The sequence below is a fragment of the Anastrepha obliqua genome, chromosome 5 (assembly GCF_027943255.1).
Source record: "Anastrepha obliqua isolate idAnaObli1 chromosome 5, idAnaObli1_1.0, whole genome shotgun sequence".
In the NCBI taxonomy this organism is placed as follows: Eukaryota; Metazoa; Arthropoda; class Insecta; order Diptera; family Tephritidae; genus Anastrepha; species Anastrepha obliqua.
This window is the reverse complement of record NC_072896.1, coordinates 1,052,064-1,196,242: the sequence shown is the minus strand read 5'-3', so window position 1 is coordinate 1,196,242 and position 144,179 is coordinate 1,052,064. Positions and strand designations below refer to the sequence as shown.

At 36.5% G+C, this 144,179-nt stretch overlaps 1 protein-coding gene across 1 annotated transcript; it reads right to left on the bottom strand.

The window, feature by feature from the left end:
- Positions 1 to 31,269: 31,269 nt before the first annotated feature.
- LOC129247243 (uncharacterized) lies at positions 31,270 to 93,807 on the bottom strand. The gene is made up of 8 exons (XM_054886291.1): positions 93,719 to 93,807; positions 76,266 to 76,327; positions 65,614 to 65,825; positions 56,275 to 56,401; positions 53,369 to 53,502; positions 46,584 to 46,706; positions 46,330 to 46,513; positions 31,270 to 31,996 (listed from the first exon to the last, which is right to left on the bottom strand). The coding sequence occupies exons 1-8, from the start codon at positions 93,805 to 93,807 to the stop codon at positions 31,695 to 31,697; spliced, it is 1,233 nt and encodes a 410-aa protein (XP_054742266.1). The 3' UTR covers positions 31,270 to 31,694.
- Positions 93,808 to 144,179: the final 50,372 nt, after the last annotated feature.

Here is a 144,179-nt window from a genome sequence, read left to right as displayed (position 1 = left end):
CAGTTGAGGAGCATTTGTGTGAGTGTGTATGCGCGTGCGTGTGTGTATTTGTGGGCGCATGTCATGTGAAGAATGCGAACGCTTGGACAAACAGACAATCAAACGGGGAGAGATATGCATGGACACATGGACGCTCGGCTGAGTATGTGGATTTAATACGCATGAATGGCCTGTTAAATGAGCAGACAGCCAGAGCAAGCGATGGGGAAGGATCACGCAGAAGCCGGCATGCAAGGCAGACAAATGGAAGGGACAAAGAAAATGTCAGCCAGCTAGTGAAGCACGCAAATGTGACAAACAAGCAATAAAACGCGTCTACTGAAATGCAAATCTTGTACGCACTGACAATTATTTGCGCAGGCAACTACACATACATACATACATTTATACATCCATATAACTTTTGGTATTAAGCGTTTTTGCTCTAGCTACTGTTGCTGTTTTCTCGCTTATACAAACACAAATACCGCACACCAATTGTCGTCGCAATAAAGTCGCCGCAGCCTCAGACGTCGTCGCCTCTGTCTGTCACTGACGTCGCCGCAGCAACCACCCGTGTCATTGCACGCGACACTTCCACGCCAACGCAGGCCATAACAAACAAGCGAGCGGATTGCAGAACTCGCATTTGTAGTTGTTAATTTCGCGCACACAAGCGGCAAATATTTTGTCATGCCGGTGATGAGTAAATGAATGTGTGTGTGTGTGTATGTGTGTCTGACGAATAAAAATGTATTCGCTGGTAATGAAACTATGAAAGCAGGCAGGAAGAATCACAAAAACAACTTTTTATATCCACCAATAGTGTGTATGTATGTATGCACGCATTGTTGGTAAGTTTTTGAAAATTAAATTCAAATACTTAGCGCGCATTTGTGGCTTTGATGATATGTTCGTATAACCTCGTTGCCGCGTACCAAATAACAAAAGGCATAAAGTGAATAGTTTTTGTGTGAGAAATTTAATTTAATTTATTCAGTAAGATTGCTCGTATAATCATATAATTGGTTTTTTTATTGCGTAACACACATTTTTATTAGAAATTAGAAATTGCACAGCTCAGCCTTTCATTCAGTAACCAAAAGCATGCCACGAGGCAGCACTTGTATTCGGAACAGGTGAGACCGGAACCTAACTGTATTTCAAAACTATCCATCGACAGGTCACCCAATGGCCACAGAGGTTTATTTTCATGTTTAAAAGAGGGTCTCCCCAGAGTTGTTTCTATATATCCTTAAGGGGGGAGCCTGGTTTATGAGGTCTAAAAATTGCATCCCTTTGCGACTTTTTTTAAGGCAAAAACTAATTTAGCACTGCAAAGTTTTTTCTGCCTTTTAATGAACATTTAAAAAGTACAAAAAAATTTTGTACTGGTTAAAATATGTAAGATCATATACTATAATGTGTTAAGAACGACCCTAATGTATATGTAAGACTATATACTATGTTAAGTACAACCCTAATTCTCCACTATGTTTATCCGTTATCCCTTTCCAATATTATACTGTAACCTTATGCTACTTTTGTTATTACATTTAATAAATCGTGAACCGCCTAACGTTAAACAACGTGTCTTTTGACTTCGACAAACATAGCTTAATAGCTAACAGGGTTATGGGCCCAGAGTGTGTCGCAATCAAAAAAGAAAAGAAATACGTTCTGTGTGAACAATAAGTTCTGTGTGAACAAAAAACATTTGGTGAACAATAAATTTTTTGAGTGAACAAATAAATTCTGTGTGAATAAAAAATGAACGGTATAAACATTGAGAAGTTAGACGGTGAAAATTATTCCGTTTGGTGCGTCCAAATGAAAAGTCTGCTAATTACGCTAGACTGCTGGTATCCGGTTGAGACTATCTGCGTAGAAAGTTGGACCGCACTCGATAAGGCCAATTTTAGTAAATGCGATAAAAAGGCGTTAGCCTTAATAACGTTAAATGTGAGAAGTTCAGAGCTCATCTATATTAAGGACTGTGAAAATTCGAAGACGGCTTGGGAGAGGCTCGATGAAATTTACAACGCACGTGGACCAGCAAAAAAGGTGTCATTATTTAAAAATCTGGTTCGTTTCCAAATTCGACGTTGTGAGAAGTTAAGCCCACAAATCAACAATTTTTGTTCAATCGCTGAAAGCCTACGTGAGCTTCAAATATCGATTCCAGACGACCTCTTGTCTATTTTGTTGCTGTGTGCGCTACCTGAGGAGATGGAAAATTTTGTTGTTGCGATCGAGGCGAGGGACAAACTTCCAACATTGGTACAGTTAAAATCTAAGCTGCTGGAAGAAGAGCATCGTCGTACATCAAACGGTGTAGCTGAAAACATCAACCTAGAAGCAGAGCGCGTGTTGTCCGTTAATTCAGCGAAGCAGAAGTCACATAGAGGTCAAGAGAGGCGTCGGTGTTACATATGCGGTATGCAAGGCCACATAAGCACTCAATGCAAAAACAAAAGCAAAAGGAAAGACAATTCAGGTAATGCAGTATTGGGGATAGGCAGTGCGAAAAGTGACAAAAGAGATAAGTTCATACTCGATAGCGGTGCATCCAGTCACATGTGTTGTGAGAAACATTTCTTCGTTAAATTAAGAGAATGCAGTGATGAAGTTTTGTTGGCGACTGGTGAGAAAGTAAAATTTGAAGCTATTGGTAATGTAAAATTAAAATCAGAGTTCTCTGGCATTACTTTAATAGACGTGTTTTATGTTCCACAATTACATTCAAATTTTTTGTCTGGGGCAAAAATTATTCAGAGAGGTCATAAAGTATTATTTATGAATGGCAAGGCTGTTGTTAAAAATAAGTATAATGAAATATTGTTTAATGCGCCATTGAAAAGCAATATATATGAAGCTAAATTATACAAGCCTAAAGAGAATTCAGCCATGCAAATAGGTGGAATATTAAATGATAAATTAAGAATCTGGCATCATAGATTTGGTCACATTAATTGTTGCGATTTGCTTAAGCTCTTTAATGAGAATATGACTAAAGATAAAGAGAAGCTAATTAAATCAGAGTTTTTCAATTGTGAGATTTGCGCTACTTGTAAAATAAAGAAAACAAGTTTTTTGAGTTATAAAAGGGTTTTGTCAAAGCAACCATTAGAAATTATCCACTCAGATTTATGCGGCCCGATGAGAGTTAAGTCGCAAAGTGGTTCCCTTTATTTTATGTCTTTCATTGATGATTATACGAGATATGCACATGTTTATTTTTTAAAGCAAAAATCAGAGGCACTTGAATGTTTTAAACATTTTGTTGCTAATGTTGAGAATCAAACCGGGAAAAAGATAAAAGTTTTGAGAACTGATAACGGCCGGGAATACGTAAATGAAGACATATTGAAATATTTAAACTTTAAAGGTATAATTCACCAAAAAACGATTCCGTACACACCGCAGCAGAACGTTACAATAGAACCGTTGTTGAAATGGCACGGTGCATGCTAGAGCAATCTAAGTTATCACACAGTTTATGGTCAGAAGCAGTCAACACGGCTACTTACGTTAGAAATCGTTCTCCAACGAAAGTTTTGAAAAATACCACTCCGTTTGAACGTTGGACAGGTCGAAAGCCTTATGTTGGTTATATGAAGGTGTTCGGGTGCGATGCGGTCGCATTAAATAAGAAACTTGGCAAATCGAAATTTGAACGGAAAGGTGATATTGTTAAATTCGTAGGGTATGCACGAGATTGTAAGGCATACAGACTTTATGATGTTCGTACGAAATCTACTATCGTGGCAAGAGACGTTATATTTTTTGAGCAGACGTTTAATACTGTTAAAAATGACGAATTATCGTACAATGATACATTACTATTGTTTAATCAGCACGACAAAGATAATATAAGTGAGGTTCCTACCTTTAGTGGTCATGATAAGGAAGATGAGGTTGTACCATCTGAACAAAATGAAGATGGTGATTCTGATCTAGAACAAATTGTGAATCCTCAAGGGCGTATCAAAAGAGGAAGGCCGAAGATTTTAAGAAATGGTACTGTTGGAAGACCACGTAAAGTATTTGCAATTGATCCATGTGTGAATGTTTTAAATTCAGTTTCTTGCGTAAAGAATGATCCGATTACCACAAAACAAGCTTTAAGCTGTGAAAATGCATTGCATTGGAAAAATGCTATGGAATCGGAAATGTCAACTTTAATGAAAAATAATACATGGGATTTAGTAGACCTACCAGAGAACAAAAATGTTATAGGTTGCAAATGGGTTTTCGCAACAAAGAGAAAAACTGATGGGAGTGTTGAGAAGTATAAAGCCCGTCTTGTTGCTCAAGGTTGTTCTCAGCGAGAAAATATAGATTATTTTGATACGTACTCACCTGTTGTGAGACATGCTACTATTCGATTAATATTAGCTCTCTCAGTTAAACATCAACTTTTGGTTCACCACTTTGATATAACTGCAGCCTATTTGAATGGTGAGCTAAAAGAAGAAGTATATATGCGCCAACCGATAATGTTTGAAGACCAAGAAAATCCGCAAAGCGTTTGTCGTTTGAAAAAGTCGATTTATGGCTTAAAGCAGGCCGGCAGAGATTGGTCAGAAAAAATAAATGATATATTAATGAAAATGGGATTTAATCGGTCGAAGTCAGACTGCTGCGTTTTTTATAAAATAAGTCTAAAAGATATCAATATAATAGGCGTCTACGTCGATGACTTAATAGTTGCTAGTAGTTCGAGAGAATCAATTGAGAATATTCTAAATAAATTGAATGAAATCGTACAAGCTGTAGATAGAGGTCCAATACAGCACTACCTTGGAATGCAAATCGAAAGAGATGGAAGTCGGGGTGAAATAAAAATTCATCAAAAATTGTACATCGAAAAATTGCTCGATGAATGGGGTATGTCAGATTGTAAATCTGCAGTTACACCGATTCCTAGTGGGTGTGTATTACAGAAATGCCCGAATCTTAACTGTGCCGGAGACTATACTAAAAAGTTTCAGTCGTTAATGGGTGCCTTAACTTATTTGTCAATTATTTCAAGGCCTGATATTTCGTTTGCTGTTTCGAAGCTGTCGCAATTTTGCAGCCATGCTCACCACGAACACTTTCTTGTGGCGAAGCATATTTTACGTTATTTAAAACACACTGTTAACATGAGTTTGCGATATTCTAGTTCTGATGAGTTTGTATGTTACTCAGATTCCGATTGGGCATCTGATGCTTCAGATAGAAAATCATGCAGTGGCTTTGTGTTTATGTTTGGAAATGGACCGATACAATGGGAATCTAAGAAGCAAAATGTAATAGCCTTAAGCTCAACTGAAGCTGAATACATTTCTATGTGTCAAGCGGCGAAAGAAGTTATGTTTCAACGAAATTTGCTAAGAGAAATAGGATTCAAGCGGTACGTCGAGTTTCCAACGGTCATCTACTGTGACAATCAAGGAGCTGCATTTCTGGCGAAAAACGAGTCAACTAAGAAAAGGAGCAAACATATAGATATTAAGTTTCACTATATTAGAGAACAATGTAGTCTAAAAGAATTAAAAATTGAATATGTTTCCACTACAGATAATGTAGCAGATGGTTTTACGAAAAGTTTAAGTAAAATCAAACATGAAAAGTTTTGTAAAAAGTTATTGACCAGTATAGATATAGAATTTAATGAAATTGTTTAGTTATACATTTTTTCAAAAATGGTGTGAATTATGGTTGAGCCGGAGTATGTAAGATCATATACTATAATATGTTAAGAACGACCCTAATGTATATGTAAGACTATATACTATGTTAAGTACAACCCTAATTCTCCACTATGTTTATCCGTTATCCCTTTCCAATATTATACTGTAACCTTATGCTACTTTTGTTATTACATTTAATAAATCGTAAACCGCCTAACGTTAAACAACGTGTCTTTTGACTTCGACAAACATAGCTTAATAGCTAACAAAATAAGTTGAAAAAAATGTTTAACATAGAAATTAGTAGAGCGCTGCAACGCTGGAGTTTCCAACTGGCGTACAAGATACAGCTCGTAATTATTATCTAAAGCAAAAAATTCAAATGGATTTCTAATTATCATGATTTTTTATTCTAGATGAACTAAGAAAACTGAGAGGAATTCCAAAATTTCAACTTTTTGGAGGTTTCAAAGAAAAAAATGCCTTTCTATTCTAATGCACTTCAACTTGGTATAAAAATCTTGAAACATTTTTTTTTATCTATTTTGTTAGTTCAAATAGAAGAAAATTTGATACTGAAGGGAAAGATATGATTCATTTCAAAGGGTTCATTAGCTTTTTTTCATTCACGTACGCCAATTCAAAGAAATCATAAAAATGAAAAGGCGAGAAAAGATGATAAAGTTTGTACTATAGCTGTCCGGTCACAACGTAACTACCTAACGCTCGCCTACCTTTGGCTTTGTATCTACGGAAATATTGAGAGTTAGGCTCTGTAACTTTGTATGAATATTCTGAAATATATTAGGAATCGCTTAAAACGAAAAAAAAAAAATTGATTTTTTTGACCTTATAAACCAGGCTCCCCCCTTAAGGCGAATCTAATCAGTTCCTCTAAAGAGCCTATTTCGTAACTTTGACTCCGTTCACAGGTTCTGTCCCCGACCCTTTTCAGTCGCAGTTGTCTGCTTTTTCACAACCCGGAAGATCGTGCTTTCTGGTAACCAGTATAAATTAACGATGGTTTGGTGGAGAGATGTAGAGAGCTGCGGTATTCTTGAATGCATTTTGAGCTTTTTATAGCCGATCAAAGGGAATTGTTTGCAGCTTGACTGCACGTAAGTAATGGAGCTTTAGAACTGTTCGGACTTATCAATTGCATAGAAGCCAAACTGAAAAGCACCACGAAGTTTTGGAAGTCTGTAAGCTTCACTCAATTAGCAGTGCTGGTTGAAGATGTCAGATCCTGTTTTTATGTGCATTTTGGGATCAACTGTGAAGCGTTGTAGGAGTTCACAACTCTATCAGATTCCCAGCCACTTCTGTCGTAAAAGTGAATGTCGATGATGTGACTAAAATCAGTCTTTATGATTTGAAAAACACAAAGACAAATTAACCAAAACTTTAATCCCAATTCTATTTCAAAACAACAGGTAAATGAAACTCATATTACTTTTCTTTAATATTTTAATATCTTTTATCTTTAATAATCTTTTAATATTTAATATTTAATTACCATATTACACTGAATTTAAAAATACGTTTTTCTACATGATTAAGTTTATCTGTGGAAAAAATATGCACTACTAACATTATTAACCTTCGCTGGCTCGACCGTTTTTCTTGTTTATCTAATATCATCTACTATTTCATCTAGTATTCATTTCCACGAATTCTACTAAAGCATATTTCAGTAACTAATTTTGCAACTCCTAAGCTAAGTAATAAACTAAAATCCTTTTTCTTCGAAATTTTCATTATCTTCCTGAATTTAACATTTTTTATTAACACATTTTGCCGACTGGACTCATCATTCTCCCTACAAAGATCCTAAAAGTCATTGGCCAAAAAAGCAAATCTGAAAAAATGTTCCGCTCCAACAATCGGAGTAATCAGAAAGCGGAGTGTCGCCCGAAAGCAGTTGTGAATTGATGCCATATATTTGTATGAGTGGAGCAAATAGCAATGACTTTTTAATTAAAATATTTCTTAAACTTCTTTTTTCTGCTATCCAGTGGAGAAACTATCATCTGACCCCTTTTCGTATGCAAATTTTTGCGTTAAATAAAAAACAACAAACATGAAATGCAACAAACTACGCAAACAGTGACAAAAATGCAGATTGGACGGTATAATGTCATTTAAATGTGTCGCAACAACAATTTACACACACATACAAGCATTCACTCGACACCAAAAATTTAATTCTGCACAGAGCGAAAAAAGGCAACCAAATTTTTAGTACCAGCGACTTTTGTTGTGCATTTTTCCACACAAGAATACATGCACACTTGCACTTACACACTTGCACTTGCACACATACGGTATGTTCATAAATAAGCAAGGGCGAATATGCATATCGTACAAATACTTGTAAGTGTGTGTGTGAGCCTGTGTAAGTTTCAACAGAAAATCAACAGAGATGACATTTTAAAGCAGTTGCGCTTTATCAGATTTTATTATGCACTTTAATGGCTGTGGTGCCCGTGCAAGCAAGAAGGCGAGTAGAAATGCCACCAGCAAAAACAACAAAAGCAGTGACATGCGTGCCATCGGCTGCATTGCCATCAACATGCAAATGCCCAGCTCAGCAACAATGGAAGCCAAAAGAACCAAAAAATCCAACAAAAAATCAAAAAAAAGAGCGTCACTCGCAAAATAACGCTCACAAGGAGTACACGAAGAGGAGAAACAAAATGTTGCTGACTTTTACGTACACACGCACACATGAGCAAGTCAATTCGAATGTTGCTGTCGGATTTTACATCGATAAAAGTAGCATCAACAACACCTCTTGTATGTGTGGAGGGGCAGCTGCAATCTTTTAGTGCGTCGACAACAGTACCAATTCTCGGTACATACGAACACTAGTACATGTTTGTATGTATGTATATATGAACGTAAATCTGTATGCGATAGTTCGCATTCACAAATTGACGAGTGGCCCTTGGCTATCGGTGAACCCACAAGAAATCAAGAGGCAATTTTTTGAAAGACTGATCTTCTCATAGAATCTCTCTTGCCAACAAGTGCTACTTTGGACTAAGTAAGCAACTGAGCAGTAAAGTCCTCTCTCGACGAATAAAACTAACACTCTCCAAGACTCTCAACATGCCCGTCCTAACGTATGGCGCAGAAGCTTGGACGATGACAACATCCGATGAAGCGACGCTTGGAGTGTTCGAGAGAAAGATTCTGCGTAAGATTTTTGGACCTTTGCACGTTGGCAACGGCGAATATCGCAGGCGATGGAACGATGAGCTGTATGAGCTTTACGGCGACATAGACATAGCGCAGCGAATAAAGATCCAGCGGCTTCGTTGGCTGGGTCATGTCGTCCGAATGGATACAAACGCTCCGGCTTTAAAAGTATTCGATGCGGTACCAGCTGGTGGTAGCAGAGGAAGAGGAAGGCCTCCTCTGCGTTGGAAAGATCAGGTGGAGAAGGACTTGGCTTCACTTGGTGTGTCCAACTGGCGCCGGTTAGCACGAGAAAGAAACGACTGGCGCGCTTTGTTAAGCTCGGCCAAAATCGCGTAAGCGGTTATCGCGCCAATTAAGAAGAAGAAGAAGATCTTCTCATTTAAAGATTCACAATTAGAACTACTTCGCCAAAAGTTATATTACCTCTCACCTTTTAGAGTCACATGGACTAGCAAGTAAAATAGCCGGTAGATCTCCGTATCTTTTCACCCTTCTGCAATACTCTCAGTCTTTCACAATCAGTCTTGAGAGAGTAGTTAGATAACAGCTGCCTAGCCGGCATATACAAAAATTGGTATAATTGAATTTTTCACGATGAGGCATTTTATTAAACCCTCTAAGGACTTAAATGCTCAATACGCATTAAATAAATATGGCTCTCTAACTATAAAACAAGCTTTGACATATTTTTGTTTTTGATTAAATTCGTATACATTTTTAATAAAATTACAAGTTAATTCTCCTCCAAACATCATATAAATCCATCTATAAAATTTTTTAAAAATTAAAAAAATTTCAAGAAAATTATAAACTTTTCATAAAAATTTTTACAAAAATTTTAAGTATGCAATTTTATGGACTATTGATTTTTTTATAATGGAGTGCTGTTCATCAAATTTTCATAAATATATAAAAGTTTTATATCAGACATTTTTTTTTTAATTTCAGACATTCAATTTTATAGGTGACTAGTTTTTAGTGTATTTGATTAACAGGATTGCAAATTTTGAAAAAAATTTCCCGAACTTTTTTTTAATTTTCTACTCAAAGTTGGAAATTTGAATTTTTATGGTTTTAGTAGGAGAATAAACAATGTTTTCATAGAAAAAAAGTGCGTGTAGCGTAGTACACATAACAGAAGTGAAACTTTCAAGGCAGACAAAGAAAGAGGCAGAGACCCGAGAGAGAATGAGAGAGAGAGAGAGAGAGAGAGAGAGAGAGAGAAAGAATATATATCTAAATAAATTCACAACATTTGCAGAGAATACAAATAGACAAAATTTACAAAAAACGGAGAAGGGTCGACCGGCGTAGGTAAACGCCGGACACAAACTGTGCCAACAACGCGCACTACTCCGAGCGTTTGTCACCCACACAAACGCAGCGGTTCTAGGCAATACCAATAAATTCGACGCCGGAATGGATAGCACTTTAGAGTACGCACAAGCACTAGCCAGGAAACGGAAATAAGCACCAAAAAGTAGGCACCAAAAAAAAAACGCCAAAAAAATTCTGACCAAAACACGCCCCAAACAGTAGGCACCAAGGAAATATAACGCCAAAAAGTAGGCACCAAAAATATATTTCCTACAAATTTGCACCAAGAAACAAGCGCCAAAAAGTAGGCAGTGTTATTTCTCACTAGAAATTAGCAACCACAAGGAATAACTCGGGAAAAATAGCCTAAAGTGCATCTGAAATAAAGGGTGTTTTTTTTAGAGGTTAGGTTTTCAAGATGAAATAAAACGTAATATATATATAATAATTTAATGTTATGGCCAAGAATTTAGCTTTATTATAAAGATAAGGGTTTGCCATTATGTTTTAAAAATGATTTCGGGTAAGTGGCCGCCGCGGCTGGATCGAATAAATTCCAGCCGAGAGGCCCAATTTTCGACCACTTTTTGCAGCAATTGGGGCCGTATGTCAGCAATAACGCGCCGAATATTCTCTTCCAAGACGTCAATCGTCTCGGGCTTATCTGCGTAGACAAGCGACTTCACATAGCCCCACAAGAAATAGTCCAGCGGTGTTATATCGCACGATCTTGGAGGCCGCGCCCACATGGCCACAGGTCCACGGCGCGAGATAATGCGCTCACCAAAAGTTTCCTTCAATAAACCGATTGTTGCGTTGGCTGTATGGCATGTAGCGCCGTCTTGTTGGAACCAAAGGTCGTCCACATCAACATCGTCCAATTCAGGCACGAAAAAGTCATTAATCATGGCTCTATAGCGCTCTCCATTGACTGTAACATTATGGCCGGCTTCATTTTTAAAGAAATATGGACCAATGATTCCCACTGCCCATAGAGCACACCAAACAGTTACTTTTTGAGGATGTAACGGCGTCTCAGCAATGGCGTGTGGATTATGTTCACTCCAAATGCGACAATATTGCTTATTGACATACCCATTCAACCAAAAGTGAGCTTCATCGCTGAACAAAATTTTCTTGTGATGCGTCGCGTGGACCGAACCATTATTTTCGTAATAAATTTGAACGATTTGCAAACGTTGTTCAGGTGTAAGTCTATTCATTATGAAATGGCAAACCAAACTGAGCATAAATCAAGTGACAACTGTCAAAAAGACCATCTACGAAAAAAGTAGTGCCAACTTGAAAACCTAACCTCTAAAAAAAACACCCTTTATTTATAAGGTATAGCTCACTTCTTTCCTTTTCCGCTACGTTATCTCTTTTTTCTCTCTCGCGGAACGAAAATGGCCAAAACGTTCCATGACCTTGAAATTTTACTCTCCATTCTCGCTCGTCCATGGACGCCTAAGAAGTTTCACTTCAGAAATTATTAAAATTAAATAAGAAACAAATGAGTTGTCAAAACTTGTCATTAAGTCCTTGTACTATAGTTTCTTAACGCAGTGTATAAACAATATCAAGTCAAATCCTGGACTCCTTCTGCTTGTGACTAGATTGTTAAGTTATTAAATAAAATCACTTTTTTAATTTTTAAATTCACAAGTTACTCAAACTTTTTGTTCACCCCGTAGATTTTTGCTGAATTTTTCAAAATTTATTTGAAAGCTGATATGGCTTAAGTACGCTTTCTGAACCAGTTTTTCAGGTTTTGTTGTAGCTTTCACGTAGGGAAAATGGGCGATGTAAAAATAACATTACGGTTAGAAAAATCCTTTGGTAGCTCTTTTTTAGGTGAAGCCAGTTCAGTGCTATAGCATTCCAAAGTAAAGGGAAAATTTTCTACATTATTCAGTACTCCTATGATCAAAAGGAAAAGCCGGAACAAGCGGCCAAGAAATGGGCCTTTAAATTTCATTCTGGTATAATGGATATTAACAATATGGCATGCAGTGGCAGCTTAGTCGATAAAAGTCGTGGACATGTTCGAGTCGGTCCGTCATGTGAGCACTTATTCCATTATTCATGAAGCAACGATTAGCTAAAAAAAGGAATGTATGTATCTAAATCTTCTAGCTGTGTGAATTTCATCGTGAAAATAAAGCTTCAGCAATTTTTTTCTTGTGTAACTAGGCGGCTCTGCTGGGAGCCACCTGCGATGAGGAAGCCATCTGAACGACTCGAATAAAAAATGATAAAATAACTTAGTATTATGAACCAGTTGCCCCCAACCGGAAGACTAATTACGTTCCTTTTAAGTTAACTGGAGTATTCTTTACCACATTTTCAAATAAGACTGCACTCAACTCTCTTTTTACACGATTTTTTAATAGCAAAATTTCTCTATACGAAATTTTCGTTCTTGAACAAACAAAAAATATTTTTCTAAACAAAACATAACTCAAAAAAGGATGTCATATTAATTAAAAATGTTTCGTGTAAAGTAATAATTACATTTTAGAACCAACCAAGTCCGACTCTGCATCGAAATTTCAATCATGTAGCTGGATACCAAGTATATACATAAGGCCGTGTCGATTTGTGGGGAGGCAAAAAAAAGGCCCATTGCTCTGTGAAAATCATATTCTAGGGATCAAAATAAGAAACTTTGCAGAAGGAACCATACCTCTTAAACGAATTCTGATGTCCCCCAATTCGGGTCGAACTTTTTAGTTTCTTTTCTCAGGTAAAGGCCAAAAATGGTGATATTTTGAAATGATTGTTTGGGGAACCCCCCAGGGGAGTTCCAGGGGGTGTGCCACTGGCATGGGTGGATCGGTCGTCCAAAGTTAGTGGGGGTCGGTCATACATTTGGACTCGATTGGAGCACTCTAAATGGGTCAAAGTGGGATTTTTCGTTCGACCCAAATTGGGGGACATCAGAACTCGTTTTAGAGGTATGGTTCCTTCGGCAAAGTTTCTTATTTTGATCCCTAGAATACGATTTTCACAGAGCAATGAGCGATTTTTAAATCGACCCGCCCTAATATACATAAAAGTATAATTGGCGCCTACGCCCTTTTTGGGTGTTTGGCCGAGCTCCTCTTCCGTGGCGTGCGCTTGATGTTGTTCCACAAATGGAGGGGCCTACAGTTTCAAACTGATTCCGAACGGTAGACATTTTTTATGAGGAGTTTTTTCATGGCAGAAATCCACTCGGAGGTTTACCATTGACTGCCGAGGGGCGACCGCTATTAAAAAAAACTTTTTCTTAATTTTGGTGTTTCACCGAGATTCGAACCAATGTTCGCTCTGTGAATTCCGAATGGTAGCCCCACACCACCCCATTTGGTTACGGCTGTACTGTACCCAAATAGTACCGACATACGACACCATTTGCAAGAACTATACATTTTCTATAGGGTGACTAATTTTGCGCCACCTTGTGTATGCAACTCGAGTAAGCAAAAACGGTTCAAAACAGCCAACGAAAAAACCAACAGCCGCCTTTAATAATTTTAATAAAACTCGACAAATCTGGCATATGTACCTACCGATGATAGCATTTTGGCGCAGTCCGTAATAAACGTGCACGCTTTTTATCAAGGAATAGTTGCAAAATTGATTTTTTCTTTCTAATTCCAATTTGAATTCTTTTATGTTTTGTACTTATGGGTTGAATTTTCACTGTACAAAATTTACTCTTTTGGAATAAAAATGAATTGTGGTTGTGTTGCAAATATGCACTTATGCAATATGGATTTTATTTTACTTTGTTGTGCAAATAATTAGGGTTTTTATCTTACACTCTTATTATAGTATTTTTTACACCATTTTTCTTTTTGGTTTTGCACGCATTTCTAACGAACGTATCTACTGAATTGGGTGTATTTCGGTTTTCCATAAAGACTTTTCCTCACCTCATTTAATCTGGTCTAAAAAACCATATTATTTTCTGATAACTGGTTTTTATAAAAACCCTTTCATATGTCCTTACTTCCCTTACTTTTATAAGTTTCCAAAATATCGGTTGCGTGGTGAAGCGAAAAGGTGATTTTTTGCAGTTTTAGCAAATAAAAGTTAACCTTCGGGTATTCCACACAGACTTCCTGCAGTGCCTTTGCAAATAAGTATCAATTCCAAAATTTATCCACAGCCCTCTGACTCCAGCTCCAATTTTCTGACCATTTATCACACCCTCTTCCTTGATGTGAAGCAATGTAATGTAATTTTTGTGTAAATTCTTCCACTTTGGACGCACAATGCGCAGCGCCACGGAGCTGGCAGATTGACGATGCTGTGAACGTCGCCGCCGAAAAATGTGTAATACCAGAAACAAACAAAGTCACAAGCGCACATTTATGTGACAGTGCATACACTGCTTTCCCAAAGCACGACACATGTATGTGTGTATATGAGTGTATGTGTGAGCGTAAGTATATAGTCAACCCTGCTACAAAATGCATCTGTAGATGCGTAGATGTGTGCAAATGGAAGTATCATATTTGTTTACATGTACAGTATAAATATATATATATATATATATATATATATGTATGCGTGCTCGTATATGTATGAGTGGTATTGTATTGTGCTGTCACTGCATGTCTTGTGCCACATTTAGCCAACATTTGCTGTACTTTCCACGGGTATGTGTGTGTCTATGTGCTTGTATGTGTACGCATTGGAATTTATTGCAAATTTATGAGCGGAAGTTATTTACATTGTTCTTATCATAGTCAATGTGATTGTTGTTATTGTTGTTTTTGCTACTGTTGCTAGACTGGTTGCACGACTTGCATTATTTCAATGTGTAATTGTTGATACTGACTCACAGTGCTGCTGCTGTTGACGTTGACAGCTTCTTGATGGCGCAATTAATGGTGAAGTAAGTCAAATTGTCATGCATATGAGCTAAATCAACAGCAACAGCAACAGCAATGCATAGCGGTGGCAACAAAAATCAAGCAAATAAAAGCGGCTTAAAGCCCACCTGCGAATGTATGGCTTCCTGGTAGTCTGTGACTATTTTGTGATGTGGCGAAACAAAATAATAAATTTTTTGATTTATTTGTCTCTCGGTTCCGAATGTCCACCTGTTGCGCGCTGATCACTGCCAAAGGTGCTATGCTTTTATCTGTTATTCAAAGAGGTCAACTTTGTCATGAAAGAACTTTTTGAACTTTGTAACTTTAGAATTTTCCTCGGTCAATTAAAATTATATCTGGTTTTGATTTACCCAAATAAGCCTCTTCTGAATCAAACAAAATGTTTCGAACAATATCTTAGTGCTCGCACGGCCGATAGTCGGTTCTGCGGTTTCTAAATAGCTTCCCGTCTCCTCCGCTTGTGAAGATGAACTGCCAAAGCTGTTTCTGACGTTGAGAATATCATGAAAATGCGTTGAAGGCATTAGAAAGATGATTTCATGTGTAAGATATTTCTTACACATACATAGTAACACAAGTATGTGCATACATGCATACATACATACATAGATCCATACTTCAGTAGATTAGACTTCCAGCATTTAATTTCTAGAAATATTTAAAATGTTTAACATCCCTTCCTAACAGCCAGCTAATGTTTGTTGGTGTGCAAGTAAAAGTAAGCATGTGTGCGCTGTGTATGCTTGTAATTGCTACACCCTGGTATTTTGTATTGTTTCTGTGGAATTTTTCAATTTTTGGTTTTATTCGTTCACGCATACTTGTGCATAAATATTTCTTTGGAGCTGCAGGAGATTGCATTTCTTCACTGGTTCCTGGTGACTTGTACTTTATTTGTATATGTACGCAAACAGCTACATACACACATATTTTCTTGCATTTTCGCCCGCAATTTTCAAATTAAACGATATTGAAAAATGTATGTAAGTTTTCATGCGTAGACGTTTGCATAATTTTAAAATCAAACTATTTTCCTTGGTTTGTATTTTTTTATAATTATACAGTAAAGCTAAATATTTGTGCAAGTAGCTGGCAATCCACAATTCAGATATTCATAACCTGACGCTCCCATCTGCTGCTAATCTTCTTTCTCTCCCATTTTCATTTACTTACGATTGCTTTTTTGTTATTGTAGTTAGAGCATTTTCTTGTTTCTGCTCATGCAACTTCATATTTAATAAATATTTAATTAAGAAAATTATACCAACTTTTTGATAGCTGAAACATTCCGCAATGTCTGCTGCTGATGAGCTGGACATCAGGTGAGCCACTCGGACCACAATGTAAATTAAAAATTAAAATTTGTTCTGAAACTCTTTGCGTCGCTGTCACTGTTAGGTAATTTTCGTTAGTTAGTTTCTCTTTTTTTCTACTTGGCCAAGTGGTCAGTTCCTGCAGTTGACACTTTCCTAGGAGTCGCATTCGAACAACATTTGTTCAGGCTGCGAGTATCTAACAAACAAGTTAGACAAGTTCATTAATTGTTAACGGCTGAGGTTAAAAACTTTTGAAAACTATGTAGTTAACATCGTTTGTAATCCTTCAAAACAAAAACTAAGCATTGGAATTAAAAAAAAAAATTTTAAATATTTGATACACTTCACGAACCCTAAGCATCATAATTCTTCTTCAAAATTACAAAAAAAAAAACAAATTCCGAGTTTTATGTGAAATTTTTACTGGATTAAAAGCAGAAAAAAAGATATGACAATGAAGAGTTTAAATGGCTGAAAACAGGAATGCAGCTAAAAACAATATAGCAGCAATGGTTTCAAGACCTCGCTTTTTGATATGAGTAATAAAGCTATAATCCAGATTTCTATAAGAAGATTCGGATTTTTCTTTGCGAGCGCCACGTAGGCATCGAGTCCCTGACTAACCTGTCTATTGACTACGGCCATCGAACAGCAACTGAATCATTTAAAAATATCTTAGCAGACAGTTCTAGCCCAAAAGCCCAACGCTGAACTAGTTTTGCGAAATCTTGTCGCGCTACGAGGGTTGCTATTTATATTTCTGCACGTCGATGCTTCCAGTGCTGACTGACGTCATCTGACATTTCCAATGAAAAGTTTCCCAAATTTTACCACATACCGTGAGATTGAAATATTCTTGGGCATTGGTATGCCAAGCATCAATAAGATTTTGCATCATCTCACTTTGGGTTCCACACAACTTATGAAACGCCCTGAAAAAGTCACTGGAGAACGTGCCTCGAAGATTTGTTCGAACGAATGCAAAAGTGCATTAATATGTCATTAATTATGATGAATATTTTGTAAACCAATAAAAGCGTTTTCAGCCAGCAATACTCATATTTTCATTGTGAAACCAGAATATACAGGCATGTTCTGCAAATCGTTTTCGGGCAATATTTTCGCATTTTCCGTTTTCAAATCGTTTGACATGTCCTGTAAATCGTTCCGTTTTCGTTTTTTTTTCGAACATCAGCAAATCGTTTTGTCACCCTGTTCTGGAAATCGAAATCGTTAAAATTTTCCAGTTAAATTTTCGGCAACTTAAACGTTAGCGGTTTGTGGCATTCTTATAAACTGTTTGTTGAAATAAATTTATCAAAATGTGAGTATTTACTCAAAATAACTGCATATATTTATGTAAATAAAAGTGTTTATTTAAAATATTTAAAATATATTCAAAAACGTTTAGGGGAAAACACAAGAACTTCAAGCAAGAGCTAATTTTAGTCGAGTTTATGGAATCTCATCCAGATTTGGCGAAGAATTTTTCGAGGGACGACAGAGTTGCTGTTGAGGAAAAGTGGAAAGAGCTAACGACGCTGCTAAATGCAGAAGGGCCGCCCCAAAAAGATGTTAATGGATGGAAAAAAGTAAGTATTTAGTCAAATATTAAAATAAATATTTTTGAGTTGTCTTTTTTCAAGATATGGTCTGACTGGAAGGGGTGCATTCGGAAAAAGGTTGCCCATAACAATCTAGAATCGAGGGCAACAGGAGGTGGACCCTTTAATAAGCATGTACTGACGAGAAACGAAGAATGTGTTTCAAGAACTTGTGGAATTTCTGCAGCCGTTGAGGGCATACACCATTCTAGAAGCTTTGGGACAGAAGAAAATAATAGCGCTATCGAATCTGAGAAAGAACGTCCCCAAACAAGTAGGGAAGCGGTGGCTACCCCGAGAGCTGCGAAAAGGCCACGAGTGTCAACGCAGGACAGCCTTCAGACGTGTATGGCAACGCAATCTACTTGTATGGAGAAGATATCCACCACTTTAGATAATATTTGCGAAAACCAACACAAGATTGCAAAATCGCAGGAAGATGAAAGGGAAGAGATTCGACGACTTTGTCGTGCTGTTGAGAAACAAAATGAATTGTTGGCAGAGCAAAATCGCTTAAAGACTCAAAGTATAGAGCAAAAGCAAAATCATTACCTCAAAATGGAGCAGTTGCAACATAAAACAGTTAAAATTAAAATTAAAATGCTTGAGATAGAGACTAAAAAATAAATATAAAAGAATCTTATTGAACTGTTATGTATATACTTACTTTTAATATGAATAAATTTTATGTTTCTTAATATTAAATTTCTAGCAATAGAGTCTCTTATATTTCAGCCAACACTATATAAACTACTGTTTTCCTCATTTTCAGCAATTTCCTCATCAACTGGATTGTTTTCTAATACGCTTTCTGTTTCAATGTCATCTATTTGATTACTCCTACATATGTTATGTAGTGCGCAACAAACATTTATTATCTTCACTACCTTTCGCTGTTTCGGCTGTTTCGAACTTAAATTCGAATTTAAATGAAATCGGACGAATTACAGAACAGCCAAAACAAAATCGTACGAATTGCCATTTCGGATCCGAATTGAAATCGCGCGATTTTCAGAACATGCCTGATAAATAGCAGCCCTCTTGCCAATATTAGGTAAATTAATTTAGCTTTTTTCCATCATTTGTGTCCCTACTAGCATGAGCAAAAATGTGGCAATAAAGTGAAACCTCGATATAAGGGACATTTTTGTTTTATATTTATAGAATATCAAAGTGTCGGTACAACGAAAAATGACACATTTTTTATAAAGTGCAGTATAAGTAAAGCTTCTTGTTTTTAGTTTTATTCCAAATCAAATTATGAAGAAAAACAACATACAATGTCTAAATTTTTCATTGAAAGTTTTCAATTGATCCAGAAATACTTCCTTATTTTACTTTATTTAAAATCATTTTCAATAAAACAATCAAACAAAGAATTTTCTACAGTTGTTAAAAGCTCAAATATATTATGAAATGTATTCTCCACCACGCTTAAGTGGGAAATTCTTTCGATCAGTTTTGTCAGGAAGGCAAATCAACTTGCGCTTCAGCGGATAATTCATTGTGAGAAGAATTAAAACAAGGCTAACAACGCACAAAGACTGACACTCAACTCACCACACTCCGTTATATAGAGGACTTTCCTAACGGGACTCTAACACTGAATATATTTCCTTTTTGGTATTTTGGTATGGAAAATTTTGAAGAACGAGGTTTCTGCAGAGTAATCGCCAAAAATGTTATTATATTGAGTCTCTCGGCGGCCGCCGTAGTCGAATTGGTGCGTGATAACCATTCGCAATTCACAGAGAGAACGTCGGTTCGAATCTCGGTGAAACACCAAAATGCAGGAAAAGTTTTTTCTAATAGCGGTCGCCCCTCGGCAGGCAATGGCAAACCTCCGAGTGTATTTCTGCCATGAAAAAGCTCCTCATAAAAAATGCCGTTCGGAGTCGGCTTCAAACTGTAGGTCCCTCCATTTGTGGAACAACATCAAGACGCACACCACAAATAGGAGGAGGAGCTCGGCCAAACACCCAAAAAGGGTGTACGCGCCAATTATATATATATATATTGAGTCTTTCACTTTATCAAGGTTTGCTATATCGAAGCTTAACTGTATAGGCGGCTCTGTGGTTCATTTACAAAGTAATTTGTTATCTTTCATTTGACTAACTTGTATTTTGTTTTTGCATTTGCCAGTTTGGCTGTCAAATCGGGTAAGAATGATAACAAACAAATGAACGATAGAAAATGTATTTTCGCCTGACTTTTCTCCAAAATGCATCTTTCCTTATACTGAAGTAATCATCATTTCACAGTACATAAACCCACACCTAGCTTTGAATTACTCTGTACTCCACTACAGAGTTGCTGCGCTTCTAGTAAACGGAGGACCAATATTCGCGTTCACAGCTTTGTGATTCTCTGTCTACCCCCAGTGGCAAAATTCAATTAAATAGAGCACAGAAAATCAGCCAAGCACCTAAGCATAATTGCACAAGCCGCAACGGCAAATGAGGAGGTGAATGCAAATGTGTGAGTGTGTGGAATATATAAGTATATGCATGTTTCCAAGTGTCATTATGTTTCTATGTAGAATTACGCCAAGTGCCGTTATGTTTGGTTGTGACAATAGTGTCGTAATAATCTTATCGCTTTAATTTCCCATATCCGCCTGCCAACCAGAGTCTCCTGAATTGCCTCTCTGTTCCATGCGAGCATTAGCTGCTCGAGAGTTGAATTATGAAATATGGGTTGTGGAGCAAAAACAATAGAAACAATGCATGCGGGTGTATACAACAAACGTCCAACAATAACAACAACTTATAACGGTTGAATAGAATTTAATGCAATAATGTCTTATTCAACATTTTACGGGTATGCCGGCTCGAGGCAACGCCACCCAGAGGACATTCAACTCAAATGAGCAACGGCAATGCTGCAGGTGTACCTACGTGTTGCACGTGCAACAGTGATGACAGGCACGTATGCACACACGCTGTTGCTGCTGTGCCCGCATGAACTCATATATTTGTATGTATGTAGATTTGCACCATGTCTGTCTGCCTTTGTCGCAGGCATTAATAACCAAAATATTCATGAGCGTTCATAACCGCGACAGGTTCGAGCCGAGAATCTCTTCAGTTCTAAATAAACAGTTCTGATTTTTTTTCATACAAGTGAGACTCCTTTTGACCTTTGCGATAAGATATTTTTGCAAAAACTCACCAGTTCAAGCGGAGCGGTGCCGATGGTAGCGTTTTTTTAATTCTATTTTCTGAGCCAGAAACGAACTTATTGCCTTCATATTGCAAGCCGATATGCTTCGTGCTGCAGCAGTTGTCGTAATATTTTCTATTTAATAATATAAGTAAAGACATAATGCATTGTCGCATATCCTGTCGTAAACAAGTCTAGCTACTTGCCAAAACATTGTCGTCGCTGCTCTATAATGCTAATATGTCGTGTTGTTGTTGCAATCTCACTTCGGCAACAAAATTACCTCCTGACAGCGAGTAAGCGAAAATTGCTTTTAGAAATTGAGTAACGAGGCATGGCCCTTTAATTTATGTATGGGTTTATGTGCGTATGCATTTGTATGTATGTATGCATGAGAAAATGTACCTCCACCCGTGGGGTGCATGCTGATGTGTTTGCATTTCAAATGTGATTCACACTTAATCATATTTTGTCAACTGATCATACAATGCAATGGAAACTGGATAGAGCAACAACAGAAGGAGCACACATAGCACAGACGCTGTTGCGTTGGAGGTGTCAAATTATGTTAATGACCTCGAAAATAGCTCGCTCCAAAACACAATAATTCCTACGCAGTCACAGTACTTAAACCCATACCTAATTTTGAATTACTCTTTAGGGAAATCCACCACTATGGAGTTGCTGCGCTTCTAGTGAATTTAGGACTAGTCGCAGTTGGTATTGCATTGAGAATTACTGGTGAGCTTTACGTGGTCCCTGATATCCTGGGAGTCTGTGCTGCGTTCGCCAAATGTTATCTTTACGTTCTGCATCCTTTTTTCAATGGCCACATTGGGCAAACTACTTCTGTGGAAAGCATCCCAAAGATGTGACTATTGCATTAAGCGCTGGAGATTAGCTTTCGCATATCTATTTGTGCAAGCAAAAATAATTCTTAAAAAATATTTTGTAGTCCCGTCTGTGCCGTCACAGATGATGCAGCCCTGTTGTAGTGCTTGCATTTTACCTGTATTAAGGCAGAGATATTTAAACAAAACAATGTAGAACAAAAAGAACTGTTAAAAAATGTGAAAAAAATGTTGCTTCAAGTAAAAGAAAAAAGGTTGCAATAAATCCAAATAAATCTGTGTGATTGTTAGCCAACTAACAAAAGCATCTATGTATTGTGCCCATACGTGCGTACATACATACATACATACATACGTGAAAAAAAAACAAGAAGCGAAACAGTGGAAAATGAAACAAAGTTTTTAAGCGAAATAATACGAATTTCATTTTGTTGGCTAAACAAAACATAAACCAACAATTAAATGATATTTAACAGTTGCATTCTTTTTCCATATTTTTTGTTTATAAACTTTCACATTTTTTCAGGAACTCTGGCGCTTTTTCGTTTGAAAGGAATGTGGAAAAAATATAAATAATTCAGAAAGCTAAAAAAGTGTAACAATGCATGCTGCGAATTAGCAAGTAAGCAATCAAATTTAAAGTATTTATTTTATTAGTGAAAAAACAAAAAAAATGTGCTCGTATTTTTGCTTCTGTTGGTTTTTCTTTCCTTTGCTTTTGAAAATACGTTAAGCCACAAAATAAGATAACAAATGAAATAGAAGAAGAGCATGGCAAGAAATGTGGACACATTTTGATTATACTCATCACCTAATCTCAACTTCGAAGCCTTACAACAGGATCAAACATTTCTGAGATTACCTAAAAATTCTTTAATATACTCGCAATTCTTAAATATTCTTTCATCTGCTTGCTTTGTATGTGAAAAAAGTAGCTAAATGAAGAACTTATCAACAAAGCTTATAACAATAAAAGAACTTTTAACTACTCGTCAGCAGAAAGTGAGAAACAAAAACAAAAACAAAAAACAAAACAAAAACATTGCACATCCAGGCTTCCCTTTCTCCCACCAAAGGCAACTAGCATCAGAAAGAATCTTGCATAAAGTGGAGAATTTAGAAAGTATTGCTGCTGAGTCTTCAGCGTAATTTGATGCCAATTAAAAATTCTCTGTTGCATGCCACTGACCAGACAGACAGGATACCAGCAAAAACAAAAGCATGAGAATTTTGCAGTCAAAATGAAATGTTTCTCCACATGTGCAAGGAAGGCCGACAAAATTGGCCAAAGAATCATCAAACAGCAGAAATACAAGAACAAAAGAGAAAGTTCAGCAAAGCAAAAACCGAAGCACTACAACAACAAGCATTTTGGCCACAATTGAGAAGAGGATACAAAAGTGGAAAAATCTGAAAATTGCAATAAACGAAACTGACCAACAGAGCTACTACAGCGCACACATACAAACGCACACATCCGTACGTGTCTATATATAGCAAACATTAAATGATCATCCATATGTGTGTATGTATGTATGTATATACATATTTACTTGCTGCAATTTAGGAGCTAGGCAATGCAGAATACAGAGCTTACAGTTGGTTTCTCTTTGGAGAGAAATTGATGGTCTGTGCTGGTTTTCATGGACGAAGAAAAGAACAATTAGCAAAGGAATTGTTGCACAACAAAAATCGAAAATAAAATTGAAAAAGTCATTCACATGTTTGCCACATAAACAACATAATACGCATAGGCAAATGCACACAAACGCACACGAATGCAACGAATTCCAACAATTTTGAATACAATCAATAACCAATTCTTACATGTAACAGCCTAAACAAAGCCGTAAACATTTACCAAATAGACCAACACAAACATGCCATTGCGCATCAGGATGACCAGACGAAAAAATTACTACGAGTACATCGATTTGCACTTTATTTATTTATTTATTCATTTTAATAATCTAAATTAAAAATTAACTTGCATACCAGACAAAAAGAAGAAGAAAAAAGCCCAATTGGCAACTAAAAATTAGCAATCAATATAAACACAATATTAAGCTACTAAATTTAAAATTTTCCAAAACTACATTTAAATAAAGCGAAATCAGATAGGAAGAAATTGGATAAAGAATTCTAGTCACGAAGTGCGCGAGCAATAGCTGCATTACTCCCAAATGTAGTCTTAAAATTCTTCCCATAAATGGGTTAAAATTGCGAAGATTTATTTATGAACAAGTAGATCCGGATAGTTGATGACGCCATTAACAACACTGAATATAAACGAAAATGGAAGGGCTGTGCTTCTCTTTTCTAAGGATTCTGAATTAATTAGCTTTACCCGAAAATCATGAATAAAATATGGCCTGCTTAAGAAATATTATATTAAAATGTGGTATTCATTGATCAGAAATAACAGAGTCTCGCACCAGTTATTTTCTTTTCCCCTATAAATTGCAAAGCAAAATTACGCACTGAAGTCTTAATCTTAGTTGTCCAGCTGAATATCTTGATTTCCACTTGAAAACTGTTATACTTATACAATAACATATTGGTATGAAATCCCTCCCTATGGGAGAGTATACAAAAGAGAGTTTGCGGCAGAGCGCATGGCGTCATTTATGGGCATCAAATTTTTAGTTATAGAATAACTCGCACTACACAGAAACTTCGTTTGAGAGCACAGCTGAGCTAGATACGCATGGTCTGGTATGTGAGGACAAATTTTGGTAATGAATTATTGTACTGATGTCCTGCGTGAAATTTATGAACAACAGTAGCTTTTAAACCAAAGGTCTGAATTGAAATTGAATTTGAAAAGTCAAGCCAAGAAGCACCGAGAGATTAGGTAAGTCCTAAAACACTAAGGCTAAAAATCCCATTTTATTGGAAGCTCCGGAAAGTGAAAAGGTAGATAGCCAAGGAGCAAAGGGGAGAAGTAACAGAAGGAGCAAAGGTATGATAGAATAAAGAAACTACCCCTAGACGCATGAGAATTTTTAAGATTCTGAAAATTTGAAAATATTCTCCAGTTCGAGAGAACTAATTTTACTCCCTCGCATGGCATCAGACATCGGCCATTAGTCATACAATATTTACATTTATTAAAGTAAATGATCATAGAAATATATATAATTGGGAGAAGCTCACTCAAAGCGGTGTGATACCATCCTTATTAACCATGAACAGGTAATCTCCGCCTATTGAATGAACACAACTGATCTTCCTCGATTTAAAAAAAAATTGACTAAAGAGCAAATTTCTGTTGAATGTACAAAAAAACTTCAAAAAAAGCCTCTAATCTCTATGTCTTGTTCATTTTTATTTTTATTGAGAGCATTGCGGCAAATTTGTATTACAATTTTTAAACAAAAAAACAGAACACGACGTAAATAACCTTCAAAGTGTGTAAAGTTAAATCTTCTTTGTTTCACTTTTCTTGAGTGCAAGTTTCTTGTTACCCCTTCTAGGGTTAACAAAGTAACTTCAGCACTTGCCTCAAGAGTAGGGGATTTGTGGCCATCAATTTTCCCTTATGGACTTCCAAATAAATAAATATAGCTTACATATTTGCATTTACTTAACACTCGCAGATATGATTACGATTCCCATTCTATGCTGTCTTATAGGGAGACTTACATTAGTCTGCAACCGACTGCTATCGAGAGGAAGCTCAAATAAACTCGTTAAAGACCGAAAAAAAATTTATTATTACACATTAAGACACCAAATTTATAGTTAAAAATACATTGTAAGCTTTAGTTTGGTAGCTTTGTTTCCTTACTTAAGTCCGCTTTTAATGCAAAACTCGCTAGTTTAGTTAAAGCGATTTTTTTTTATTACGCCCGGTCACTCTACCGACATGCGCCTGCACTTGCGCTCAGATTTCGTGCGTGCATGTGTACATATGTTGCCTGCACTTTTATCCTCATGAATTAATTCGCAGTGGAATTCTAAACAAGTTCACTTTTAGTAATTTTTGAAATTCTATTGCCTTTTCTACCCCAGGCTTCTGCTCTGGTGCAATGCACTGTGGGCCAGAAGACCAAAAAATTTGGCCAAGAGTCATTGAAAGATTTTTCAAAATGCAATATAGTATCATCATATAGATAAGTGAAAGTAGTTATTTTGTAAATGTTATAAGTTTTAATGAAATATTTAAGCTTGTATAATAAGTTAATATAAGTGTAAGGCTTAAATGATCACCATATAGCTATTGTTCTAAACTGTCACTGTTTTACTGAAATGTAGTATTTGTCATTAATTATATTGCATTTTCTCATTAGTTGCAATCATGTAGTATGTGAAAATAGTCAATAGCTGAAAAAATAAATCTGATGTTAGAAATATTGAGAATAATTGTGAAAAATTTTGTTTTTTTTTACTACTTGTTAATACGCCGATTGAGCCTTGCGCAAAACTCCAGAAGCTATTAACAATTTCTTTACATTAACGTCTTCAGTAGTTCATGTGTAACAAGCTAAAGGTGCGGTTTGCTGCGGTTTTTCATTTTCTTTTAAAAAAAAATGAAGTTTTACTGATCTATGCGCGAGTTGACTGGGTATCAATCATTTGCCAATAGGGTGTAAAAAGTTAACCAAGTATTAAGAGTCACACAATTTTAACTTATTTAATTCATAATGACTTCATTGAAGAAAAAAAAGGTTCTTCAAATTATGTTAGGTAATAATGACATGAATATAACCGTTGATTCAATTTTAACTAAAATTGGTATCAATAAATCAGATGTAGGTTGTAAAGGATTGGAACGCTTGAAAAATGCTTTAAATAGTTTAAAGTCAAAAAGAAATGCAAAATATCAGCATTGCAGTAGGAAAATAGCTGTCTTTGAGTCACAAAATTCAGAGTGGTTAGATTCTGAATTTACTATTCCTGACTTAGACCTCACAGCTAAAATAAGTAAGACTGAAATACTTAAAAGAGGTCGTCCATCGCTCGATTTTGCAGAAAAATCTACTAGATCGAAAAGACGAGAAGTGTCTAAAATCAGTGAAGAACATGATAATGATCGTCAGAAACTATTAATGGCTACTAGTCATGTCAGGGGAAGCAGATTTGCGATCGGTACTTAACGAACTTTCAAAAAGCGAGGAACAGGCTAAGAAAATTAGAAAAATAATGACAACACCTTTTCCTACAATAGAAAAGAAAAGCCCAGAAGTGGCTTTAGCATTTCTTTTCGATAATTCTATGTCTAAACAAGTCTATCAGAATATGCGATTAGCGACCAAATCTAGTGGAGCAGACATTTGGCCTGCGTATAATACGATTAGAGAAGCCAAAGAAAAGTTAAGACCGTCGAAAGAGTCAATTAAAATTTCTGAAACGTTAGCTGAAGTATCACTTCAAGAACTTTTAAACCACACGGTGAATAGAATAATAGAACTACAAAGAGAAGTTTTACACTGTCTTATTCAAAAAAATAAAATGACTGAGCTCAAAACTGTTCTGATGTGTTCTTGGGGATTTGATGGGAGTAGTGGGCATTCGCCTTACAAACAAGGTTATGATAGTGTCAATGAGAAACAGACTCCTACAGATGAAAATCTGTTCGTTACTACACTTATCCCCTTAAGGTTATCAAGTGAAGTGGATGTAATTTTGTGGAATAATGTTACATCTCAATCTCCAAGATTTTGTCGCCCTATTCAAATTCGATACGCAAAGGAATCAACAGGAGTAATTCTTGCCCAAAAGAAGGCCATCGAAGAACAAATTCTGAAATTACAAGCCTTTGAAATTTTGATTGAAGGCTGTCGTCTTAAAGTACAATATACCTTATTAATGACTTTAATTGACGGTAAGGTATTAAATACGATCACCAACACGTCATCAATGAAAACTTGTGCTATCTGTCATGCTGTTCCTAAACAATTTAACGATCTATCTAATATAAAGAGTGTGAAATTTATGCCTCATGAGGAGTCACTGTTACATGGAATCAGCCCTTTGCATGCCCCTAAATACTAAGTTTGGTAAAAAATAATTAATTTTAAAAAATGTATGTCCACCATATTGGATCCGCCATTTTGAATTGTTGAAATCTGACTTCATATTCGTAATCAGAGACCATCAAAACCCCTAAATACCAAATTTGGTGAAAAAATCCAATTTTTTAAATTTCATGTCCGCCATATTGGATCCGCCATTTTGAATTGTTGAAATCTGACTTCATATTCGTAATCAGAGACCATCAAAACCCCTAAATACCAAATTTGGTGAAAAAAATCCAATTTTTTAAATTTCATGTCCGCCATATTGGATCCGCCATTTTGAATTGTTGAAATCTGACTTCATATTCGTAATCAGAGACCCCAAAACCTGTACGTAGCGGTATTAAAAGTTATAAATTGTTGGTGTTTTGGGAATTATGAATTTTGGCCACTTATAAGGGTCTCCTGGCCCACTGTGCAATGTAGAGAAAAAAAAATTTATTTTGTGCATGAAAAGGTTTCTCCAAACCAATTGAGCGAAATTGAAAAACAATAATTGAAACAACATTTGTTTTCTTCTGGATATCTCGCAAGGATACAAAAGTAAATGGAGCAGCACACTGGCAATTAGAAATGCCAAGAAATTACATCAAAAATACTACGTTATGGAATAAATTGGATCGGAAAAATTTAAACTTTTTGTTTTTAAAAGAAAATTTAAATGTGTTTTTTTTATAATTTTTAAGAGATGATGAAAGTGTTTGCGTGGAGTCGTATTTCATTTTTAGTGTTAATATTAAGCTTACTGAGTGGCAACTCTGTAAAGATAGCAAAGTTCTTTTGGGATTAAAATTATTATAATTCAGCTGATGTTCATTTTGATGAAAGATTTTTTTATGGGTCAACACTTTTTCAACACATAGTAGGCCGGGTCGATTTGTGGGGAGGCAAAAAAATCGCCCATTGCTCTGTGAAAATCATATTCTAAGGATCAAAATGTCAAATCAAAGGGATCTGATGTCCCCCAATTGGGGTCGAACTTTTTAGTTTCTTTTCTCACGTAAAGGCCAAAAGTGGTGATATTTTGAAATGATTGTATGGGGAACCCCCCAGGGGAGTTCCAGGTGGTGTGCCACTGGCATGGATCAGCCGTCCAAAGTAAGTGGGGGTCGGTCATACATTTGGACTCGATTGGAGCACTCTAAATGGGTCAAAGTGGGATTTTTCGTTTGACCCAAACTGGGGGACATCAGAATTCTTTTTAGAGGTATGGTTCCTTCGGCAAAGTTTCTTATTTTGATCCCTAGAATACGATTTTCACAGAGCAATGAGCAATTTTTAAATCGACCCGCCCTAACACATAGGTTTTTTTGCTCTTATTTCTTGATAGAAAAAAATACTCCTAAGATGTCAGAAGAACTAAGAAACTACTATAAAAGGAATCTCTCTGCACAAATTATCGTTCCTAGTCAGAACATAGAGAACAGATAAACACCGAAAATATGCACAACATTTTTTTTTCTTTTTAATTTTAATAGTTTGCTAATTACTTCAGTTTCCACTTTTACCAAATTTACCTTTATTTCATCTTCATGAGTAAAATATAACTGTAAAGAAACCACAAAGCAACAGCGCTGTGGTAAAAACACATTAAACACTCGTTTTTAATCCACCAGTCCTTTTATTCGTAACCAGCAAATGAACCTAATTTTTTGGGCCGCTCATACAAAAAAAATTTTAACTGCCCTCAGACAACTTTTAGGGCTCTCTTTTTCCCCTTAGTGTATCTAACAAGATGTAGAGAGTTTTATATATTTTCTAAAAGATTTGAAATAAAAGGAAAGCGTTATTTATTTCATTAATTCTTATAATAATTACAAAGTTTCACATTAACAATTGTATTTTTTATAATAACCGCTAAAAGAAACAAAATTCGCTTAAGTCAAGTATTCCTGAAAAATAAAAATGGTGACAGCGCTTAACTATTGGAATTTCAAAGAAAACAATATACAAAAGCAACACGAAAAAAATATTAAATTAGAGGAAAATTATTTTAACAAAAGAATGGAGTATACAGTAACTCATACCAGTGAGCTCATTTTAATTAAAAATAAAAAAGCAGCCTTAGTCAATTTTTTCTTCAGTTTCCAGTCCATTTCTAGTCCATAGTCGCCCTGTCCGCTTGTATAGGAACGAATTTATACAAAATTTAACACTTCGGCTCAATTGGCTTCCACTGAACCAGTTCCTAAAATTTTAATGTAGTTTATACTTGTAACTGTCATCTTTCCCAAAATCTTCTCACTCTGTCCGCCCTTCATTTACTGAGACATTCCCTTGGCATAAAATTTCCCCACCACAGTTAAAAGTTTGGGGTACCACACATGCATTTCTATGTTCTACTCGCTCAGCCCGCTCTCATGAGAATAAAATAGTTAATTACTAGTTGAGCCAACTACTTTGGAAAAACTGGGTTCGCTTAGTGAGGGCATGACACAAGTTGCCACTTTCAGCTACTACTCCATTTGATTTTCAGTAAAATGCAAGCGACTTTTAGTTGTTTAAAAGACGTTATGCCAAAGCTGTTTGCTAAATTATAAAAAAACTTAGCCCCTTAAATACTTTCAAACGGTAAATTTTCAAAAACGATTAAATATTAGTTAAGTCGTATTTTATTTCACAAGGAATTTGCATTTAAGTTAAAACTTGAGAAAAGTTATGCAATGCTTGAGTAATTGTATCTTTTTTTTTAAGTCATAAATAAGTGTCAGCCGCCGTACACCTGATTTGTAGATATAACAAAGCAACTAATATCGCCCTTGATCGAAGATTTGACCAATAACAATTCACATTGTAAGCTGTGGGGTTTATCCAATTTCAATTGCCCAATGTGATAAAAGTTGTTAATTGTTTTTCAAAACATTTCAATTGTTTTCAGATTCTGAAATTCCTTTTGATTTTTGGCTACTTTCACCACTTTTCACTTTTTTGGAAATTTCAGTCTACGTGGGAGGCGACACGCTCCTTTTCCAATATCCACCACTTTTATACACAAGACTACTCAAGACATAGAAATATTAGTTGGGCTTTTTGGAACTTCAATGTTTCACGAAAAGTTCAAGAACCTGCGACTTTAAGCCTCCACTGAATTTCCATCAATCTCAGTGAGTGAATTTTCCAAGCGATTAATGCGGAATTTCAGTCCGAGAGATTTTCGGTAATCAGTTTTTATAACTTCTAGATATTACGCTTCGCGAGCTTTAGTAGGACGCGTGTGAAATTCCTTTAAATAAAATATTCGAAATAAAAAGTATTAAAAATAATGAAAAGTGTAAGAAATGTAAAAGAAGATCTGCTAAATACTTATTTTTTTAGCAAAGAGCTCAGCTGAATCTTTATCAATTCTCTCCTTTGTAATTTGTCCATTCTCTTAATATTAATAAGCTTCTTTATGTATGGGTATGCAAGACTGTATATGTATGTATGGGTATGTAGGCTGATTTTTATTTGTATGCATTGAAGATTCAACCATGATTTGCTTGCTTAAACTTAAATGTTTATACTTTTCTTTCCTTCAGCTTACTTTATTGACTTAGTTTTTTATTTACGTTCAGTAAGTTTAGCTTATAATAATTTTTCAATACTCTTTATTTATTATAATACGTTTTTTCTTCGTTTACTTTTATTATATAATTATAATAAAATATTTGTATGCATTTCTCCGCAACTTATCACCGCTTTCTGTGCCTCATTCGGTTCACCATCAACTCACTTTCATCGATGCATTTACTTTTGGCTTCTTGCTCGTCTGAGCTTGTCTGGCAGATCTGTAAAATAGTTTGGTTTTCGGTGGCATTTTCCTCGTTTTCTGTTGCTGGCTGTGCATGACTTCCTTCGCCGACTTGTATAATTGCTTCTAATGTGGGCGCCAAAAGGCTGTTGATTGCGGTTATGAGCAAAACAGCAGCGGCCATGGTCTGGAGCTGCGTGTCACGCGTGAGCTTTGTCCTGGCTGAAGCCGCTGATGGATAATCTGCAAGAATAGACAAATTTTTTCAAGATAAAGTTGTGTCTTTACTTAAAACATATTTCTGTATTTTGGCATAAAATGTAATAATATTTACAGCATATAAAAACTTAAAAATAAATAAAAATCAAATATGCAAAGTTAAACTTTTTCTTCCTCTGAATTTAGAAATACCAACTAAGAAAAAGAATATATCTCGCGCCTTACTTTTGCTAAACTTTTCACAATAGAATCATTTCAATCCTTGTAAATATATCTACAGAATATAAGTGCATATGTATGTAACTACGTAGATGCAATTTTTTCCTTTTTCATGAAATTTCTTCTTAGCTAGTAAGCTTAAATTGGAATCTCAAGACTGTAACCACCTCACTTCATTACCTCAAATGCAAAATATCTGGAAAGTGCAAATCATCAAAGCTATTTCAAGTGAAAGAAAACTGTTTTCTCTTAAATTGTTTTCACTATTCAATTATTTCTAGCTGGCAAAATTCACACTATCGAAATAATGCAACATCATGTTGCTAATTCCCAACTTCGATTGTATACTTTACGTATGTCAGTACGTCTGTGCACGCCAACAGCAACAGCCGAAATCCAATAAAATCCGCACTACTATCAAGCAAACGGACCTTAATCAACCCATCTAACGCCGAGCTGCATTTTAATTAGAGGGGGAGAGATAGAGGTCACGCAACGAGGAATAGAGAATTGATGTGCCTTCACACAGACAGAGGTTTACATAAGCATATATTAGGGATGTTCAAAAAATAATGGAGTTTTTAAAAACCGTTTTTTTTAATTGGTTTATTATCCCTTTCAACCCTGTTCTTAATACCGGTGTTGATAGTTTTTTTTTTTCTCTTAAACCGTAACCTGAAATTTCGTATATTTTCGAAATTAAAGTTAAGGCGCACGAAGAGCTTCGAAGTGACTACTAAATTTATTTTTTCTGATCTCCGCCTGATTTCCGCCTAAAATATAAATTATTATTTAAAATGAATCAAGGGATCGGATAGAGATAGGAATGAACCAAGCCCTGTTTACATTCTGCTGTATTAAATGTCCCTTATTTCCAGGGTGAAGGCAGTCACGTGTTAAACTCAATCAATGCCTCGTGGTAAACAACTTTCATCATGCTTTCCAGCGCATAAACAAAACAAAGCTTTGAGCTTGCCACCACGGGAATATGCCCCCTATTTATACAAACATCTGATGCCATCTGACACTTCAAACAAGCTCGTTACCCAATCAGAGTATAGCCATTGAATTCCGTGAAGTTTCGCCTCAATTAGTTAAAAATAAAATTTCCCACAATCCTTATTTTCCTTTAAATTTTTCAACTTTTGTCACTCCAACATTTTTTCCTTGGTTGTGGCAAACAAGGAACAAGTAACAAATAAGGAAGAGTTAAAATATTTCCGAGCACATTTTAGTAAAATTTAATTTGGGCTGACTGTTTTGGATTGGGAATATCAAGGGAAGTGATGTAAAATAATTTAAAATCTCCGCATATGAAATTCTATTGGATAGAAATGCACTTAACTAAGATAGAAGTACTGACTGTTTTCCTAATATTTAAAGCGTTCGCTTTACAAATAGTGTTCTTTGTGCCGCAGTTTCAAAGGGTTTTGAAAAATCAGTATAGATGTCGTCTGCTTGATATTAAATTTTGGCCCTCATGCGTCACGTGTTTCTTGGACTTAGATCAATGATTTCACTTGTATTGTATAGACTGTAGAAAATAAGTACCTCCAATGTACTAGGCAGCAGTTATAAGAGGTCCTAAAAGATCAAGCAATGTAAAACCAGAGTTTTGATGCGGCTTGAATGATGTTTATTGTATCGGATCTAGTAGAGGAATATTTTATAATTTGTGCAGACCATTTTCTCTAAACAAAAATGTGCTGCTTTTGCGAATGAATACTTGTTACACTGCTACTGTAGATAACGAGAATACAATCAACGAGGTACATATAGTATATAACTATCATACATTCCAACACTTCATTAGATTTAAGTTTAACTTTTTTCTTTTACACCGACCAACGATGTTATTTAAATCAGATAAAAGATTTATAAAGGGTTTCCCGTAAAAGACCAATGGTTTCTTTGCTTGTGTGGCACGCAGTGCTGCCTTTTTGAAAATAAACGTTGTCCAGATCAATCCAATTCCGGCTATAAAAAATCGTTAATCATCTCTCGATAGCGCAATCCATTCACCGTAACTGTTGCTCCAGCTTCATTTTCGAAAAAGTAAGGTCCAGTGAGTCCGCCGGACCATAAGCCGCACGCAAAAATCACACGTTGAGGATAAAGAGGCTTGTCAACAATAACTCTTGGATTTTCTGAGCCCCAGATCCGACAATTTTGCTTGTTGACGAAGCCACCGAGTTCGAAATGGGCCTCATCACTCAAGATAATTTTTCGATGGCATTCCGGATCATTTTAATTCATTTCTGCGACCCAATCAGCAAAGACACGACGTTGTTGATGATCGGCCGGCTTGAGTTCTTATGTTAACTGGGCTTTATCAGCCTTAATACTCAAATCTTTATGCAAAATACGGTGTAATGACGTCTGTGGAATGCCTAATTCTAAACAACGACAGGGAATGGACAAATCTGGGGTTTCTTTAACTCTTTCGGCTACAACCGCAATATCTTCGGCTGTTCTTGAGCGACGTGCACGAATTTTATTCTTCACATCACTAACTTGTCCCAGCAGCTCGAATTTTTTGCGGTCCGACAAGGTGCTTCACGATGGCCCAAAAATGTTCGAGTTTACGAACCGTCTCTTCCAAATTTTCACCATTTTTATAGTGAATTTTAATAGTCTCAATGCGTTGTTTAAGCGTTTATCGCTCCATTTTTATTAATTGCGTAGTTTCTACTTGTCAAATATCAAAAAATGGCATCAAGGACATCTACCGCAATAGTGGGCTATTCAAAATAACACCTGTTATTGGAAAACCCTTATCTGCTGCACTTGCATTCACCGAGTATATTTTTCAATCATCAGCCTTCAACAGGAAATTTGCGTTAGGGAAGCAACTAGAAATGTCATTAAAAAAATTATAAAGAATAGAGGGTCCAGTATACTTCGCTGGGCTACGCCAGAGAATGCAATAAATAAAGTGATGCCCCATCAGCATTATAAAACCACTTCGCAGAGGACAGACAGGATTTAATCCATATTAAAAGAGTGGAGTCAAATCCTAAAGCCCTCAATTCGAAATTAAAACCGTGTGATTAACCTTAATCAAATGCTTTTGAAAAGTCTGTGTGCACAGTGTCAACTTGAACTTTATTTTAAAAGCTGATATGCAAAACACTGCAAGATTGGAAACATGAAACCATGTTGGTCTACAGAAATTAAGCGATCAACTGCAAAATAAATATTATCTTTCACAATAAGTCCGAATAGTTTTGAAAACGTGGATATTTTGGAGATTGCTCTATAACCGGCAATATTATTCTTACTGTCCATTTTGAATACTAGAGTAATATCCGTTTATTTTGCAGGCATCTAAGAACACTCGCCCTTCAAGGGACTCCTTGGACATCAATAAAAGGCAATCGCAGCGCAGTTTTTGACAAGACACGAAGCTGTCCGCCTACATTAGATTTTGTTGATGCCTTGAGTTTCCGAATTCCATCTTCGGCAGAAAATATTTAAGAAATTTAACTTTTTTTCCTATTTCAACTAAAGTTATTTACAATTTTTCTTTCTCTTTGTGTTTCTAATATATTTAGAAGTCAATATAAAAACTGAACTTGTTCTAAGTGAAGATAACTTTTGGAACATATTTGAATTAGTCCAACGTTATCAGAAAGGGAAATGAGATAAAATTAGTTTCTAAACAGGGGATGTGCTGACTCTTATTTTAAACTTGGGAAATCTCAATCAAAATCAAAATGCATCAAATACGCAAACCAAGAGTAGAACAAGCGACTTCAATACTCCCACAGAATGCATAATTCTCTGAAAAATGATTTCCACTAAGTGGAGTTAGAGATTTCCCAGACAACTTCGTAGGCTCAGATCAAGATTTGCCGAACACAAACTGGCAAACGATCAAAAATTCGATAAAAATTAGCTCTGTAAGGAGCTTATTAAATGTAAATTGCGAGTGAACATTTGACCGGAAAACTGTAATCTGCCGTATTCACCAGATTTAATCACCCTGCGAATATTCACGAAACTGCGATGATAACAAGGCGTCATAAAGTTTCCTGAGCAACATTCCAAATTGTAAAGGCGAATATGTTGGTTACTAAAAAATATCTTCAAGTTAAAAATAATATACATTGGCTGTTCCTATTTGTAAAAAGTTAGGTTTTATTAAAAAATTGTACATTTGTGCGTACAAGGACATGCTGACAAATAGAAGTCGAAGCAGACTCGATTACCAATTCCTGTCTTGTATTAGGATTATTTCTACAGCTTCAAGTTATTAAAGCTATTGGCGGCTATGCTCGTACAGGCTTCGCTTCGCTGGAAATATGTACATATGTATGTACATTAATAAATACTTAGGCAAACCAGTTCACGCATGCAACCATATACGAGCATCCACATTCGTCTGAATTATTCCCTTTGGCGGTATTAATCTTTGAATTAATTGCGAAAGCTCAGCGTTAAGCATTTAATGTTATATGTACCAGCTGCAGCATCCGGAGAGATACAAATACATGGGAGTCATGCGTATGTATGTATATGTAAGTATTTATTATATTTTGCATAGGATGTCTTGCCATGTATGTGTGTAAGTGCATATGAATGTATTTAATTGCAAAGATTGGCGGTTACCAGAACTTATTTATGTTGAAAAATTCGATTTTTACTCATTACAACGTTGCTGTTATTGGCTAGTAAGCAGATGGTAACTTTTGTTGCCCATTACAGCTTCCCTTAAGAGAATTGCTTTCTGTACACTGAGCAAAATTTATTAAGCAGAAAGGGGTATTTGGAACAGCTGCCGAAACAGCAAATTCTGCAATAAAAATCTGTTATTACTTTCACGATGTCCTTAGAGTCAATAAATGTTTAATTTCATGTTGACATGACATAAAACTTGTTCATTTCTATATTCTACATTTTCTTTGTACACCACTTTTGAGCAGAGGACGTATTTTATAAAGGGTTTTTTCTTCTCAGTTTTCTTTCTTCTCCATCTTGACAACCTATATAGAGAGAAGGAGCATCGTCGGATTAAATATTTATAAGGTAAGCTATGGTAGTTTTTCAACTAAAAATTTATTGAGCCTAAAGGAGTAAATACTCGTCCACTTTGAATTTCATCTTGGTCATAATTTTCTGAAAAGCTATTGTATATTAGATTGTTCAACTCGCTCCGGATGGTATCCAATACTACCTCGTGGCATTGATCGGGCCTTAAGAGTTGGTATACTTGCTCGCTGTGGCGACGAAAATAACACCTCTCCAAGAGCAGATCTCAGGTATCTAAGGATTCTTCTCCTTGTGAAGGGAATCCATCCCAGGACACCCTCATCTAACTAGACCATCAGCCTAGCAGTTTTTCGCAATTTTTCTGTTACCAGGGGCTCTTATGAGTTTAATGCTAAAGTTTTGGATGCGACCGAAAGGGCGGTCAAGCACTCCGCCGCTAGTTTCCGGTGTACCATCAGAGCCTTGATTTCTGTTTGGATTTCAAAATACATAATTGAAAATTGCTCTTACCCTACTAATTATATATTTTCAAGGACAATATAAAAAACCAAAATTAAATAAACAACACCAAATAAAAGGGATAGACTTCCAAAAAATCTAATTTGTTTTCTGAAACTGGTTTTCTAAAGCAGGGAATTATTTAATACAGGGAGTAGTGATCAATGGGTGGCCCCAAAGAGCCACTATTATGTCCAGAAGAAGATTTCCCCAAACGTATCTCCCTCCATACGTCTTTACGTACCTTGATCTTATGGCAAATCCAATCAGCTCCTATAAAGTTGATGTGCCTAAACTCCTCAGGTCTGCAAAAAAAGGATTACTACGAGTTTTAAATGCATCTTTCATTTTGAGCTTTCGAGCTTCGTTTACCAAGTAATAAAACTTTCCCTTGTTTGGAACTGTTGCCCACCCTGTAACCGTTTTCGCATTACTTCAGAGTGACGTTCCATCCTCATTACAATATCTGTGCCTGTCAATCCATGCCAAGGTCTTTCTCATACTTGTTTCCCTCATGCACTTGTCGGTTTCCTCAGATCCCCGGAACTCTTCCATATATATTAGGTGCGCAACTAAGTTCCCGCTGCTTGTGAATAGATGCCACCAGTAGGGTGTGCTAGTCGACTTTTGGTTTTGTGAAAATGGCTGATTTTATGCCGAATAATCGTCATTTGCGGGAAGTGTTGATTTTCCTGTTTCATTCGAAAAAAACGGCAACTGAAGCGCATCGAGAGGTACAAAAAGTCTTTGGTGATGCTACTTTAAGTGAAACTACGCGCCGAGATTGGTTCCGTCGCTTCAAAGGCGGTGATTTTAATGTTGACGACCGTCCGCGTGAAGGAAGGCCAAAAAACTTCGAAGACGCTGAATTGGAGGCAGTACTCAATGAGGATCCGTGTCTACCGCAAGAAGAGCTTGCTTCAGTATTAGGAACAACTGTGAACAACTCCTCCACCGGCAAAAAAGGAAGGGTTTTCTTCATCACATCGTGGCGGGTGAGGAAAAATGGATTCATTACAGCAATCCAAAGAAAAGAAAGTCATAGGGACTGTCCGGTCATGCTTCTACATCGTCGCCTCGACCGAATATTCACGCTGCGAAGGTTATGCTATGTATGTATTTGGTGGGACCAAGTTGGTGTTATTTATTATGAACTGTTAAAACCAAGCGAAACTATCACTGGGGATCGGTATCGACTTCAATTGATGCGATTGAGCCGAGCACTGAGCGAGCAGCTCCGCAATACGTGGAGAGGCATGAAAAAGTGATTCTACAGCATGACAACGCCCGGTCTCACGTTGCCAAGCCCGGTAAAACTTACCTGGAAGCACTGAAATGGGAAATCTTACCCCACCCGCGATATTCTCCAGATATTGCGCCGTCCCATTATCACCTGTTCCGATCAATGGCAGATGGTCTAGCTGACCAGCAGTTCCATTCATATGAAGACATCAAAAAATGGCTTGATCCGTGGATAGCCTCAAAAGATGAACAGTATTACCGCGACGATATATGAGATCTACCAGAAAAGTGGTAAAAAGTAGTAGGCAGCGATGGGCAATATTTTCAATGAATCACTTGTAACCAATTTTTCAGAATAAAGTTGTATTTTCATCAAAAACTTAGTTGCGCACCAATATTTTGACGTTTTACTATAGAAAAAAGTATAGGAAGAGCTGATATTTGAATTGTATACTTAAACCTCTACTTTAAAAACACATTGGTAGTATATTTTCTCTTAACTTATCTCAGAGTTGTGGCCTGTGAACTGCAACGGCATTATTTTTTACTATTTGGTTTCCCGCGAAATAATAGACGAAAAGTAGAGCAATGGTCTGAATATATCAAAATTCATAAAAAAGTCCAATTTGGTTTAATGGCGCTTGCTTGCAGTATCAACTCCTACTACGGATTTGTGCACCAAACTAGCCATTCACAGGCATCCAGATTTTAAATGACAAAAAGGAAATTGTACGCAATTGCTTATAAAAAATAATTTTAGGCATTCGTTATATATGAAAAAATTCATAATACCTACAGAAAAACATAATAAAAAACATCAACAATAAAAAAACATTATTAAAAAGCAGCTCCTCTTTGGAGCCACTTGAATGGGATACAAAACTTCATACACAAATTTTTTTTTTTTAATTCCCACTAAAGGTTCAAAGTTTTGATACAATTTTTTTTTAATTTTGTAGAAGGTTTGAAAATTTGAGTTATCTGGGTTTTGTTTTAGAATAACCATGATTTAAAAAAAAATAAAAAAAATTAACCCAAATTTAATAAATGAAAGTTTGGCAGTACGTCACTCTGCCGTAAACACAGGCGTTGTGCTCCGCAAATCGAAGAACCTACAGCTTAAAGCCGCATTCGAATAATAATAAATCAATGTAGATAAATTTAAAAATCTGGTATTCGAGCCGATGTAAAAATGTTTTGTTGAACTAAATACATCCGGCTTGCCATTCTATTTATTTTAATGCAGTACTACCGGACCTTTAAATAAAGGGTTTTCCAACAAGAGGTGTTATTTTGATATTCAAAGAAAAATGCTATTTTTTAATATAAATGATCGGATGTTTGTTTCATTATAAAGAGGAAGGTATGCCGTTAATAGTGGAAACATCAGGCAAATGACCACAAAAGCCCACACTTGCAGGACAATATCCTTTTCATGAAATTTTCCATAACCGAATTGCAAAGTGGCTGCCCTATGACCTCGATAGCCTCACGAATTCCATTTTTGAGGTCTTGAATCGACCCTGGGCTGTTGGCGTCGACCTTCTCTTTCACGTGGCCTCAAAGAAAAAAGTCATAAGGTGTTAAATCAAAAGATCTCTGTGGCCAATTGTGATCATCTCTTGGAGAGATGACACGGTCCGGAAACTTTTCCCGTAAAAGATCAATGGTTTCGTTGCTTGTGTGGCACGTAGCGCCGTCATGTTGAAAATAAACGGTGTCCAGATCCCAGACCTCGATAGCGCAATCCATTCACCGTTAACACCTGTTATTGGAAAACCCTTTATTATATTTTGCTGCACATTGCATTTTACTAGTCTCATTGACGTATGCAATTTTTGCATTAAATAAAATTAATTAAAATTTCTTTTTATGACAAAATTATATTATATATACAATGTCATTATTTGTTTTAATAGCAAATCTAATTAAAAAATAAAACTCGGTAGTAAATGTACGGAGGTTTGAAGCTTAATTTGGACATTGAAAATAATATTTTCTGATAGCGAAAAATGCAAAAATTCGTGCAGTGTGAATTATCATTTATTCACAATCCTCTAACGGTTTTATAGTTACTTTTTCTTGAGCAATTCACTTCGTCCACAAAAACGCTTATTTACTTTGCCCCTCCTAACACTCCCTTCCGCTCTTTGTTCCCTCTTCACGCTCTTCATCGTCTGCTGCTACATACCCCATTTGGCGACCACCATTCATTTGTGCTTAGCAAATTTTTCACTAACTTTGATTTAATGCTTGCCACTTAATCAATGTAATGGCGTTCGCATTCTGCATGTCTCCTTTAATATGGAAAACGCAAGTGTACATGCATATGTATGTGTGTGTGCGACTGTATACTTATATATGTGTGTGTGTGTAAGCATTATTTCGCCTCCATGCCATGTTTTCATTCATGTTCCTGTGCGTTTCGTGTTAGTTACAAAACAATCAGGCAAAAGATTTTATGGGATTTTCTTCTTTCCTCTTGAAGAATGGCGTGCGTTTAGGGGGTGGAGGAGAGAGAGTAATGTTAAGAGTGGCTAAGCGAGCTTTGAAATAGCAGATGCTATGCAAAACATATACCTATACAGGCACATATGAGTTTGCCGTTTGTATGTGTAAGTATATTTTATTGCCTTTGTGTGTTGCAACAGCATTGAAGATTGATAATCTGGCCAAAGGATACACTTGCAAATATTAGTGGATATGTGTGTAAACAAAGCTATTTACAAATATATTTATCTGGCATTACCATACATGTGTTCTACATTTGTTCCTTCCTCGCTCACGTCCATTCCCTTGGCAAACCTCTCATCAGCAGTCATTTGCTTCTTTTGTACTGAGTTTTCGCAGCTTCAAAGCGCCTCTTGGCTTTTGTCTATTAAACATCATTTTACGAATCATTATGTTGTTTTTACACAATGTACATGGAACTCAATTCTAACTCCCTCCACTCCGCTAACCTAATAATGCTCTTCGTGCATAGTTGCCACATGACCATTCGTGGCGGGGGATATTTGCGCATTTGCGTTCATTTAGACAATATTATGCTTGACTAACGTTGGGTTATTAATCAAGATGACTTTTAATGTCTCACATCCGCTCACAGCATTACCAGCAATAGCAACAACACGAGCAGCGGCAACGAAAACAAATCAGCGACCCAACAATTGCTCGGCACACGAAACAGAAGCGGCTAAAGGATGCCATTTGCTTTCACTCATCCATGCCGCACTTCGTTCGGCATTTCTCTGCTCTAATACACATTTAAGTTCCTATCGCACTGCCTTTCTTGTCCATGCGCCTTTTATTTCAACTGTCTAATATAATATAAAAATTTTCACCACAATTTACCCAGTCTTCCCCCACATCCTTTCGACTAATTAGCCCTGTTTACTCATAGCTTTATGGATTTTTCTATTGAATGACTTTCGAATTGTAAGTATGAATTTTCAGTGATTGTTTTGTTTGTATTTCGTTGACTGCATAGTTTCATTAAGTATTTTGACGGCGAAATTGCGTAATATCGATCACAAAATTTGATGGGAATTTGGTGTGGCACTGGAAATTGTTTTATACGTTGAATTATGATTGGAATTTAAATGGGTCCGGAAATTGCTCTATTAAAGCAATATTCCGTGCGTTGTTATTGCACTGTTGAATGAGGTGAAGCTATCCACCAGTTCGCATGGAATTTCTGCTAATGAAAACAAATTTCTGAAAGGCTGTAAATAATGATTTTTACATAGCCACGTCTTTAATCCTGATTTTTGCACTAGGGTAAGAAAAAATTCTGTTCAGGCAACAGTTTACTCTCGCCGTATTTAGTGGATGCTGCTTTAGAGGTTTCTCAACAGGGCAGCAATTCGACTCCACTAATTTTCCCTAACATTTGGCAGAGTCTCTCACAACATTTTATTAAAAAGGGTGATCAATGTGTAGGTGACGGATTTTATATTGAAATAAAGCAACGAAAATTGTTTGGGACTTCTTTATTATTTTTGTGTAGAACCATTTATGACATTTATTTTTTGACGTGATAACGTCTTATAATTCGATTTAGCCGGCAGCACGCACGAAAAAATGTGTCGTTATCTTGCTCAATCGTCGTTATCTTGCTCATGCGTCGTTACCTTGCTTGAACTGCAGCGAGAGCGCGGAACGAATGACAAAGAGCACAATCGGCCCCCGCGTTCGCAACGTTCGACATCTGGCTCTCTCCTACTTGAGTGAGCATATATATGTATGTATATGCGCATGTGTATATAAATTCACTTACTTGTGTTTGCATATTCCTTCTTCCTGTGTGCATGGTAATGAACTACTTCTCTGTTGAGAATAGGAAGATGATAGGAAAAGTAGGAAATGAAAGGGGGTGTTTCGAGTGTAAAGTGTCCTGAAAAAGTCAAATCGATGATGGTGCCTCTTAGTGTTGTTGACTTATTAACGTCTGATGCACAATCGAAATTGAAGATATCTTTCATGAATTTGATAAATTTTTCGTCATTTTTCACGTTTGTGTAAATGTAACTTGACCTATTCCATTGCAATTCCTTTTACCTCCTCCTCTAAATATATCCATACAAAATATCTATCAAACAAATAAAATTAAAACTTTGTTTTGAAAATTGCAACCATTCCATCAGTATTTTCTTATGACCTTGTCACGTTAAACTATCGTCAGTAAACCGACTTTACAGACAACCTCTTTTTTTTTTTTGACAGTATCTTTCAAATGTGGGCCGCAACTGCGGCGTAATTCGACCATCCGTAAACACAAATTTTGAATGAGAACTTCGGTCGGTATCTTGTGAATTACTTTAGTTATGTTAACTTACAATGCCCCAATCGAAGTTGGTTTATTCACAAAACTTTCTGATCCGAAACCAGAGATAAATTGGTCACGGAAACGACGACGCAGTAAATCCATTATTTCAAGGGCTGTATGGGAAGTAGCGCCGTCTCGTTGAAACCAAAGGTTGTGGAGATAGCGAGTTTCAATTTGCGGCATCAAAACGTGAAGCGTTCGCCATTCAATGTTACATTGGCGCCAGCGTCGACTTTGAAGAAATATGGGTCAATGATTCCTCCAGCCCATAGGCTGTTGTTTTCAATGGATATAATGGGTGCTCTTGAATGGCTTCGGGTTGCTCTACAGCCCAGATATGGCAATTTTTGACAACAATTGACGTGGCCATTAAGCTAAAAATGGGCCTGATTGCTCGACACCATAACTTGGCCTGAACGCGCAATGAACACTTTTTACAGAGCGTCGGTTTTCGTAATACAATCTTATGATTTCTAAACGTTGTCGAGACGGAAGGGATCTGTCAAAAATTTCCTCTTGGAAAAAGTACCTAAAATCTGTTGACTCTTTACAAGCATTAGAAGTAACAGGTAGTGGAATATTAACTTAAAATTTATTAATACAAATTTGCATAGCTGAACGCGTTGCCGAAGCGTTCTAAGAATAGTCAAACTGTCCAAATCAGCTTCACTTTCTCCTGTCCTTTTTATACGGGTTTATAGAATTATAATATCGGAGTTGAGCATATCGGGATTAGCAAAGATTTACTGCATCTGAACTAAATGCGTTAATAATTGAAAGCTTTAAAATTTAGAAGATCCTGAGATGTGGATGTAGGATTGCCTTACTACGCAAACTAAAAGACTAGATTTCGTGAGTTCAATAAACATTTATTTTACATTTTGCTTAACAAATTAGCCCGTCCATTTGCTTACTGCACAGTTTAGCGACTATCGTCACTGCCTTTCCGCGCCTCTCTTCTCCCCTTCGATCATCACTGTTGCCTGCCTCTTGTCAGAGTTGTACTGAATGGATCTCTAGCACAATTTGTCTTAGATATGGTTACTTTAAAAAACCATCCCCACTGCGTTATCAGGTCAAGTTATAGCCAGACTTTGCGTGATTTGGACTTTCCAATAGGCACCCGCACGCTGGAGACATAAAAACCATTCTTTTGAAGTGAAACTTCTTTACGCGCGTTAGAGTATAATTTCAAGGCCGCGACACACTAGCACACAGAGCTAGCGTTACGAAAAACCGTCACGAAAAGTATAAGCCTACGGCATACAAGCTACTCTCTTTCTCCGCTTTGTGCGGTGCTTCGTAGTCTCCCCATTCTGTAGATACGTATTACAGAGTATACACAGACAATATACACTAATAGTATGCCACATACTGCAGCCTACGGTCTATGCCGTATGGAGACAACGTGATATTACAGAGGCGAGAAGACGCAGACGCCTAGACACGTAGAAAACGACGCCGATTTGTGTAGTCCACGTGTTCATCAAAATTATTATTAAATAATATTTTATACTCGTATTTAAATATATATTCAGTGAAAGTGAAGTTAAAATTTGCAAATTAATTTCCAGTTAGAACAGGTATGTATTGATAAATTTTTATAAATATACTATGTCAAATTTAATATCTATACGAAAAAATATCAGTATATTGTGATTATGAAAGATCTATCTCACACAAAAGTGATACAGTGAATGTCCTCACACCGCAATTACGATTTACCGCTGTATAGTCAACATCAAATGCAGCTATAGCAGAAGATGTCGGTGATATCTGTATTCCTGTGTGCCGTACGATAAATGGACAAAACATAGTAATTGTGGGTGTCAACATAACTTCGAATTCACTTATCAATGGCATTATCGCACTTTTACATGGTTTGTTATTTAGATACACTCGTGATGGTGGTAAACTTCTTCCTCCGACGATCTGAAACCTCTCATAAGATTTCAATGTAAATTTTGCATCGGACACTTCCATGAAATTAATATAATTTTTAGAAAATCAACTGAATTTTCAAATGAGTAATGACAGCTATACTATATTTCAACAACAAAATCAGGAACAACGATAGATGCCGCATCTCGCTATATCGACACAATCGAGTCAAGAACAAATATATCCTATTTCAGTTACCACAAACCGATTGCATCCCCTGCTGCTATTGCACCATAAATACAAAATGTACAGGCTATTGAAGCACCGACAAATGTACAAATTTCAAAAGTGAATGAATAATAATATCCAATATTATTTTATGTACAATAATTTTATAAAAAATCATTTCAATCCTCATTAAAACATTTAAATTTAATCCAGAAATTAAGAAGTTTCACTTCAAATATGCGCACATAGTGCGACTGGCCTTTTTTTTCTGCTATTACTTTATGAACGTAGCAATGAAGCTACTAAAGATATTTTCATTTTATGACGTTTTAAACTCTTTGAGTTTCCTTTGATAGTGAAAACAAGAAACCTTTATCTCAGCTGGTGGACATTTTTTAATCAGTTTTCATAATTTCAGGAAATGGTTTTCCTGTTTCTTAGCTCTACATAAAAAATAGTATAGACTACTTACTGTTATAATGCGTCAGATATAACTCATTATGCTCATCGAAACCTTCTGCGTCTGGCATGTGATCAAAGGGATACATATTGAGCTCGGGCGAACGGCCTGATGCCAGAATACGCGGGCGATCCTCTTCGATAAGCTTTTCGGCTTCTTGCACGTAAATGTCATAAATGCGGGCGGAGCACTTAAGCTGCGAGAGAAGGAAATTTTAAAGGTCATTTAAGTTTTACAATAAAATGTAAATTATTTTTTGAAAATACCTTTAAGCGGCCCTTAATGAAATGCTGCAGTGTGACGATAAAATTGATTTCCAACACAGCGGACTCGAGATTTTCTGCGAAGTGGCGTTGAATGCCAAATATTCGTACATAATGTAAAGGTGCCTAAAAAAATAAGAGAAAGATCAATAAATATGGGTTTTAATGTCGGTGTGATTCAAATAAGTATTTAATTTAAATGTTTTGTTGTTGTAATTTGGAACACATTCATGTGCTGGAAATTACAGCCAAAAACCCACAGGCGCTGCAACTTTAAATCAAGCATCTCCATTCCAAACGCACTACTCAAAAACAACTTTGTTACATATACGACATGGCAGGTTATGTAATTTCCACCCATTTATTCGCAGCTTAGTTTCGAAAGAATGACGCCCACCTAATGCGATGTAATTTTGACTCGACAACTCGACTCGACGACACAAACGCCCGCATGAACCCGCATTTGTAAGCAAAGAAAGAAAGTCAGTGTGCAAGTGGGAGAGCGAAGGAGAGAGGGGTGGGATAGAGAATGTGGGTGTGTGCATGTTTGTGGGCAAGTGACACTTGGCAAAGTCACAAAAAGTAAGAAATTCTAATAAAAACCAGAAATGAACGAATTTTCTGTTGATTTGCAAGCAAAGTCGTAAATTTGAGAATTTCTGCTTTCACTGCGCATACTATTGTAAATATGTATTAAAACATGTGTTTGTATGCGTGCATAGCAAGTGAAGTTGCAGAAGCGGTAAATGCATCCATGTGTATGGCTGCGTGTGCGTGAGCTACATTTATAGGTACCTGCATATATATTTTCTTGCTCCAAAAGCAGAAAAGTTGTTCAAGAGTTGACACACTGACGACATGGCGTGAGGGCGGGTGGTGGGGCGTGCACGCAACTGAAGTCATCGTCGTCGGCGTCGTAACTCGGAAGTGAAAACAGAAATCGCAATCAGCGCTCAAGTGTCTACAGGTACCTGCATTACAAGTTCCCATTGCCACTGAGCGTTCAAGTGCAACTTCCGTTGCTTCAAGTGTGTTTCACAAAAAAAATAATTTGGTTGAAGAAGTTTCGAGAAAAAAGGAATAATAATAAAAAACTGAAATTTTCAATTTTGAGTTTGCCAACAAATGCATAAATCAATAAACTTTCATTTCGTTTCACTAAACAGCATTACTACGCAACTTGCCACATGCCACACTGCAATTCATGCGTTCTACTCAAATCCATTTCTACAATTCCATTTCAGCGGTTTTCTGCTGCAGGTGTTTATGGCATGCGGTTCGATTCAATTTTTTTCTCTCACTAAATTACTCCAAATTACTTTGCTTTCAGAATGTCATACTTATTCAAAAACTAAGCCTTACCATTTGAACTCAATGCAGTTATTCTGAAATTGTCCCCAGAAGATCAAATGCGAGTTGTTTCTCCGAATCGCTGCCTACCGTGAAATGCAATGACTGTGGAAGTAACACTCAACTATGCGGGAGCTGCAGAATCCAGCAAGAATGAGGAGGGGGCAGAGTCTGTCAGACCTGTCCCACCAGGTTTACATAGTTTAGCTCACTGTTCTTGAATGATAATGATGACCTTAGGGATATAGGTGTAAGCCAGATCAATGTGTTTGCACTTAAAACAAAACGGTTTACCGAGGACCAGCAGATAAGCTGCTACTGTAAGTCGGCAACGGCCTAAATGGGTTGGTTTAAAGACCGACTGCCAATTCCTGCTGCATACCTATTATTCATCTAAGCAATAAATTGCGCTGTATCCCTCCCAATAGACTAATGACGGTTTTTTTGATCTTCGAGCTTCAAGGCTTACCCAATTTATAAGCGGGCGGCGTCAGCTGAAAGCATCAGGTATCATTAGCCTTATTTATTCAACTCTCACATTAGGCATATGAAATGCATACTATTAAATGTACTGTCTTTCCAGGGTATGCGCATTTAAGAAACTCCATCGTTGCCTATACAAAAAACTTTTTCCATTGCTATCCGATTATTTATAAAAAAAATACCACGTACTAGAAAAACAGTTATTTTGAATTTTTTTTTGTTTGATTAGCTTAGGATAAACTTATTTGACGGGTTCGGAAGTCGGTGTTTTAAGCACTTCATTAAGTTTTTTGAACATTGAAACTCCAAAAGAAATATTTCATGCCTGGATCCTTTTTTTTTTGGTTTTCTTGTGTTGTTTACTTTGTGAACTCAAAAACAGTCAACATACATTTTTTTCATAGATTTTTTACTATCTGAAGCGTGAAATTATAAAAGGGCTGTACCAGCATTGAATCTATATGAATCTACTATTTAAATTCACTAAAATGTATTGCCTCCCTCGGCAGGCAATGGCAAACCTCCGAGTGTATTTCTGCCATGAAAAAGGTCCTCAAAAAATATCTGCCGTTCGGAGTCGGCTTGAAACTGTAGGTTCCTCTATTAATGGAACAAGATCAAGACGTACGCCACAAATAGGAGGAGGAGCTCGGCCAAACACCTAACAGAAGTGTACGCGCCAATTATTTATTTTTTATTTTTTTAAAATGTATTGAAGAAGACTCAGCAGTTATTAATCCATTTGAAAATGTGGAAAATTTGGGAATTCAGATATTTTCATTTCCATACTCAAGGGCAAAAGTTGAGCGAGCTTTCAGCGCAGTGAACTCTTTAAAGAGCAAACTTTGTAATCGATTATTCCCCCTTTCGGTAATTGCATTGTTGTACATGAAAAAGGTATTAAAAGAGAAAATTGTTATTCTGACAATTAAAATATACCAGATTATGTAAGTTGTCCAAAATTCAATTCAATTCGCGTTTACTAAAATTCAAACTATGGCTGGAATTCAAGGCACTTTGAACAGGTGGTAGTAGTAAAGCAAAAACAACAACCGCAGTATTTTGCATGTCCTTTTGGTCCCTATAATGTCTAAATCTGTAAGCCAGTGTTGATAGCTCCGAGGAGTTGAAGCAAATGTGATGATTTAGAGACCAAATAAATAGAGAAAGATCAGATCTGTTCAATGTGCTATAATTCAAGTCACTTTTTTGACCACTCGTTGGAAGTGATGCAAAAATAAATTTTGGAAATAATTTCTTATATAAATTGCGCATTTTAAATGTGCCACTCATTTTTACAGATTATAAATTTTGTGTTATTGAATTATGTGCCTCATTATTTATTTATATTTTACTATTTGAAACACAAATACCTGTAGCTATGAAAAAAGTGTTTTTTGATTAAAGAGAAAAAAAATCTGCTTCCTGAAATTCAAAAACTGGTTATTTCATTTACTTCCGCTTTACTGCTCCTTGGTTATGTTAAGGCGTAAGAAATTCTCAAAATCTCTGAGGATTCTCGTAAAGAGTTGCTTTGGGACAAAGCTTAATGCAAATAGCTGATTCTAAAGGGTGGTCAAATTTCAAGGGCTGATGTTGAATGTGAACCACACCTAAACGTCAACGACACCGTTGGACTTCTTTCTTTGGGGTTATTTGAAAGAAAAGGGGTACGTCGATAAGGCAGCAAAACACTTCAAGTGCTAAAGGAGTGCATTAAGGTAGTAGTCTGGTAACTTACACGTTTTTTGAGGCCATGTTTGGGACATTTTTTGGAAGGGAAAATAAAATTCAATCGGTTTGATTTTCTGGTATGTTATTTAAGGTATCAGAAGGTGTACAAAAAAAAATTTTTTTTTTAATGTTTTGATACTCTTTTTGTACACTGCAGCAAGCGGCAAAAAAGAGAGGAACAGTGGCTGTCCGGCGTGTTTCGTCACTTGTGGTCATCTGAAACAGAAAAAACAAATTGCTTATTAATCAGTATGCTTGTCGTTCTGGCGGGTAGTAAGATCAAATGATTTTGACAAAAAATAACAAAATGGCGGACTTCGTAAGAGAATTGCCTTTTTTTAAAGTGGAAATCGGACTAAAAGATGGAAAGTTAGGGACGAAATAAATTAAATCTACTACCCGCCAGAACTATTGATGTGTAGAAAAACATATCTAAATTTCAGCTCAATCCATTAGATAGAAAATTTGTTTTCACGAGTTTAAAGCTGCGGTGCGGCTTAGCGCGCGCAAGTACGAGCCGCTCTCTGTATGTGCTATAATTTTGTCAATATTTCGAATTTCGGTCTAAAATTTGTACAGTATATTACCAATATATCGCACTTTATAAATATGTAACAAACCGAAATTCGAAATTTTCAAAATAAGTTACCAGACTACCTTAACGGCATAGAACCTCAATTGTGCCTCAGCGTCATCGCAAATTAGGACCATCGGATGGAGGTGAGAAATGACAATAATTTCTTAAAAACATTGTATTTTATTCAAAATCAACACCGGCCCTTGAAACTTAACCACCCTTTAAAGTACTCGGGCTGTGCGCGGCAAATGTTAACGGGAATATTAAACTCTACTCTTCTATAGATGAGCGAAATCGCAAATTAATTAAAGGAAATTATCAGCCACTCACCACACTGAACTCATTAGACACTGGTTCGAAATAGAAATCAAAGGCAGGCCTTACGAACTCTCACTGGACGCCCCCACGGCAATCGATTCTACGTTACCGGAGCGACTCGCATCTATATCCGGTCAGGGACTGTTATTCCGGAAGCATGCCACGTTTATGCTGCTACAACAACAACTACTTTCACTAGATAATGTAGGGAATATTGTAGGATAGTAGTTTTCTTTTCTGGAAACTATTTAGTATGGGTAGAATCAAGCGTCTGTCGAGCTTGCGAGCTGGGTGGTGAAAACAAGATCACATCGTCTGCGAATGTGCAGATCTCGCGCGACAAAGACTCACTCACTGCTGTGACTATAAATCCATTGGTAATACGGGACAAAAAGCCCGATGAAGTACTAAAATGTATTAGACGCATTTAGCTATGGGTTCGCGGTCAAGAAACATAGACCACAGCGGGTGCATTGCACTATGGCCGAATAAAACTAAAACTCGTTAGAAACAGAAATTGCCGAGTATGAAACAAATCGGATATGAGGTAGGGTTTTTTTAAATATCCCTACCACATCGCCACCTGGTGAGTGCAAATGAATTCGCAAGCCTTACAGAGATGCTCATAATGGTGCACCAATATTTTATCGCTATCCTATGGACAGATTAAAAACGAGAAACTATAAACGAAAACTCTGCCATTGTTAATACATTTATCATCACACATTTAAGTAGCCTTTTAAAACCAACTGCTTTCCTCTTTATACTCTTTATTAATTACCCCTATCGGCATAAAGGAATCGTAACGTGTTCAGTACCTGAGAAATTTGAATTTTCCTAACACTCAGGTATGACTGCTAATATTAAATATTTTTGATGGGTGCTAGAAAATATTTTCATACGGTACTTTACATAAATTATTATTTTACACTTAAGCCATGCCTGAAAAAATTAGCTTGAAAATACAGAAAAGCAAAATATTGGCAGTGGATATTTTTGTAGTGCAAACCCTGTGCCTCGGGTGTGTGTTCTCGAGTTAATATGAACACCGAACTTTTCATTTACAACAAACTAAAAAATCCTCAAAGGAATTAAAAAATCATTGGAAAAGAAAAAAAAAAAAGAAACAGAATGAATGTCTTGTGGTAAAGTAAGTGGAATTTACGTAGGTGTACTTAGGGTAAGCAGCCACAGGGCGTCCAGCAGCTTTGGCAAACCTACAAACATATGTCACTTTCGGCGCACTGACACCATTGCCTGGGATTTCAGACGACAATCCACCAATACCAATACACCTCTCCGATAAGTGTGAGCTTTCGCTTGCGGCTGCTTTGGCATTTCATTTGCTTCGACATTTCATAAATCTGTTCACAGTTTGGGTATTTTCCCCATTTCGTTTCTATTCGTTTTTGGTTTATAGTTTATGTTTTTTGGTTTTTTTTTTGGCAACAGTATTTCAAAGATTTTTTTATCGCCATTGCAGTTTTTACTTAGGTTTGTTCGAATGTTGGAATGCTGTTAGTAGTTGGCTGCCAGTTGCTGTCCATTTTGGTAAAATGACTTTTAGCCAATATTGATTTCAAATTGAATTTTTTTTTCAGCTGCAGCAAATATTTTCAGGCGATAGCTGCTCAAGAAGCAGAAGCGGAGAAATTGGAAGTATTTCGGAAGTAAAACGTTCATTAAGAATATTTTTTCGAGATTTTTTTTTCTTTGCAGGGGTTTGCTCTTTTCGGTTAAGGATGTCCTTCAGCATTCCTGACGTAAGTGAAGTGTCGTTACAACCAAAGCAAGTGAAATTTGATTGGCCCTTAGCTGTTTCAATGCTGTTACTGCCATTGCTGAGTGTAGTTGAGGTAAAACTGGAATGGGAACTGGAGCTACGGCAGCAGTTGCAAATACTTTGGGGTGCGGAATAGCCTGAGTGCAGCAAAATCATTAAAGTTTTTTCGTTTCTGATTTGATTTATACGACACTTTAATGAAAATGTGTAGCAGCAGCAGCAGCAGCAGCAGCAGCACTCGGAAGCAGAAAAAATGTAATAGTATCGAAGTAATTGACTGTCAGGCATCAGGCATTTGCGAACATGAATAGGGCGAGGAGAAAAGAGAAGCAACAGAAGCCAAATATCATTATATGGTATGTATCATCCTACTCTGACATCAATAATTTTACTCCGAAAGTGTTTTCACTAAACTCGAACACGCAACGGTATTGGCTTATTAAACACAATGCGCCTAAAAGTATGTTACAATTACAAATATTTAATAAATCGAAGTATTTTCAAAGAAATTAATCACTAAACGCATTATTTGTCTATTCATACCTGCACGTCATTGATCCACCAAGTCAAATTTGCTGCTGGTTTGGAGAAATCCGATGAGCAGTTGCCGTTGACAACATCACCAAGGCGATAGCGCGAATGCACCCCTGTTATTACCGGACGCTGCGTGGGAAGTTCTGGGAAGTAAATAATAAATGTATTTGTGTAAAAATATTTATTAAGTCATATACGCCCATGTTCACAATAACATCAGCGTGACACGTTTAATTCCTTTTATCTTTTTATAGAAATATGTTTTATACAACAACAAAAAAGATATAACTTAAAATTGCAAACTTTTCTTGTATTTTTAAATTACGTAACATCCAAAATTCAAAATCATTTTAATCTGAATTTTGAGAAAAATTTCGAATATCCAGTTTTGTAACCCAGTGGATTCTGGCATAGTTATGATAAATTTCTTACAAACAAAATTTCGAACATTCGTTATATGGATCAAATGCATAATACCGTGAACAAAAGAAATTATCAAAAATCAACGCGAATTAAAATTAAATTAAATTTTATGTCACTTACGAGGGTGGATTGATAAGTCTTTAGAATTGCGACATCTATCGGTCGTTAATGTACTGAATTATTGCGATCGTTAAAAGTGAACAGCGAGCTGTCAAAATTTCATAACATACGGTCAAACGGTACTTTTTTGAGAATTATTTTTGGAAAACACTATTGTATTTTTATTAAAAATGGAAAAAAGTGAACTTCGTACTGTTATAAAGTACTTTCATCTGAAAGGTTTAAACCAGAAACAAATTATTGAGGAGTTGCAGACAGTATTAGGAGAACATGCACCCTGAAATGCAACAGTTTACAATTGGGTAAACGAGTTTAAACGTGGTCGGATAAGCACCAAAGATGAGCCACGCTCTGGGAGGCCAAAAGAGGTAACGACTCCAGAAACGGTGAAAAAAGTGTACAAAATTGTCACACAAGATCGAAGAATTAAACTGAGAGAGATTGCTGACATTGTGAACAATAGTTATGAACGTGTGCATAACATAATACATGATGAATTGGGTATGAAAAAGCTTTCAGCAAGATTGGTGCCGCGTTTGCTAACTCCTCTGCAAAAAATGAACCGAATGTCGACTTCAAAAGTTGGTTTAGACATGTTTAACAGAAATCCATCGGGATTTTTGCGTCATTTCATAACGATGGATGAAACGTGGATCCACCACTATACACCAGAGTCTAAAGAACAGTCCAAACAATGGGTAGAACGTGGCTCAAGTGCTCCAAAGAAGGCAAAGGTCGTTGCATCAGCTGGTAAGGTTATGGCATCTATTTTTTGGGATGCACAAGGTATAATTTTTATAGATTATCTTGAAAACGGTAAAACCATCACAGCTGAATATTATTCATCTTTGTTGGATACATTGGACCAAAATATTAAGCAAAAGCGGCCATATTTGAAGAATAAGAAAATCGTCTTTCACATTCATCTTGGAAAACGCAGGAAAAAATAAATGAGTTAGGCTATGAATTGCTCCCTCATCCGCCATATTCGCCAGATTTAGCTCCCAGTGACTTTTTCCTTTTTCCAAATATGAAAAAATGGCTCGGCGGAAAAAGATTTGTGTCAAATAGTGAAGTTATAGCTGAAACAAATGCTTATTTTGAAGGTTTTGAAAAAACTTATTTTAGAGAAGGAATAAATAAATATGTTAGAAAAGCGTTGGAAAAAATGTATTGACTTAAAAGGAGATTATGTCGAAAAATAAATCAATTTTTTGTTAAAAAACCAATGTCTAGTTTTTCATTCTAAAAACTTATCAACCACCCTCGTAGTACAATACAGCAGGAGCCACAAGAAATTTCTAAGAAATTTCGTTCTTTATATAAAAACAATACGAATTTGTTCTTTGCCTAATCGGCTATAGCCATCAACGTCAATCGAACTTCTTTTTTAAACCAATACTAATCTTCTCAATTAATATATTTTTGATTTTATTTTGGAAAAGCTCTAAAGTATAAAACTTCGTCAATATCTTTAAAACAAATGCAATTTCGATGTAGGGAAGTCCGTACTTATTTTCCTGATGATTAATTTCACCCTAAAACAATAACTCCTTCTATGTGAATCAACTGGGCACTTCTTCATTAAGATCGTAACAAAACTTTTGGAGCCACTACCAGGTATTTATAATATTACGTAATTCACACTCCCAAGTAATTTAGTTCGGGCTGCACCAAAAAGCCATTTTATTACATTTCAACAAAGAACGAAAACAGAAAGTATGTATTAAAGTTAGCCTCTTGGAAGTCTAAGTATATGGAAAATACAACAAAAAGTCATATTCTTCGATAAATCGTGCCATAAATACGAGCATAATATCGATCACAGCGTCACCCAACCCGTTAAGGTATCAAATGCGCTGAATTTAAACCAAATTCGAACATAAATATGTTTTCTATAAATATCCCGGCCCCAGCGACATCTATTGGGTACCAACAAACTCGAGTATACCAGCAATTAGCTGGATTCCCCGCTCGCCCGAGGTCGCCCTGGGTTCGCGAAGCTGCCCATTGTTTGAAAGAGTAATTTGTGTTTCACATTAGCCCGAAGTCGGCCACAAAAAATTCCAAGCGTATTTGTGAAAAGTGTCAATTTTCAACTGTTTTGAGTGAGAAAAAAGAGGAATTAAAAATAACAATAAACAACAGCAACTTCCTTTGACGTTTTGTTTCGGGCGAGAAAGCGTGTCTTTTGTGTACTGGGCTGTTTATGCTCTATTGTTTTAACGCTCTTTTGTCCGAAACTTTCCCGAAAATGAAAAAGGCAAATCTCATAACTCATTAAAATGTTATCGTAGTTGGATAAATAATTTAAGAACTTGTAAGCCATTCAGTCAACGAAATGTGTATTGGAAGTAAAATTGCTAACTTACCCACAACTTCCATTTCGCCCGACACAAAGAATGTGTCAAAAGATGGAGCATCGGCGGAAACCTCGCAGCTATATTTGCCAGACGTGGGGTTACGAATGAAGACGTGTGTGGCATTTGATTCAGACATCTGCAAAAAATTGTTTAAAAAATTAAGAAGAATTCCATAGATGTTAGAGTAAATAAAAGTATGACAAAAATTGTTTAAAGGAGCCCAGAATGCGGGAAGAACGGCAGCTTTTTTCATGAGATATATTGCACATTTTATTTATATTTTATGTTACATTATCCTTGTATGTATGTATGTATGAATTATTACACATCTATTTATATTTATAGAAAATGACTTTCTGATAATGCAATATGCAAAAAATATGGCGGGCTAGAATTATTGAACATTTAGCGAATACGATAAGATCCCTTGGCCGGGTAAGACAAGAGAAAATTTATTTTGTATGTACCCTTTTCTAGGTACATATCTATATTTAAGAATATGAAAAAGGATAAATCCAACAAAATATTATAAAGCAAAAGAGGTGCAAAAGTTCACTAAAAACGAAGAAAACTAGTAATAGTCTGTTTTCAATAATACCTGTAGGTGATGCACTTAACTCTTAAGTCTTAAGCTAAGGAGATGAAAATTCTGTGTTCGCCAGTGTTGCAAACCTTGAGTATATTCTCGTTCAGATAAATGATGAGGTTTGGTAAAAGGGCGCTTGGCAACGGGAATTGCTTATCAGTGAATCTCAGCACATTTAGTGACGATTCAACAAGAAAACTTGACTCGGCAATGCCAGCCTAAGCAATTTAAGCCTATGAATCCTCTGTAGCGTGAGGAAATGAAAGAAAACCAGTTGGTCGGCTATCAAGTGCACTAAAGCCTGCTCTTAGTAATGGCCTTAAGTACAAAAGTATGTTTGTATATATGTATATAATAAGTGCATACACCCTCTTTAGGTGTTTGACCGAGCTCTTACTTTTATTTGTCGCGTACATTTTTTGACGTTATTCCACAAATAGGGAAACCTACAGTTTTAAGCCAACTCCGAGTGACAGATATTTTTTACGAGGAGATTTTTGAAAGCAGAAATACACTCGGAGGTTTGGCATTGCCTGCCAGAAAGTATGATTAACTGAACTACAGTTAGTAACGTAAATAAGTATACAGGAGCCTGATTTATGGAATTGTTTGACGCTAACGCTTTCCTTAATATGCAATCAAAATATTTCACACATGGTAATTGTGTACTGGGAAATCAGGGCAAACCGCAAAATAAGTGCCCCCAAATTGAAATCTGAAGTTGAAAATGAGATTGGAAAACAATGTAGCACCCAAACTATTCGCCGGGTTTTGCATAGTGCTGGTTATCATGGGCGCAATGTTAGGAAAAAGCTCTTCGTGAGTAGTGTCAATCGGAGTAAACGGATTTGATTCGCAAAAGATCATGAAAAATATGGCCAAACGTTTTGGAACCAAGTCATACAGGTATTTTTTGATAAGTGTAAGTTCAGTGTTTGTGCACCGTGAAGCATGGAGCGGGCTCTGTGATGGTTTGGGGATGTATGGCTGCGAGCTGGGTTGGAAACTTGATATTTATCGAAAATATTATGGACAGATATGGTTACTTAAATATTTTGAAAAATATTTTAAAAGAATGAGCTACGAAATTGGGCCTTGGAGGAACGTGCGAAAACACCTGAAAACACCGCCACAGTCCCCGGATACCAACTCAATCCAACATTTATGGGAACATTTAAAGAGGAAAAACATCCTTCAAGAGGAATGAAATAAAATACCACCAGCTGTAACTGAAAACTTGGTGAAATCAATGCCATCACGACTTAAAGCGATTGTAAAGTCTAATAGTTATCCTACCAAATACTAGGATTTGATTTTAATTATGTTTTTGATTACACAAATTAATAGTATGATGAACTGTATACTTACTTTTGAGAATTTTTTTTTTTGAATTTTTATAAAGCTTAATATAAAAAGCTATAATTTTGTTGCTTTTTAAAATTTTGTCATTATTTGGATTAAATATGATTTTTCTATTTCATTCATGTAAATAAAACACAATTTTGCTATAACTTAGGTTGTTTGAAGGAATCGATTCGGGGAAAATTTAAAACGTATCCGATGGATGTATACTTACTTCTGTTACTAACTGTATATACCTGATTTTAGTTCAACGAGTCACGCGAATTGCGCAAGAAATCTGACACGCACACTTTATGTTTCAAATTAAATTATTATTTTTTTTTAGCTGCCGAAAGGTCCGTACTGCATAATGTATGAGCAATATTTTAATGTTTTTTTTTTTTTCAATAAAAATTTTAAAAACAAGAAAAAGCGCCATTTTAATTATAACTTGTCTGTTGAAGTGTTAAAGAGCTGACTGCCGGATATTTCTTATGATTTTCGTTCATAAAATTTAAACTCATTTTAATTGGACAACAGTATAGACTACTGGACAAGAAAATTCTTCACCGGAAGTTTAACTAACTTTGAGACTTTATAATTAAAAATTTATACTAAGCTGTAAGAATGAACTAAAATGGTAAAGTTTTCCGAAAGGCTTATAACATTTTATTTATTTCGTTAGTTTCCATTTTCGACTTTGAAAAGGCAGAAAGTCATCTTACAAATTATTTTTTTATTAAGTAGACAAAAATGTCTTAACTGTCCAAAGTTAAAGAAACACACAGACAATCGTTTCGCCGTTGGATTGGAACTAAGAAAGGGGAAGTAGTTTGTGCACACAAACTCTATCCGCCGCATACTCAGGGAAATACGTGCTCCAATACAATTTGTTCATACGAATATAAATATGTGTGCATATATGCGCGTGTGTGTGTATTTTTAAGTATGTTAAATTAACTCATGCGTGCTCCCATGAATTTCGCTGTAATTACAGGCACAGAAATTGATGTTTTCTGCAATAATATCGATATAAAGAATCAGTGTATGTATGTGCGTATGTATGAATGTATGTATGTAAATACTCAAATATGATGCTGTACATACTCGTACACCTATTTCGATATGCATTCAATTGGTTTGTATATGTGTTGCAATGCACTCACATACATACGTATGTGTATACATACGTACAGAGAGGATGGCGTAAGTGGCATACAGCTGTTAGCCAGAGCAACGCCGCCGCATTTGGCGCTTCAGCTGTCCTCTCGTTATATGATTTCAGGCTCGAGCGCATTTTTCACAACCAAGAGAATTTTCAATAAGCAGGTCTTGAATTCGCTATACGGCGTATGTGAAACTAATAAATTTTGGTTTATTGTAATTATGTGCATCCAAGTATTTACAGTGGGTCAGTTAAACCATTCGTAGGTTATCAAACACTATCATTTCACATATTTATGTAAATTCATAATAAAAATTTAGTTGCGAGTCTTTAAAATTTGTACCAAATATATTAACTTGTGCTAGTATACGAGGGTTGGTATGAATATTTGTGGCCTAAAAATGGAAAAAATAGCATTGGTGACTGAAAACGCTTTTATTATTTTTGAAAATATTCTCCATGATTAATAACATTTTAATACACTTTTGCATTTATTTGAATAAATTTTTGAGGCACTTTGTTTAGTGAATTTTTCAAGGCGTTTCACAAATTAAGATTTAACGCGAACACATCTTTTTCACCTCAAGGTGATTGTACAAAATCGAGTTGAAGCTCATCATACTTAAACCCAAAGGTACCTCAAGAGTGCCACGGTACGGGCACTCAATTATTTCGCGAACAGCATCCAACAGCTTCCAACGAACAGCTTTTACGGTGTAGTACGGTAAAGTATCGTGACCGCTCATATAAAACCGTCATAAGACCTACACTCACATACGGTTGCGAAATCTAGGTGCCGAAGCCAAATGAGGTCAACAAATTAATTTGTTTCGAGAGAAATTCTCTCAGAAAGATATATCGTCCTGTACGACCTGAAGATGATACTTAACTCGGTACAATTACGAGTTACAGATACTTATCAGAGGTGCAAATGTTACTGTCACATACATAGAACTGCAGAAAAGATCTTCAAAACAAATCCACAAGGCTGGAAGAAGAGGTTGGCCGAGAAAATAATGGAGAGATGGCATAGAAGAAGACATACAACCTATGGGCATATTGATGTAAAAACAAGCTGAAGACCAAGTGACATGGAGGCGAATTGTAACGGAAAGTTTCATACCGAACGGTCATCTTATGATGATGATGAAAGAATCGTGATTGCTTGTCTTATCATGAATTTAGTTCTTCGATGCACTTTGTATTAATTCACGTCGAAAACTGCCAAAAATTATCGCACGGCATAGCCGCCTTTTTTGCCAAGACGAACTTTTAAAGCTACTGTAGACAAGACTAATACCAATTTTTGATCACACACCTGTAATTATTACAGGCATCACAAAATGGCCACTTCAGAGTACTCAAAATAACATCGATTTTTCGCTTATTTTGCCGCAGTCAAGCAACTTTCCTGGCATCCGTTCTTTTGAGGGACGAATTCGCTGTAGCAGAGCATCAGATTTTCAAAAAAAAAAAACAAAAAAAACGTTTTTTAAAGCTTTGATATGAAGCACGGACTATTAAAAACGGATAGGGAGAAAATTGAGATTGTATGAACAAAGCATATCTTAAAATTTTTTTAAATTTTAATAGAAAGAATAATGAAAAAATAAAAAAAACGTATTAAATAAGAAAATATGTCTTTAAAGTTTATCATTCGCAGCGAGCAACTTCTATCCACTGTGCATATATTACCTGAATGAGTAAGACTGTATAAGGGATATACATACGTATATACATACATACAAGAGCTATTACAGTGTTCGATTACATTTATGTTTCATACTTTCAGGCAGCGTAAATACACATAAACACCGCATGTACCGTTGCAAAGGGCTCTAGGCAGCACAATAACTTGAATGTAATTTTAATGAGTTCATATGCATATTCTTATGAGCCAAGACCAGCTGGTGTCAAAGCGGAAGCGAAACTATCAGTACGACTATCTGCCCCGAAGTACGAATTGGGGAGCCTCAATAAATAACTAGTTCTCCAACTAGTACGAAATTTGGTTCAAAGAGACCATATTTTCGTTTTTAAAAACTCCTTTCTTATAAAAATTGTAGAAACTAGCACCGCCTTGAAAGTGCAGCTAGGACTAACTCTAAGTTGCTGCTTAGAGGCGCAAATAGTTGCGTGGTAGTTGCTTCATGGAGAAAAGAGCCGAATAAAGCATTTAAGTTGAGGCATTTCGATTTACTGCTGGGAACTTACATGTGCCAAATAAATTATTGCCTTGAGCATTGCATACTTTTGGGGATGCTTGATGAACAAAAACAAAGTAAATAAAGTGTAAATATTTACGTGCCGCACGCTGAGGAAATTTACAGCGCAAGAAAATGAATATTTAATTGTAAATTTAATTCTGCAGCAGGAAGCATTGAAAATATTGGGAATATTGAGTGAAAATTCTTGAGCTCCGGTGTTTGTCGAGGGGAAATGTGCTTGTGTGTTACTTACTTTCTGCTTGTCCGCAGATTGTAAGTTCGCTCCCAACTACTCGAATATGTAGCAAAGGTGTTGGTCTACCCTGAGAATGAGAGCTCATTTCATGGCTCAATTTCATATAAAGAATAAATGAATAATTGGCGCGTACACTTCTGCTAGGTGTTTGGCCGAGGAGGCTCTTATTTGTGGTGCGCGCCTTGATGGTATTCCACAAATGGAGCGACCTATAGTTGTAAGCCGTCTCCGAATGGCAAATGGTTTTTTATGAGGAGCTTTTTCATGGCAGAAATACACTCGGAGGTTCGCCATCGCCTGCCAGGGGGCGACCGCGAATTTTTAGAATTTAGAATTTTTATCAGAATTTTTTTTTTAGAATTTTGCTGTTTCATGCATGGAGGTTCGAACCTAGGCACCAACTCAGTCGGCTACGGTGGCAGCACTCAAACTCATATCACATTTGATAAATTGCCACTAATCATATTCAGGTGCCGCATTTCTGCTAGGTGCCACAGTACCGCATGCAAAAACTACGAAAAACCTTGACATGACGCTCGATGCTAAACTTCGATGGAAGGAGCTTAAAAAACCTGAACGGTATGAAGTCCATCTGAAGTTAACAAAGACGAGATGGCCAATTGGACGAAGATCAAAGCTATCCCTATATAACAAAATAGCTCTAAACAAATTATAAAACCTTTGTGGTCCTATGGCGCGCAATTACGGGGTTGTGCCAGTCAAAGTAAAATAAATGTACCTCAGCGAGTCCAGAATAAAATCCTTCGAGATATACTCAACTCACATTGGTTCGTTCGAAATAAAGATATCGTAACCTCAAGTTCTCTACGGTCGCCGAAGAAATGAAAAAACACTCCCTCAGGCTTTAAGGCACGTAAATGAGGAAGCTTGCAAACTCCTCAACTCTTCCGACCTAACATCCAGCAGCATATTTTTTAACTTCCCAGAAAGAGTTGATAGAGGTGTGGAACCAAATAACGCAGGAAGCGCTTACCCAACTAGTTGGACCAATGCCACGGCGCTTACAAGCAGTGATTGATAACGGTGGTGGACCTATTAAATACTAAAAGTATTAAAAAACATAGTTTTAAAATGAGGAAATTTGTTTGGTTTTAAGTCAATTGAACTGGGTTTACATATTTGTTATACCGCTTTTTTGCTGTTCTGTTCATTTTTTTTGTTATAAAACCAGTGAAATAATTTGATTTTTGTAATTTTATGAATAAACTAGCTGACCCGGCGAACTTTGTTCCGCCCTAGAGGCAATAAAATAGAAGATTTCTGATTTTATTAAGTTTATTTTTTTATTAATCAAGTATTTCAATGAAGCTTTAATAGATTGTACTCTTCAGTTAAGCACCTTGCGATACCCGACATTTTTTGTTTTATTATCAGGTGCAAGAACAAACAACGCAGATGGTTTTCCGACCCGTGAACATGCCACATGTAACTGATCATGTGAGAAACATTGATTTTCTAGATTCAGACCACAAACTTTCAAGAATTGGCCTTGTGATTTGTTAATGGTCATGGCGATTGCAAGGCGGATCGGAAATGGAAGTCTTTTAAACTCAAACGGAAGATCGGTTGAGATCATCGGGATCCTCGGAATGAGAACTTCTTCTTTTCGAATTTTCCTTTGAGTATCGTCGCGTAAATCACATTGTTCATCAATTTATTTACCACCAAACGCGTACCGTTGCAAAGTTTTGGTGGACTTATGCTTCGAAGCATGATTACTACGGAGCCAACTTTTAGGCGTAAGTTGCGCGGTGGTAAGCCAGGCACGTCCAACGAGTTTAAAAATTCAATTGCATAGTTGGTGGCTTCATCTTCATTTGTTACACAGTCAATGGATTTGAATGAATGCATTGTTCTAATGATATAATTTTGAATTATGTAGTTTAGGTCATCTACATCTTTATTCTTAGCCGCTAAAATTACTCGCTCACTCAACCATTCATTATTTTTGTAGTTATTAATGATGTTTGGGAATACTTTATTGATAAGTTCGTCTTTCGATGAGACAAAGTTACAGAAATTCTGAGGAAATCAAATCAATCCGCTCGATTCGTCGAGAAGTACTCGACCATTACCGATAGTCAGTAATTGCTCAGAGAAATCTTCAGTAGATGTATCATTAAGTAATGCAACTCTCATGTTTGTTGTCAGCTGAAGTTTCTTCACATAGCGCCATAGATTCGATGATTTGAGGCAAGCGTTTATTTCGTAAGCAGCCGTTGATCTTGGAATTACTGGCAGTGTTTGGCGGAAGTAGCCAGACAGTAAAATCATTGCGCCTCCAAAAAAGTCAATAATGGCAATTTCACTCTTCTACTAAGGCAGCACAAGCCGGGCGTTTCTCCGGAAAATTGCAATGTGCCACAATACTCGCAAACAACGTTCATTGGCCCAATGTAAACGCTAGGATGCAAGCAGTAATCAGTGTTGCAATCATACCGAAACGCTACTCGATTCAAATCAGCACTTGATAATTCTCTTCTTGTGCGTCGAAAATGATCTACTTGCTTATCTCTGTTATTCGCTCGACGATTTCGCATTGCCAACCGAGCCGTTTCACGGGCTGCCTCGCTTTGCTCTTGTGAGTGAGAAGCGCGAAGTCAAGCCATGCTAACGCGGCGCTCTTCACGGGCAATTCCTTGTGCTTCTTCAGTCGTTTCATTCATAATGTTTCGTATCGTTCTTGTATTGCGGCTTTGTCGGGAAAGATTCGATCGTCTTGGTCGCGGCATTGATAATGATGATTCAAAGAGAATACAAATTACTGTGATTATATATTTCTGACAAAATTTATATTATCAAATTTTCTACTTAAGCATAGACAAAATTACGTTTAGCTTTCATTTGCGTTTTGTTATTCCATATCAGATGCGTTTTTGTTATACCACATTTTATAGTGACTTCACGGAAACGCGTTGGAATGGGATAAAAAGTATCCTATGTCTGTCTCCTGGTTCTAAGCTACCTCTCCACCAATTTTCAGCCAAATCGGTTCAGCCGTTCTCGAGTTATAAATAGTGTAAATAACATGACTTTCTTTTATATATATAATATATATAGATATGAATTTCGAAAAAACTACATGAACATTTTTTTCAGGTATTGTATACCTTCTGGGAAAAAAGAAAATATGCTGCTGTATCTAGACTTCAGTCCTTCTCTGTAAATTAAATTGTTTAAGAAAGTAGCCCGAAAAATGTCCTGACTTAAAGTTTTCAAGCCGCAGACCGCATTTCAATGAGTCAGCGTAATTAAAGCTGAAATTTTGCGACGCGTGCGGAAAATTCTTAATGGATGAATGCTGGCCAGCAAGCGTAAAGAGTGAGCGCGCCAAAAATTATGCTTTAAAACAGCAGCATTGCTGGCCACAACAATACTCTATTCTTTAATTTTTATTGTTAAATAGTTTTTCCTGTTGTGCCGAAGATTTCTCGATTAATTGCGAACAAATTAAAGCAAGCAGAGGAAAAAAGTAAACAAAACTTTCAGCGCTCAAGGCCAACAGCAGGGAAAATATCCAGAAATTAAAGCCTTCTTGTTGATGGCGATTTTTAATTTTCCCAGCGTCGCGAAAAACTATACAACTGGTGGCTAAAAGGAAATTTAATTTTAACATCCTGAATAAGTGCTGAGTGTGACAATGACTACAAGCACATAAATACGGGTGTATGTGTGGAAGTATGTATGTGTGTGCGCACTTTGTTTTTAATTACAATATTTTGTGTTTTATTTTCATACTGGTACATAAGTGCATGTGTGTTATTATACTCACATCGACTGTATATCCACCACTGGCGGGAAATATCTTCAACGCTGGATTCTCCTTCGGTGTGTAGCGATAAAATTCGCGTCTTCCGCGATACCATTTAACGGTGTATAGATTGTCATATTCCAGGTTGTAATTGCAGATTAAGATAGCATTATCGCCACGTTTAACGGCTGACGGTATGGAGACGCTCACGTTGCTCAACGCCGTGCTGGTGTCTGTGGATGAAGAGATCAGAACAAAGGAGAGTGGAATAAGTGTTGGTCGGTCAGTGTATGAAATCCCTATAAGCAACACGAGATGAAGAATAAAATCGCGTAAAAATAGCAAACGCGTTTTGCTGTCTGTTGTATTATTTTCCTACATTTCTCTTCTCTCTTCGCTCTTGTTTAATATTAATTCTTTGTGTCAGCATATAAGCTGCAATTTCGCGTACTCACACCGACATGTGGCGCCGCGCACATCCCAGACGTGAACACTTCAATTACATTAATTGATTGTCAGCAATATTGTACATCGGATACATGAAATTGCATTCCAAATTAAAAATTCAGACGAGAAACTTTAAAGGAAAGGATAAGTGAAATTCGTCGATTACTGCGTTGCACGTAGCACGCATATACGAGCATGTATGTATGTGTATAAGTATGCATATGGTGAAACTGAAATGGAAATGAAAAAAAGGTTTCACTTCATACTCATAATTACGCTCCTGTAAGAGGATTTCGCTGTATACGTTGTGGCATCTCCAGCGATCGTTCCCGAAATACATCAAAATGAACGCCGCAAATAGAAGGGAAGAGCCCAGCCAAACTCCCAACAAAAGATGCAAGTGCCAATTACAATCTTTTGATAGCATTTCTAGTTAAATAAAACACGTCTGAATAGTACATCACACGAAAAAATTATACGATCAACTAAATTTCTTACATTTTTATTAGGAGTATAGGGCTAACAATTTATGTATTTAATATCTAAGCTTTTAATGACAAATGTTGTAAAAATATTCAAAAATAATCACACATTTCACGGCACTTAAATAAACTACTAAGAAAAGAAAAACCTATAGAACGACACAGTATAAGACCAATGTTATTTCATTTAAAATAAACAAATAGAATCCTTCGTGTTAGGAGCCTAGTAATTTGTGTTGGATCCTCCTTTGATCATAACTCGCTGAAGTTCGACATTAATCGTGCTTTTTAAGCTCTTAGCGCTATCAAAATGTCTTCTGATTGTGAAAAAATCGATTAGGTTGATGTCAGGGTTGCAAGCACACCGTTCAAAAACTCTTTTGTTGCTTTGGAAGCATGAACGGCTGAGTTGTCATGCTAGAAAATCCACTCCAAAAATTATCATCAAAAAAGGTAATAAGTACTTCGTCTAGAAGTTCTATGACATTATTCTATTGACACTATTCACGTTTGTGGATATGAAACGTAAAGGCGTTTTCCCTTTGACACTAGCGCTGCCCAAACATGACAGAACTGCCTCAGAAATTACGGGCCAGTCTCTCATCTTTCTTCTTCCATTTATCAAGCCAACACATTTGGGTGTCGTCTGTGTAGATTGATTTTTATTTTTTTTTTCATCGGAACAAATTACTCTCTTCTGTACATCTTCCCAAAATTGATACTTTTCTGTAAATCTAAATCTGGGCTGTTTGTGTCATGTGGTTAACTTACGTATGGGTACTCGTTTAACATTTTCTGGACTAGAATTCGCTTGCAAAATTTGTTGCACAGCTAAACGTTTGATTTTATATTAGTTTTGTACCACTTCTCTTGATACTTCTGTACTTTTCTTTCAAATGGAAATAATGCTGCACCGTAGCTTTGTTTCTTTTTAATTTGTTTGTAATCTCTCACATCGTAAGGTCTCTCTCCATGCTAAAATTTGTCTCTGCTCAAATTCAGACAAAGCTTTTCCGCGCGACATATTTGTTTTTGTTTCTAAACCTAAACAACCAAATAATTTTTGGTGTTATAGTATTTTCGTGTGGTGTAATTGAGCAACCGAAAGAAGCCCTCTATTTTATTACCTTCTGTGCCTTGTCACTTTTCTAAAATATCTTTGCCAGCCGCGAGTTATCTTACATTTCAGAGTAGATTCTAAAGAAAAAGTACTCAAAAGCATAGAAACGAAAACTTTTGCTTAAAAGTTAACAGGTTATACTGTTTTTGTTATGCCACAAAATGTGCGAAAAAGAGGGCGTTAAATTTGCTCATATCCCACAAGAAAAAATTAAATCAAAGATTGGGTAAATTTGTGCAGCACTTCATTGAAACCAGGGGAAAAGTTTGCTTGTACTTTTTGGTAACAAATTTCGAGATCAGACCAGTTGGGATGGAGGTCGAAGTTGTTTAGTGAAGCTTTCCGATGCCTATAGAAATTTTGCATTGCTAGAATGAGTCCGAGATGGCCCATCCTTCGTTTGAGGCTTCTACGCAAACAGAGTAAATATTATTTTATTTAAGTGTAGTTTTATTTAAACGAATTTGGATTTAGATCATATACTGATTTTTATGTACTTCACCAGGAAGAAGTACTGGCGCTTCTTGAGGAACAACTTGTGCAACTGTGCAAATTCAAATCCAACGTCAATCAAATACTTTCTGAGGGATAGCTTAAAGACCTGGAAGATCCAACCAAAACCATTCATTGGAGTTGGGGCGATATGCACAGGCAATATCCAAAAATCGTACATGGACTTACAGACAGAGTTATTCTGTGTATAAGAAAAATACCTTTTTTGTGTGAAATTTATAGGCTTTAGCGAAACGTCCCGAAAGTTAAAATTGAAAATTGTTAAAATCCAACAATTAAGCTGGAAATACTAGGTTAGGTTTGGTTGAAGCGGTTGTCCTGTGGGACACACTCAGGCTCATAGCCCATTGTGATGCCGCGTGGAGAGCTTTCCCTATTTCTCCTAAAGCCAGTATGTGCTTTTAAAAAAATTTAGAATATCTCCTATTTCTGCGGAACTGAGATCTTCCAATTCGTTAAAAAATTGTCTGCCTAGAATAGCAAATATCTGTCTGGATAGAGCAGGACAATGGCACAGAAGGTGCAAGATTGTCTCTTCCTCTTCCGCATCAAGACAACTTCTACAGAAGTCATAAAGGATGGGTGTGCAACATCCTTTGGTCGTGCCTACCTATTACACAATGTCCCGTTACGACTGAAATCAGTATGCAAAGACGCTGCTTATTTTGGCTTAGCAAAGATTCTGTGCGTTTAGCACTAAGACTCGGCCACACTTGATGGGCGATTTTGCAGGTGGCTTCATTACGCCATCTTTCGTTTGCATTCCTTACGATTTCTTCAAGGATAAGTAGCTTACATGTTTGTAAGGGTATGCCTATGTCATTGTCTATGTACTCATCGGTCAACTTGGTGCCGAGTCTCGCTAGTTCATCGGCTCTACAGTTACCCTCAATGTCGCGATGGCCAGGAACCCATATTATCCTTAGGCGAAATGACTCAGCCGTCTCGTTAAGAGATGTGCGGCATTTCATGGCTACCTTTGAGTTTGTTGACTGTTTTTTGAGGGATTTTATCGCCGCCTGGCTGTCAGTGAAAATGTAGATGTCATTTCCGAATTTCGCATCACATTGTACCAGTGTCGCGGCTTTAGTTATTGCCATCAGTTCGACCTGATCGGCACTACAGTAGTCGGGGAGCCGAAAACTGAAGGGGATTCCCAGATGCTCGGAGTATACACCTCCGCCCACCCTGCCCTAGAGCTTTGAGCCATCTGTGTATGCATGGCTCGCCCTGTCTTACATCGTCTCGTTCCCACTCTTCCCTTGAGGGTAGGAGGGTCGTGAACGTTGTAAGTGTGGGCGGGAGTGCATAGTCCACCAATCCGGGAATCTCCGAGGTGCCAGCCAGGATTTTGCCGTGACCGTAGCTCTTATTTGACCACTTACTTAGAGTGTTCAGCCTTATTGCCGCACTGCGTGCGTTATATATTGCCTGCAGATCTACCGCCAGGAAGTTTAATGCCGCATATAATGCTTTCGATAGTGCCGTTGACATCGCGCCAGTTGTGAGAACAGATGCTAGGCTCTAAAGTAAGTTGTATTTTTTTTCTGCATGGTTTTGGTCATTACAATTATTTGTGAAACTACGAGCTTTTGGATTTAGGTTACTCATCTTTGTAAAATCTAAAAAAAAAATCAAAGCAAATTTGGGAAACTTTACTAAATCAAAGCTTACAAATAAAAATACCATGAAATATAGCATATAAAGAACTCAGTAACAAGGCACGTACAGATGCCAATCACAAGTATAGTCAATATGTGACAAATCCATAGGAATGGATAAGTTAAAAATATAAATAATTAACAACCATTCATAAAATAACATAAAATTTGTCTATGGTCTACATCGACCTATTTTCGATTTTTCACTACCTTTACAGAAAGCGGATAAACTTATGCCCTCTTCTCCTTACTTCCGCATTGCTTAAAATGGAATAAGTAGCATCCGAAATCAGTTGTCAAACTTTACACAACTTTTTGTTACTGAATCATGATTGTAACTGAAACTTTGAATATCACGAAAAATGCTTGCAGCACAGCAAACGGAAAGAAGCATTTGTACTTAACTCAAGAAAGAGAAATCAGGTAAATCCCAAAACTGGGTCAGCGCTAAAGACTTGCCAAAAAACTATACGGCAGAGCGTTTATCTGGCACAACTCAGCGCAGACGATCATTTGCTGTCCCACTACACACACATCCACATATATACTATATATACTCGCACACGTACATATATTCCAACTACCGATGACGACTGTTGCTAAGTGTTTATAAAGCGACGCAGAAACCCGAAACGTGCGTTTGAGGTACAACAGAAAAAGTAAATTTAATCAGTTCCACGATGCTGACGTAGTTGCTGCCAACGCTGTCAACTGCTGACATCGCACTTTGGAAATGAGAGCGCAACCAAGTCATAATTACTGGGACAGGGCTTTTTCAAGGGCCCTACTGTTGGACGATGAACGCCTGTTCACGTGCGTGTACGATACTTCCTAGATTTGCTGAAAGCGAAAGTGAAAAATGGAGTCAGGCTTATAAATCTACAAAAATATGTAGCTATGTCCATTATATGCAAATGTAGGTGCACACATACGCACATACCGATGTATGCGTCTGGGGAGATTATTCAAGAAAATACACGTTTTCGATAGTTTTGTTTGTGGTCGGTCATGAAACAGATAAGCAGCACGGCCGTTCACATCAGCTACACAGCAAAAAACTCAATGAACTGCAACAAAGAGAATAATAGCAGGGATTTTTTCTTACCAATATACAATCAAGAGGTCTGTGACAAAAATAACGTTTCATTCTCTACAGATAATTTACAGCTCTTCATAGGGATGAGGCTGATTTTTAGCTGACTGCCTTCATAAATAACCAAAATTGTCAAATTTGGGGAAACGGAAATTCGTGGGAGGCTAATCAGGTGCACACTAAAACAGTCCATTTTTGTGGTGGATTTTGATACCTTCTCTCTGATCTCTTCCAAGATACGTAAGGAGATGCGTGCACTGTCAAAGGTTTACAGACAAATATGGGGCTGTGATAGTGAATTTCTCTTGAACCAGAATGAATGGTGAAGATGGTGCCACTTGCCATGCTGCACAAGAAATATTGAGTTGATTGCCCTTCCGCTTGGCGGTGGTATTCAGTGACCACCGAGATCGGGTAACTTAATGCCTTGGACTATGTTCAAAGAGACTACGTGAAACCCGGACTGTTGCCTTCTCGCATTCCTAATGAAATTGATTCTGATTTATGTGAATATGGCATCCAAACGAGGTTCACTGGGCTGCATCACCTATAGCGCAATCGCCGTACTGCGGTGACCATTAACCCGAAATTACTTGTTTCATCACATAATGGAATCAAAAGCATACGAAACAAAAACAAGTGTGGCAATGTCACTTAAACCCCTTTCACGTAACATTTACCAATAAAGAGTTAACTTTTTCTCACCAGTTTTGAAAAACGATACATACCTTTTCTAAAATGAACTTTCCTTTCCTTTTGAAGTGGTGGTACTACACTCCGACTTATAAAATACAAATCTGAATAGAAAACTAAAGAGTGCCTTTATATTTAAGTTTATATATCCCCGTGTAAAGAAAATAGTATTGAAAGTGCATTAAAAGAACAAAATTTACTCTTTTACAAGAAAAAAAAAAATCCTCTCGACTTGCCGATAGAAACTTCAATCAAAGCAAAAAGCATATTCAAAATCAGCACTTCCGCCAGATCAGTTTTTATTTGTATGCAACCGCCGAAGAGCAGATTTAATGAAAAATACTCAAAGACGACAACCGACAGAGTGGGATTGTATTTGGAGGTTTTGCAAAGCTTGCATAGGAAGGCTCCTCTTCACCACAACCTCTTTTTATATCATAATATGCGCAAACCTCCCGCTGTAGTGCTCGAAACATAGCTACGAGCCTAAAGTTAATGTGCTTGGCATTTCGTCGTATACAAAACTCACCCCATTCATCGAAATTCCGATATTTCCAAATTTTTCCAGTGTAATCAATATTTCCGCACTACAACGAGTTTATTGAACCTAGAATATCTCTGCAAGGTCTCTGGGAAGATAGAGCAAATGGCTGTTTGCTTTAGCTATTCACTGCTAAAGCTCAGCGACACCTTCGCCCATTTTATCAACCTTCCCGAGCATGGACTTTCGAAATGCGGAACCATCAGGGAGAGTTTGGATAGGGAAACAGAAATTATAGTTAGTACATTACGCGAAAAATATCACATGTTTGCCTTGAACTTGTTTCATAGTTCAGCAGAACTACTGCAGTGACGTGCTTAACAAAAAAATTTCACACAGCTGTTGTCAGCTAATTAGAAACATAACAAAGAAGTCATGAATAGTTGTACTGATTGCAAAAACAATTTTCAAGTAATTGTTCCCTTGTAAATTAAATAATACAAATTTCATTGAGTGAAATGTATGAAACATTTTGAAAGCACTAGAGTTAGTTTAGGAGGAGCTCAAAACTGTAGCCGGCTTTTTAATAGCTGAAATTAAAAATATATACATGCATATAAAATATTTGAAAAAGAATTAAGTATTTTGTTAAATTTTGTTTTTTATTTCGAATTGTTTCTCATACGCTGCCCTTGGCTGTATAATGTACAGCGAACAAGTGCCATAAGCTCATTAACCCTTACATGACTGCCTGTACACTTCCCTTTCCAAAGAAAGAGTCAAAAATTCACCTAAAAGCGACAAAAAGAAAAGATTTACACCGAAATATTCCACGAAAATATTTAACAGAAAACTCAAAACCCGTAAATTTAAGCATTTACTCATAATTCATAAAAATGCACAATGCTTATAAAGAATTTTTCACTGACTGTGTGTTGAAAGTAAATTTCAGTTGTATCTCAGGTTGACATTTTAAGCGCATTTGCCTAATATGCATGGCTCAATTAAATTCAATAAACAGGAAAAATGGGCAGTGAAATGGTAGTAATTGAATTAGGACGAAGTGAGCAGTAGAATAATTTTATTTAATTTTTAATTTATTTGTTTATTATTATTATTTTTTTATTTATTTAATTATTTATATTTTTAACTTAACCATTCCCGTGGACTTGTCGCATAAATGTATATTGACTATGTAAGTGGTTTCAATTTTAACAATTTCTCCGACTTGAGGTACTTTTCACAAAAGTTTTGACAACCTTTGCCTTAAAAACTATAAGTCCACAAAAATATTCCCACAAAGATATTTTTCCCATTCTCAGAATTCCTATGTTAATCCAAGTACGAATTTTGGAGATTGATTTCGTCCCAAGCCCAATAAATTGATTTCATTGGGATGCGGATGATTTCATTTCGTTGGCGGATCACCCAGGCAAACTACAAGAGATTATTGATAACCTTGAAAGTTACTGCAACCTATGGAACCTTGAAGTAAACCGCACAAAGTCACAAATAATGGTGTTCAGAAGAGGTGGAAACTTAGTAAAGAGGAGAAATGGCATTAAAGGAAGAAATACAGACTATGTCTCGATATACTTAGTTAGGAGTGGAAATAGCACCTCAGATGAAATAAAAAAGTAGGTTAAAAACAGAACAGCCGCAGCAAAAAAATGGTATTAGTGCTTCGTGGACTTGTCTTTTAAAAAAGAAAAAAATTTCAATTAAAGCTAAATAGTTAATTTTTCTAGCAGTTTGTCGTTCAACACAGTCATACGCAGCACAAGTGTGGGATTTTGGGTGGTTTGAAGAAGTTACAATAATATATTGCAAAAGTATTTTGTAAAGCGCCTTCTGAAGCTACCATGACATATGGCCACATACCTTACAGAAAGCAAGGGTATTTTCAAATGAAAAATTATTAAGAAGCAGAGAAATGTTCAACCAATAATTGTCATATATGTTTAGCATAAATAGGAATAAGAAATTATACAATAAAAAATCAACTTGACTAAACTTATTAAATTAAAAAAGAAATTAAAATGACTTCATATGAAATAAGTATGTCTGCATTGGCCTTTCTTTACACTTTTTTCAACGTTTCTATAACTTTCAAATTTCTAATAATTTTTCGTTTTGAGAAAAGACATCATTTATACATTTAGACATAGAGTCTCCCAAGTTTTGAAGAGTGGAATCACCTGTCTTGTCTCACTTCTCCACTAAAGTACCTTTCAGGTCTTTGATTGTCTCAAACTGTCGACCGTTTTTATAAATACGGGCCGACAATATTCCCCAGAGGTCCTCAATTGAGTTTACATCGGGACTTAGTGCTGGCCAATCCAGAACTGAACTTTTTCTTGATGATAGGAAGGCCTAGCTAAACGAGCCGTATGGATTGGGCCGTTGTCTTGCTGGAAAACCCAGTCGTCTCTATATATGTTTCCTGCAAACTCAATAAAAATATTCTCTAATATTCCAACATAGAATTCTGCGTTGGTTCTTGCCGAAATAAAACAAATTGGAGACTTTTCACCATGCCCGAAAGGGGCGCAAATCATCAAAGATCCGCCACCGTGGTTCCGCTTATGGCGCGTTTTCCGTGGTTGCCTAAGGTCCCGCCAATATTTCTGGCACCCATTTGGACCATCTAAGTTGAACTTTTTTTCCTCCGAAAATACAACGTTTCGGAATTCGTTAGTCCAAATTTAAATTTTCCGAGCCTTAATGTGGTGTTTTAATAGTCTTGGTACCGGCTCCCGCAAACAATATTTAAGTGTTCCGTCCTCGGCCAAAATTTGATGTATTCGTCTATCGGTGACCTTAAGACTTAAATGGTGTTTGATTTCCTTGCAAGGCATTTATTTTTGAGCAGCCAGACGACGAATTTCTCGTTTGCATCTGCTGTCTATGTTAGTTGGACTGCCGCTTCGTTTGAGTTGACCATGTGTTTCTGGATTTTTAAGAAAATTGCTGATGGTGCTCCCTATGCCGATTTACTCTAGCGGCAATTTCATAAATACTTTTGCCACTTTCGCTTAACCCTTTAATCAGACCACGCTTTTCATCGGATAAATGCCTTCCACGAGGCATTCTACAGATTAACCCATCAATTATTCTTTGTGCAAAAGAAGTAATATATTTTATTTACATTTTTCTTTATGATACAAATGCAAGTAACACAAAATTGTTTGATAAGTGCTCTCTATGCTTGCCAAATCAAACCTGATCTCTGATTGCACATATTATTTCATATGAAAACAAAATCGCGCAACACAAATTTGTAATAACAGTACTAAGAATAATGACTAAAGAAGAATTTTGCAACCGAGTAGTTAAGTTGGATTGGAAATACAAACTTTGGCATACCACACAAAAATGTACCGTTACTATCAAGAAAGATATCGGTATAAAAAACTTTGCACATATACTTATTTCTGTGAGGTACATACTTTTTTGGAAACCGTCATGCAAGAAAATCATTTGTTTGTGTGCTCACAAAATCGGCTGCCACATTATCTGTCCAAAATTGTTATAAAGAAAGAAGTCTTCCAGATTGCAGATTTAAAGAACTTGTGCAGTATAGACGATGTCATCTGGAAGATGCAAAATTGCTTTTAACAAACCACAACCAGTACTGAAGTACTAATATGGTAGGATAGATAAGCAATTAGATTGGTCAAAAGGTCTGGTTCATTTAAAAAAATATGACTTAGCATCAATCATGTGGGTAATGACGGCTAGAAGTGGCATGGTAATTTCCAATAACAGCAGATTTAACACAGAAAGTAAAGCTTGCTCAATGTGTAACTTAGGCGAGCTTGAAAACATAGCACATTTCCTGGCGGGCTGCGCAATATTAAGAGAATATATATTAGAAAAGTCTTTTTCGGAAAATTTACCTATGATTTATAACTGATTGAGATTCTCAATTGGGAAAATGATCATTGGATAAACTTTTGCGTTTTGTTAAATATGCCTTGAGATACAGAGATTACTTAAAAAAAGAGTTTAACTGGTTTTAAAACCGTAAAGCGAATAGTTGTTTTGCACGAAAAATAAATCGACAGCCAGCTCATGCCATTGTCGTTAAATTATTGTAAATATTTTTTTTTCTTAATACTAAAATAAGTAATTATAAAATTGTGTATATTTTACTCTTATTTGCAATAAAAACTACTCGTACTACTTATTGGAACGAAACAGATTTGACGCTCCTCAACGTCCTCTTCGTGAATTAGTTCTGTTCTATGGGGATTACTTGAGAACCAACTTTTCTTCTAATGCTCCAATTGCACAATCTATTGGTGAGTTTAATGCTATTAAGCATTCTGTCTTTCTTGACTTTCTTGATTTTCCTGTTTCGAGGGCAAGTTTTTTTATTCCTTCGAGTCCCGATTTCCAGCTTTTGAATTTATTGCATTTACTTATTTCAAAGTTACTCTGTGTCATTCGCAGTCTGTAAGATTGCAAATTTTTATGGAATAAGCAAACGGTGGCGTTAATCAGGAATAATGACTTAATTCATAAATAACTCAGGAAGTAAGTACAACTAATCTGGATCAACTACTAGAGTAAGCGGATTAGGAGAATTTTCGATGGCAACATTGCCGAAAAATGGCACTTAATATTGGAATACAGTGCAAAACTTTTAAAGAGAAGATCAAGAAAGACTGGATGCAATGCTGGTTTGCTTTAATATGTTCGAAATTACATAAATTGTTTTGATATTTCAAAGCAGTTTGAAAAGGTGCAATTAAATACTTTTTTATTTAATAAATAAATATTTTTTTAGTACCAGGGCAGCTAATACCCCTCCATGTTTTACAGACAAATCAATGCAATAAACAAATCAGCTGCTCACTAATTCGCGTAAAAGCCGCACTCTCTCTTTTTAATCAGATTAACTGCCCCGCTAATCCGTATTAACGCTGCCGTCTGTCAATACTATTCGACAAAATAAAAAAATAAATACTTTTACAAATTTTTCTTTGCGGAAAATCACATGGTGAGTTCATTACGCTCCTCCTGACCTTTCCTCCAACATGTTAGTTTCTTAAGCTAAATGGGTCTGAGAGACCCCTATCGAAGTAGGGTTAAAGTTTTTACTATTAAACTGTTTACCTTATGGTCTTATTGCTGATAAGTTCTAGGAAATATTCTGCAGCACACGCAGCCAGACGTGCTTTCAGAACACACAGCAGAGTGAATTAATTGAAAGTCATTGATTTTAGCTTTTGAAGGGCAGTATTTAAAGCGCAAAGGCAATTTAAAGCAGCAGCGTGAAGAGTACGCACAGCTGTTTGTAAAGAACATGTAATGCCCTGGCAAGTATACATACATATGCACGTACATATGTGTGGGTATGTGCATTTGGACATGCGGCAGAGCAGCATTTATCAGTCACTGCCCGCCCTAGCCAACTGCAGCCCATGTGAATACGAGTATTTTTCTGACCATTGCTGTTTTCTGATACTTTATGAACTTTGCTTATTTCTTTTTCCTGCGAGTTCAATTTAATGCTTTAATTTGCACATTCAAGCACCAGGTAGCGAGCAAGTGGGCAATCGTCATATAATAACAATAAAAGCAAACAATTCGAAAAATACTGAAACAAATTAACTTAAGCCAGGCTGATTTGATGTCTTCGCTGTTACTGGTTGACCTTAAAGAAATCACTCATCGATATGAGCGCCCCTCCTACCCCCCATTGGCTTATGCATGAGCGCATGTGTGTGCGGGTATACTGGCATTTAAACATATGTATAATACATACATACGCATGCGAGTATACGAGTATGTAGGTGTGACGGTCGGTCAATGTGGCGCATACAATGGCTTGTGGCTGGCAGTTGGTTGCCATGCGGTTGAATAGGCCTACAGGCGTGAGTTTTGTGGGTTGGTTTCTGAGGGCACTTGGCGACACGGCGGTTTGTGCATTTGTGCAGCTGATAATCGCAAGGCTTAAATAAAATATCTGTATCTGCGGCATCACGTTGTGGTTCATATCCCATGCATTGAAGCGCTTTCGGTTTGTCTGTTCGTCAATTGAACGAATGGTTGCTGGCGCATTCAGCTGTTTGCGTTGCCGCTCCGTTTATTAGTAGTATTAATAAACCATGCGGCATATTAGCCTTGCTTTAAGGTAATTGTTTAAGGTTTTCCAAGGTTTCTCGACTAAAAAAAATATTAAAAAATGAAAACCTCGTCGTAGTTTTTCGTTATGAGTTGTATGTGTCTTTTTAATTAACTTTTAGTAGAAACATTTATGAAATGCGTTGTCCACCACCTTTTGCTGTTTGCCTGTGTCGCATAGAATAGCCACAAGCCTAAATTCACTGGCTAGACCAGCGCGCAGCAGCGCGATAACAAATAAATGCTAATTGAGCTCAAAGAAGCTCCGCGACTAGAAAAAGAGGGCTAGAAAATTCTAAACGAAATCACTTTTAAGCCAAATATAACAATTGGGTTCTACGAAAATTGTGCTTTGATGCCCACAACTGAGCAGTTTATCCACCTCCATTGCGTTCTAAAGCCACGCGATACGGCTCAACTATGTCGTCTAGCACATGGCTGAAATAAACTACTTTGGCACCAAGCAGTGTGCACAACGAAGCCTGATTAGTTTTTTGTACTATTTTAACCAGGCGAACAGCGATCGCTGCGCAGTAACTTGGCACATTTCCGTACACTTCAGGCAGAAATTGTTATAAAATATTTACTTTTTATATATATGCACATATGTACATATGTGGGCATGGGGGTATGTTAACTGAGAGAAAACAAAAATCGCGGAAGCAGCTACACAAGTCAACTCATAGCAACAAAAGTTTAAGAAAACAAAATTGAAATAAACAAAAATTTAAATAAACGCGTGTAAACATGCTCGGCTCGGCTAAGTGTTAATGCAAAGGTAAAGCGAAGGTAACCAGTAGCCGGCACAAAAACAAAAAAATAATAATATTCAAGTTCAAAAACTCAAACCGAAAGAAATCACAACAATAATGCCATTAATGCGAGCCATCGTTCGCTCAAGCCGCATCGCTGCCGTCGACAGCCGAAAAGTTCAGCGCAGCTACGCGACGTCGTGACGCGTTCGCATGTTGAAGGTCGAACATAAATATTTTAATCGTGTAGACAAAAACAGCAACAGACGGAAACGAAAAATTAAACAATAAGCATTTATAGTGTCATAAGTAGCTCTGTTTCAGCACGCAGGCATGCAAGCGCGCAACCACGATTTTTTTCGTGGGGGAAGTTTTGTATGAAATCCTCTTATAAATATAATATTTATATTTTTTCTTACAATATTTTATTAATAAAAAGTGAGGAAAGCTTAAAAATTGTTAGACGAGCCGCGTTCTTTAAAAGCGGTGTAAGTCCATTTTCACAAAAAATTAGTTAGTGAATGAAAACGAATTAAATCCTATTCACAATGAAGCAATTAAGGCATTTAGTCGGACGAAAATGAAAAAAAAAAAAATGGAGAATTTAACGAATTTAGACTCGTCGCCTCCCTGTCGGGAATTTCGTAGTCAACTACTGAAATAGCTAACTTTTGGCCTAATTATTAGAATTTATTGCCCTTATGGACTATGGAATACAATATTATAGAACATGGAATTATATTCTTACCAGCTATGCTAGGTCGATAGCTTTGATATTGTTGAGTTCACTTAAGACTTGCGGAATGAGGGCATTCATAGCATAATAGAATTTGTTTAATTCCTCATAAAACCTGTCAAATTAGCGCCAGTTCCTAACAGGTATGTTAAAAGGTAATATTCGTAAGATATGAGCACAACCAAGCTCACAACTTGACAAACTCATAAAGAATATAGTCCGGGAGCCAGGGGTCATATTGACCTCATCATTTCATGCCGACTGATTTTAATACTGAAGGCAGACGCCATCCAATGGATGACGAAACCAACCGTCACCCCCGTAGAGGGGGGAAAATACGTCAGCTGAAAGCAATGATACATTCTTGCTTCGGCTGACGGTCTTCCCACCGCTATAAACGCAGCTGACCACCATTATTATGTGTATTGTCATAAGTGTCCAAAATTATGTAAAAAATTTCAATCGGCTTAAAGTACTTTTACTTTTTAATTTATTTCAAAAGCTCGCCTGTTCAGCTGACTATTTTTTTTTATTCTACTAAATGTCAACAATACATGAAAAAAATTTCACCCGGTATAAAATGAGTTGGTAGACATTTTTTTCGACACGTTTCGTACCCTCCCACAATGACACCCACCGCAGGTGCGCCAGCTGTCGTTCACTTTCGTTATTCATGAAAGCTAAATCACAAGTATAGTCAAATATTTAACGAAAAAAGGCTAGCGTAGCGCTTGCATTCTGAATTAATGCATCCATATGACTACTAAAAGTGAGTTTCGAGCTGAAAAGTACGACAATGTCTGTAATTTGGTATTCTAAGCCAATGAAATTTTTTTGATTTATGATTTGAACCCCAAAACCCCTTCTTGATTGCGCGCAGACAGATGTACAGCTGTTGACAGCTAATTAGAAACGACACTTATTTCAAAATAAATTTTCCATTTTCCTTTTAAACACGTATTTTCATAACTTTTTGTCAATTTTATTTAAACATATGATAAACTTAAAAACTAGTGGAAAACAATTTAATCGCAATTCTTTATTAAATATATATATTTTTTTTTTAAAGCATGTGAAATGCACGATTTGGATAGGGCAACTAATTAGAAACAGTAATGTATTATCAGATCAACATAAAGATTATGTTAGTATTTGGTTCCATAACCCTTTTGATTCAACACTACCTCACATCGATTGCGCATTGATGTAATGAGATTCTGACAGCGCGCCACAGGTACTGCTTGCCATGCCGTTTTTACTTCGGCAAAAAGGACATCCATATTTGGGATATTTTTGGCACTCACGGCTTTTTTAACGTCACCCCAGACATGCTCTATTGGGTTTAAGTCCGAACTGGATGATGGCCATTCCCAAACATTGATGGAATTTTCGTCGAAAAACTGTTTCGTCAACTTTGCCGTGTGCTTTGGATCATTATCCTGTTGAAACTTCCATATAACAGGCAAATTTTCCTCAGCCCACGGCAACATTACATTTTTTAGTATATCGACGTATTTCTCCTTATTTAAAATTCCATCAATCCTATGGATTGGGCCAACACCATTCCACCAAAAACATCCCCACACCATGATTAATCCTCCACAATGCTTCACTACCCGTGAAACGTAGCGAGGATTGAATTCTTGGTTGATTGGCCGTGGAACATACCTTCTACCATCTGGGCCTATGCGATTTATCTTAGTCTCATCGCTCCAAACGATATATTTCCATTAATTTGGAGTCCATGACCAATGGGATCTCGCAAAGACTACTCGCCGTCTCCTTTGTATCTTGGTTAGAAGGGGCTCTGCCATGCAGTCCAGATTCGACCAGACGCCGAGCAATTGTCCTCTTGGATATTTCGAAATTATATTGATCCTGAATTTCCCGTTTGATGTCAGTGGAAGTCTTTTTTGGGTCGCTTTTGGAGATGATTGCTATCTTGCGGTCAATTTTTGCTGAAGTTTTCTGGGGCCTTTTCTTACGTGGCGTTAAAAACCATTTTTTTTAGCATTTGACTTGTTTAGAAATTGCACTGTACGACTTTCCAGCTTTACGAAGGTCAAAAATGGAGCTCCGCAGGGCATGTGTACAGCTGCTGCTTTTTCCCATTACACATCTTGAAGACGAATATTTTAGTTGCTTTTAAACAACCAATTTAAAATATATACATACATACCAAAAAGTCGATTATATTATAATACTGATATATTAAAATAACACAACTCGCCGAATATGCTTCCATTGAACAACTGTTTCTAATTACTTGTCTCAGTTTATTTACCTTGAACTAAGTAACCCAAGCACTGCGTTGGATAATATTAACGGTACTTCAATTTCACAACTAGAAAACTAGGCGCATTGGGTAGTAAATAGAGTAACAAAAGCAATGCAAATGATTTTAAGAGAAAAAATAACGGTAAATTTAAACAGTTTAATATTATGCTCATCAAGCGTTTATCAAAAGGGAGCGTTTCTAATTGGCGGAAAACAGCTGTATATATATGTACACTGAAGAAAAATCCCACGATCAGCGAACTTCCCATACAAGCTTCTGTTTTCCATACTCTCAATGTTGGTACCTTCCTATTTATCTTCGCTTCATATGTTCGAAAATAGAACCTGATTGGAAAACTTAGATCGGGAAACATTCAAATATTTGCATGCCAGCGCCAATTAATCGTGGTGCCGTTACTTTGCTCTTAGCGAATTTGACAATGAGTTACGTCGTTTTAGCACCAGTATGGCCAGATTACCATTTTCGTAACTTGATTTAGCATTTTTTTCTTTTTGTTATTTAGTCTCGGAGTTTTAGTTCTTTCTTCCTGACATTTTTCTAGCCTCTCCTAATTAAAAGTAATGTTTATAATTTTGCAAATATAAATTTTCTAAAAATTAGTTCAATAATTCACTCAGTTTTATTTAGCTTTTCTTTTTTTTAACATCTGGTACCATTACCCGCGATTGCAGTTGTTGTTGGTGTTCTTCTGCTTTCAGCAATCAAATCTCTCTCTCACTACTGCAGTGTTGCCTAGCTTTGGATATAAAAACACACTAAAATGTCCATTTAAAAAAAATAAATCCCCAAATTTTTTTTGAATTTCTTAAAGAACTTTGCATGCGTTACAAATTGTTTTTAAAATGTGCGCTTTTCTAAATAAATGTGTTATGGTTATGTACAATTTAATTTATTAGTTATTTTTGTTAAGCGAAACTCTTTTGTTAAGGGAACGACTTTTTTGGTATATTTGAGGTTATGTACCTAGATAAGGTACTCTTTTTATAAAAATGTCATTATGGTTTCTTTAGTATTTTCTGGCATTTTTTTTCTTTTTTTTTACTATGAATTCACCTCTTAATGCCCTGTGATCCACTAAGAATTAATGACCTGAAGAACGATTACACCACTATGGCTTTAATTCGCATTCAGTAAATTCAAATGCTTTTTAAAATGTGTAAAAGGGTTTTCAATCTTAAGCAAAGTTGAGAGAAGAAGATTTAATATTCTTTCATAACCTTAAAAGGAACGAAAAACTAAATTTGCACTTCCAAATTATCAAATTGTATAAGAATCAACAAATTTTCTTGAGCACTAAAATCTTCTCAGAGTGACCGTTTTAACTTTCTTTTGTGTAATAACATAGTTTTTTTTTAACTTACAGTTTCGGTAGCATTGAATTAAAAAAAAAAAGACACAACACCAAACTTAAAAATTTTCGCATTTTGGGTATAAAAGAGCACTAAATTTATTACAAAGAGCGAATGGTTGGCAACACTGTGACAACTCGGCAAACGTGACGCCACGCACTCTTGATGGACGCAATTTTGTTTCTATCATTCTTGAGCGCCAATTATTAATAAACAGCAAAATCGGGTTGTCTGGGAAAGAAACAAAATCTTAATAAAAATTGACATAAAATTTTTATTTGTTATTTTTCTGCCGCCCCACGCCGATCGAAATAGTCGAACTAGCAGAATTAAATTGATGCCTTAAAGAAAAAAATGTATGCATATTTTTTTATTATCATATAAAGTTAGTTGTTGAAACATTAAAAGAAAAATGTAGTTTAATTTAAATGATTTTTTTTTTTAATTTTCTTGAGTTTTTATTAGCATAGTAGGTGTCTAGTTGTGAAAATTATTAAAAAAGATTATTTTATTAAAGTTATATTAAGCTTTTTTAATTAAAAATGTTTGGCATTTTGTTTTTGTTGAATTTTTTACTTGCAAATTATGTGCCTCTTTGGCAGAAAAATTTTCGGAACGAATATAAAATCGCTCCAATTCGTTTTTTGCTAATTCTTCGATCGACTGGCACTATTTTATCGACTTTCCTATGGTTGATACAATTCTCCTGGCATAGCCCAAGTTATCACTTCGCTGAAAGCATTTTCTGATGATTGAGGCTCTTGAGAAGAATCCGCAGAAGGAACTAAAGGCGATTTCAAGTCCGATCTGCGAGGAGTGTTGTAAGGATTGGAAGAAACATTGGAATGTGCATATTTTTTGATTACGATTATGTTGATCTTGTGGAAGTAAGTCAAATATCAATGACAAATTTAATCGTTTTGGGAGTATCTCTTGAGCAGTAGCTCCATTTTCTAAGATCATTCATAAAAGTTAATCAATCAATTGAAATGCATATATTTTCCGCATGAATTATTAGTAACAAATTATTTTATTAAATTTTTATTTCATATAATATAATAATTTATTGTTTTATTTAATAGCAATAAATAAATTGAGATTACTGAAGAACAGAACGGCACAACGAATGATCTTCCCTGCATTTAGCGAATAACTTCATGTAAATGCATTCTTTGGTGTTACAGTATAACTTAGCATAACAATCAAACAAAGAAATTAAATATTTAGTTTCATATATACATATATATGCGAGTCTGTAATAAACCGAAACATGTGTGTATGTATGTATGTAGGTATAGTTGATCACCCAATAGCTAGGATCACTTGCTCATACGTCATTTATCAATTCAATATGACGCCCTGCTCGCCTATACATATCCCCCTTGCCATAAACTCTATAAAGAAGTACGCTAAGCTGATAAGTAAACAAATACATCGGCAAATCGTCACGCTTATATTATTTACCCAAAAATGTAAAACCACAAAAAATGTGAATGAGGGAGACAGATTACCTGCACAGGTACATAGCACAACGATACGCACAAGCCAACGCCCCTCAACTCGCAAAAGGTAAAATTTCACGTTCACCACGTTGCTGGGCGCCTATACAATTGGGTACAAAAAGCCACTGGACTTCCTGTAAAACGCAGAAAAGCGAAAGTGAAATCGAATCAGCTTAAACGGTGATGCCTGCCTGGGCTAATTTAAGACAGAAAAGCTTAGTAGTGTTTAAAAATATGAAAAATAAAACAGTGGATGTCGAGCATGCGTATGTTTATGTTTTGCACTTGCATGTATGTATGTATGTGTGTAAATAAATGCCCTAATGATCAAGTCCCTGAAACTACGCTCTTTTTGCATGACCTAATTTACGCACGATATCCCTGCAGGGAAAAGTACTAATTGTGAACTAAAATACTACCAGTTCAAGTTTAGCTCAACTTATTCGTATTCTATCTCCTTCCATGTTAGCAAGTGGTATTTTTAACACGGCGATGAGCGACGGAATATTAATAGCCTGACAATGCGTCAAAAAGTACAAAAAATTCTAATGCAATATCATTCAAAAATAAAGAGTTTCAATATCAAAAAATATAAAAAAAACGCGCGTTCCATTTTATCGCTTCAATTCTATTTTATTTGAGGTATAATTTTTTTTCTAAAATTAAATTAACTTCCTTCACGTAAAATAACACAGGCCGACAAAATTTAACCAACATTCAGACCCAGAAACCAGACTATATATTTCCGAAGGTTTATGATGCGCTGAATCCAAATCTGGCCTCAGAATTGCTCTATCAGCTCTGGTTTTCGAGATATCCTAACCTAAAAGTGCAAAAACCCCCATTTTTGCCCATATTTGAGGTTATGTAGCCTTGCAGATATTTTCTTTCACCAAAATTAAAGGATGGCATCTTTAAATACAATTCTTCTTTTTTCAAATGGCGTTTTGCTTGCTCAAATACCATTTTTTTTCGCAGAGATATCGCATTTTGAAATTTTCATGTTTTTTTTGTATTTTTTGCACTTTTAGGTTAGGATATCTCGAAAACCAGAGCTGATAGAGCAATTCTGAGGCCAGATTTGGATTCAGCGCATCATAAACCTTCGGAAATATATAGTCTGGTTTCTGGGTCTGAATGTTGGTTAAATTTTGTCGGCCTAGTTCCATTAAACACGAAAGATACGATTATCGTAAAAACTCAAACTAATAAATTAATTTTAGTTATCAATCCGAATTTTGCATGGACAGAGAAGCAGATATTAGTTTAAATTATTTCGGATACTTTTCCTTGTAGACTAGTGTAATTGGTGACACATTCAAAAATTGATTCAAACTGATAGTATAAAGCGTAAATCCTGTCAACTTCATTAAAGAAAAACTTATAAGGAAATAAGATTCAAGCATATTCTAGTTTAATTTCGGATTAATATTTTATATGTTTGGTTGTCTCGAGTATTTTTTTGCAAATTACTTCGAGTGCTTGCAAAAAAGTCTTTAATTGTGGCAAAAATATTGAATAGTGGGTAAGACTCCGTCAGGAAATATGAGATTTGCAATTGGTCTTTCGATTTCTTTGAAACTTTGGGAAATATTAGTTCTAGGTAAGATACATTCGAGCCTAAAAGGATTTTGAAAAATTTTCAAAATTGAGTCATCTACGCCATGTTGAAAATCGGGACCGTTTTTTTTCAAAAATCAATATTTCTTGAACCGTTGGATGGATTTCAATGCAATTTACAGACAATATAGAAACAAATAAGTAGTTTAAATTAGTATTATGTTAAAAAAAAAATTTCGAAATTTTGACCAAAAAAAAGTCAAAAAAATTTTTTGAATCAATTTTTAGTTGATTTGGCCAGTTTTTTAGATTTTCTGTTATACACGTAACAATTCCTTATGATTTAACCTTTATTTTGAAAAAAAAAATTTTATGGTGTCTATAATAGTTCTCGAGATATTGCGATTTTAGTGGAAGCGCGCACGCACAGTTCGCGCTGCGTTATGTGTTCCTGTATGAAGTGACTGGAGCAGACTGCTGCAGGTCTGTGCGCGTTTTTCTACTCCCGCGCTGCGTAACCGCGAACTTCACGTTGCGCGCTTCCACTAAAATCGCAATATCTCGAGAACTATTATAGACACCATAAAATTTTTTTTTCCAAATAAAGGTTAAATCATAAGGAATCGTTACGTGTATAACAGAAAATCTAAAAAACTGGCCAAATCAACTAAAAATTGATTCAGAAAATTTTTTTGACTTTTTTTTGGTCAAAATTTCGAAATTTTTTTTTAACATAATACTAATTTAAACTACTTATTTGTTTCTATATTGTCTGTAAATTGCATTGAAATCCATCCAACGGTTCAAGAAATATTGATTTTTGAAAAAAACACGGTCCCGATTTTCAACATGGTGTAGATGACTCAATTTTGAAAATTTTTCAAAATCCTTTTAGGCTCGAATGTATCTTATCTAGAACTAATATTTCCCAAAGTTTCAAAGAAATCGAAAGACCACTTGCAAATCTCATATTTTCTGACGGAGTCTTACCCTAGTACATAATTATTTGAGTGTAGGAAAACAATTCACCCGTAAATGGTGTGAGACAATTAATTCTTTCGACGTACTAAAGCTTAATCCTCCGTTGGGCACCCGGGTCTGGCCAGACTGACTTTTTCGACTTTAGACGTGAAGTTAACATTTTTCTATTATACGTAACGACTTGAGCTTCGTAAAATTTAATGCTTTATCGATTTATGAATACAACCTTTTAGAAAGGAACCTTGAACAGAACGAAAAAAATGGCAGACCCGGGAGCCCGAAGGTTTTAAAAAAGGTGTTCAACGGAGATTTAATCCGAGCTGGTGTAACAACATTATAAATGCACTCCTCTAATTTGAATGACTTGAATGATTTGTGGGGCGAGGCTACATATAAAGAGAATGAATTTCATGCAAGTTTTATTGCAAATTAGCGAATGCTTTTCATTGATTTGGATGTAGTGTTTTTCAAATAAATGCATTCCTCGGTATCTACTAGCACATAATCATCTAATCATGGCGAGGCATTGCTGCGTTCATTCAAGTCTTCAAATATTCTTAGCTAAAAAAAACTCAACCAATTTGTAGACAAATCTGTCATTTTACTACTGGCATTATTTTAGTCAACGGCAAACTGGTATGACTTCTACTATTAAATACCAGCACCTGAACTAGAATGTTTATATAGTTTGACTTTTGGTTTGACTTTTCCCTGCAGGGTATACATTCACACATACATGCGTACCAACGTAAATATATAACTCTTTTATTAAATTAAGTCGACGCACTAAAACCGCCGTGATTGCGTTTCTGGCTTCTGTGCGCCGTATGACAGTGTCAAAAACTTAAGGAACCGTTATAAAGTTCACGCATGCCGACCTTTTAGCCACAAGAGCATGCATTGTTAACTGCACTCCACTGCCATAAGCTACTTAACGGCATCTGCGCATATAATTACAACTTTTATTATCAGTGTATGCGTGACTGTAAGTTTTTTGATTGTTTTGCTGATTTTTGGACTCTACATAAAAGTATTTTGGATGGGAAAGGTGGAGAAAGTGGGTGCGCCTGATCTTTGAGCGTCTTTTGTATGGAACATCAGTCAGACTTTCCTGAGTTGCTGGTAGAAAAAGTTTAAAAGTTTTTGTTATAAACTAAAACTATAATTGTTTATAGGGAGAGGATCGATTCTGCATAGAGGCAAAGTTATGGTACGTTCAGTACGAGCTCTATTACGATAGAAAATTTAAAGCTGAAATATGTTTACTTTTAATTTTACTTTCATTTATTTTTTATGGAGAATTGTACTAACAGTTAACTATAAAATGCAATAAGCTCATGCTACGGCTGCTGTGGCCCTAAGCGAGGTGATGGCCATTTACTGTATTTGTGTAATCAATTATTTGACAGCAAAACATACATATGACATTTTATCAAAGTTGTTTTTTTTTATAGTTTATGTACATGTGGTTTGTATGTGGTAGAAAAGGCGTGTTAAATATACGTGTATGTATTTTTTATAGTAACTGCTATAGTATACCGATTTTAGTTTGTATCAAAGCTCGTATCTTTTAATCAAGGTCCCATAAATTGGGTAGATGGTGGTCGTCTCTATGTATGTCATCAAATCATTTGTAAATTTGAAGGAAAAGTATTACTGAGTGCCCTTTTCTGTTACCATTCAGCGACATATTGAAGTACAGTGAAGCTGTGATATGAGTACATATATACAGCACAGTAAATAATTACTAAAATAATGTCAGCATAAAGTAACACAGATTATTATTACTTTATTTAGCTATTTGACATGTAATTGAATGCATTTGAGTAATCGTTTCACGAATTCCCACAAAAGATAAGACTAGACTAATTGGGTCCCGGGAGCTAATTTCATGACAGATGTACTCCTATTTGCATGTACTGTAAGACGTATGAATTTAGGTGGGTTGCTCTGCAACACTATTTTCGTTATTAAAGGCGAAACTTCAAAAATTATATTTTTAAATTTATGTCATATAGAGAAAAGAAAGTATAAAAATTGGCCATCATTTGTTTTTGAAAACGTTCTGCTTTTAATAAAAGATTTACAGGAACGAGCGTCACAATAGCAGCAGTTAATAATCACAAACTCTCTGTGGATTTTTGAAATTTTTCGAGAAATAACGCCACCTTCATATGTATTATATACATATGTACATATACTAGGCGCATATTCATAATCCAGCCTGCTCTAAGTAAGTTAGAGCGCACATTTTATTTGCGTCACAGTCAAGTTAGAGTCAGTGCTTTTCACATACAGCCAGCTCTAAAGTAGGAGTGGGGAAAGCTGCTACTAAACCTGGCCTACCCTACTTTCTCGATGAAACTCACACGAAAGTGAATTATAGAACCTGCCCTGAAAAGTACTGTTTTGAAAAAATTCAGAGGCATTTCAATAATTTAAATGATACACGCCTATACACAATTCCGAAAATACAATATGTAAAGAACTATTTGATTAGTTCGATTTAGAGGAAGAATACTTCAGTAACTGCTTTAAGTCAATCTTACTATAAATCTATATTTCGCGCACAGTTAAATTACTTTTTGTTTCATTCTGGTTCTGAATTTGCCGCAAAAGAAAAGTAGGAGAACTTAGAAATAAAGTTGGTCTTATCCTCTTAGTTTTAATCTAACTAAAGTGTGATCCAACTCAGGACTATTATTAAGCGAGTATGTTTTTGAAATAATCCTACCAATGGAATATAATTTTAGTTTGTTGGTCATAGACTATACTGCATAGGATTATATATTCAAACTCTTCTTCTTCTTGATTGGCGAGATAGCCGCTAATAAATTCTTCGCTAAAGTCACTAATATTTCAAAAAATGTATCAGTAAATTTTATAGAAAAATCACTTTATTCGAATACATTTTATCTTAAACGAAACTTAAGGTTATCATAACTTATATTATTTCGAATATATTACACGTTCCTCATAAGTGATTTTTAAAATATTAGAACCATGTGAGAGTTCCAACACTTTTGACTATTATACAGCATTCAGTAGAAATTAAAAGAAATTTTCAAATCGTTTGTGTATTGATAACCACGTGTTACTGTAGCCGTACTTTTATTCTCATTAGTTCTCCACACACCTCCTATGCTCACCATTGCGATCACATTTACCATACATTGGACGCACTTTTCGTGAAGAGTTCATTGACTCATAAACGGGTCAGCGTGCGAGTTCAGTGCACTGGCTATGCCCTCAGTGCTAACGGTTGAAACAATATCAACAACAACGAGAAAGGCAAAGAATACAACAACAAGCTACAGTATGATCGCCGAAAGGTGGTTTTTGGGGTTCAACGAACCACACACAGTAAGGAAGAGGAAGACAGCACATTCAACCATCGTATGTATGTATGATACTTAAGAACAAGGGAGATTGAGAGAGCTGCGTTAACAGTGGGAGCATTGAACTATGTGGGAAGTGTACAGTGTGCTCAAGAGAATTATCGCGCTAGCAAATGCATACAAAGCATAAGAAAAATGTAAAAACATTTGGTTCAGTTAGTTTAGATTTTATCGAACTCTCAAGTTTCGATTAAAGTGGCGATTTTTAAATTAGGTTTAAGTAAATTTTTTGTTATCAAATATATAAAATCTTATATACATATTAAAATTTGTCCGTTATTTATGTATTGAAGTAAAAAATTAGTCAAGAAACAGAAATTGCCTTACTGACTAATACAGATGTTTAAACAAATAACATAATAATGATCTGAGTCCTTAAGAAAAAAATATAAAAAAACATACTAAATAATTATAGGCATAATTTAGAAGTCAATCCCAAGAAAATTTGTGAATAAATTCGATCAAAACTCTGAGTACAGGTGCATTCCTTCAGTACAGAGTGCTTATAAAGCCAATATGGAAAAGATCTAAATTACGAAGCGTTCTAGATGGGATGTAAAGATATATTCGCTCCAGAACGAGGCAATCTGTAACACCTGCAATAATATCAAACCCAAAAGAAAAAGGCAAAATAAATTGCCGAGACTGCGGATATTTCAAATGATAAACAGGCATCTACAGTAATATGAACGAAGGGAACGCAGATCAAAGCTAATGAAAACTTTAAGAATAGATGTTCCATTTTAGAATAAATGTTCCATTTTAGAACGAAAAAATGGAGTTCAGAGCAATTTAAGAGCACAAGGACGCGCCGTGCAATCGCTAATATAATACAAGATTCCGAAATTATATATAAGGAATTAATATGACTAGTAAAAAAGAAAATTTGTGTCAAAAACTGGACAAAAACGTGTCTCGAGAACGTATGCGTGTGAACGGCAAACTAAAAAAGTGGCCAGCCGCTTGAATTGAGACTTGAAAATAGGAATTGAAATTTGAAAACGTCGAGCCAAGGAGCACCAGGAGATTTGGTGGCTCCTAAAGCACTCAGGCTATAAATTAAGACTTGGGAATTGAAACTTGCAGAATAAATTGCGCTGAACAAGACATCGCTCCGATAGGTGGTGCTGTATTCGAAGAAGAGATTGATTCAGCTGCTGCGAAGCGATGCCGGCTTTCTTCACAAGTCTGTAAATAAAAAGCAGCTGGCAAAAAGGAAAATCTTGGTTACTAGATTGGGTTACGCCAACTCAGCCTTTATTGAGCGAATTAATAGAAATATACAAAGACCACATGCTGGGTTTGGTGCTTTCTCCTCGCTGAACTTCGCGTAGAGTTGTACTATGCCGACTTGCTGACTATATGATTTAATGCAGATCTGCATTTCATTTAACTGACTTGCTGATTCTGACCTTATTGAAATGCCTATATTTCCCTCAAGTGCTAAGCTAATTTCTTCATTTTCATAAATAACTATTTTTAGCGTGTTTATCGTTGACTAAATTATTAAAATCTGGCTTCCAGTCACAGTGTGGTTTTAAGTTTATATTTACTATTTAGATGAGAAAGTGATTGCAGCCAAATTTTATTTGATGTGATGAAGTGAGGAGGGCTGGTGACGTCACTAATACGTTCAGTGAGATACTAAGAAAATGCAAGAGGATGACAGAACTTCGAAATCGATCCGTAAAGTTTTAAGCTACTTTTCTGAATTAATTTTAAGCATGAACAAAGATTAAAAAAATAAAATTTCATCAGAAAACCAGGCGCTACACTCCACAGTGATTCGCACACATCTACAACTGCACATATTTAAATGAAATCGTATACTGATCGCTGTGTGAACAGACATACATACGCACATGCACCTAATGATACAATGCGTGTTCGCTCATTTAAAACTGGGACATTGACGTCCAATGACTTTAACACACACAACAGTGAAAAAGCAACAAATAAGTAAGACAAAATTACAAAAAGCCAATGGCTGCGTTTAATTAAAAAATGTTGCCGCCTTGCTTGTTATTGCTCCCGTCAACGGCGACTATTGTGTCGATTGCTCCGAGTCGCTCAAATATTTCGGCAATGCGTCTCAACGACTTCCTCATTTCTGGGTGCCTGGTTGAAACATTACTCGCATGATTTTTCTTTCATTAGTGAAATAAATTCACAAGCAGCGTCGAGTTAGCCCCGTCAATGTCTGCTTCACTACCAGACGGCAACACTTTCCATCCACCGTGTACCGCAAGTCTTTCGAAACTTAAATATGCTCTTAGCTGGCATAGTTGGTTTCACCGAATTCAGCCGAGTCAGCGAGTGGTCTCACTTCACTTCATTGTTTTTGCTGTAATGTTGCTACTACCCTAAGTCGCACTGGTACGTTTCATTCGCAACGAGATCGCATTTCGATATTATGGCAAGAGCAATGACACAAATTCATGCGGTCGACGAGTGGCTACTGACTTTGAACGTGACATCGTTTCTGCTGTAGCCTCCAAGTGACCGTCAGAAAACCTCTAAAAATCGGCACAATGTCAGCACCCTTCAAATGAGATCACTCACTCAAGTGATCACGCTGTGTATTGCCACTGGTCATGCCTCGAAAGTGTTCAAGCATTCCGCATTGCATTCACATGGCATCTCCGGCTGTGAGGGTTTCACGGTGAACTCAGTTAGGACTGATCAGTTCATTGCTCTACTTGGCGTGCATTCAACTACGACGACTGCACCGAAGAAATTCACTCTCGATTTCCGTGTAAAAATCGATAGCGTTCTTTGAATTGCGATCAGGCAAGCAGAAAATCAGCGCAAGCAAATATTTTGACCATCAAACGAAGGCAGTAAAACAGTCACAAAGGGTACATTTAAAATTATATGCTAATGCTTGTTTGCTTAACTACATCCATATACGTTTAACGCACGCTTACTGCGCCTTCTGTCTGTCTGTTGCTCGAATATGACGCATGCCATCTTGGTGGTGCAATTCGCGATCAGTTCCTATGTCATCATCGCCCATTACTCATTTCGCTTATTTACCTGCATGTTAGAGGCACCACACCTACTAGTGTGGAATCACTTTCGATTTTTCCAACGATCAATAATATTCGGTCATCAAATACTCGGCTTTCAGCAACAGCTGCAACATTACCGTTGCCTGCATTCTGGCAGTCACTCCGAAAAATTACTCTATTCGACATTAAGCATACGTTAGCTTTCGTTTGGTTGTTTGTTGTTTTTTGTGCCCATTCCATTTTATGTATATGTGCATGTGTATATGTATTTACTCTCTGCTTGGTATGTAAGTACCAAATTTCGGCAGTTCCAATTGGTCAGTTAAAAAAGGGTGGAAGTAAGCATAAATAAAACCGTTTCATTTTTGAATGAGCTCAAATGTACTACAGAGAAGTGGAGTCGCCTGTGTGGTTGTTGCTAGTGCTCGTGCGCAGTGCAGAAGAACAATGAAATGATGATCAGATTCGGGTAGTCGGGTTACTTCAAGCGATCCACAAGCGATTATTTGGTAATTCTCATTCCTGCTCTATTGTGTCAAAAGCTTCAGGTCAACGGCATCGAGTCATCCATCATCTACCATTCATGTAAAAAGCGAAAGTAGGCGCACAATCATGCGGTAACCAAGACTGGCAAATCATTTGGCAAAGTTAGCTTCAAAGTTTTTGCAATTCAGGAAGTTTTCACTGTGGAATGTTTTATAAGTCTATAGCTCCAAAATAGTTACAAAATTTCAGTTCTGCAAAGGAGATGCGAAAAAAAAATTGAGTACTTTGAAATTCCTATTTTTATTTCGTTACAAAAGCGGCTTACGAAAAATTTAAACCTATATTAGTCATTTCAAAAAACTTTCTTCCAGGATACACTTTTATTAACTTTGGGAAAAAAATATTTTTATATGTACATATAAGCTGTCTTATTCATAACGACTAAGCGTTTCTATCTGTTGCTAATTAAGACACTTCAAACAAGTCGAGTATTTTTATTTCTCTTCTTTTATTTTAAAAAATAAAGCTGTTTGAAAGCGTTCTTCTAGCGCCCAACGATTCATGATGACTTGTCAAGCCTTACTGAACAGAAATGTTAACACAGTTTGCCGTTCTCAGCTGTTAAACCATAGTAATCGATAGTTCTCATGCAGCTAAAACAAACACCCCATACGTACAAATTTACATATTTACCTTCCACTTAACCTCAGAAAATTCGTCAGTATTATACAAATTCCAAATGACTTATCACAAGTGAAATCATGTCTAAAATAAGGTTGGTACATCGAGAAAATACCCTCAGATTATTCCATCCTCTAATATTAAACTCTTTTTAGCGGTTATTCGGTTCAACTTTAAGTAATCTCTGAACTGTTGGAGGCTAACTACGTAAGAGTGCATTGGCCCTACAGACTGCGTGTTGGTTCGGAATACAACATTTGAGAAACTGCTAACGGAGCGTTATTGCTTTGAAATTTCTGATTTCTTATTCCTACTCTAAGCGTATAAAGGCGAGTGTTGAATTGAATCGCGAATTAAAATTTCATTAAAAAAATAGTACTTATACATAATTTTAGTACATTTTTAGTGTATTTTTAGTGTTTATTTTCATATTATTCATAATTTTTAGAACGTTTTTATTGTACTTAGAAACATATAGGGACAATATAGGGAATATAATATGACTAGAACAACACAAAACGATTCTTTTGATATACAGTTTCGATTAGATTAACAAGTTTGCAAGCACTTAAGTACATATATGTATGTATGTATGTATGTATGTATGCATGCATAAGAATATTAACAAATACTTCATTCCTAGTGAAAACAATCACAAAAGTTTGCCTTGGGAAATGCCTTCAAGGTGTTGATTTGGCGCTATTCTTAATGACATAAATACTTTCAATTTGACTTATTTATGTATATTCTAAACTTTATTATTATCGATTTGTTCCATTAAAATAGCTGCTCTACTTGGAATGACTTCCTAATTTATCTGCCAAACTTTCTAGCCACATTCGCTCAGCTGGCATGATAAACATTTTGGAACTAATTGTTAAAATGAAAAAAATTAAACTTTTTCCACCAGCGACGCAGCAATGGTTGACACGCAACCATCCAATTTTTCTCTGACAGATAAGTCTTGATCGTGTTTATATATGAGAATGTATGTATGTATAATAGAAACAACACGCACTTGCCTGAAGAAAAAAAACCAAAACCCCAAAACAGCCTCAAACGCAAAGAACCGCCACATGATGTCGTATGTGCATACCGCTTGCTCAGACACATACGACGTTTCATTGCCACCAGTGGAATTGAATAAGCAACAGCCGGTTATAAAATTCGAAAGCAGTGCGTACCAAATATTTTGTCGTATGTGACAAAGCGTTGCGCACTAACATACGACAGCCAGCTCACTTCAAGCGAAGAGGCATTTTAAAAGCAAAATGTTTTCGTTGTTGAACTTTACAACGGTACTTTAAGTTTTCGACACTGATATTCGGCGAGCAGACTGATGAGAGAGCTACTGATGAGGTAGTCACATACACACTCACACATGCACATTAGTTTAACCTAAAGCCAAATTTCTTTTTTTTTTGGTACTTTTGTTTGATGGAAAGTGGGCCATGGCTGTCTCTGCCTGGCTGGGGCTCGCGCTCCCTCCTCTCCCCACCGTCGCGCTTTCGTTGTATGAGTACAAAACATTAAAAACTTTGCTTAATTTTTGATGACGCATTTAACGTGGTTTTGTTGTAATTGTTGTCGACTGGTGTGGGGCATCTTTTACTTTCGCTTTTCTGCATTTTGTAGGAAGTCCATTGGTTTTTTGTACCCAATTGTATAGGCGCCCAGCAATGGTGTGTAAGTGTTATTTTATCTTAATTTGTGGTTTGTGAGCTTTTGGATAAAAAAATGTACACCCATACATAAATAAAAAACTCGTGTGTGTGTGGATGAGTAAGCAACTGTGGGAGCATGGAATAGACTTCAATTTGTTTAAAAAACATAAATTTTCACAGAAATATTCTTTATGGAAATAATTAAAAAGAGGCTCCGGAGTAAAACAACACATTTTGGGTATAACCAAGTTGATTACTGGCCGCTTTTAAGCAGTTCTGATGAATGTTGGCTACAATAAACTTTGAATTAAATGAAGTGTAGCCTCATACTCACATACATAGTATGTGATCGTACCCTACAATACCTACTAACAATGAGCAAAGAGTTCTTATGTGCAAACGTCAACACGCCCGAAAAAGTAAATATATCTACATATGTATGTATGTTTGCAAATATATGTATGACAATAGCATCGTCAATACCCTACAGGTAAAATCTGAGCTGATGACGGTTTTAGTTACCTTTTAGAATTACCAGGAGTGTGAAAGCTGGCTGGTTGTTGACCAGAATTCTATCAAACTTTTTTTAAATTATATCTCGCAATGTTTAAAGTAGGCAGTAATTTAGTAAAACAAAAAAATGTACCAAACAAATTTCTGTGAAGGTATAGATGCTTTCCATTTCAATTCGGGTCATGTTCTTCGATTTCGATGTAACTCAAATATGTTGCTCTCTGGTCAAAATAATGAGACACGTATTTTTTTGTTTGCCCGAAAAAAATTTTTTTCAAGAGTTATCGGCAATTTTGGTTTTCGGCTCAAAATCAATTTTTTTTAATTATATAAGAATTTTTTTTTTTAATGCTCATAACTTAGTCAAAAGTGAACCGATTTTAATAATTCTGGGTTCAAAATGATTGTCTTTACTTACACAACCGACTTAATGCAGAAACAATTGCAAAAAAGTAGTTGAAAATTTTTTATTTAGCAAAAAAGAAAAAAAATTGAAATTTTTTCGAAATTCAATATTTCAAAGAGTGTATTTTTTTATAACTTTTTCCAAATCAAGAGGACACCTCAAACTTCAATTGAGCTGAATGCCCAGTAGCTAAAATGAGTTGGTTTTGAGTAATGAATTTATGAGTAAAAAACCTGTTTCGCACTTTTTGTGTTTTGGAAAATAATAATCGTTGTCGAAATATGATATGTTCATTTGCTTCATCTATTCGCCACTCGCCAAGTCTTGGCGAAAAAAAGAAGCCTTTTCTATGTTGGGCTCTCAAAATCTCTTTATGCTCGAAATGCTCCACCTGCAAGAGCCCTTATTGAGTTTAATAAAGCATCTGAATTTATTGAGATAGAATTTTGATATTCAGAATACCATCTATTACATTATTTGAACATTTTTTATAAATAATTTATTTTCTTCTATTAACCTTAAGATATGTCTACTTATAGAATAGTATAAGAATTTATTAAATTCATTGGCTTAATAAATAAATAAACAAAATGTACATTGCAAAATAAGATCAGAACCTGTTACGTTACTAATTCCATCTTTCATCTTCAGATCTTATTTGAAGTGGCATTTTTTGGAATCATTGATAAATTCGTTACTCTGTTTTACAGTTTTTGCATTGAAAATAAATACTTTTTTATGTTTCATGTTTTTATATTAGGGTCTTCAAATTAAGTTCCGTAACACTAGAATTCGGTATTCAGTTTATTAGTTTATATGGCTGCTGCCCTTTATCATTCATTGTGATAGCATTGCAAGAGGCTTCTCCCTTTGCATTGAAGTAGAAAATAAGTGGATAGAGGGATTGGTGGTGGGTTGGAGAGTTATAAAAAATACCGAAAGATGACCGCTTACGATTGTGCTAATCGCTTTGTACTACTGATGACATTTATCAGCTGAAAAATATGTGAATCTGCTCTGTATTGTACCTCCGCAGGTCTAGTGCTGGTCTAGTCCTGAAGTAACTCCACCTCATCCTTCAGACAGCTGCTGCAAAAGAGCGTCGAATCAATGTCAGATATCATCATATGGATGCCAAACGTAAAGTGCTGAAAAGGATACCCGCCAAATTAAAGAGCTGTAACTTTTGTAGCTGTAAAAGTTCCTTCAATCGAAGTACCGATACACCCGTGGCCAAAAGAATTTCCTTACTTTGCAAGTTGATATTCTTTTCCAGGACTCGCTGAGCGCACGCGAAGCTGATAAGACCCCAAGTAGTCAATTCCTTAAACTTTCTAAGACTGATCATATTTACTTCCTTTTCTTTCTCAGCAATCAAAGCAGGTAGTAAACCTGTAAATTTATTGAAGGCAATACGGAAGTGCTTTACAGTTTTAATATACGAGATATTTTACAAAAATAAAATACTTTTGAAGTAAACTGTAACTCTATAGATTTTCTAAAACCACTATTATGATTAGCTTTAAAAATGTGTATTCCTTTCGAATAAGTTGAAGAGATTCCTTACTACTATTGGATGTTTTATTTTTAAAAGAGGTACTAAAAAGTGGTAGCTTTAAATGTATCGCTTTTCAGACTGCATTATTAGAATAGCGAGTGCCGAAAAGGTGTGGTTGAGTTACTGATATCGCCTTTCTATGAGATTGGGGTGTATCAGCTCAAATCTCTCAATGCGGTACTATTCCGAACTACTGAAAATGATATTGGAAAAGGTAAGAAGAACAGAAGTTTTTCCAGTAGGGTTTGTATTTCACTGAAAGAACAGGCGGAACAGCTCTGAAACAGTTGGGTACCTAGAAAAAACTTTAAATTTTATTTTCCGATTACTTAAAAGTTAATGTGATCGGTTTTGTTGGAGCAACCATGGCGCGTCATACTATTCATCAAAGAAAGGGGCAATTAGAACAATTGTGGGGTAATCACTTAAACAAATATCACTAGGCGGTCAAGTATATATATGTGTGTGTGCGTACATATGTATGTAAGTAAACGTTTTTTATTTGTTTATGAATGTCTCTATGACGAGTAATTAAATAGTACAGAATACACATACATACATGCATACATGCATACATACGTACATACATACACACGTACATATAATAGACCTACGTGAGGGCTTTGGTTGTCGATTTCTTGCGCGTTCCTCACTTATGTTCGCCTGCTATGGATAGTTCAAAATAATACGAATACTTCCGTGCAAATTTTTCGGATAAAGTGTATAGCGGCACTAGTAACGGTACAATTAGAGATTCGCAACATAATCATATTAATGATCTTGAATATTAAAATTTAATTCGATAATGAGCGCCGGAGTGATAAAACCACTTCGAATTTAGTTATTCCCAAAAACTTCTTTTGTAGTGGGCATTTATTGACTGAACTTACATAGCCACATATAGTCTGATACATACATATTCACGTTTATTTACGATCTTATGATCATTTGAGAAAAGTATGTTCTCTTTTCGTAAAGTACATTTGATGACTGGTGTATATATCAAGAGAATTATCAAATGTAAAATCATTTCTGGTTTAAGATATTTATCCGTAATCACGATGAGCTTACTTTGCTCCGCTAGCCTTTGTAAGTGGATAGCTTACGAGTATCTAGGCATTGAAAAATTTAAATAATTGAATTTAAAATAGCTGCCACATTGACATTATTTGATAAAATTTATCTTCTTCAAATTTAGAGATTTCCAATTGCTTACAGCCTCATTACCAGGAAATCTTACCCTACTCTGATAAGCTTTATTCTGACACTTGATAAGCTTTGTTTTTCTCTTTTTGTTGCGCACCGTTTTGCGTCACTGTCTATGCAAAGAATGAAACTAAAATTGTTTCGAGGCAAACGTGCGTTGGCATATAAAAACCTTAAAAATGACGAAATATCTTAAGTATCATTGCTAGAAATGTGCCATCTGAAGCCACTTGAAATGATAATTGTGCAAATACCTGGAATATTTCTTCTTTAAGCGAGAGATCATCTCATTTATTAATGGAAATTTTCAAGCTCATCTGAAGGGAATAGATTATGGACAAACTCGCTAAAGATTATGAACTGGTTGTTATGCCCTGAGCAATTCGATAAATAGATACGATAAAACTATTGAAAAATACAACTGGATATTTTGGATTTGATATCCACGCGAAGGTAATACGCTCCTCTTCAATGATTATTTACTACTATATTAAATAAATGTTTTTATTTTATTTTACTTTGTTTTTATACCTTGGTGAGTGAAAGACTGTTACTTCAACCATTTCACCTACCTACATATGTTTTTTTTTCAGTTTCAGGAAGCTGGATATTTTAAAGAAATCTAAAGTAATATAGCTTTGTGCTGCCTTTGAATGGATGATTGTTGCTACTGGGGGCTTTTTCGTAACAGAAATGCACGACTGAGTTCATATTGTTCAAGAAGTAAGAATTGAACTTCAAATATTCTAAAGGGTTTTCCAATAAGAGATGTTACTCCTGTAAAAGATCAATGGTTTCGATGCTTGTGTGGCACGTAGCGCCGTCTTGTTGAAAATAAACGTAGTCCAAATCAATGCCATTCATTTCCGGCCATACAAAATCGTTAATTATCTCACGATAGCGTAACTGTTGCTACAGCTTCATTTTCGAAAAAGTAAGGTCCAATGACTCCGCCGGACCATAAACTGCACCAAACAATCACACGTTGAGGATAGAGAGGCTTTTCAACAATAAATCTTGGATTTTTTGAGCTACAGATCCGACAATTTTGCTTGTTGACGAAGCCACCGAGGTGGACATGGGCCTTAAGATGATTTTTCGATGGAATTCCGGATCATTTTCATGCATTTCAAGGACCCAATCAGCAAAAACACGACGTTGTTGATGATCGGCCGGCTTAAGTTCTTGTATCCCAAATCTTTATGCAAAATACGGTGTAATGACGTCTGTGGAATGCCTAATTCCAAAGAACTCCGAGGAATGCACAAACCTGGGTTTTCTTCAACACTTTTGGCTACAACAGCAATATTTTCGGCTGTTCTTGAGCGATGTGCACGGGTTTTATTCTTCACATCACTAACTTGTCCCGACAGCTCGAATTTTTTCACCAATTTCTGTATTGCGGTCGGACGAGGTGGTTCACGATGACCCAAAATTGTTCGAGTTTTACGAACCGTCTCTGGCAAATTTTCAGCATTTTATAGTGAATTTTAATAGTTTCAGTGCGTTGTTTAGGCGTGCATCGCTCCATTTTTATTAATGGTGTTATTGGAAAACCCTTTACTTAGTTAATTGTCCGTTTCAGACACTTGAAGTTATAGAAAGCTGCGTTTTCGTAAACTCTTACTGGTACCGAAACTATTTTCTCATGGGATTAGAGCGATTCTAAGTCAAGTGAACCAAGCAGCTTGAAGATTGTCGGTAATTCTGCTAAAAATTGGTTTATATGTATAATAGTCACACTCAATGTTGAACATTTTCATATAGAATACATTAAAGCGAAAAAAGAAATTTTGTTTCTTAATTTTTTTAGAAAATTTTTTTAGAATAAAATATACCTTAAAAAAAATGTTTCTCTAATTTTTTTTAAGTATGTATGTAAGTTTAATCAGTAAATATGCCTGCCTAAAACAGTTTCAAAACATTTTTGGGTAAAAGTGTTTCCTTGCCATTATTGAAAAAAAAACGCTACTCATTTTTTATTTCCTTTTTGTCTTAATAACGGAGACTAATCTATGCAAATAGCGTGGAATTCTCATAACTTTTCGAGTCATATTCAAATGCCTGTTGCTAATCACGAAAAAATACCGTTAACTGTTTTCTAATATCCGCAGCGACGCTTCCATTGCTTTGCAAACGAGCGCAATTCTTATGCATTCGTACCAGTTCTTCGCAAGAGTAGCATTTTTTACTGATTTGCGCTATTTAATTTCAATTTCTTTCAAGCTGAAAGGTTTTTATCGAACTGTAAGTCGAGTATTGAGTGGCTACCAATGTTTAACAAATACTTCTATTAACCACCTTTAATACCAACAAATAAATACGAAATTAAATAGGTGTAAATGTTCATATGTATTGTATATATGTGAATAATCGTTTATATATGTACATATGTGTATGTACGCATGTATGTGCCGTGCATGAATACTTAAAAAAGCTGCTCCCAAAACGATTTTAAAATACGGTGAGTAAAACAAGCTGTTGATCAATTCGGCTACCTCCTGCTGTTTTCTGGGCGACTGAGAAAAAAGTCCGAAAATTCGGTACCATTAACCAAATCATAACTGGTCTAAAATTAAGTACTGCGGCGTATCGTACGAAAAGGTACTAAAGCAGACCCAAAAACGCGGAGCGAGCGAGCAAAGTGTACAGAGGAAAAAGTGTAGCGGTATTATTCTAAAGGCACTAGAAATTAGGCAAAACATTTGTTCCGCAGGGGAAGAAATTTTAAATTTTTTAAAACTTATTTATTTCGAATATTAAATTTCTATAATGCATTTAATGGCATTTGGAGTTAAAAATTAAAAAAAAAAAGTGTTTATAAATCTATTTGAGCCACCCGATTTCCAACGGCATTTCGTTTATTCAATAAAATAACAGAAAGCACTTTTTTATGTATCATTTAGAGGTTTAAATGAATTTTGTAAACAAAAAGTTTAAAAACTTTTTAAACAGTTTGCCAATTCAATAGGCTCACAGCAGCGAGGAGCAAGCGTAGGGAGAGCGAGTGTGTTGAGTGCATAAAGTGTTGGGAGCTAACAAACAACAACAAGTATAAAAACAAGCCACTAAGCGCACAAAACAAAATTATAAAGAAAATGCTGATAAAGCAGCCAAAAATGTCAGCGGCACCACAAAGCAAAGTGAAAACAACACAGCGCTGAAGCTTGCAAAGTAGCACCAACAATGAACAAACAGACATATGTACACACATCCACTCGGCAATCAAAGTTGATGAATTCGGGTATTTGTTTTTGGCTCTCGCAATGCTTTTTTTAACATTACGGTAAGGTCTTGTTGCTTTCGTAAGTTCTGATCGCGCTATACCGTTATCTTGCTTCACTCTGCGCGCGGCCTTCATTTTATTTAATTCAGTGATCGCTCTGATCTAAATACATTCGGGTGGACAAATAGGCAGCTTTTTGGAAATTTAGTACCTTCCTTTTGTGCTCTTTTTTATCAATCATAATTATTTTTATTTTTTTTGTCTGTTGGCGTCCTCAATGTAGGGCAAAAAGTAACGGTTTCGAAAATAATGCTAAAAACTATGCCATTTGCCATTTGTAATTTATTTCCTAACTTAGTAACTTAGCTCCAAATTTGCTGCCCCAGTTAGTAAATCCCACTAGTGTAGTTATCAGGGTTGCCAAGCAATATTTTTATATTATTTGAAATAATCTATTTTTACGAAGTAGGTATAAAATAGTGCACTACCATCACCATAATTTAAGTTTTTTTTTTCATAAAGCCCTCTAACTGATGCTAATTTGCGTAAAACCTATGGAAACTATCGCTTGGTTTAAGCCAATTTTTTCAACATTTATATTTATTTTTCTATTGTTTCAAGGTTGGGAGAATAGCTCTGCTATTCAATCAGCCAATCTGGAATAGAGGTAAAAAAGCAGAAAGCTGTTATCTAACTCTTATGGCGATTTCGTTTCTCCCAAAAAATGTGGCCTTTTCATTGCCCTCATATTTTTTGGTGTTCGATTCTAAACTAAGTGTAATTCGACGAGAATATTCACTTTTCGATTCTAAAAATGCCTCACTCAACAGGAGAGTTGGTTAGTCTGAAAATCAGCTGACTACTTAAAACTTTTATGTTAAGAAATCCGTGTGCCAGGCAAAGATCAGCAGATTCGTACTCGCAATATTTTATATAGAGTAGATAAAAACATGCCTTTTCTCAGGGCAATATTTTTTCGTAGAAACGAAAACCCCATTAGGTTGTGATAATAACTGTATTTGCTACAAGATTCGTGCCTCAGAATTGGGTTAAATCAGAATATTGAAAGCAGATTTCAGCAGCAGCCGCTCAGCGAAGAGTTCAATATTTTAGAGTTATAGGGATTTACGTACCAATAAGCGATTTAGTTTCAAAATACGCCGGCAAAGACGTTTGCAACCCTGTCGTAGCTGCTATAATTTCTTTTCTTTTTCTCATAAAAGTTTTTTTTGTGTCAAATGCAATCGGCAGACATAAAAACAGCAATAGCGAGAACCATAACCGGCACACGAATCGATCGCGATCAGTGTTCATCAAGTGAGCAGTGGGCGTTTCTCAGCCAATATATTGCTTTTGAGCATGCATACAGTACATACATATGTACATGCGCAAGCTTCTTCAACCTTGTTTATGGCTGGGTGTATACACTGTTGTTGGTGTTATTTGACGCCCTACATTCAGCGCGTATTTGCTTTTGTTGGCTTACATTCATCTACTGCTCCACTTACACGCGAGTATGCACACGTACATACAAACATATGTATCACTTGTATTTCACTTATCATTAGCGACGGCGTCAAGTGCACTTGCACTCACAGCCAACATCCGCAGCGGCGCGTACAAGCTGCGGCAGGCAGGGTGTGTAATTTATTTGCGAACCGATTGCCAATGGCACTTTGAGCAGTTTGCGCTGTCTCAATCATTTGTACATATACATATGTATATACACACATGCGTACATGTGTGCATTAGCAAAAATGTGTACAATTTTGTTTATATTTGTGTGTAAATACTTGTGTAATTGTTATTTTATGGTTTTTGTTGTTGTTTTCTGGTGCTGATTATTTATAAATATTATGCATGAATACATTATATATACACACATACACATATACATATGTACATATGTATGTACCTAAGCTTTTGTTTACGCTAAATGATGATTAACTGAGCGGTTGTGCTTTGTGTTTCTGATGGCCTGTTCTTATAACAAATAGAATTATTGCTAAAGTATCCTTAATTTGTTGTTAAACCGCTTCGACAACGAACATGTTTTGTTTAATTGACATCCAATTCAAATTTGTTGAACAGCTTTGCCTAACGAACTTAAATAAACACAGCTGCGCATGATTTGTTAAAACTAAATTACGTATAAACCAATATGGCAAGTCGCTTAAAATTTTAACTCAGTCAACTAATAATTAGCTGAGACTTTCTAGGTAGGCATAATTTAAATATCTATAAAATTACTTAATTATGATTTATAACAGCGAAACTGTCATTAGACAATAGATTTTAAAAGCACTTTACCTGTGTAGCCTAAAAGTATGTTAAATATATAAAAATTGGGCACCATTTTTGCTCTGAGCGATTATCTAGAGAAGCTCATAAAATGGAAATTATGAAATTTGATTAATGTATTTTTTGTGTTTCTTTAGGACAGACAACCTTAAAATGGCAACACTGTTTTCTGTGATGGCCAATTCGACAGTTTTAAGTTGCTCTCAGGTTGGTTTAACCAAATAATTCATTATGAATAGCAAAGTTAGGCCAATTGATTGTATAAATTTGCTTCAAAGTGCATGGCTCAATTCGCGTTGGTAATCACAAAACCGTTCGTGAATCACTTTTGAAAAATAATAGTTGGCGCGTACACTTCTGTAAGGTGTTTGGCCGAGCTAGTTAAAGACATGGAATATAGTTAAGGGCTTGCTTGACTTTGGAAAAATATAAAAATTTATTTTTGTTTTGAATTTAATTTTAGGGTAGTTCTTAACACTATGTTAATATTGGACTGACTGCCAACATATTTGACAGTCGTATTTATACTTATACCTCATTTTACTGTTTTAGATACACGACTTTAATAGTTTCTTTGTTTACTGTTTAGGAAAAAACATGTTTATCTCTTGTTATTCTTAAAATATGTTTATCTTTTGGTAATCTTAAAATATGTTTGGATTTGTTCAGCTCTGCATGATTATTCTTAGAATTTACTTAACTATTTTTATTTCTTATTTGTGAATGAGTTCATTCCTTAATTCATACATTTTTTGGCTTTTCAATTTGGTCAAGTTCACGATATTATCACTTTTGTGTGAACGCATTAGATCCTCCAACGCGAACATGCACACATACGAACGCGCAATATTTGAAAAGGGCTACTTTAGGGTTTTCCCGGAAATTATTCGAATTTTTCTCAGTGTAAAAACCATCCTTGGACTTCAAGGAACATTATAAAAAATAATTGTTCAGATTGGTTCATGCGTTGTTGAGTTATGCGCTTACCAACACCTGGGGATGACAAAATGTCATCTCTCAAATTTCGTGGGCATCATCACGGGGCACTGTCCGCGAGGTACACATGCCGTGAGACTCGGAATTACTTCGAGTCCTTTTTGCGTCAGCTGTGTGGAGGATGATGTGGAATCATCTCAGCACCTGCTCCTTAGCTGCCCAGCCTTCGCGGGGCTAAGATTCAAGTATCTTGGTTCTCACTTCTTTCATGCGCCTGCTCATATAGCAGGTGTTGATAACAAAAATCTGATGAACTACATCAGCAGCATAATGATGTTAACACAACCGCAGACTAGTCACCGTTCGTAGTCCACAAACACTCACCACTCCCCATCCCTTCCCTTCCTCCCCCTTTTTTGTCCTTCAATGGTATCACAAAGGACGAACCAAACTATTTCGTCCAACTCTCTGGGCAACCATCACAACCTAACATAATCTAACCTAACCAACACATTTTGCGATTCATTTTTATATTATAGATTTGTGAATGAAATCATTCCTTAACTAGCTTCTCCTCCTATTTGTGGCGTACGTCTGGATGTTGTTCCGCTATTGCATACAGAAACAGTCCCCGTTTGCTACTTTTTAGGGGCCACTAGAGTCGCTGGACCCTCGTTGACGCATTTTTGCCGAAATTCAGCTTGATTTTCTTCGAATAGTAAGTTAAATTAAAATCTATGCAAATAAAAGTTTCTGTGTAATCATTAATAAGCAACTGAAATGTTTCCCAATATTCTGGTACTGAATGAACGTCAACCAATGGAAGCAAAATTCACCATTTACTTTTACAAAAAGTTTGATTACGCCACCTTTAATTGGTAACCCTACGACTTCTCCGCATTTACACCTCTTTACAAAACTATAAGTACGCCACCATTTTTTTTTATAAAAATATTGTTGATCTTCATCAACAAAAACCGAGTTTCAAACTCTGTACATAATTTTCTAAATATCATCAAAACTTTCAACTTTTAACTAGAATTTCCATACCGTTGAGATGAGACTGAGCAAACACAAAAAGTAAGTGTTGTGATTTTTTGGTCAACTAAAATGCCGATATTAAAGTCAGCATATGTATTTATTGCATTTAGCGAAATTTGTATAACAATCGCGTTCTTAATCGAGGTTCAAAACCGGAAATTTGAAAATAAAAGTCGAGTAAATCGTATGCGAAACTAGTGAAATTTTATATAGAATAATGAAATTACCAGATAGTAAATTTACTTATTATTAGAGCTGTGATAGTCATGCAAATGCATGTTGCATGCATATTTTGAATGTTTCGTCCATAAAAGCATATTTCGTTTTAAAATGCATGTTTGCATATTTTTTGAGTAATTTTAAGAAATTTAAATAATTATTCTAACCAAAACATAAAGAAAAACAATTCGCAGCTAAACTGTCGTTTAAAGAACAGATCTATAACATTTTATCCGCCCATCTGTTTCATAATTTTAGTTATTTGCTTTCTCCAATAAGGCGACAAATTTGTTTATAAAAATGAGACTCGAAAATTTCCACGAAATGAGTTTGGCGCATTTATTGGTTACTATGATTTCGGAAGAGAGCACAACGACAAGTGCTTTGCGTTACTTGTTAGTATGAAATGCATAGTAAAAGAAATAAGTTCCATCAATTGTTTGGCTTCTGCGAAAAAAATATTTCATGTCAAACTGCACATCAAGAAAGCAAAAAACATAATTCTGAACGTGAAATGAGCCAATTGTTAATATCAAATTATCAACAGAAACATTGGCCAAATCTTTCGGAATTCAGTACGGATTTATGTAAAACTTTAATCGAAGCCAACATTCCATTAGATAAAGTGAATCATCCGAGTGTAGTACAATTCATAGAAAAATACACTTCACAATCAGTTCCAGATCAAAGTACACTTCGTCGTAATTATGTGCCACATTTGAATAAAAAATCGATCGCAACATTTTTTACTGAATCATGGTTACTTTTATGGCCTCAAGGTATGTAAGTCTTTACCTAAACACCTTTTTTTTCGTTTGTATTGAAGGAATTCAATATGAAAATGTTATGCTCGTTACTACCGATGCTGCTGCATATATGATTTCGGCAATGAAGTCTCTTCAAGTTTTATTCCCAAAAATGCTATACGTTACATGTTTTGCCCATGGATTGCATCGATTGGTAGAATTTATTCGTTCAGAGTTCCATGAAGTAAATTTGTTGATATCAAAAGTGAAAGCTACTTTCGTCAAAGTACGTATTGCTATTTTTATCTATAGTTCAAATTTTTATATTGAAAACCCCATTAAATTCCTTCACAGTCAGCAGCTCGACGACAGCTGTTTAAGTAAGCAAATCCGAACATTCCACTATTACTAGATGGGAAACTTGGCTACAAGCATGTGAAATCGGTTGTTGATTATTTGAATGATGCAGATTCGGAATGTATTCGAGATGAAGAAGTTCGAAGAGTGTTATCTCGGAATGTTGGATATAGATCTTTGCTTGAAATTAATGATATTTTGAATAGAGATTCACGAGCTAGCGCTTCAAATGAATATATAACAGCATTTACACCATGTGAAATAACATTTTTTAAATTTGCTGTTGCTACATCGGTGGATGTAGAACGTTCCTTCTCAACCTACAAGTCAATTTTAACTGAAAAACGGCGGTGTTTCTCGTTCGCTAGTCTGAAACAACATCTTGTTTTGACTTGCAACAATGAATTACTATAAGTATATGGCTAACTGAAATAAAAACGTTTGCTAGCCCAGGGGAAAAACTACCTTTTTTGCATATTCGGTATTTTTTGAGAGATTTCCGATTATTATTTTGGGCTTTTTTTGCATGTTTTCATACATATTTTCGTGTATATTTTGTCTTTTTTTGCATTTTTTCGTGCATATTCCAGAGTTTTTCATGCATTTTTGCATGCATGTTTTGGCCTTTTATTTTGAATGACTATCACAGCTCTACTTATTATATGTAGTTACAAAACAGGCTTTGTACTGGAAAATATTTATTTATGATGAATGATTAATTATTATGAATATTTATTTTGTGACAGAAAAAGGATTGCTTATAAATTTTAGAGAATTGCCGTTTGATCCTGTTTCAGGAAATTTTGTTAAACTTGGTAAAAAATCATAAGATTTTTACTGCATCTAACAAATATTCTTGCTACTAAGTATTAAAGAACGACGTCTCTGCTAACTTTTTAAACATACTTTGAGTATCTTTCCGCATATCTCTATTCAAAAGTCAGTTATGATATAAGCAGTGATGCAGGTAGACGCTGCCTATCTGTACACTTTGTTTGAAATTCATTTCATGTGAGACGCCGCCAAGTAACACCATCCCCCACTTAGTTTTTAAATCCTCCATTTGCCTTTTGCCATTTTCCATTTCATTTTTATTTTATTTACTTTATGTGAGTTAATACATTCTCATTTAATTTTTACCAAAATTATAAATCACTCAAACGTCAGCATAACAAGGCACATAACGTGGCCCCTACAAACGCAATGTTTCGCCGACCAAGTCATATGTTTTCCAGTTTTGTGTCAAGGCAATAACACACGCTTGCTCCAGCTGACCCCTGTCAACCAGCATTCCTCAACAAATTTAATATAAAAATTGTTCACTGAATGCTCGCAAATGTGTGTGCCCATATTTAAAAGTCAATTTCCGCTCACTTCCGCGCTTTAACTCTTAACTGCTGGCAAGCCGGTTGGCGGAGGCCATATGTGTAGCATATTGTGAGGCGCATCATTCACATGACACTTTGTATTGTTGTATGGTCATTTTTATGTATTTCATAATAAAAAACTATAAAAAACGGTGCAAACAAGTGACAAACTGACAAGTGAGCAATGGACATACCAGCGCCATGGCGCCATGCATCCAGGCAAGAGAAAGTGGACAGGACGACACAGAGGCAAGACGACACAGCGCACAATCAACAATAAGGCAACAAATAAAAAAGTGAGTTGGTCAAATAGGACGACCCTAGTTTAAAAAAGGAAGGACATGATGAAAAGTTTTAAATCCTTCACTTTTAATATGTGTACTCGGGCGACAGACACATGGACGAAGGAGTGAGCCCAGCTGGGCGGCTGACCCATGCACATGCGGAAACCCGTGTGTGCAGTTGTTTGTGTATGGAAAGCGCTTATTGTATTTTTTATTGTGCAGCCTTGATTTTATATATTTCAAGTTGGAAACTTTCGCCTGTCTCTTCGCGTTCTCGTTTATTTTTGCATTTTATGACGCACACTGATGTGATTATCGCTGCACACACTCGTGCCTCGTTTTCTGGTGTTTGTGTTCCATGACCGACCATCAGCAACACTTCCATTGGGTGCCCTATTTTTGCTTGTTATTGTTGGTCCACTTAATTCTTTGTTTGCTGTTTTTTTTTCTTTCACAGATAGCCTTATTGACAGTAACGTGCAAAGTTCTCGCTTTCTGTTTGATTTTTATTTAGCCTTTTCAACTTCGTACAGGAAAATTAACAAGAAAGATAAATACAAAAACAAGGTGTAATATACACAAAACATTCTCCCTGTCGTGCTTCAGTTGATTTTGTTCACGTAAAAGCATCAAATTAATAAGTCAATCAAATTTTTTTTATAAAAGTGGGTAACAAAAAGGGCCTCGAGAAAGTCCCTAAGAGAATGACAATCATGCTGGGAATTTACCTTCTATTTAATTGAAACTAACCAGAGTTCACGTAAAATGCTGCTTAACGATATTGTCAACCGCATTTTCCATAGATTTACAATAATTAAATTGCTAAATTTGTGGAGCCGACGAGGCTTCCTGACATGGATGACATGACTTGAGATGGCCTAGCGGGCAAACTACGATAACTGTCAAAAACGTATCGAAATGGGGGAATGTTGCTTCTCTTGCTTAAAGCGCTCCAAATTTCGTACTGGGGCAAATTTCTACAAGTATTTGCTAGGATTTGTTCAATCGATTTTACCATGTCGCAACAGCAATCGTCAATTGGAGATTTAAGCTAGGCATTTTTCCCCCACCACTGGGCAAAAGAAGCACTTCTAGTAAGTCTGCATTGTTTATTTAGTAAATCTAGGAATACATGATTTCTTACAGACTATATTATAATAAAAAACTTAACGATAATAGCTCACTCCTGTCATTCAGCGACATTTTAAGAGTTTGCTTATAGGAGGAAAAATCAAAAGTGAAAGAACTAGGAGTTTTATTGCATCGAAGCATAAAATGTTTCAGAAAAAATAACTAAAGGGTGGTTAAATTTCAAAGGCCGATGTTCAATGTGAACCACACCTAAACGTCAACGACACCGTTGGACTTCTTTTTTTTTGCGTTATTTGAAAGAAAAGGTGTACGTCCACAAGCCAGCAACAATTCAAGAACTAAAGGATGAGATAATTCGGCACATTAACGGCATAGAACCTCAATTATGCCTCAGCGTCATCGAAAATTTGGACCATCGGATGGAGGTGTGCCGCCCAGGCCGCGGCGACCATTTGGCCGATATTTTGTTCCATACGTAATTGATCTATACCAGTATTATTCATAATAAAGACAAATGACAATAATTTCCTAAAAAAATGTTATTTTATTCAAAATCAATACCGGCCCTTAAAACTTAACCTTTAATTAATCCGCAGGTTTTTTGTGAAATTTGAAAATAACTAGAAGAGGACAATTATGCTATTGATGGCATCAAAAGTAAAGAAAAGTGAAAAAATACTACTTCCATTTTGTGAAGACTTCAAATTTATTAAAGCACTGACCCAAGAGTCATACGAAAGGAATAAATAATTGACGCTTACACCCTTCCTTGCGTCTTGGTGTTGTTCCAAAAATAGAGGAGAATATTTTAAAGAATTTGAAGCCGACTTCGAACGGTAAATGATTTTTATGAGGAGCTTTTTCATGGCAGAAATCCAATTTTCTCTCATCTTTGTGTTTCATGTACGGAATGGTAGTCATGCAGCAACTCATTCGCAGCAAAGTATCGGATCAACAAAATTAAGTGATCTATAGGGGTTTTCAATAAGGGCGGGTAGATGTTGAAATGGAATAAAATGGCGTTTGCTGTGTGGCACGTAGCGCCGTCCTGCTGGAACCACATGTCGTCTAGGTCCATATGGTTCAATATGGGCCATAATAAATTGGAAGGGCCACCACGCGTACCGAAAAATGGGCGCAATGCGCGCAACGTTTACGTTAATGAACACTCATTTTGATAATAAAGTTTTATCATTTGAACGTGCTGTTCAATCGTGTAACTTGCCATGATGATTTAGCATAAAAAACTGAATAATAAACAAAAGATTTGACTGATGTCACCAAAACAAAATGGCTGCCACAGGGCGCCAAAATCGGCCCGCGCCAATTGAAAAACCCTTTAGGTTAAATAGAAGAAAATTCTTTAGGATTCGTTCAAGTCTATTAATGTGGAAAAGGCGATGCGACCTCCATATAAAGACAGCATTTTCCAACTTAGATCGTAGAAGTGAGGTAAATAGTAACTATATCCAATGAGGATCAGTAACCCCTAAGCCAAAGGCTTAGAAATTCAAAATATAAGCTAAATAACTCAGAAATAGAAAGTTTTTGTCAAAAATTACACCCAAACCAGAAACTTTATTCACAATGATAAGTCGCGAGTCCTTAAGGAAATATCAGCCGGTAACTAACTATATCTACGTTACCGAGATCTGCTTGGAAGTCACACGAGTCAGAAAGACTTTAAATTGGTTTCAAAAATTTTAAATCATTTGTATATAAAATAAATTTCTAAAATTGAAAACACTTAGGTATAACATTAAACCAGATGAAGAAGAATAATCGGCCCAAAATACTACCTTGAGTGACACCAGAAAAAGCAACGAAATAACGAGAAGAAACATTTTCAACGACAACTTAGGCCTTCATACTTAGGCCAGCACTTAGAACTTATCATACAAAACGGTGGATAAAGAGTTATTCCGGCCGAGATTGATAGATATGGGATAAAGAAAATGGGCTGTGGCAAAACGATTGAAGGCTGCGATAAAAACAGTACTTTATATTCTCACAATACATCCATAGCCTTGGTTTACCAAGAGAATTTCTGCAACCTTAATTTTTGCTAAGAGTAAATCTCTGACAATTACACAAAATGTGCCTAGAATTCTCAAAGCAAAGTCCTCATAAGTGCACAAAGTACCTCACCTTGTATCAGTAGACATAAACACGCAGTTCCAGGGTGGAAATCAGCCGAGGAGGAGGAATATTAAAGTGTTAGTGGGGGCATGTTCCACATATTGTTGCTGTGAAGGCACCTTTGAAAATTTCAACGTCCTTATCAAAAACAAGCAAAAACAAGAATACCTCACACATCTACTACTCCCCTCCATGTACGCGTACTCACCCTTATGTCTAAAACAATGATTTGGAAACCAGTCTGCCAAAACTGCAGAATAACGAAAACTCTCTAAATTTCCTCTTGTCTAGGTAATCGCAATGACTGATTGTGTTCAAGTTTTCGGATACCAAACTAAAGAGTGCAATTGGATGGACGACCATTCGGTAAAGCCACTCTATATATTAACTTTTGAGTTTAGTCTAAGTCTGGTCAAAACGCCTTTTGTAGGTTCACGTGGTCTGTGTGGTTTTACTCATAGAATTCTCAAGATGGGAATCCCAACTTAGGCTCATGGTGACATGTTTATCGGCACCAGAATGTCCTAAATGTTTTCCTGTTTGGACTTATGTGCACATGTGTTTGTCAATGAAGGTCAAGAAATAGCAAGAAAGATATTCTTGCAAATAGTCGTTTCAATTTTTCACTGAATTTTTTACAAGAGGTCCTACATTTGCAAGTCTGCTAGATAGTGGCTTATGGACTGATTGGCTCGAAAACTGAGTAACCAAATAAACAGAATAAATACGAAAAAAATGAAAACAATTAATTATTGAAATACCACTTGATGAAATTACCACGAAAGAAAGAAGGCGCCACCACAAGTAGTTACGACAAAGTCTGTTGCAATCGGGTGGGTTGGACGAAGCTGTCAAATGGTAAAAAAATCTTAGAATCATCGATTGTTACGAAAAATGTAAGATTTTTAAAAGCATTTTCCCAAATAATTTTATTTCACTTTTACTAGTATTATTTTAAAAAATGTTTCAAAAACATTGCCTCACTTGAAACTTTTTTCTTACTTACCTGCCCATATCCGAAATGTCCGCGGCATTTTTTAAACGAATGGCGCATAAATTTTCGAGGTTTTGCCACAATTTTCCAACGCCTCAACGGCTGAGGCGACAAAACCGCGCTCAAAGCCATTAGCATCAAAAACAATGAATGTTAAGCTAGCAAGCCGCTGCTATTTTTCTATTTTTTCATATATATTTTTTTTAATTTCTCGGCTTTGTGATATAGGATTCCTCACATAGTTTTAGGCGTTTTTTAAGCGATGAGCTTCTAACAGTAGTTTCAAACTTTGTACACTCGCTACAATTTTTCTCTGCCGCTGCCATAAATTTACTTGTGGGCTGGTAGGAGTTTTCATTTTATTGTTGTGAAAGTCATACTTCTGTTTGTTATTGTTTGTACTGGCGCGGGAATTTCACAAGCAATTGGCTGCAGGTAGTGGCAGAAGCCGAGGAAACTAAAGGCATTGCTGACACTACTCGCCTCGATTTTTCTGGCTTCTGCTGACTGCCGCGGAGTGTCTGCTCAACCACCCTGCCTCTGCTGCTGCCTTTGAGCTTTTTGTTTATGGTTTATTACAGTCTTCCCCACACATTTCCAGCACAACATCTCCATTTGGTCTCGTAAAAAAACTGACTTAAGTGTTGTAAACAAAATTATTATTGTTGCCGCTGTCGACGTTTGTTTGGCAAACGCGTGGCCAGCCAGCTTGAGTCATAATTTATGAAAATAAATAAAATCACATTAAGTTCTGCATCGTGACAACCGCCCCGTGTGAAGGCGAGAAGAATTTAAATATTTGAACATGAAATTGCGCGACGCCGAAAAGAAATGTTTGCAAATATTTTTTATTCGCTCATTGTTTTTCCGCACCTCGATTTTGTCACACCACGTAAAAGTGTGTTGAAATGTCACTTATGTATGTATTTACGTATGTATGTACAGGTGTGAATGTATGTTTGCCACCGCAAGAAAGGGAATGCCAATCTCTTATTTTTTATTTGCATTGCCCCTGGCAAGTTACAAAATTTATGAGCAACATTTATCATATTGGAGTCTGGGGCCGAGAAAGAGAAACAGAAATACTCTGTAGAGTAGTAAAAGTCAGTCACGGCTTCAGGTTATCAATTTCGGGGCACTTGATTGAAAATCACTTATACACTGATAAATAAATTTTATTTGCCTCGCGAAATATTCAATCGAAATGCACACTGGGAGTGACTTTTACAATTGTTTGCGTTCCGACAATGTGACATCAAATAATTCAGCAATCAGACCGAAATCTACGACGATTTATTTACTGCCATTTGACAATTGAAACTCTTCATTTCTTGAGGAAGGAATTTGACTTTCACCCAAAATATATTTTCAATGTACGTGCATACATACATATATGTACATATGTATGGGAATTCTCGCATTGTTTCTGCTCAATGCAAATATTTTATCTAAATTTATTCGAAGTATTTTATTTCAGAGAAATGTAAATTTATTTAAAATAGTTTTGCACTCAGAGACATCACCTTTTTGTCAGTGTCGGACTGTAGGTGCTGCTCATCATTCGTGTCGGCGTTCAATGCGCGTCGTTCAATTATTATTATTAAAGGGTGATTTTTTAAGAGCATATTTGAACAAGTACGGTCCAATGATACCTCCAGCCCTTGGTAACTCTTGCAATTCTTCTGGCTGACCTTCACTTCAAAATCGACAATTCTGCTTATTTACGTACCCATTGATCCTAAAATGAGCTTCGTCGCTGAACACAATTTTTCGACTTTAAACTTTTTTAACAGAACACGCATTTTTATAATAAAATTCAATGATTTGCAAGCGTTTTTCGTTTGTAAGACGATTCATGGTTAAATTATAGAGCAAACTGAAGATGTTTGACAGTGAAACAAAACACGAAACGTGCATCAGCTCTTTAAACCAACTGTTTAAAAAGATAATAGCTAAGAAGTCACCCTTTATATATCTCGTCCACCTACATCAAGTACTAAATAAATATAAATTAGTATGTAAAGGGTCTTCCAAAAGTGACGCCTAGATATCATCTTTTATATTTGTCAAGGGCAAATGCACAGTTTTTTTAATAATAAATTATCATGAATCGACTCTTTTGTAGATTTTATAAGAAGACGTGTTCATGGTGGTCATTTAAGTGATGTCATTTTTCATGTCGCGTCTCCTGAAACCCAAAAAGTGGCAGGAATTGTGATAAAAGATATAGCAATTTTTCTAATACATTTCAATACTTTTCTAATACATACAAACACTTTTCGTTATCACTTTAAATACAACTTCTGAATGCGCCTTAGACATTTAAATTTCTGACTAGGATACTCCAAGTGTGCCAGGTAGCAATGCCATTCGTTTTCAGTATGCATCTTTGGCAGTTGCACCTATAATACTTTTTTTTTCATTCTGCCTTATTCTTAATGGAGTATTCTGGTGTAGGGACATGAATTTGGGGTGTTTTTGCGGGAGCTTTATAAAAACGAAAACTATTTTTAGTATCCATTTTTTACCATGCATTTATTAATCTTAAAAAAAAAAAGTCAAAAAATTAAAAACTGAAAATTTTATAAGCTGCTGAAGAGGGGGGTCCAAAAACACGGCACGCTAAACATATCATGATTGCAAGCTTTCTAAAGATCTGAAACAAAAAAATGAAAAATTATTATTAACCAGCTGTACCCGGCGAGAATTGGTACGCCAACAACTAAAATATTTTTAAGAAACATAACTTTAAAGAAAATCAGAAAATCAAATATTCAATTCATTCTAAACCATTTTATTGATTTTGTTTATTTCAGTATTACTTTACAATGGGCGCATTACATTATTGCGCGCAAAATAAAAAAAAATATAAAAAGCAACCCTCGTTCACTGTGGCACATTCTTTTATTACTCGGTAAGTATCAAAAACATTTTTCTGCTCTCTCAGCATATGGAATACGTGCTAAGTTTATCGTAGTTTTATGTGACACTGTTTTATTAGCCTTAACTTGTCTAGCAATTTTTTCTAGATAGCACGAAAATAAACAAAAAAATTCACTGCGACTTTTAATTGTTTCATATAGTCTTTTCTTAATTTTGGCACATTTGGGCGTTCCTTTCTGTGTGCTAGTTAAATTAAAACCAAAGTTTTCTTTAAAGGGTTAATTTCATTTTTAACTTTGTCACTTAATTGTGACCCTTTGTTGGTGTATTATTTATTCATTCTTTACTTCTTTATTGAACGAATTTTTTTTGTCTTGCTTAGCTTGTGGCAAATCATTCATAATTAGGGTCGGCTTTTGTTTTGCGCCTCCTAAGTTTTGACCTAAAATTATATTTTATTAAATTATCTTTTTATACATGCGTATTATGCCAAGATTTGATTTTAAAGCTTAGCCCCAGATTAGCACTCCGGATGTCCACATTGGCTTCAATATTGCTTTATATACCCTTTATATACCAGCTTATTGTGTAGCGAAAGCTCTGATTTTTGGTTATGTAGCTAATAAAGGAAAGGAAGTTTTATTACAAGCCGGTTCCGATTTAAAAATGTGTGATACGCCACGTAAGACGTCGATCAAAATGATTGCCTAGGTACATAGCGCATAGTGATGCGTTAGACAAATGCGTTCGGTTGAATCATTTCTTAAAAAGTCCTCAGATGTGTGTAGGAAAGCGCTTTATACTCTGGCAGGGCTTCAACATTTCAAGCCGAATTTATTTTTTTATTTTTTATTTTTATCTTTAAGTGCAAACCCACAGACATTGCAAAATTGTTAAGCAAAAGAAGAAAGCTATTATTTTGATCTGCTGCTTGGCTGCAGTGATCGATGCCTCGTGAAGTATCGATCAAACAATTTTAAGATTATACGAGTACTCGTTGTCAAGCTGACATTTCACACTAACAAAATTCGTCAGCTGTTTTTTGTTTGCTCCATTCAGTTGGGAGTTACAAGTTGTTAACAATGGAAGTCAACAACGAGAAAATTCGGTAGATTTTACAGTTTTTCTTTGATAAAGGCGAAAATACAAGCCAGGCCGCTGAAGTTGTGAATGAAGTTCATGACTGTAACGGCTAACTACATGCAATTTCGGTTTCATCGATTCCGTTCAGTCGAAAATTTCGATAAAATCACAGAAATAATCGAAGTTGTCCGGTATGTTAGAAGTCTTAGCAACGCCCAGCAGCTAAAGATCGACTACAAAATAGTTTCAACCATTTGCGCAAAGTTTTTCCACAAAAATAATTTCTTTTCTTCTAATTTCTTCTTTACAAACTAATATTTTGAGAAAAGGACGGTTTAAAAACTAGTAGGACATGGACCTCTCCTGGCGTCGAGAAGACAAACTATCATAGCATGAAATAACTTATAAAACTGTCCATTAAAGACGTAAGAATGCCTACTGCCATTGACACTGGTCACTGTAGTGTGAGAAGTCATCTGCATAGGTTCAGGTTATGATCGAACGACTCTTGACAATACTGCGGACTCCGCTACACTTGCTGTTCTAGCGTCAAGCGATTCTGTTAAACGATGACTTGCCAAAGCTTACCGAGCAGAAATGACACCACAGTTAGCCATTCTCTGCTGTCAAACCACAGTTATGGATATCGAGAGTTCTTATGAAGCTAAAAAACACCCGATACTTTTTTCCTGTGAGCTAAGTGGCTATAAACAATGTCGCTTATCCATGGCAAAATGGTTGTTGCTGTCCCATACAAATTGGCGTGAATCAGAATTCTCTTACGAGCAGAAAAAGGGTGAATCAAAAGCTGCAATTGTTTGACCGAAAAATAGTTCGGAGTGCGAAATTATTCCTTGAAAATTTCATCAAGAATGACTCTAATTGATTTTCTATTTTGATGAGTATGAAAAGAAATCCACACTTTTTAATCATTTAATTAAATATAAAACTCTATTGGAACAGGCCTGATTATGGTTTTGACTATGATTTTGGATTCAGTAGATTTTTTATTCAACTACTTGCAAATGAAACAATTACGTCATTAGTTCAGTTCTTTGTCCTTTTCTTTCCACACACGTCAATGCATTTGCGATTAATTTATCCAGCTATTCAGGTGAAATGTAAACACCCAAGATACATTTCCAAGAATACATACGAACATAAAGCAAACGCAAGTTTGTGTCCATAATTAGAATGAAGGTGCAGGCGCGCGCGCCTTTCTTCGCCTGCTCTTTTGAATTCCTTCCTTCACCTATTCATCCACTGCATTCATTCTTTTGTTCATGCGCTTTCTTCTTTGCTTTCTCGTTGGTTGCACATCAATTAAAAAATTTGTTTTCACCGCGTTGATGCGCTTTTTGTAAACTCCTTTCAGTTCTTTATCCATTCATGCATTCATTCACAAATACATTCACATGTCGTGCTCTGTCTGCCATTGTTGCTCTCATTCGCTTTTATACATTTATTCTTTTAATTCATGCTAATGCGCTTTTCATTAACGAGTAAATAAAAGAGAGGCGAAGGAAAAAATGGATGTCAGGAAGAGTTTGCGGTAGGTCGCAACTGCTTGGCGCGCGTAGTCAAAGGGCATGCGAGTGTGCTGCACAGGTTCATTGGCTGAAGGAGGCGGTGGGTAATAAGCAACTGAGTGTCACGAATGGAAGAGTAGCATGAGCTCAAACTTTTTTGTTCAAATGGTCATTGTTGGTGTAGCTCTTTGCCATTGTGCTCCGTTTGCATCTAATTTGAATACAAAACTCCAAGTGATGGAATTATTTATTTATTTTACTAATTTATTTATTAAATTTTGCGTGCAAATTAGTTATTACCTGCGTCCTAAAAATTATATAAAATCTTCTCTGTGTATTTTGGTGGAAATTTCAATATGAACTGCACATAATTTCGTATTTTGCGGAATATTCCTCTCAAGTCTATTAAAAATTTCGTTTTCGCCTTGTCTGTCAAATATTATTTACTAATTAAGTTCCGATTCTCAAAGACGCCCCTCTCGCCAGATCGCCTACGCCACTAATGAGCGCAAGAAGCTTATTAAAATCAAAGAACAATGACGCGGGCAGTGTGAGGGACAGCAGGCCGCATGGACACATCATCAGCGATTATAAGATAACAGTTTAATGACAAATAGCGGCGCCTCATTCAATTTGTGCAGCTAAGAACACATTTGTGTACTTGTAAACAGAAATACGATAAAGAAAAGAAGGACGGAAAAAGGAGGGAAGGAATTTGCTCGTAAATTGCAATAAATCTCATAATTTTCCACATCATAAAACAACTAATTAAAGTCATAATAATTCATACGTCGCATTTTGTACGGCCACATAAATTTTATTATATTACAACATCAACACTGCAGAGGAGAAGAACGGGAGTAGCAAAATACCAACCAATTAAACTGGAGACCATTACACAGAGGCGAGGAGGCCTAATAGTGTGTTTATCTAATAAAAATACTCTCCGCTAAGCAACCTGTGTCTGTTTTACGCTTTTAGGAAGTTGCTGGTCTAATCAAGTAAAGTCCCGGAAGTGTACTTATGCATGAACATGTAAGGCACGAGCAAGGAGGACTCAGCGGCGGCTTAGCTGCTCGGACAGCGCCTTTCACACAACCATTCAGTTAGTCAGTCACTTCAGCAGTCAGCCTGTGTTTGAGCTGACCTGAATGTCCGTTGCAGACAAAAGCCGCCAACATACAATACAGTATGTACCCAAAGCTGGCAAATATGTAGGCTCAGTGCTGCTTGTTGCTTGCTGGTTGCTTGTTTTGTTGCTTTTGATTCACCGAGTGGCTGCTGGTGCTGGCAACTATACAAGATTTAGTCGCCCAATGCAACGCTAAGCTTATTGTGGCAGAGGCGAGGCATATGCACGCGTATTTACAAGAGTGCGTGCGTGAGTGAGTGTGCTGTGTGTGTGTGTGTGCTGTTACATTGGACTTTATCTCTGTTGCTGGTCGTGGCTTTGTTATTGGACCAGAGGAATTGACGCTGCCAATAATGAAATTACCGCACTGCGTATACGCATCCTGATTAGGCCTTCAGTTAGTGTGTCTGAACGTGTATGCATCCATCTATTACCAACTACGACCAACAACAATGTATCATGGCAAGCAATGGCGGTAATAGCCTTTGCCCGGATGAGTTAGCCGCCACCCTTGTGCTATTTGCTATATTAAAATTTAACCATTTACTTATTACGAAGTGTAACAATGGCCAGGGCTTTTGAGCTGCGCGAAATCTGCTCATGATGTTCTCCTAATTAATATCAATGCTTGGCTTGCTTTTACTGTTATTGTGCTTTCGCGCTATTAATGCCAATAACAGACACTCCACTTGCCTATGTGGCGCGCCAAATTTACTAATAACGAACTACAAGCAGCGGAGTGTAGCTTTTTGAAGTGTTGCGGGAAGTAGATTTTGTTATTGTAATTAAAGTGATTTAGCCATATTTGTTGTTATTTTGCTGTGTAAGTGATAATTAACGCACGTTAATGGGAATGGCAGACTTTATGATTCGACACCTTGGCTGTCATTTTCATAAGTGACTTGGAGTTGAAGAGTTCACAGATCGCTTTGTTTCTGATTCTGAAGGGCTTAAGAGCTTAATTAAATCTTATCTTCCGACAATTCGCTAACTTTTCTAATATATCCCTTTTTTTAATAATTAAACCTGAGTATTTCCAAAATTTATGTAGCTACAGCGGAAATCTGTCAGAAGCCTCCAATTTTAAGCCCCAGGCCAAGCAAAATAGGCCGCCTCAGAGGGCGCTGTGCATTAAGCAACAACAATTATAATGATTGCCCACTACAGTTACTCCAAGTATTAACTAATGGGCATGGATTTGTGTAAATTTGTACGCATTAGATGTTAGGCAGCGCATATTCTGAGAATATCTCAATTTCAACGTATTTGTATTTTTGTTTGTTTTTTATTGCGCAGTTTGACTTTGAATGGCTGAGCCAAACTTCATCTGCATTAACATTCTCTGGTACTACTATGGAGTCGTTGAAGCACTTTCTCGGCCGCCACACATCGAATCAAGTGATTGGCAATTCTATTAACTAAATTTTTTTCAATTTATTTATTCGTTTCTCATCTCAATTGGAAAACCTAATAAAATATATTTCGCCTCGCACAAAAATACACTGCAGGCTGTCGTAAATAAGTAAATAAAGCAATCGATGTAAAAAAAGAAAAGTACTGAAAGAGGAAAGCTTGCAATACAACAAACAAGCTGTGCGTCATTTGAGAAAACAAAATGTTTGGCGTGCACGAAATGTTCCTTGAAGCAGCAACGCTACCGATTGGAAATGTGTCAGCCAGCAAAGCAATGGGATCTAACAAAATCCTATAGTTGGATGTGTTATAATGGGTATCCCATTAATACAGCGTGAATTTTTTAGGCGGGCAAGCGGGGTTGCTATTTGACAGCTGTCACGTGTGTGAGCATGAGGGTTCCGTCGTGGAGTAACCACTGCGTGAACGCGCAACGCAGTTAAGTTGTAAAAATCTATTGCCGAACTGGTGATAATTCTGTGTTCACACGAGGTGTCGCGTCGTTGGAAAGAATCAACAAATTCCTAGTACAGAACTACAAAAAAATGGCCAGTTAAGAAGAAGTAGTAATTTTGGTTTTTGGATGTAGGTACAGTTTTGCGGATTTCATAAAAATTTTATGAAAAAACTTTGTATTACAAATTTAATCCTCATGCGCTAAAGGTTGATACAAAATAGCTTAAATTTGATTTATTTAATTTTAAAAAGGTTTTCCTAAGAATTTAAATAATATATAGACTTATAATACAGCAACGAATTAGCTTCGAAGGCTCTCGGCTGAGTAAGAATGGCAAGTATATTTTGCAAAAAAAGCTTGAGCTGCAGTGAGTTTCGTGTGAGCAAATTATTCTCTTAATAAATTTTAATAAAATGCAAATACAATTTTCATTAGTTCACATAGAACTCGCAATAAGGTAGGGAAAATTCAAAAATTATAGAAGCCATACCCAAAATGCAAAAACCTTTGAGTTGGGTGTTTGTTTCTTTTTTTAATTTGAAGCTACCAAAATTCTAAGTGAAAAAAGTTACTAAAATGCCACAATGAGAAGATTTTAGTGCTATTGGAAATTTGTTGATTCTTATAAATCTCATGTTTTGAAAGTGCAAATCTCATTTTTTACCCCTTTTGTCAACTCGTCTTAACATTTCAATTTAGAAATTTGAAAGAGCCTTCAAATTTATTAAACACGAATTAAAGCCTTAGAGCTGTATTCATAGCAAAAATAAACAAAAAAATAGCAGATAACACTAAAGAAAGCATAACGGCCATTTCCAGATGCACGAAAATTAAACCAAAAGCGCTTTTCACTTTCGCCGCAGCAAGTGCTATTAATATGCCGAGTCGTCGCAAATTTCGTCGAAAGGACCTAAGTCACATGGCGGTCACTTTCTGATATTGAGTTCTAGTCATAACTCCCAGTTCTCTAGCCTTTATTATTATAAAACTTCCTATGTGCCTTTGGTATTTTTATAGATTCAAAATGCGCACTCCTAATCAGACACCCTGAAATTGAAATAAGTAAGACAGAAGCTTAGTACATATATGGAATTGTGAAGTTATACATTTTATACTCGTACACTTGTACTCAAACTGGCATACACATACACATATGTTTATAGAAATAGGGTTGAACGCTTGCCCTTGGGAATAAAAATAGTTGATTTATTAGGTTCTACGAGTAATTGATTTCTCATAAGGCGTTTTGGTGGACTTTGGTATATTAATGAAAATTTAATAATTTAATTTAATTGATTTCACAATTTGTATTGCCTAGCGGTATTGTAGGAAATGCGTTATTTCACGTTAGACATTGGAGCTATCGTCTTAAAGCAAAGTCTCTTAATTTATATCTAGAAAAAAATATTTATTCCTTATGGCTGCTTAGGTTAGGTTAGGTTAAATGGCTGCCCTAGCTAAAGGGCTCACTTGGACAAATATTGAAAATTTGTCCGGTGTGGTGCCATACATGGGAGAGGAGAAAGGAGATGGGAAGAAAGAAGGAGCCTTGGGATTAGATACGATGACCATACATTTTACGACGGCGCCGACGGGGGCTGATTTGCGTTCGTAGTTAGCCGTAACAAGCTACTAATGAACTTCACCAAATTTATGATACTTACGCCGGCTATATCCGCAGGCGTAGCGAAAAAGTGGGAGCCCAGATTTCTAAGTCTTTGCCAGACGAGAGCAGGGTAGCTGAGAAGAAGGTGTTGAAATGATTCCACCTCGTCCTCCATACAAATTCTGCAGAACGGACTTGAGGTAATCCCAAGTCTTACGGCGTGAACACCTAACGGACAATGTCCGGTAAGGATGCCTACCAAATTTGAGAGCTGGGGCTTTGTTAGCCTTAGGAGTTCCCTTGACCGTCCCCGATCTACCCGTGAGCAGAAGGATCTCGCGACCTTTCACGTTTGCGCACTAGCCCAGCGCTCGCTGAGTTGACTCGAGGCCCATCTTTCCAGGAGCAGACCACAGGTTCTCAGGGGAACCCCAATTCTCTCATTACGCGACGAAACCGTCTCCAAAGTTCCCTGTCTAGCCAGCTCATCAGCCCAGCAGTTTCCTTCTATGCCGCTGTGACCGGGAACCCAAATGAGACTGATGATGAAGTATTCGGATGCAACCGAGAGAGAAGCCAGACATTCTCCGACTAGTCTCGAACGCACAAACAGCGAGCCCAAGGCCCTAATTGCCGATTGGCTATTGGAGTAAATATTTACTTCCTTAACGGTAATTACCGAATTAAGGAACCAGTCCACCGCTTCCTTAATTGCAGATACCTCCGCTTGGAAAACACTACAGTGGTCCGGGAGCCTAAATTTAAGTTTGATAGGAGGCTCCGTACAGAATGCTCCCCCACCAACCCTTCCGTCCAACTTCGAGCCATCCATGAACATGTTTGCCATGCCTTGCCGTCGAATGTTGCACCCCGCCCACTCATCCCTTGAAGGAATGTGAGTAGAAAAAGGTCCGCTCGGACCTAGCGTGGGTGTACAGTGGTCCAGCACCGTAGAAATGAACTCAAAGTTTTTAAGAATGCTAGAGTGTCCGTAACTTAAGTCTAGCCCATGGCCCGAACACCTTAATCTGATTGCGGCGCGTGCAGCGGTAGTTTTCCCTACAATGTCCACGGGCGCCACATTCAGCATAGCGTTAAGCGCTAGAGTAGGAGTGGTACGGAGAGCCCCACTGATTCCAATGAGGGCAGACCTTTGTACCCTCTCCAGGGCGAGAGGCCCCATCTTTTGCCGATAGCGCCCCTGCAACCATACAAGGCGACTGTTGTCTTTCTGATTCTCTCTTCAATGTTTGGCTCCCATGTAAGACCTCTGTCAAGGATGAGTCCCAGGTACTTCACCTTGTCAGAGAGCACCAACGGAGCGCCCGATATTGAGGGGAGAAACACTCTTGGTATTTTGTATTTCCTCGTAAATAAGACGAGCTCCGTCTTCAGAGGATTTATAGATAGGCCGCAATTTGCGGTCCAATTTATAACTAGATTCAGATAACCCTGCATCAGTTCCATCAGAGTATCTAGAAACTTGCATGTGACAATAAGTGCCACGTCATCCGCGTAGGCAATCACCTTACAGCCCCTCCCCTCCAGCTCCTCCAGCAGACCGTTAAGTACGGCAACCCAGAGTAGTGGCGAGAGAACACCGCCTTGCGGAGTGCCTCTGTTCACTTGCCGGCGGAGAGAGGTGTCACCCCATTCTGCCACGACCGCTTGATCGGTAAGCATCGTGTGGATAAGCCTTATGAGTTCGGTTCCGACTCCTAGTTTACCTAGCGATCTGGTGATTGCCTCCGGGAGGACATTATTAAAAGCCTCCTCAATGTCGAGGAAGGCACCCACAGTGAACTCCTTCTGGTTGAGGGACACCTCGATATCCTTAACAATTGTATGCAAAGCAGACTCTACCGATCTGCCTTTACAGTAAGCATGTTGAGCGTTATGGCTGGTAAAAAGGCAAAATTGTACGATGCTCTTCTTTCTCATGATCATCCATTGTCCTTTGATTCTAACGACAGTGCTGCAAATGGCTCGTTAGCTATCTGACGCATGTTTTTTTTCCTTGTTCACTCCACTCGAGATCATAGGGCCTCGACAAAACTCAATCTGGCGTTGGTTTCGTTAATCTATTTTAATTTCTGGTAGTCCTAAATAGTGGCAACGCCCACCTGTTGTTGCTTAGCAACAACGCCGTCTTACTGCTTTGAGCGCAATCTGTGTTTCACATTTTTCTGGCAGAAGGATCACACAGATGATTTAGGAATTCGCTAAATTTGGTGTGTCAGCGTTATTACCGTGGTTGCCCACTTCCTCTTGCTGGTGCCGCTGATGCAATGTGTAACTATAAGTTTTTCTTTGTTTTTGCTTGTTTTAGCAGCCACAATGCAAATAATGCGCTGACTATTGTGCGGGAGTAAGGATGGAAAGGATAAGGTTTTTTTTTTTTAAACAGGGAAAGTAGGTTAATTTGAAAAAATGCGAGGACCGTCTTTTACGTGGTATCTGACGTATGTAGCGGATCAAAACGTTATATTTCTTTGATCAAAAAATTCATTCCATAGTCAAAACTTCCTCCGGACCAGTGTAGTGAAAAAAACTATTTTGTTTTTTCTTTATTGTCTTCACCCCTCAAAGGAGTATTGGGCCTCTACAAGGATTTTCCAGGGCATGCTATTTCGTGCTTTTGCTTTAGCGGGATCCCAAGTGCTGTTGATTGAATTAAGGACGTTCAGGGGGGATCTTCATCAGGTGTTTTTCAGCCGGCCGCAGCGTCTGCTCCCTTGCGGATTTCAGTCCAAGGCCATTTTCGTAATGCAGTGTTTATGTTTTCTCAGAACGAAGCTTAACCACCTCCTTTTCCAGCATTTGAGTTTACTACGAGTATGGGCTCCTGGCACCTTAGTTTGCCCCCAAAGTTCTCCATTTCATATTATATTTGGCCAAAATACTCTGCTAATTATCCTCAGATATTTGTTGATGGAGCCTTTGATATACATTTATTCAGAAAGCTTGAAAATACGAATAAGGATATTAGCTAGCCCTGTTGTGTTTGAACGAGCGTTTTAAAACTATATTAAACTGAGTTTTAAAGAGAAAATAAAACAACTGCCCTCCTTAATACCTTTTTAACCAAGGAATACCTGTTAGATTTTTTTATTAAATTTATAAAATATCAATGGCTACAGAATTTCTTATCACTTTTCGCCCTCAGATCTTCACTACTGTATCGGTTATGTGAAAATGAAATTTCCTTTACTTTTCGCCTGCCCCGCATGTACAGCTGTTACCTTGAATACCACTTTAATGCACCCACACCTGCCAACCTACTGTTTTTGTACGCTCTTCACGAACTATGTCATCAAATTGTGTAGTAGGGCAGGCAGCAGTCAATTTACAAATTGAACCTCAAATCGAACTGTTTGCTTTCTGTCAGACGTAACAAAGTTACAACAGGTCAATGGGATGCCTCCGGTGCTGACACAAAGGTGACACAAGGCGCAATCGAATATAGTGAACAACCGAACGAACGTACGAACGTAACAAACTAAGTGAAGCAAAACGAACGCGTGCCAATTGACCCGATTTCTGTCTATTTGGGTTTGTGTCTGTATTTGTATTTGAATTAGTGTTTTTGTGACTGTTTACAACTGTGTTATTTTTTTGCTTTTGCTGTTTGTTTCTATTTGTACAACTTTGGAACGATTACCTCGGAAGTTGTCAAAATATTTGCGCACGCACACCAGCACATGTGTACATATACTCGTATACATTACATTACATACCTATCTACTTACACACACATTCAGCAGCATCCCATTTTTGCAATTCTGTTTTCGTGGTATCGGCATTTTATATGGTCCATATGATCGGATATTTGGAAAATTGCTAACAAATATTTTCGTATGTACAAAAATAGTTGCCACTACAGACAAACTGCGCTTCACATAAGTACTACCAGTTAACTGTGTGTCAGTTGCCACGCCTACACAGCATTTATGTGACATACTTACTAGTGGTTAGACCTGGCAACTATGTTTATAAGTTTGATTGCGTGTCTCTCTCCTTTAGCAGAATTGCTTTCACAAAGAAAGAAGTAATACCAATTCCCATAGTTTTCTTGATAGCTCTAGTTAAAGCATAAGCTGAGGCGTTTCCTCTTAAGTGGACCCAGATGTTTTATGTGACGACTTGTACTTAAATAGACATATGAACCAAACTATCAACACGCTTTCTTTATTTAGTTGTCAGAGGAAGACGCCCCTAATTCTCTATCCCAGCAGGGAAGTACAGTAGACGTGCAGGTTTCGTTAATAGCGACATACGAATTTTCCTGGAATGATCTTCATCGTTTTAAGGGAACACAGGGAATTTGAGAAAAGTTTACTTTTTTCAGGTGAAAAGTCTTACAAAAAAATGCTTTTATTAACAAGAAAACGTATGTAAAAAATTGTGCTGGAGATGACCGGTTCACAAAATGACTTTAGTGGCCGAACGATTTTGGCTTTTCGACTTTTTTAGAAAGAAAAAAAATAGCAATATATCTGAGTATGGCCGTCGCCAGATCAAAACTAAATAAAAATTCCACCTTGATCAAAAGTTATCCGGAAAAACGACCAGGTGAGTGAAGTCTAAGTTGAATTATATTTTTTTGTTAGGTTGCCACCTTTGTGATTAGCATTCCTACCAAAATTTGATCGCCATTGCTTGACATTTGCACACGTTACGCTGTCTTCAGTAAATCTACCTCTGCATGTGTTTTCGATTTATTATAGTTTTAAAAATAGATTTGAATTTGCAACAACGATTTTGTATTAAATTTTGCATTAGAAATGGACTCAATGGTGCGAAAACCTTAGAAATGTTGGGAAACTTTTTCGTTGATGATACTCTAAAAAACAGCCTTTTACGAGTGGCATGAACGCTTGAGAAGAGATTGTGAGGAGGAAGTGACTGGCCGTCGACAGTTAAATCTAATGAAAACATCAATAAAGTGAAAGAAAAGTTGATCAATAACCACAAATTGATCATCAAAGACAGCTGACAGAGGGCTTGGCATTGCATATAGACCCGTTCAGGACATTTTATGTAGTTAATGATTTGGGTTTGCGTCGTGTTGTTGCAAAGTTGGTCCCGTTTCATTAAAAAAATGAACTGCGTTGATATCGCTGAAGACATGATTTTCAAGGCTGAATTCGACCCAACATTAATTAAACGATTCATTACTGGTGACGAGACGTGGGCTTATGAGTACGACACGCAATCCCGACATCAGGCGAGTGAGTGCAGAGCTCTGAATAAACCAGAACAAAAAAACAATGTCGTATTCAGTTATGGGTTATGGCCCGTTATGAGACTTGAAACGATTCGCCAAAAAAAAAGGATTTTCGGATTTTGCACCATTATAACGCACCGTCGCACAGTGCCATCACCAAGAACGAATCGAATATCATCCAACAGCCAACAAATTCGAAAGGAAATAAAGAAGAAATTCAGACCGGCTTTGACAGCCATGCCGAAAATAGAGTTCCATAAATGTTTCGAGAACTGGATCAAACGCTGTCGTAAGTTCGTTGCAGTTGATGGTGAGTACTTTGAAGGAGTTAATATCACTTTTGGGGAATAAACTTATATTTTGAATTTTCTGAATATATTCCGGGACGCGCGTTTTTGAAATTTGAACACATTTTACATTAGGTTTTCAAATGAGTTTAAAATTTTAGATAGCTGTTTTTGATTCATCACTTCTGTACTCGCCCGAGAGTTCCATTGCTCGCTAAGCGAAGGATTTATGGGAGAAAGCATCAACAGATTAGGGATTTTTTTTGTTTTTAGCCGCCTAACTCAAAAGCGACAAAAGATTTTAACTATAAGTAGAGATTTTTATTTTCTTATGTTTCGCACACTTTCAAGACAAATAATGATTCTTTGGATTCAAAGGTATTTCTTGTTTTATTCGCTGCTCGATAGGTGCTTGGTGAATTGAAAATAGTAGAGGTATATTTTCGTACCGCGCGCTAACCAGTAACAAGAATGTACAACCTAAAATACCTTAAATATCACTACACAAATTTAGAAATATGTCCTCGAAAGATTTTACTATTAGATCCATCAGAAGTGACACGAATATGGAGCGGTTTTCTATTACTTGTCTTCTTTAATCTATCATAGGAGACAATATTTCGGGCTAAAGGGCTGAATCGCTAAGGAGTCATCTTCGGGAACAAAAGCGTACCTTACCACTACCAAACCACTGACTTGCTCCTCTAGCTCAGAATTTTCCTACAGGGTATGACTTGCTCGTGACATGCATACATACTTGTTTGTGTACTTTGTGCACTTACACTTACATATAAGTATTCACTTCATTATTTGTGTTTGTCTGCCAGCAATTGATCTTGAACCGAACGCTTCGTCACAAATATTTACCAGTTGACAAGATGTCATTTGTGTGGCATTCAAGGTGTAAGTAAATGGTAATATTAGCACTATTTGGCTATTTATTCGAAGGGTTAAGTTCAGTTTAATTGGGTACAGACAAAAAAATTTCAAGTGTAATCAGGCAAATGTAATAACAACTGATAATATATTACAAACAGATAATGTTATGAATTTCAAAAATATTTCATTAATGGCTTGAAATATTTATCATTATCATTTATGAATTGCAAAATTAAAAATTACTCAGAATGCTTTTTTTTCTTCCACAAAAATATAAGATAGGCCTATTCGTGAATTTTGATATGATCAGGAGGTCATAGGGCTGAATTGGCAATGCACATTAGTATATCCCATACTTGAGGCTATCACACTGGTTTTATTTATAAACAAAGTCATCTTTCATGAAGTTCATTTTCACTTTTCAAGGAAAATATTTGTGCACGCAAAAGCTATTCAAAAACTTCCGATGTTTTCCGCTTGTTTTCCCCCCTTTTTTTCGTTTTAATGGCATCTCACTATGCGTTTATTTATATGTTGATTACCATTCGCCTTTTGCGAAATTTTTTATTAAAACACAATTTTCGCTCATTTCAAATTTATTTTACCTCCAAAAAACAATATCCTTCACACTTGTTTGGCAACTTTTTTTTTAATTTTTTTAGGAATTTCGAAAAAATATTTTTTTTTTTTTATAAAATGTGAATATAATCAAAATAAGAAAAAATTACGAGGGGACAAACCTGTTGAATACGGTAATTATACGATAATATTTATTTATGTTTTTTTTATAAAATTTTTGCTCGGTGTGAAGGTTCATTGCTGTTAGCTTAATTATTTTTCAGATTCTACAAGGTGGCCCAAAAATAATAATCCAATTTTGTTTTTAAATAACTTTTTTACTAAAAAAATGATTTTTAACGATGGAAATCTTTGATGTCCTTTTCTTAATTGACGCGATAACCGCATAAGCAATTTTGGCCGAGTTTCACAAAGCGCACCAGTCGTTTCTTTCTCGTGCTAACCGGCACCAATTGGGCACACCAAGTGAAGCCAAGTCCTTCTCCACCTGATCTTTCCAACGCAGAGGAGGCCTTCCTCTTCCTCTGCTACCACCAGCTGGTACCGCATGGAATACTTTCAAAGCCAGAGCGTTTTTATCGATTCGGACGATGTGCAAAGGTCCAAAAATCATGCTTAGAATCTTTCTCTCGAACACTCCAAGCGTCGCTTCATCGGATGTTGTCATCGTCCACGCTTCTGCGCCATACGTTAGGGCAGGCATGATGAGAGTCTTGTAGAGTGTTAGTTTTGTTCGTCGAGAGAGGACTTTACTACTCAATTGCCTACTTAGTCCAAAGTAGCACTTGTTGGCAAGGGAGATTCTGCGTATATTTACGTCTAGTCTAGTTTACAAGTGCCAAATATTTTTGAGGAGCGCCGCCACTTGCAAAAATTATAAATCTTTCGACCGGGTGATTAATTTTGTGCCACCTTATATGCCTTGTTCTGCGATGTTATGCCTTAGGAAATAAAAAACTTTGTCAATTGTAGCATCACGCCAAAAAATCATTAGTTTCCATTTAAATGAAAGATATGCAGCCTCCAGCGAAACAATAAAATTAATAATTTCTTACCGTATGTTGGTTTGTATAACATTTTTTTAATTTCGATGTTTTTTTACTTTTGCAGCTTTTTACTTAATTTGTCTGTTTAAAACAAAATAATCCCATCGAATTTATAATTGAAACTCAAATGAGTAAACAGTGACTGAATAATTGACATAATCGAGTTAATTTGTATATTTGCTTATGTGTAATTAGCAATACAAATTAAAATATTATAAACTTAACAAAAAAAGCGCAGAACATAAAAATTATTTTGTATTGTCCAAAAGACAAAATGAAAAAATCAAAACTGGCCAATCGACAATTACAATTACAATTACGGAAAAACCACTGATAAACACGAGCTTGTGGATTCGGTGTTGAACTCAAATGACAAATCACAAACGCGACAAAGTGTCCGGAAACGGAAATCGGAAATGGCAGCAGATTAAAAACTGCACTTTTTGTGGTACCTTGATTTTTTTGCTGCTCGGTTTTCAACATTATTTATTTATTTTTTCAATAATTTTTATATCAGTATGCAAAAATTCTTTTATGCTTTCGCACATGCCTCATTGCATTACGATGTAAATAATTTAACAAATTGCATTACTGAAACTAATAAGTGCTGGTTATAATGTTGTAGGCGTTTGCTGCTGCGGCTGTTGTTGTTGTAGCGATGTCATTACTTAGCCGTGTTTTTGTAAAAGCTGAAGCTGCTGCTGTTATTTTTACATTTGCAGCCTTTTAATTATTTTGCAGCTATAAAAAATTTAAATGATTATCCAGCAAATTACTGCGCTGCGCCTGAGTGCACTTATATGTAGCTGGGCTTCAGCGATGGAGTGACAGGCAGTGACAGGTTAGCGAAATAAAATTTAGGAATGGTTGTTATTTAAGTACCGCTTTAGCACACAATTTGGTAAATCATAATGAGTTGATTGAGGCGCTGATAGCACAGCTAAGTGGGTTTGTGCTGGGCATTTAATTTGTTGGCCATTTTTTGTGCATTCGATGTCAACTTCTCGGGCGTGTATAATAAAAACAAAAATAAAAAATATCTCCGCAAACATATAATATAATATAATGTAAATAATAGGTATCTGTCTAACCTCTGTAGTCAAAGAGAGTATTTCTGATATGATAGAGCTCTTAAAGCGACGCCTCTACTGATCGATGGCGGCATAAATATTCTTAATTTTCTTGTAAAATTTGGGCCAATACTGTGAGTTTCAACGTCATAAAAAAATCCAAACAGACTCAGTACCAACTTTTTTTATAAGCTTTCCACAAACGGTTTTGTTTCTTTAACCACCAAAATGTTAAGTGAGCGGCACTTGATGGCAAGTCTTTGTACACCCTTGCTTCAGTGCCTGCAAGTTAATCTTTTTTACATACTAACCGTTTTCGTCAGTTACTGTAGCTTTTTTAAACTAATTAGTAAAGTTCTCTTTTGACGAACAAAACTAACACTCTATATGGCACTCATCATGTCCCTCCCAACGTATGACGCAGAAGCGTGGACGATAAGGGGTCGGAAAGCTTGAGAGAGATTCTGCGGAAGATTTTTGGACCTTTGCACGTTGTCAACGGCGAATATCGCAGGCGATGGAACGATGAGCTGTATGAGCTTTACGACGATATAGACATAGCGCAGCAAATAAAGATCCAGCTATCTTTTGGCTATCGTGCCAAACAAAAAGAAGAAGTATGCCTGTACATGTACAGGGTGGTTCAGATAGTGGCGTTTTTTATAAAAATTCAACAAACAAAATTCGGTATATTATTGTTTTATTCTAGAGCTAAAGACAACCGTATATCGGGTAATGCGATACTTACTCGAAAATTGATCATTGTTTCACTTTTCGAGCTCTTGAACATTTTAAGCAGCTAAAGAAAAATGATCTATTGTATTTATCAGCGGCCGCCCTAGCCGAATGGGTTGGTGCGTGACTACCATTCGGAACTCACAGAGAGAACGTACGTTCGAATCTCGGTGAAACACCAAAATTAAGAAAAACATTTTTGTAATAGTGGTAGCCCCTTCGCAGGCCATGGCAAACCTCCGAGTGTATTTCTTCCATGAAAAAGCTCCTCATAAAAATATCTGCCGTTCGGAGTCGGGTGTACGCGCCCATTATATATATATATATATATAAAGGATAGAAGAAGCTCAGGAGGAGGCTGGAATTTACTCTTAGATTTACTATTTTGGATAAACAATTGTTTAATGAAAACTTTTTAGGAGTGTACGATTTGGGAGAGATAATGACAAGTTCTCGGCGTGACATCATAATACGATATGAGTCTAAGTGTGTCCCACAAGGCAACCACTTCAACTTAACCCAGCCTAATGTAAAATGAATTTCTCCAGAAATAAATGTAGAAGGCAGCTATGAAGGCATTACAGGGGAAATGCAATGGCAAAACAATAATTCGAACGTTCTCGTAATATGAACGTCAAGCATGTGACGCTGGAAGATCCATCCTAAAAAATGTGGAAGAAAACATAGTAACCGTGGATACCGAAGGGAACGCACTCACATATTCACCATTGCCCAGGAAGTGAAGTTAAGCCAAAAATTTGGTGGTTATTTTGTGGATTTTGGTGTTAATTTTGTCGTCGATATAAACTGAAAAAAATATCGTCACTTTTCATTTCTGTTAATATTTAGCCTAAAATCCTGAATTTTTGGGATATCAGACAAAGTCGGCTTATGAGTGATTTTGTATGAAAACGAATAATTGTTAAAGGATTTTTGTTACACAGAATTTAAATTCTTATGGCATATTAGTTTTTCTGCCTTTTTCTCACATAAATGTCTCTGTGTAATTCATCTGAGATCGATTACTGGATTACCAATAAAACTCATAAAGTAATGGCAACACAACTTGTTCCATTTAGATTCAATGCTTAATCACTTTACACGTTCCCACTTTCAACTTAAGACCGAATACCCCTGTGTACACCTCTTCTTGTATAGGTACTAAACAACTATCTGGATGTGGCAACTCGTAATTTCTGGCAACTATTGTCTTGCCATATGACATTCGTGTTTTATTTGCGAACCTGATTCGTTTCGCTATTGTCATGATTCGTCACAGTATATTGCAGTGGGACATGAGGTCGGCAAATAAAATCGCCACCTGCGCTTGCCCCGTCTACTTTGGCTCTTTAAATCCATATTATTCGATTTCAGATTTAAAATATCAATGTAAACTGAATTACAATACAATAATGTTTTCACGCATCTTTAGTCCATATACACGAGGACTATGCATATTTTATTTGCATGTGTGAAAGCTTGAGCATAAAATACAAACATGAAAAATTTTAAAATATATGGATGTTATTAATAAAAACTAACAACATTTCAGAGCCAACAACATTTGTGATTCGCAGAACACGAAACGGGTGGCAATGTTAATGAAACAATAATTAAAGCTATGTTGGCATAAAGGCATGTGGAGGGCGTAATGTGAAGTGATTCCGCAGTTTTACCCTCTTGCATCTCTAAAGACTTTTTTTTAAATAGAATCCACGTCGGAGATAATTCAAGTTTTTTAGTAAATGATTAGAAATTTATTTACATATTTATTCAATTTAGTCAGAGCAAAGGTTCTTACAGACTACTGACTTAGTGCCCATGTAAACCATTTAAAAAAAAATAACAAATGCAACTAAAATTAATTTGATAAAAGCAACAAAAATTAAATTAGGAGAGAATTCATTTTTAGTAACTGTAGTGATAAAATCTAGTGATAGGGAGTTCGAGAATTGAAACGATATTAATCCAATTAATAATAAAAAGCTATAACCCGGAAATGGGGGATACATATTTAAAGATCGTAGGCCAGATTTCAGAAACATCTTTTGTACCCATTCTATTCTTGTGATAGCGAATTGGTGATAAGGTCTCCAAATAACTGAAGCATATTCCGACAAGATAAAGTCCAAAATAAAAACAAGACTGGCATCATAAAAATGTTTTTGAATTCGTAATCTTTTTAACGAGTTAGTGCGTTGGAAGTTACATAGCTAGCTGACTTCCAGTGAAAGCGTTTTGACATTCGGTTCAGTGTAAGCGACTAAGTGAGTGATTGCATCTAAAGTGTCAGTATGTTCGTGTCATCGGTTCAAAAATGAGTTTGCCGAAACATTTGAATTGATTAAAAATGTTTATGGCGATGATTGTATATCTCATTCAGAGTTCATGAGTGGTTTACATGTTTCAAAGATGGTTGTGAGGACATAAATGACAATGACCATACGAGCCGCCCAAAATGAATAATCACCGAAAACTCCATCGTAATTGTTTGTAAACTTATCAATGAACCGAAATCATCATTGAAGTTCATAAAATCAGAGTTGAATATTTCCAAAACATCGATTTATCGCATTTTAACTGATCATTTGGGCTTACGAAAGGTCTGCGTACGTTTCATTCTGCACAAGTTAACCGAGGACCAAAAATTGCTCAGAATTCAAGATTCGAAAGACTTCATTAAAGAAGCGAGGAAAGACGAGAACTTTCTTTACAACATTGTAACTGGTGATGAGACGTGGTGTTGAAGCATGAAACTGAATCTAAGGCTCAAAGTGCCGAATGGAAGGCCACAGACGAGCCACCACCCAAAAAATTGCGTTTGAAGAAGTCAAAAATCACAAGGAGTTCAAGCCAACGGGCCAGACTGTCAATGCAATTTCCTATCTTGGCGTTTTGAAGCGTTTGTGGCGTCACTTTCGTCGAATTCGCCCTGAATACCGCGAAGGATGAAGCTGGCGCTTATTGCTTGATACTGCACCAGCTCATCGATTTACTCTTGTGACTGATTTTTTGACTAGAAATCGCATTTTAACCATCAATCACTAACCGTATTCGCTTGATAAGGCTCTCCGTGACTTCTACCTTTACGGAAAATTCCATTTGGCTATGAAAAGAAAACGTTTTGCGTCCATAGAGGCCATCTAAAAGGCTTTTAACGACATCCTGAAGGACATTTCGGTCAATGACCTGAAATACTCTTTCGAAAAGCGTTTAGATTCCGCAAAACAGTGTATCGAGGCCAGAGGGGACAATTTTGAATAAATAAACTCGAAGTTATCGGAGCACAGCTCCTGTCGTTTCTATTTTAGCTCCGTCTTGTTTATTGTGGACTTCACCTTGTAGATCGAACAAACGCGGTAAACAGCAATTTGATCGTGTAAGGATCTGAGAAGTTCGAATTGTTAGGTCTAACAAAGCCCAAGATTTGACTTAAGAATAAAAAATTAGAGTCAAAAACTACTCAAAGGTCTTTTATCTCATTCACAGATTGGAAGGCATTGTTGGAGATATAACAAGATTTATAACGAGATTTAAGGGAAGTGACTTGAAAACACTTTTTAAAATCTAAAGAGATACGTGAATATGTACTCCAACAAGCGAGTTCATTAAGGTGAGCCTGAAGCCAAATCACGCCCTCTGCGTTTCTTATTGAGGTACAAATTTTTAAGTCGTCTGCTTACATCAGGTGCCAGGCAAATAAAAAGCCAGTTTCGTAAAAAGCTTCCAGAAAAAAGTGTACATTTTTCCGGCTTAACATTTCCTTGGGTCTGAATGGGTAAACAGTAACGCGTGAATTTCTGTAATAAAAAGTTTCCCTTCTGTCTCATCTGTCCTTTAAAGTGGCAAAAAAACCAAAGAGCCTTCCATTTGTGTGGCAAAACCACCATGTAATCCAGGAAGTGAAAGAGAAACTTGGTTTAAACACGGTTTCAGGATATATTCCTCAGTTCATGTGTTTTACACTTCCATCACTAAAACATGCGAAAGGTTAAGAGAAATCCGTTGGTCCCAATATTGGCTTTACTACGCGAGATTATTGATATGAGGGCTGGCGCAGGGAGGGTTAAGAGCACAGTAAGCGGCTGGTTATTATAAACAAATTCACAGCTTCTTCGCACGAATGTTAATCGATATTCTTTAACCGTTGAAATATGCTATGAATAAACCAGAACTGAAAAAAATAGAAGACCATCCAGGTTAACCGACTTTAACCACAATTATTGGTGCGACAAAAGCTCGAGATTTTTCTGGTCAATACAAAAGCACCGTTGCTATTTTTATTTTTTTTTATTCATTTTTTTTTTAATGGCAAATCCCCTATTTTGGCATTTGCCGCTGCTCCACTGCTTTCAGACTTTTATGCAAGTGGGCACTCAATTACAAATACATACACGTTAAGTACAAATACATTGCTTTGCATAAATTAAATGCGGATGTTTAATTGTGGGCACGCATGCACACACACACACACATACATACGTGTTTGTATATGAAAAATATGTAAGTGAATTTAATTAATTAAAAAATTCAATTCATTTGTGGCTTTTGTGGGCATAAAACAAATAGCTGTGTGGCAACTCATGCAAAAATAAAAAATATGTAACTGTAAATACATATTTATCGTGCACAAATGTAATCAAATGAATTTACACGGATACAATGAAAACTATTCGGCTCATGGGGAGTGAGTCCCAGTTGACTGCAAAAATCAAGATTAAACAGAAATTTCAAAATATTGATATTTGTCTGGGTTGCAGATTCGACCAGAGGCTGGCGCTGGCATTGGCAGTGACCAGTTGTAACTGTAAAACTTTTTCAATCCGCGCATTAAATCATCACCCACATCAAACTCATTGAATGCAGTAGAAAAGATCAACTGACAACTGACAAATTGTCATTTATTGTACAATTAATTTAATTTTGCTTTAATTAATTATTAATTTCATTAACTGCACGCTGGCTGTACTCCACTGGACTGGGCGGGGCTTGCTTTGGCTTCCAAAAGGCCTGACTGAACGATTGATTGAATGAAAGTTGAGCTAAGTGGTGAAAACGTATTTTACATTAAATTTGATAAATTATTTTTAAATATCCTTTCGTTTCGTTTGTATGCGCCGAGCCAGGAAATTAAATATTGCACACGTTTGCATCCACAAAGAAAAACAGAAACATAAACTCCGTATGAATGCATTTTAAATTGTTAATGAGACAGATTGAAATAAAAAGAAGAGGAAATGTGACTGTGAAAATGAATGCAAGCAGATAAACGCACGAAGCGAAGTCTTTGAAAAACCACTCGCCGTGTATGGTTGAATAAATAAAAATAAGTGGGTGCGCATTTGTTTCTCTGTAGGCTGGTGTGTTTTCATTATCATATAAGCAAAGGATGAGGTTCCCACAGCTGCGGGATTCGTCGCGTGCTTATAGCAGTGCATTTGAGATATTTTCCATTGTTTCGAACTGCGTAAAATTCAATAAAATACATCTTAAGTGATATTGAACTAATGGCAATCTGACCATACGCATACTAGTTCGCATTTGATGAGATACTACCGGAAATATATTCTGATTGTTCGAGTAAAGTCTGTACGCAAAAATACACTCACATATATTATGTAAGTATGTAGCATAAGTTACTAAAGTAGACCTGACCATGGCCCAGAAGTGAAATCCTGTTATCCCATACTACCCACAGTACCTTCCTATTAAATCAAAAGCCACTAAAAATGGCGTCGACAGCTTGACAAAAAACAGGGCGATGGGTAATGCATATTTTCTTTATATCTTTATCTTATTTTTTATTACACGAAGGAAACGAGAAGGCACACTTTTATGCCAGCTCTATTCTATTTATTGAACCAGCTCCATTTTCCGGCTTTAACAAAAATTATATAAAAAACAGGAAACCAAAAAATGGATCCAATATAAAATCAGGGAACACTGAAACGGCACACGTGGCCTTAATCACTACAAAAAGTTTTTGAACTTCAATGCCAACAAAGCAAAATCTGCTCTAGCCCTAAATATTACGTAGCCTCGTATTATTATTATTAGAAGGCCATTACGCACTGCGACCAGAGCTGATCTATTGTGAAAGGCCTATTTTTGTAACCCTAGAGTTTTTGGCTTTTTAAAAATTTTAGCACAATTTTGGGTTTGTTGCTCCAAAGATTGCATGGAGATATTACGATACCACCAAGGTGACGAAGTCTCTGTCTGCCCAACGCAGGACATTCACAAAGCACATGTTCTGAGCTTTCTATGTCCATTTCGCAAAAGCGGCAGACATCGGTCTCAGATAGACCAATATTATTTAGATGATACCTCAGGCTGCAGTGACCTGTAAGATATCCTGTTAAAAGACGCAGATCTACTCTGTTTAGTGAGAGAAGTTTGTCAGATATTCCTTTGTTGGGACTTAGGAATAGTTTGGCTTGACGCTGACCGGCACAGTTTAGCCAGTGTGCGGCAAGTTTTCTTTCTTCCCATTTCCTAAGGAATTCACTAATGTGGCTTTGTGTGAGTCCACAGAAAGGCTCAGGACCAGTAAGTTGCATATTTGCTCCTTGTTTTGCAAGGTCATTAGCCATTTCATCCTTCATGTCCCGGAATCCGGCGTAGTGTTAGTATGTTGAGGTTCCCTAACGTGTTGAGAAGGTTTAGGCAATCAGTTACCAATTTGGACGTGATAGTTGTTGATAGAAGGGCTTTTAGAGCCGCTTGGCTATCTGAAAGTATGTAGATGTGAGTACCTCTCATTTTCCTGCTAAGGCATTCTCTCACACATATTTCGATGGCATGTATTTCTGCCTGGAATATTGTTGGGTAGAATCCCATCGGAATCGATTTTTTGAATTTAGGCCCATTGATTCCTATGAAGAATGGGACTATGTAGGAAGTCTTCTAAGATCTTTAAATGTCCTTTCATATCACCACTTTTAAGTTCAGATATGCCTTTTAATCTTAAGGCACTCGAGCGAGCTTCCCTTTCAATCAAGATTGGAAGCGGTGGTATGTTCAGGAGCACACCCAATGCATCCGTGGGACATGTTTTCATAGCCCCTGCAATACTAACACATATCGGGCGATGCAGTTTGCTTAATTCGTTTGCTGCCTTTCTTTGCTTGACCATGGGCCACCATGCTAAGGATGCATAAGTGACTATGGGTTTCACAACTGTGGTGAATGTCCAGAAGGTCATTCTAGGGTTCAGTCCCATTGTCTTACCAAAAAGCCTTGTGCAGGCAAAGAATGCCCTTGCGGCTTTTGAAGTAACTCTCTCAATATGGGAATTCCATGTGAGCGTTTTGTCAAGACTGACGCCAAGATAGTTCGCTTCTGTCGAGAGTTGAAGTGTTGTTCCATTAAGGGTCGGACATTTGAGATTTATGTTTCTTCTCCTAGTAGACGGTACAAGTGTTGCTTTGGATGGGTTAATGGAGAGCCCTTTTTTCGTGCACCATTTGTTTATTATTGTAAGGGCTTGCTGCATGCGATCCGAAATGGTTTCCTCATGCCAGCCTAATACATAAACTTAGCCCTCGGCCTTATGGCTAAGATCAAAGTGTAGCCCTAAATAAAAAGGGCTTCAGATTACTCTGTGGAGCACTTACAGGTCACTTTGCCTGTAATAAGCACTTTAACACAATAGGGTTATCTGGTAAAAGATCATGCAGGTGCTGTTGTGGTGAAGAGGATCCTGTGGAACACTTAATCACCAACTGTGAGACATTAGGCCACAGGAGACACAGAATCCTGGGAGAAGGAAGACCTACAATTGCTCCCTCCTAATGAACTGATTCGATTCCTCGGTATACTAAATAATTAAGGCGCACAATAAGTAGAATCTGGTCGTAGTGCATAAAGGCCTTAGCCTAACCCGTACAACCATTACCATAACTTATTTTTCAACCTGGATTGCAAATATTATGTATATAATATAACGAAAAATACCCAAACCAGAAGAGGAAAAAACTGCAAATAAGGAACTTTATATGACTTCAATTTCCAGAATGTCTCGAACGCAAACTTCTCAAATACTCCTTGTAACAATTTGTGATTTTCCACATACTTCAGAAAATCACATACAGATACTCCTGGTCAACCCAAAGGCAGCACCAGATGCGCTAAATGCGGGAGGATAAAAAGTGTGCATTAATATGCTTTCTTGTGTAAAACACTTTGACTTAAAAGCAAATATAACAAACATATTTTGCAGAGTTTTTTTTTGCATTTTTCTGGCGGTTAAAATGAAATAACTGTTTTAAGAATTTTTTTAGTAAACATTTTTCAGGTAAAATATTGTGCTGTGAGCTGTAATAATTTCACTTATTCAACTCAAGAAATATTTGAAAAAATTTCCAGTTCACTGTATAGAAAAATTTATATTGCAAATTCTAACATCCTCACTTCACTTTTAAATGGAGCTCAATTTGTTATTCCATACATTTGACATTCTCCCACAGCAACGAGAAAGTTCGATGAGACGCCTTCAGATGATTGAAACAGCTTTACTCAAAATACCAATATCAGCAATTTTTCGCAGGCACTAAAATATGACAAATTTGTAGACAGCAATGCGAGGTTGCAAATTATACGGCCACAAATTTTATGGCATAATAATACATGAAAGAGATTCTTATCAAATAGGCGAAATCAACAAGCAAAAACAACAAAGCGAACAATCAAAAACAGTCAAAAGGCGAAACAATAAAGGACTTTTTACGGCCCAATGGCGGGTGGGAGGATTTTGAAATTTCAACTAAAGTATTGTCACATAATTTGCGCATAAATTTTTGAAATAAGTTCACATAAATATTTGCATACAGCTTTCAAGTAACGGGGGAGTATATGCATAGCAGGATGTGACTCCAGTGTGGCTCCCCGAATGTTAAGCAGAAGAAAGCAATGAGTTAGAGACACTAAAGTCGCCAACCAGCGAACGACGCAGAAAACTGAAACCACAAACTTTCAGATTCACAATGAGTTTTAAGGCTTAGCATTGTATTCGTGCACGAGCAGAGGTACACTTGTAAATAGTTACCCTTTCGCACACTCACAGTTCCATTGCATGGCTTTGGCGTAATTTATTGCTTGTCGCATAGCGGGGCCATACTAATGACAATTATTTTGCTGCGCAAAAAGTGTCATCGCCGACTCCTCTCAAGCCCGCTATGTTGCCGCTGACTCGCGTAATTGACGTTATCAGCACTGCAACTCCCAGAGGAGCAAT

What these genes read in the sequence shown, in the direction of transcription:
- LOC129247243 (XM_054886291.1), bottom strand. Translation starts at nt 93,807, where the DNA reads ATGGGCGATGATGACATAGGAACTGATCGCGAATTGCACCACCAAGAT. An exon ending in CTGTTTCGTTCCAATAAGTA is followed by an intron (nt 65,826 to 76,265) that starts GTACGAGTAGTT and finishes CTTCATCCACAG; the next exon opens with ACACCAGCACGGCGTTGAGC. An exon ending in GGTGGATCAATGACGTGCAG is followed by an intron (nt 46,707 to 53,368) that starts GTATGAATAGAC and finishes TTATTTTTTTAG; the next exon opens with GCACCTTTACATTATGTACG.